The 144179-nt window shown below is 37.7% G+C and overlaps 1 protein-coding gene across 1 annotated transcript; it reads right to left on the bottom strand.

The window, feature by feature from the left end:
- Nucleotides 1–50641: 50641 nt before the first annotated feature.
- On the bottom strand, nt 50642–132973 carry INSC (INSC spindle orientation adaptor protein). Its single transcript, XM_056493004.1, has 12 exons — nt 132885–132973; nt 103016–103361; nt 102460–102512; nt 100761–100884; nt 98736–98849; nt 93547–93672; nt 66995–67166; nt 64627–64805; nt 54481–54547; nt 52775–52930; nt 52084–52160; nt 50642–50771 (listed from the first exon to the last, which is right to left on the bottom strand). Exons 1-12 carry the CDS (start codon nt 132935–132937, stop codon nt 50643–50645), a joined length of 1596 nt encoding a protein of 531 aa, XP_056348979.1. The 5' UTR covers nt 132938–132973; the 3' UTR covers nt 50642.
- Between the last annotated feature and the right edge of the window lie 11206 nt (nt 132974–144179).

The following is a 144179-nucleotide window of genomic DNA, read 5'->3' as shown; positions in this document are numbered from 1 at the left end:
GGCTAAGAAAGTTGTGTGTGTGTGTATCTTGGACCATTCTACTCCCAATAAAGGAATGTAATTACCCGTAGTCTTAATTGCACAGTCTAATACTAAAAAGGCTTAATAAGAGTGCTTTTGTATTTACAAAACTGCACAGCTTGTGAAAGAACCCTCAAAACATTTGGCAGGAATCCCAGCCGAGGTATGACTGACTGGAACCTCTAATGACTACAACATGTAAACAAGTGTTTTGTTTCGACTGATAATCATTAACTTCCAGTGTCAGACTTATCCCACAAGGTTTTGTTCACTCCTTCACCAGGCTGCTTTACAAAGGCATCTGGTGCTAAGGGAAAGGGCGAGGGGGGGAGGCGGAAAGTGCAGAGTGCTATACAGTGTTGTCACTCTTAAACTAAAGTGGCAGTAGGCAAATGAAAGGGTCATGAGGTAAATGCTTCTAACAAGGAGCAAGCTGCTGTGATAATTCCCACCATTCTTTGATGGTCCCTCTTACTGTGTGACTTAGTGGCATAACGTGCTAGACCTCCTGGTTGCTTTATTTTATTTTTTAATGAAGAAAGGTAATTTGAAACGGAGCCCCTCTGAATTATTGTTTCGTGCCACAGTAGCTTTCAAAATTAAACACATGCAAAAAGAGGAAAAAAAGAAAATGGAAATTTGGTTGCCCTTATTACTGTAGCACTGGAACAATCTGCCTCTAAGTGCTGCATTAAAATAAAAGAGGAGCTGTTGAATACAAGTCCTGTAAGGACAAATCTGGTTGCATATATAACAGAAGGGAAGCGTATCAGAAATGGCACAAACTGCCCTGGCTAGCTGAGTAGCAGTCAGTTTAAACATGAAATTCAGATGTCCAGATCGTCAAATGCAGACACCATGGAGAAACCTACCTAGATTTCTCATCACACATATTTCCTTTATTATTAAAGTACTTTCCATCTGAATAATTTTACGTAGAAACAGTGAAGAAGTTGTAAAACATTATGTCCATAATGTACAGCGTTTAGTAAAACTTTGCAGTCGATAAACAAAACACTGAATGGGCATATATACATTTTTACGTATTTACATTCTAAACTCTTTCTTAGCCTGAGAAGTGCAGCTAATTTGGTAATTTTTAACCACAGGGCTGTAGACAGCCCGTGGTCTCCAGAACAGCAGGAGTAGCTGGCAGGCTGCAGATCCAACACTTGCGCGGCTACCTGCGAGCGAAAGGTCGTCGGTAACAGGCGTTTAACTCTGCACACCGCCGAGACTCCTTTCAAAGGTTCACACTCATTTCATGCCCTGCTAGGATGCTGCCTGTGAAAGGAGCATTTCCTGCTCAGCTCCAGCAGAGCCCGGCGGAGCAGGCTGCTCGCAGCTCCCACCGCCGCACGGAGGAATTTATGCGCGCAACTCTCCGGCGGCTCTGATGTAGAACCCCGCTGCACCAGGTAGGAGCTGTGGAGCTGCCCAGCTAAATTTGCTTAAGGAACACTTGGCAAAGCAAGTTTGCAATTGTTTGATTTTCATTACAGCTGCTGCCTCACGAGATAATGAGCCCTCATAAGAGTGTTTTATGTAAAAGCACATTATGCCTTTACCCAGCGCGCACAAATGGCCAGTGATTATTAACAGTGTTAAAATGTCAGTAGAACCAAGCCAGCAGAAAGGCATAGATTTAGATGCCATAAAAGCTGCAAGTGACTGTTACATTGTTTTAAGGAAGCATCTTAAAAGGGCTCTTGCAAACAGAGAAAAAGAAATATTTGTTAGGCAGAATAGAAATTTATGATGAGATGCCAATCAAATTTGACTTCGCTGCAAGCATTAGGCACAAGAAGCAGCTAAGCTCATCACTGCTGTCACTAGTACTTTCACTTTTAGGAGTAGAGACAAAACGGTCCATAAATAATTTTTGATTTTACCTTTGGCTTGAATTTTTTCATCCCTTGCCGTTCCAGGATTTCAGTGTTTTGGAATGCTTTAAGAAAACAGTCTCAAAGTAAAACTTCAGAAAGTTCAAATCTGCACATTTGCCACCAATTTACAGACAGGGAAAAAAAAAAAAAAAAAAAAAAAAAAAATAGTCCAACATTTAAATGAAAGTCTAGTAAAGAGTAGAAGGTCTAGACAGGATAATCACTATCTAAATTATTACAAATATTTTAGAGGCTTTTAGCCTCAAAATGTCACTCACAGCATCATCTCAGATACAAGTGGGTCTTATTCCCATTCACTGAGGGGAAAATTAGTGTGGTAAAAAGTCAGATTCACAAAGGATTCATGTTTGGCTGCTGTTGATTATTTACATCAATTCTCCAAAGTTATTCACAAGAATTTGAAATAATTCAACTCAGCAGTCACTGTTTAGGTTAGTTAAATTTTTAAATTAGAAAGAAAGAAAGAAAGAAGAATTGTGGGGTGGGCTTTTGGGGGTATTTTTTTATTTGCTTTGGGTTTGAAGTTGTGGAGGGGGGGAGGTGTTTGCTTATTTGTTTGTGTTTTTTAAGTTACCACTACCTGTCAAATAATACTGCATCATCTAGGATTTGTCAGAAGAATTACTGTGTTTGTCTCCATGTAACGCCAAAACTCTACAAATGCATGCAAGTTAAATAATTTTTAATTTTAGCTTGTTCAGTTGCCAGGCCACATGCTGCATTTCATTTCATACATTAACAAAAGGTGTTCAAGAGCAAATGAGTTGTGAATGTCAATGTTTTCCCCACTAAAGATATGCTTCTATAAATATAAACCTTCAACCTCTTTATTAAATGTGAACAAAAACAGAAATGTGAAATCAAGCATTTTAGACTTGATCTATGCAATCTATTGCCAATAATGTTCTTTTTTTCATTTCCAACTATTATTGTTTTATCTTACACAGACAGTAGCCTTTTCAAATGCAATATTCAATAAATATTTGTACATCCCTCTCACTAACCACAGGCCTAATTTCTTCTCCTCAGTTATTATAAACCAAATACTTTAGAAACTGATTTAGATAGCTCAAAGAATAAATTGGTACGTCTGTATAATTAATATAATATAGATTTTGGAACCAGATAGGAGATATTTCAAACATGACTCTAAAATATTAATATTTCACTGCTTTCATTGGGCACTCAATTGTGAGTTGAGGCAATAAATTAGTCTTCCTTAAGCATGCATTAGATAGATATTGTTTCTTTAAAGTTGGAAATCTATCACTTGTCTCCAGTCAGCTTTAACACTTAGCAGGTCTGTAATAAATACACACACAGAGGCAACAAAAGCCTGAAGATTAGCAGGGATGCTAACAGGGTTGTTAATTAAGCCACATTAGTACAATGTGATCAAAAACAAGGCATCAGTATCCTTAGGGCAAAAACACATTTCAGGTCAAACTTTGCACACATGCATGAATATATACATGTATGCATATATATATATATATTTATATATATTTATATATATACACACACATATATATTTGTATATACACACACAAACAGGCACACATAAAGAAGTAGATACCAGACAGACCCTTCCTTTATGCTAAGGATAAAAAAAAAAAAAAAATTGCATCAAAGTAACTATTTGCACTGGCTGCTTCGTTTATTTGCACTGTGAATTATTTGAGATCAGATTTTAAAGCTCATTTGGTTTCTGATCTGTTCAAAGCCCAAACCATTGTCTCACACTGTATATGCTGATGGCCTGGCACCACCCTATGGCAGCCACCAGAAATGCAGATGGAAGTTCTTCCAGATGCAGGGACAGGAAATTAGCAACATCTAAACATATTAGAGAAAAGAAGCAGTGAGTGTTTTGTCAAAAAAGAAATCATCAGGCATTTATTCAAAACTAACTAGCTTCTCTTAAACTTGTTTTAAAGTGGTTCAACCAGTGTGATTCTTGCAAAGTTTAGTGCTGCCTAAAATCCATAGCAAAGCAAATTTGTTAGTGAATGCTGTTATTTGTTTGGGTTTTTTTAAATACCATTAAATAATCACAGTTCTTGTGATACCAAAGCTCATAACCAGATGGGAATTATTGTCAGGCTTTCTGTGACAGGAAGGCTGACCTACAGTGTGTAATTACAAAGTAAAGGGTAAAAGTTAATCAATTCTAGCAACTAGGGAAAGAGAAATAGGAGGCTACAAAGCAGACAAGGAAAAAGAAAGTCTTTAGTGATTTCTTAGCCACAGCAAATGTATTCAATCCTTACTTGGTCCATGATATCTATTATAGATAATTAAGAATATAACAACAAAGTGACAAATTCCCTCCCCCTGCAAAAAGCCCTTTACTCCCACTCCTCAATCAAATGTGAGAGGGTAAACAATTCCCATGGCTCCTCCATTCCCCAGACAGGATAACAAACATTACTGCAGTATCAGCACAGCTGGCCATTCCCAGAGAAGAGGCAGAGTCACAGCTTCATCCCCAGACATCTTACTCAGTCACAGCCTTTGTGCAGCTCCAAATTCGATTTCCAGCACACAGAATTACAACAAAAATGGAAAGGCAATATAAGAAGCACAAAAATCCCTTGAAACAACTCAGGTTCTTTTTCTCAGGGAAGGTTCTTCTAAAAACTTATTTGGTATTGCAAGTTTAAGCTGTCTTATGCTCTGGTGCATAGTTTGCTCTTCATTGCCTTCATTATGAAGGTTGAGCTTTGTCACATGTGAAAATAATTTCCTGCTGTTCCCAGAAAATTATAAAAGAGAGCAAAGAGCATTTAAACTTATACTCTTTTTTTTTTTTTTTTTTTTTTTTTTTTTTTTTTTTGTTTAAACATACACATAGAAAACTTGAAAAGGATGAATTGGTGAGGCATCTTCTTTAATTGACAGATTGCTTTACTATAGGCTTTGCATGAAACTGACTGTAACAGGCATCTCTAAATTTAAGACCTCCTGGATTTCACAAGCACAGAGCACCTGCAGAATTCCACAGAAACTAGCAGTGCTTTCACAGGAGGAATTAAGTCTCAAATGCCATCATAGACTAAAAATGCTGTGGCAGCTTTATCCAATTTCAGATAAACTGGATTTTTCAAATGTAAAATGAACAGAATAACATGTAAAGTTTACTTGCTCCTGTGTTTAGAGAGATTTTTCTGGACATTTGAGTGCTAGAAAAGGAAATATTTACACAATATATTTTTTCTGTGGTTCAACACTGACAATTAAACTATAGATTCTTGACCACAACTCCTCATAAGGAGAGTGCTTTGCAACAGAATTCAGAAAACCACAAAACACCTGTGCTCATGAGAGAAGCATTTGTATTTCTAGAAAAGCTTTCTTAGGAGGGAATCAGTTTTCTCCAACAAATTAAGACACAAACAATGCTCCAGAATGAGCCCTTTACAGATAGAATGAAGGTGCACAGGGATTTAATACTTCCTCTGGATGAAATGGCAGGTCTAAACTATCTTGTGTCTTACTCACAGAAATATCCATTCTCTCTTTTCTTTATTCTCTAGGCAATAACCACCCTAATGACAGCGGGTCATAGAATTCACTGAGAAAAATGGAAAATACACAGAACGTGTTTCTCCTATGGAGAAACTCAGAAGACATTATTTGTCAGAAATTCCACAGCTTCAAAAGGAAAAGAAAACTAAACAGCAACAGCAAAGCTTGCAGCACTAAATATAATAGTACAATTTATATGTTATTTTCACAGGGATAAGCTGTTTTCTAAGGACAAGACAAAATAATCAACTCTATAGAAGCAGCTTGAGTAGTCTAAATATGTCCCAGTTAAAATTTTTAATGAAGCTGCAGAGTGAATGCAAATCTACAAGTTCCAGAGCTGGTGTAGCACCACATAATTTGTAAGTAACAGTGCCTGAGCAGTCCCTGAGCAGCACACACAGCTCCTGCCCAGGAACCAAGAACCCTTGTAACACATTAGTGCTCTGCACAGCAGCATTCAGCCAGTGCCTTTAATCCAAGAAGTGCCTTTTTACTTTGGAAGGAATCTAATCTGCTATGGAGGGTTGAACTGGAGGCCTCAGGGTCCAAAAACAGCAACATTACCAACACTGCTAGCAGAGGCAAACCTCCAGTACCTTTTAGCAGGAGTCTTGAGAGGGCTGTAAAAACAGTGAGAGCCTCTCCTGTGCAGGGATACCAGCTATAAAGGATAAACCCCTCAGCCAGGTTCAGCAGTAACAAACAGGGGAAGGGGGGAGAAAAACCCACAGAGGAAAAAGGGATGCTAGATTATAGAGGAACAGTAGCACATATGTTGTGCTCATTCCAGGTCAGAGTTCACAAGGAATTAAATCCTGGCAGAGCCCGAGCGCTCTCAGCTACCACCGGGCCAAACCCTCCCATCTTTCATGTTTCCTTAAAAAACAGCAGAACTGCCAGGGACTCCCAAATTATTTTCCCCCACTTAGAAGAATAGCTGGAGTGCTAAAATGAGAGGAAGATATGACAGAACTATTCTGGCTTCCTGACAGAAGCAGGAAAGTCAGACGCATAATAGAACAAGCCAACAGGAGAACAAACATTTCTCATAAAAACTCAAGGCAAAAGATGACTTGTTTCCCTGGCTGCTGGAGGACCAGCACACTCCTGGAAAGGGCTGTCCCTTCCCCCAGCTTCCTTGCTGTCCTGCTCCAGGTGAGATCAGCAGCTCTGAACTCCAGCACACTGGGCTGACGGGAAAGCTGAAAGGCTTTCCTGGGGTTTTTGGCTCACGACCTCTAACTTTTTGGGATGGTGCCAAAGTACAGCTCTTTCTGTGCTTGTTGGCTCAGCAGCCCTAACAGGGTGAACTAAAGCCCAGGCCTCTAAAGGACAATTACTCATTTATGCACATTGAACCTACAACCTTATAACAACCAGGACAAATACGGCACTGCAGGGTCAGGCTCTGCTTTTGGGTAAACACGAGGCAAGTAACAGAGTGTGTGTCATTTGGATGGTTTTGAGCAAGCCCACAAAAAAAGCACGTGCTGGCACAGAAAAGGGAGCCTTACCCCCACTTGACTCCACACAGCAATCATGGCTCTGTCCTGCTCTGTTTCCATGTGGAATTTGCTGCACCAAAAAAAAAAAAAAAGGAATTTTCACTGCTGGCCAGAGCTCTCCAAGAGACACCCAGGTTCAGAGAACAGAGCCCATGCACTGACAGCCAGCCCTATGGCTCCCCAAAACCCCTCTGAAAAAGCTGCACAATAAATAGGGAGCACTTGGACCCAGCATTTATGTAGTAATATAAAATATTAACTCCAGCCAGGGTGTGCAGACTTTGCCAAAGCTTGATTGGCTTTAGGTGATTTTGGCACTGCAAAGATTTCAGTGGAAACCTGGGCAACTGAAAATTAACTGTAAAAAAATTATATAGACTAGAATCTGCCTTCAAGCCCTTGTGCAGCAGAAGAGGTCAACCAGGTAGCTGCTATTCCAAAGGCAAGGAGGCAAATTTAAAAGCAGCTTGAAAGCTTTGAATAAAGAAAATAGTGGTGCAGAAGATACCATGAAACCTCACCTGGCTAACAGTTTATTCTGAAAAGCAAAACCAAAGAAGGGAAAAAAATATCAGAAGACCTGGGAAACCAAGCAAAAACATATGTAGCTGTCATTTCAGTTAATTTCTGTGTTCGTTCTTCATTAAGTCTTTTGTCTACATCTACTGATAAAAGGCTTTAATCTCTACACTTCAATTCCAAATCTCTGTGAATGACAATTTAAGGCATTTTATTTACCCCAGATTTTTAAAGATGTGGTAATTAAAATAATCTGTTTTACACTTATTAAAAATAAATTATTGCATATTTTAATGTTTTTCCTCCCTGCAACTTTTTCTTAATTAGTTATTTAAACTGCGTTGAAAATCCCAAGCCAATACATTTCAATATTCATTTTTCTATTTTAATTTTTCAAACAAGAAGAAAAGTTTCCCTCTTTAAGCTAAAAATTCAATTTAAAAAGCAGATTAAATACTCATTGGTGTTATTTTACATCGTTCACAGAGAGCTTTTTTTTTCTTCAATATTTATTAATGACGACATTCTTGCATGTACACATTATCTTACATCTATTAGCAGCTTTTATCTGGAAGGAACTTGGAGAGCTCTAACAAACAGGCACTTTTGTAACTACAATGAGGGACTCATTCACTATTCTAACCCAAACCTCCCTGGAACAGAAATCCTTCAACTGTTTAAAAGTCCTCAGCAATGCTGTGAAAAGCAGCAAAGAGCACCTTAGTGAACATGAAAGAATTTAGTGCAGCACAGATCCATTCCCTCCTGCTCCCATTGAACCTTACCATAAAGCTCATAATGGGAATAAATCAGCTATTGAGGCTGATTGGCAGTGTTATTAGTTCTACTGAACATCAGATCCCTAAATAAAGGATTATTAAACTGAATATTCCCAAATCAGAAATGGCTGCACATACTTAACACAATTTAGTAGCACATACCTTCAACCCTGTTGCTGTTTTACTCTCTGAAGAGCACTGGACTGCTTCAGTATTAGCAAATAATAACCAAAGCTACAACCAAAATCTGGCTGCTACATCAGCCAAGATCCACAGCAGATGTCAGCATGTTCTAGGTGTATGCCATGGCCACACAGCAATGCTGGAGAGGAGGCTCACAAGGATACACAAATAAATGTAGGTGGTTTAAATTTAATTGTAATTACAGACTTTGTGAAAACAAAGCTTCAGGGGAAGACAGAGGCTTAATTTCAGCTCAGTTGGAACTGAAGCAATCATCACACAGTGGGGAATGGTACAAAGAATGAGCTCAGTAAGCTTATGCAGAAAATGACTGAGTTTAAAGGGTCCCTCTACATCTAGAAAAGAAAATAATTTTGATCTTTGACTCTGTTTTTCCACCATGACATAGCATAAACTAACCTCTTCCAAAGTGAGACACACTCTGTACTGTGTTTGGTTGGGATAAATTAATTTTCTCACATCTATAGGCACAAATGTTGAATATGGCATGTATTTCCTAAAAATACATGTTTTCCATAATATCAGGTTTTCTAACTAATGTGATATTAGAACAGCCAGTGTGACATTTTGGTCCCACAATATTGGTGGTGGCTGAAATACTTCTAGTTTGGCCAGCCTGTTTCTAGTTTTTCAGAGAGATACCCAGAGAAATTTGGGGAAGGGGGAGAAGGTAGGTGGAGTTGGTTTCAGAGTGGTTTGATGCTGTTGTTTGGTTTTGGATTTTATTTGGGTTTTTTGTCCCTTCACTTATTCCACTATTATTCCTTGTGCAGACTGATGTTTTATCCATGTAGGAAATACAGAGGTGAAGTATGAAAGCATTCCCTTGGCACAGGGTGTTCCCCAACTGCAGCATCATTTTTACTGCCTGCACTGTCTAATGCTTCCCTAATAAATAGTGTCCTGCTCTTTGATGTAATCATTGTGGGCAATGTACACAGCTCTCTCTTCAGCTGGCTTAATCTCTTCAGGGTTTGACTGGTGCAGTATCTTTCCATGCTGAGCCCAGTCTAATTCAGGGCAAGATGACACAGTTAAAGATGAAACTTTTACACAATTGCTGTGAAGAACATTCCAGATATGTATATAAAAATTCAAACTTTTTATGTTCCAACTTCTCTTTCCCAGTATTCATAGAATTGTTTAGGTTGGAAAAGACCTTTAAGATTATTGAGTCCAACTCTGAATACAGCACTGCCAAGGCCACCACTAAACCAAGTCTCCAGGCTGCCTCTTGCCACATCTGCAATACTTTTAAATACCTTGAGAGGTGGTGATCAGTGTCAGAAAGAAGCAGCAGTTTTATCAAGTTCACTTTAGAAAGGAGAAGCAGAGAGAATCCAGTACTTGCACACACATGTATCTATAGCAAAGTAAACTCCACATCAATCTGACACTCAACAGCTCAGCAACAGGAAAATTGGAGCTACACAGCCATGAATTCCTTGTTGGGAGTGAAGAGATTTCTAGTCTAACTTCCCAGAAATTACTGCTACCACCTCCCATATCCTGATTAAGTCATCACAGCAATCCTCTGCTCATGCTCTGAGCACACAGAATAAATATCTTTCCTGGTTGGGCTGAGGGTTAAAGAGCAAGGCAAAAGAGCCCTGGTTTTGTCTAACTTGGGATGAATTATTCCATATAATTTTCCAGAAGTATACATTGCACTAAACTGGAACAAAAGAGGACATAAGAGATTTATAAATTTATTACGCTGCCCTGTTAGTGATGTCTTCTCTGTCACCAGCCTTGTTTCCTCTCAAAAAAGCATCAGATTCATTTTCATTCCTGGGGGCTTTCTTTCTCTGTAGTTCAAAGTGTGATGGCCAAGCCACAGAGAAATGACAGAGCACATTATATCCACAAAAAATAATCTTAAAGCCCAACAGCAGGCCCAAACTAATGATTATTTTACTTTACATGTTCAACATGTTATTCCTGCTTTTGACTCTAAATTAACCCCCAATAATTTTGCAAATTTCTATCTCAAATGTAAGACTTGAAGAGAATGGTAGCTAAAAACCTGGGTTAGAACTGGACCAAAAGTTTCAGTCTAATGCTGAAGATGTGGGTTTTAAGGTTTTGATATCTGCACTGTGACCAACTGTCCACTCCAGTAATTTTGTAAATTTACAGCTTTGAATGAGAGTAGAGATCTGCAGATTCCATTGCCAGATTAAAGCCAAATACACCAACTGTCATGATAATGTCTTTATTCACAGAAAGGGGAGCATTTGTGCACACAGATATTCTGTGCCCTGCATGCAAACTCTCTTTCTATAGGAATTATATTGCTGCAAAGCAGAGCTAGGAAAGCTCTACACTAAGGCTACATCCCTGTGGAAATACTGCATGAAAAGGCTTTTTATTTTCAAAGATAAATTAATTTTTTTTTTGTATAATTGAGTCACACTTTTCATGTAGCACTCAGCCTAAGGATGTCTGCAGGAGAAAGGAACAATATCTTACTAAATCCCTTTTAGGATCATTAAATTTAGATCACAAAACTCTCTCAGGCAAGCAATTGCAAACATGTCACAGAAACAAAAGGAACAACAACAAAAAATGACAAGCTTCTCTTACATTATTTTCCTTCTTTACAATGATGTTTAAGGTAGCAAAGTGTTAATGAATTCAGTACAATGTATCATGCATTGTGTTAGAACTTTTATATTGTTGAAAAATTGTCATATTTGGCTAGGCAGCTGCAGGGAGAAAAAAAGCTCTGACAATATCTAATTGAGTCTATTTTTACTGTCTTTCAGATAACATTGTTAGAATTATGTACTGTACATATTTCTTATTTTTAGTTTCATGCTCCCTCCCCCCCTCTTCACAGCCCTTCTCTGCAACAGTGTTTTATTACTGCTGATATAAATCCAGGTCATTTTCACAAAAGAGCAGTGAGTCCTATTCTGTAATATTGAAATGGGGCTACAAACTGTTATGTAAATCACTATTAATAACAGAGTATTCAGGACATGTGCCTCTCAAGAGCTGGTTCTTCTTCAGAATGCTCAATGGGACACACAGGCTTCGAGCTCCATCTCCTACTTTATCTTGTGCTTCCTGGGAATGTCTGAGCTGAGCACCTCACACCTCACTCCTTTCTGTAAAATGGGAAGGGCAGAACACTCCTTTGGTTTTTCCTGCCTTTGGAAGCAAAGAGTGCCTAAATGCAAAGCCTGCCTCTTCAGTGGATGGATCGTGTCAAGTGCCACTGCTCCAACTCACACAAAGTTTCTGCTATTGCCATGGGATGCTTCCAGCACAACTTTTTATCCCTCATCCTTACCCAACCAGCCTATTCACCTGGGATTCTTCATGAGTTTCCCAAGCCCCCACAGCCTTGTAGGAAAATCAGGTAGGTAGGTCAGTCACACAGACAGAACAATTTGCTTCAAGGATAGAGAAACCATGTCTGGAATGTTGCAGGACACTAAGCAGGGACTGTCAGAAAGTCTTTCCAAGAGGAATCAAATGGTCTGGGACAGCACCACTGCTGATGAAGTCCAGGAGCAGAAGGTTACTCCTCTGCACAGCCAGCCAAGAGGACTGGAAGTTCTTATCTGAAATGGAGATACCAATTCCCATTGTTGTTTAAATATTATTTTATACCCAGGGGTTCAAGAACAGACTTCTGGGGACAAAACTGGTTTTGAATATTTCAACCAGTTGTGATCCAAGAGAGCATTTTGCTATGTGTACACTAGGGACATTATCAATAACTGGGCTTCAGAGGAAAACATTTTACTGAGAGGAAAAAGAATTATTGCAACAACAAGGTACAGGAGAAGAAAGTAAGTAAATGGGACTTTCAAAATGGGAAAGAAAACCACATCACCAAAAAAAAACAAAAAAAAAACCAAAAACCAAAAACCACCAAAAAATACTTCTCAGCTTCATTGGTTAGCTCCCATTAGCACCACCAAGATCTTCTCCCAAAAAGTAGAGAATGATATCTCTGCTTGAAATCTGAATGACATACATTCATGGGAGTAAAATGAAACACTGAGCAAAAAGTCAAAATTCCAGAAACTGAAACTAGTACATTTAGTAGAAAAACTGAACTTTTCCTTTCTTTTACATTTTCCTCCCAACAATAGAAACATTGAGTTTAGGATGAAAAGCAAGATACCATTTTGCAGAAGACTGACAAAGTAAAATATAAATTCTCTATACCTTTCTCTTGGCCCTTACCCTCCAATTCTGTCTCTATAAAAACATATTTTATGATTTTTCTTCATGACACCTCAGATTCTCATGATGGGAACCTAATACTGGGACATTATTCTGAGTGATTTAAGCTTGTGAAGCTTTTAGGTGTCTATGGGGACATTGATTATTAGAGAAACAGGAGTGAAAAAAAGGAATGAAAAGAGAACTTGGAAAGCATGGCATTCTCAGGGAAGAATAGCTGGGATCTAATGAGGAGCTGTACCTAATAGCCAGGACAGAATTAGCCATTCAGGGTGACTTAGAATAATTCCTAGAGCAGGTTTAACAGCAGAAGTGCTCCAAACCTATATAAAGTGCAGGTACAGATAAAGTAACAAATGCATGAGTTAGTAGGACCTGCTCCTCTGTTAGAGATGCCCAGAGGCTACCGTCAGACATCCAGGATATGAAAATGGATACACCATATAATCAAGACCATAATGCCCACAGCATTCACTTCCATTTAGCCTGCAGGCTTCTGAAAGTACAGGGAAAATCTGGTTGATTCTGGGAACTGGCATTATGTATGTATTGCCAAAGAGAGCAGAATTCTCTAATATGATAACACCACTTTTCATTTTTCATGAGTTTCCTGATTTGTAGCACATAGCATACTGGTTTGAACAGATGGATTTAGGAATCAATTTGCTTGTGAGCAAACTTGTCCATTATTTAAAAAACAAAAATCAGTATAATATTCATGTGTGGATCTACACAAAGACTGAAAATGGAATGTCACCAACTTTGCAGGCTGAACTATAACAACCTTAATAAAGATTCTGCCCATGTACCCCTGTCAGTTCCCACCAGAGGGGAGGACTGGGTCTCACATGAAAACTTCCTAAAAAAACCTAATTAAATCTGCTTCACTACTACCACTTACTGTCTAGAGTTACTATGTGGCTGCATATAAAATAGCAACTGCTAATGACAAAAACCCAGAAATACTTAGTAAAGGAAGTTTCCACTTTCTGAATGCAAGATGAGCTGTAGCCTCATAATGATTGCTATGACATTTATTAATCATATATTTTTGGAAATAAATTGCTATTTTGAGGGGCTTTTTTGTGCAATATTCAGTCTAACCCTTGCCTGTTTACCATTCATACTTTGCAGTTTAACATGGAGAAATAAGTATAATATGGTAATTTTCTGTCCAGCTCCAAGGCAGACACAGGATAACCACATGCACAAACCTCCTGCAGAAACACAGAATATGAGAGTGCAGCCTGGACTATCAGCTCCTGGCCCCACTTCACAAAAAGTCTTCCAGAAGGGGTTAAATCTCTATTTTGGTCCCTAGGGCTTGTGGCAGGCAGTTCTGACCTCCCACTGCTCTGATAATTAGTTTAGTCCCAGATTTTCAACCTAAATGTACTCATGGCCAACTCATCCCATTTGTTCAGTGTTCTTGAAGCTTCACTTCCTCTATCCAGTCTGCTTCCTCTGCTGTTCAATTTTTCTCCCTCTCTCTTTTCTTTCCTTCCCGTTTCCCTGCTGTCCTTGAGAGTTTCTTGGGTAAATTACTGTTTGCAAGGACCTACTTGACAATAAATTATTCATTTCCATTTTGCACAATTATGCAAGTAATTTATTTAAGGATCCTGTTGAATGTGTGTACATATAACACACACAATTGTTACCAGTTACTGAATTATCAAACAGCTCAACAATACACAAGCCAAAACAGAGACTTTATTTTTGTGTCAGTAAGAACACTTACACTTACTAAGGAGAGAAACTTTTTTTTGGGTCTTAGTTCTGTTTATGGCAAAGTCTGTTTTCAGTGTGGTTTCCTGCCACAGTGGAATCACAGAAATAAAGACTCTTCTCTGAATTATCTCTGCTTCTGGCAATTGTCAAAGAAAACACACTGAAATAACACACCATTCATTTGCCCCAGCAAGCAGCTCTTACTGCAGTTGCAGTCCTGGGCCAATTCTCAGATTTGTGAATAAGTTCCTGACTTAAGTGGCAGTCCCACACTATTCTTCATTTTGAGAACTACCTTTAATAAAATTAGCAGAGACCGGCTGGACATTGTTCTCTCAATTCTGAAAAGTCATTACAAGGAAATAAGAACAGCCATAAAGTGGCAAAGGTTCAAAGAAGCATCTATACCAGGATGTAACCATATCTCCATTGTGCTCCCTGCTTGCAACCCAGGAAACTCACTGGTAGGACATGAAAGATGTACTAGAAAGCAAACTCAACTTTAAAACATCAGAAGCAAAGTTGAACTTCATTAGCCAATGCACAAGCCATCTTGAAAACATGGGAAAATTAAGCCTTGTGCATGGTTTGAGGCTTTATGAAATTTACACCCTTAATATTTAAAATTATGCAATTGCTTCAAGGCCTCCCTCTATCTCTTTAGGAAAGTCTAAAACAAAACTTTCATTAAAGGAGACTGCAAGCTTGCCTCTGGAGCCAAATAATTTCTTCATATCCCATTTAAGAAAGCTCTTATTTTGCAGGTCAGCTCTGCTTACCACATATGCACATTTTGTAAGGGATGTAACTCATGCCAGCTAGACTAGCAGATGATATGCAATAGAATAAAGATATTATCCTGGCAATTTGAGAGAAAATAGTTAATCTGGCAGCTCCATCTGATTAGAAAAATGTATGTTTTACATTTTGAGAGTTCATTTCTCCCATTACAGTTGCTTGCCTTTTTTTTGTTCTTTCTTCTGTTCACCTTCCTCTCTTCCCATGCAATATTCTCCTCCCGACTCTGTATTGTCCCCCTTCCTCCTTGTCTCACTGGAGACACTCATTTTCCTGCACTTCTCCCTCTTTAAAATGATTCTCACCCAAGTGAGTCCTCCTTCCAGGAGCATCTCATTCCCACCATGTAGGGAGAGGCTTGCAGCCTGATAATCACCTTTCATCCCACACAGAGCACAAAGAACCCCTCTGAACTTCACTCTGACCTTCTCCACACCAGGTCTCTGGATTTCCCCATGCATTGTGAAGGTGTCAGCAAGGCTGATCCTTCCCTGCCAGGATGGAGAGCAGGTATGCCACTGCTGCTTTGATCCACCACAGATTCCCCAGACTTGGAGCCAGAAATACACTCCAGTTGTGTTCTTCCACCAGAGGTCTTACAGCCCTCATAGGGGGTTCCCAAATCACCCTGCTCAGAAGGAGTTTGGGAGGGTATTTATTAAAACTAGGAATTTTTCCATGGAGGACAGCCCAAGAAAGAGATGGAAAAACCAACACCTTTCCATCATACCCCAAATTCTGCTCCACTGAAGTGAGAGTAGACTACAACCTCAGGGTATCTTGTTTGATGCCCCAGAGTTCATTGCCCAAATGCAGACTACAGCTGTTTTACCATCCTCTCTCCTCACCAGGAGAAGCTGTGTGTGCTGGAGCTCACACAGAATAAAACCCATCTCCTGCATCCAGATGGGGTGGCTTTTGTCCCTGTGTGCTGCTCAAAAACCAAGCAAAGAATCTGCCCCATTTATTGATTTCCAGAACCCTACAGCTTTTGAAATAATGCCTTTCAAGCCAGAAGGGTTGGAAGCCACTGGCAACAAAGAAAACGTTTTTGAAAGCATCCATTCCTTCAGCAACTGGGAATCGATCTGCAGAGTGTGTTCCACTTGTGCTGGCTTCCCACAGCCATTAGAGCAAGAAAGCTCTTTTTGCACTCATGCCCTGCCAAAGGCTGTGGGCTCCTGGAATGTGCACACCTTAGCTCATGGGGCAACCTGGCAGAGCTGGTGCCATTGCACAGAGAGGAGAAACCCACCCTGGTTAAAGGGGAAAAAGATCCAGATGATCTTGTGTTAGGGAATTTCTGTGAATCAGGACTGTACTCTCTCAGGTAAGAGCAAAACACAGATCAATCTTAATATTTCCTTACATCACCTGTTGGTTTATACCTGATAATTCAAAGAAAGAAAAATACAGCATGGAAACATATATCTCCCCCAAGGGCAGCTCAAATTGCCCTGTCATGTCTACAGACATGCAATGAACCACAGAAAAGAAGTTACTGCAGAAAATAAGTTCTTTATCTCAAGGATCTCCTGCAAACTTCACATTTTCTGCATAATCTGAAAAGACTGGCCAAAATGCTGTTTATTTATCTCCTGACACAGAGGCTGCTTCAATGGACCTTCCAGAAGCAGAAGAAAAAGCCAAGCAAGCTTTCCCTGGTCACAGAGCAGACAATTTCTTTGCTTCTGGAATGCAAAACCCCAAATTTCCTTGACATATCTCCTGCACATTGAGACAGAACAGTACAGGAAGGAATAGCTGCTTGACCTCCCTCTCTACTGACAATAAGCACAACAAACATATGGCATGTATCTCTGTGGTGAGAAGAGCAGACAAATTCTTAATTTATTTAATGTTATCAGAGGCTAGAAGCATTCTGTGCCTTAAAGGTCCCCTAAAAACTCAGGCTTATGTTAAGAGATTATTTTATCACCATGGAAAGAAATGCATACAGAGATCTCTTGAGCTGAGACTTAGGAAAGTTTTCAGGTTACAACCATCTTCAGGAAATTAGAATCAAAAGGAGCTCCAGAGAGCAGCAGCTCAGAATCCATTTCACTATTTGAATACTTTTAGAGAAAAAAAAAAAAAAAAAAAGTGCAGATTTTAATTGTTTAAAAAATAGATGTCTCTCTAACTAGTATTCCTGCCAAGACAGGAATATTTGACAGCACTCTCTCATCTCTGCTCTGCAGTCTTTACACCACACCCATATCATTTGTGACACCTATCTATCTATTCTGCTGTATAATTTGTCATACAGTCAAGTCAAGTCTCTTGCAGTGTTTCTGAATATGCTGAATAGATTTTTGGCATCCCATTCCCAATATTACGTGGTATTTTTCTTTAAGTTTGTTCCCTCTGTTGGCCTAAGAATCTTTAATATGACAAACAAATAACAAAAATTTCAAAGGGGTGAATTTCTACTTTTGCATCTACTCACAAAGCTTCCTATTTTTTACAGAAAAAAAAAAGTCATAATTGAAATTCCACAGAACAACCACAGTTGCTAACAACTGTGATGGAATTTCAGAATATATGCTGTTTCTCAGGCCTAGTCTTTGTTATCAGCTCCAGGAAAACAAACCAGAAACCAGTTAAATAAACCTGAGTTTATGCTTTCTTCCTGACAAGTTGTGACTGTGCAGAAAGATCTTTTTAATGCTTTGGTGCTACCACCATAATTAAACATCACAGATGTTCACTCAGATCTACAGCAACACAAGTGCAATTTTCACCATATCGAAAATACAATATTGGACTTCCTACTCATCTTCTGTGTGACCACATGATGAAAAAGAAGAGAGAGAAAAGAAAAAAAAATAAAAAAAGAAAAATTTTTAAAAAACCCTGTTGTGGGATCTGTCTCCTTGGGAAAAGGCTGGAATTTCAAGTCTTGGCACTATTTATGCATGCTGTGATTTCTTATGCACAGTCTCTATAGCATGAAAAAGCCTACATCAAATATGACCATCTTCTGAAGATTCTGTGTGGGTTTCAAAAAATCACTTTGCACATTCCAGTGCTAGTAGGTACCCACACTGAGTTATGAATAACTCCCAACATGTCTCAAAGCCAGCAAGCCTCTGGCACTTCTTCAGGATATTCCTGGCAAGAGAGAGTTTTCCTACAATATTAGACCCAGGTAACATTTTGGAAAAGGATATTCTACCTACTGAGCAATCTTTTTTTATTTTTGTTTCTTATGAAGGGGTCACCCAAAGCACTCTGCTTTGTATATAGAGTTATGCAAATAGATTTTTAATCCTGGTTTCCCCAGAAAACAAGGCTGATGCAATCCCATTTGTTTATCTGTTTTTCACCAAAGCTTCCCACATCAGCACATTTGCAAGTAGAACTAGTATCAAAGACATGTTGAGTGAAAACAGGCTGTCAATAGAAGGAAAAGTTCCAGGCTGGGCTTGTGCACTTACTTGTCCCTAGAAAAGTTTACACTCTGGAGACCAAAATAATTTTCTCCTGTCAAAAAAAAAAAAAAAAAAAAAAAAAAAAAAAAGGATGATAACCCTAGGGTAAAAACAGAAGAACCTTCCAAATAATGGGGAAATGTCAGATTTCACTATCAAGCATTATATGCAGTTCCCCTGCAAACCAGTCCACAACTGTTGTTGTACTCCTGAAATTATTTGCTTTTAGCTTTCATGCTGTTCTTTATATCAGCACAGCTCAGCAACATTAGAGCTCACAAACAGCCTGTTTTGGTGTACTTGTGCATGTCTGTGCACTTTAAAAGGTACCTCTTTTTTATTTTTTTCCTATTTCGAAAGAATTTGCACCAGATTACACCAAGGAGCAATCTGTGCATCAACACCATTTATTCCACAGGCCTCTAGGAGACAGCCCATATCTTCTAGCTTTTTTATGCACACCCATTTGCTGAATATTTATTTTTAGAAAACATATTTCAGTGACACTACAAGTGGACAATGCCCTCAGGATGGTATTTTTGGGGAGTCCTGTGCAGGGCCACAAGTTGGGCTCAAACTCCTGATGGGTCCCCTCCAGCTCAGCATATTCTGTGATTCTCTGACCCTTCTCCTTTCTCAGTCAGCATGGTAAAATCAGTGTCACTTAACTTACAAAAGCAAGGCCCAGCACCAGTTTCTTGCAGCATGGAGGAGAAATGGTCTAGAGCTTTAATTCACTCTTAAATCTAGCTTAGAGCTCTGAAAATACATCTATATTTGCACTGTGTTCTCGTTTTGCAGATAAGTGGTAAAAACTCAGTTTTCTTCATGCTTTCAGCTGATGGTAGGCAGATTTTACATGGTTTTCTTCATCTGATTCTTACTTTAAATATATATATATATATATATCTCCAGGAATGAATGAGAGCATTAGCCTCCACACATTCTGTACTTTATGCTATTTACTACTGGATAGCCCTGGAATATTTGCAGCTGGCTGTACTGTGTTTTGTACAATGTAGCTCTTTATCACGTTTTTTATCAAAGAGCTGTGGTGTAGCACAGAATGAGGCAGTGCTGCATTGAAGCTGCAATGTGGTTTAGGTTACTAGATTGCATTTTTGATGATTTGGTATTAAAGTGCTCAACACACGCACAAAAAAAAAAATAAATAAAAAAATCAACATTTAAGAGATGCAAGTAAGAAAAGCTCTAAAGAGAGATTGAATAAACTATAGCATTATGGAGATTTTGCCTTCTTTCCATATTAAAACAAGTAGCTTTGAATCAATACAAGTGAATCTCCCTGTTATTTTCTTTCTGAGGCAAATCTTACACAAAACTTTTGCCAGCAGAAAGTCAGGGGTGTGAGGACATGGGATTTGCAACCAGCACAGCTGTGCTGGCAAAAGGCCCTAACATAGATGTGGTTTTACTGGCAAAGTTGAACTTTTGCCAGCATAGCTGATTTCTCTGTTGGGAGTTAGTTTTGCCAGTACAGCTGTGTCCAGACTCAGGGTCCTGGTGTTGGGCACTCACAGAGCTGCCAGTCTGGGCTCACTCTCATTCACCCAGAGCTCTGCTTTGTCAACACCTTGGGCTGACACTGCAGCCATGGCTGACAAGGAAACAACCAACAAAAGAGTTACCTGCCTCCTCCAGGGTCATGGAGCTCACTCCTCTCTCTTCTCCTTTCTTTCTTCTCCTGACTCCTTGCTGCAGGGTCACACAGAACACTAATTTGGAAGTCCTGTTGCCTCCTCCCTCCCATCCCTTAACTCTGCACTCTGTGTTTCTGAGCTCAGTGCTGATTTCAGCTGGGACAATAATTGCTATCAGCTGCAGCTCCATCACCTAGCCATGGTCCTTGCACAGCTGCCTGTCTCTCATCCTAAAGGACTTCTGCAGCATGGCATTTCTGGTGTGCTGCTGAAAGTGCTGATCTGCTACCACCTACACTCCCTTATTCAGCATTTCTGTCTTTCTCAAGCATTATTGCTTCCAGCTTGTAGCCCTCTTTCAAAGTGGGATCTCTCCTTTTCCTGTGGGAAACAATTTTGGCTCCTGCATCAGATATCAGGCAGGACTGCCCTCCCTGCACATTTAATTCAGTATTCTGCTCTAGTCAGAATGCAAATTTGTAGTTGGATAATACAGAATATAATTTCCCCTGTTCCTCTTCATTACTAAAAATCTGAAGTTGCTGCACATCAGTGTCTGCAGAACAATATTTTAATTTTTCAATAACACTTCTTAACCTTCAGTCCAAAAACCCACCATGGTACTATTCCTGCTGGTAAGGGAGAAAGACCAGTTGTAAAGTAAGGGATTATTTTATGCCAAAATAAGTGGGAATATTCTGCTTTCTACCACTAACTACTAAGTGAAAATGAGAAGTTCTCTCAAAGAGATTTCAGCATCTCAAGCACTTGGCAGCAGGAAAACAATGACACTGTTAAAGTATTGAATGTTTTTCATTGAAATATTCCTTTTAATGCTTCTATATTTAAACAATCACAAAATACACCACCTTTTAAAAGAACTGTTGTGTTCTTTCTTGTGACTTAAACTGGCCTGTCTAAATCTGTCATTTAACTTGAACTTTTGATAATCAGAGCAGTGTGAAATTGTAATTTCTAGCATCCTGTGAGGACACCTGCTTTAGGGTTTAATACACATACACATAGGGAGCAGTAAATCCTAGCAGGCACTTGGTTCTGTGTCAGCCACCATTGAGAGAGGCATGGTCAGCATCTACAAAGACCCCCACAACTCCTGGGATGTTCACTGGAACAGCTGCAGGGTGTGAGCAAACACCCTTCCATGCCTCCAGCACCTCCCTGCACAGGTAACACTCATTTTGAAGACTGTCTTTTTGATAAAATTGACTTTCCTCAGTCATTACCCAGTGGCATAATTTGGGGTTATGGATTCTACCTTGAAGATCGGGTGCCTACAAAATGTTTTCTGCAATGGAACTTTGTATGTCCAACTCTTTAGTGGATATTTCCAGTGATTATATTGTTTGATTTTTGCTTTTTACAGTATTCATATATTACATCTGCCTCTTTCAAATTGCTGACAAATAATATTGACCTTAGCTCTGCCTTTCTGCAGCATTTTTCAGAGAAGCCCCACAGTTATTTATTATACAAACAACAGCAGTAAACAAGCACAATAAACAAGCCTGTGCTGTTTCCAATTATTTGCTATTTAGTATTGGCATTGAAAAAATTTTATTCATTTTGGAAGCTAATAACATACCAATAGGTAGTTAGTTATCAATGAGGCTTATAGCACTTTTAGATATTACAGCAAGCACATTAGGCTACCACTCTGCACAGGTAAATTTGACCTTTAAAATAAAAATCTATTTTCTTCTCCTTTTTTTTTTTTTTTTTTTTTTTTTTTTGAGTGCATGCAAAGTGGAGTTAGAACAAAGCCAGTTCCCCTATTTGTTTATTTTCGATTCTTTTTTTTTTTTTTTTTTTTTTTTTTTAAGGGAAGTTTTCATTTCTATTCAGTGCAAAGAAATTAAGGCACTGATTCATCAATTCTTAGATATTTATTTCTAATTTAAAGAAAAGAAACTGCACGTCTAGAGAGGATATTCTGCCTTTTTGGAGGGTAAAAGGAAAAGTCAAATTCCAGCCTGAAGTTCACCAGTGGAAGGCAACAGGCACATTTTATGGGTTTTGGCCATGTGAAAATGCACACTTGATTACATGTAGCTTATCACATGAAACAGGTGAGGACACACCTGTAGTTCAGACCAACAAACACCAACAGGTTTTTGGATAAATCTAGAACTTTTTACAGGCATTTCTGAGAGATTCTCACATGAGACACCCACAGCAGCAACAGGATATTCCCCAAGCACCTTAAAAGTACAGGCTGCAGATTCAATTTCTCCTGAGCTTTGCACTTCTCAGCTATTGTCAATTTGCATCACAAGCATAAAGTTATTTAATATACAAAAGCTTTAATGCTCTTTCCACATCATATAACAACACATGTTTTATCTGAGTGCTAAATAAAAGCTTTCAGAACTTTAAAGTGACTTTATGAATTGTATGTACTATAAAATAAACATTAGAGTATAATAATATTCTGTAATTTGGAAAACAGCAACAGAAACCAGTAGAAGACAAAAGAACAAATGCTTGAATAATCTGCTGCATGTCAGAAACATTAAATTAATTTATGCAATAATGTAAGCACAGTGATGTTAAGGTAATATGGAGGACATAAATTATACATTATTATTGTCAGTTCTAGCACTTATCTTTGTGGTATGTCAAAATAAATCCTGATGTGTTAATATTTATAGAAATGAACAAGTGTTAGAGCTCAGGGATTCATCTGTGATATTTTTATATATAATTTGCATTCGCACATATGGGTGTCATTGTCTTTTCTGTAATTTGAGAGGTAAGCATCATGCAATTCATTTCTAATGCATTTTGCATTACCATGAAAGCACATTATGCTTCCTGCACTAACACTTTTCAAATAGATGGCCTGCAATGATTTAGAGACTCAGCAAATGGGGGACGACCCACCTGCAAAATCTGCAGGAACAATGGGTGAGCAAAGTGCACAATTTGCTAACTGCTGATGGTCCCTGTGGAATAAATACCTCCCAAAGTTTTGCAGTGGCACGTTTGTTGGGGATTAATATCTCCAAAGGATACATCTTTTTCCTTTCTTTATATTTTCACACAAAGTGGGGGAATAATTCACCCTCCTCCCTGTAAAATATGAGATCTGTATTCACCCCCTTTCATCACACCCATTTTCAGCCAACAGATCAGTTTCTGGATGAAGGTGGCTGGACCCCACTTGACTTGGCATTTGAAGCTGACAGGAGAAGTTTCCAGGAAAAAAAAAAAAATTATTTATATATATATATATAAGGAAGATTTCCTCCCCTGGATTAAGTACAGTCACATTTGTTGCTACCTCAGAAGCAGGAGACACACATTCTTCACTCAGCAAGAGACCAAAATTCCTCCCTTGGGTAAGGGTGGGTTAGGGGTTTTGGCCCTGGGCCATGAGTTCTGGGTTCTTGGGACAAAAAGGTGGCTGTAGAGTTCATACACTGCTGAGTCCACAAGTAAGGCTACTGTTTCTAATTACCCGAGATGGTTTTGGTGTTTTCCAGAAAAGAAGTGTGAAAATAGTTATACTCCCTGATTCAGCAGTATAAAACTTATTCTGAGCCTTAGGTCTGTGTTCTGCTTATGCAAGGACTGCCATGTCAAAATGATTTGGCTGAATCTGATGATCTTGTCTCTTCCCAATTGTCTCACACACAGCTGAGGTTTGTTGCTCCAAAGTTCATCTGTCAAGATTTTCAGTATGGAAGGGTTTAAATTCAGATTTTTGTATTTTTATAATGGAGATGATTATCTTTTAAGAAACTCAACAACTATTCCCCATCCTAACCTTTATGCTTCATCTTATCTTCTGAGAGAGCTTATCTGGAAAAATAGCTTTTCTTTTATCTGGAAAATGTCTTTTTTCCCCTCCCAAGGTATTTCTAGGGTCTATTAACAAACCCAGAGTAATTTTGATGCCAACATAGGCACAAAATCCAGAGAAATAGTAGAGAAACTTAAAGAATAAGCCATAAAAAACATGTAGGCTGTGGCCTTACACAAAACTACACAAAGCTCCACTGGTCTCTACATGAGCATACAAGAAGTTAAAAGAGAAAATTTGGGGAAGTGTCAGAGTGCAGTTTCAGATCAACACACTCTAAAATCAGCCCAACACTTGAATCAAGAGAAAAGGCTAAATAGCCATAAATTGGGAATATAAATTGTCCCTGTAAGCATGACAACATGGAGAAAAAGTCCTGCTTGATTTCATCTTTCAACAAGGAAACTTCAATGGCCACATTTTCACAGAACCCATGTACAATTCAGGAGAGTGAAAAATGACACAAGTGCAATCTTTTCACATCTGAATAACATAGCTGAAAAAATGCCATACCAGTACAGGCAGCACGCTGCAGACACAGAAAATATGTAAGTAAAGCTTAGTGTGTGGGTCTGAGCTATCACTTGCCTTTTGTTTATAACATTTTATGCTCCACAGAAGTACAGGATTCTCTTCCATCACTGAAATGGAGCTCGTGTCAGCTCTGCAGTGAAATGAAATGCTATAAAAGGCTGCTGGAAGGCTCTGGGAACAGAGAGGAAATAATCTTGGGGTAAATGAGGAAAAAGCTTGTAAGCATGCAACTTTACAATAGCACTCAGTCTCTGTGGGATATGTCTTCAGCTACAATAAATGTTATCACTTCATTGAAATCAGTGGAAGAGTAGCAGATGAGGATTTGTCCCACTGACTTCAAAGGACACACTCACAGTGCACACATTTAAAGGAAATGTACAAACCTTCCCAGCACTGGGGGCATCAATGTAAGCACACCAAACCCTGAAATCCTTACTTAATATTTTAAACTACTTCTATTCAGAAAACTCTCATTGGAATCAATCAGGATAAGTAGCAAACAGAGCATCAAAAGTTTTTTTTCAGACCAAGATACTACATATGAGATTTTACATGTCAAAGCTGCTTAGCAGAATAAGGGGTAATTCTCATGTAAATTTGTACTCTGGAGCAAAATATTCTTTATTTCTTGGGCTTACAAAATAAGGGGATTTTTTTATTATTATTTATTATAACTTTCCAAATGTAGCTGAAGCAGAGAAGAGAGACTGAAAGCAGGAGGAAAGTTGGAAGAAAGCATGTATAGACAGTATGGATTTTAACAGACTCAGTACCAAAAGGGAAAAATATGAGCAACAGGGAAAAAAATAGATTTGTGAAACAGTAACTGTGTTTTGAAAATGCATTTTTCAACCTTAAAAAGCAGAAATTATGTCAAATATTTTATAGTATTCCATAAACTGTTCCTCTACTTTCCAACCAGCTCTTATACATATAACCTGATAGATTTTATCTTTACTTTTAGCAGAACTTTAGGAAAACATAAGATAATGTTCAAGGTGTTCAGAGTGGGCCTATCCTTCTTGAATACTCATAAATCCTGATAAGGGGAATGGGAATTCTGAGTATAAGAGCATATTGTATATTCCCTCTACTTTCTTCCTGCCTTGGCTTCATCCAGAGTTCTGATTTATATATTTATAAGAATTGTGCAAAGTTACTGGAAAATTCCAATAATGGGCATACAGAAAAACAGAAAACTGGCACTTGCCAGATGGAGGGGAGGGAGGAAAAGGTGCAATTTACAGTGTGCTGCTAGTGCTAGAACTGCCTCTCTTTCCTGAGTGTAAAGGACCCTTTACAAAAGGGTCACTACAGCATATTTCATCTTGCTGCCTAGTGGGGTTTAAGTGGCAGCCTGATGCTTGCTGCTTGTTTCTTTGGTTTCTTTTCAGCTTGCTATCACTGCACTGAAATGTATTTTTTGACTCATTTCTTCTCCCCTCTGCAATGTCTCTAGTTCTGTTTGGTTTTTACTTCTGCTTAATATGGCTCTGTCCATCACATTGCTTTTCTATTTTGTCTTCCTTATCATCCTAAACTCCTTTTTTGTTCCTTTCTAGTGTATGACCTTTCTTCTTGTTTCTCAAACTTAGTGAGCATCCTACAGTATCCCACAGTGTCCAACAGCACTCTTACTCAAAATCTAACAGGACACACCCTCAGCATTGAGGAAACCAGCAATGCTCCTGCCTGGAGAAAATCCTGAGCTGGCATTAAGCTACTAAATCAATGCATAAGCATGGGCCTTTCTTGGCCATGGGATATGGGATATGTTTAGTGCAAATGGACAATCCTGGCTCTGCATCACTCCTGGAAGGATCTGCAGGCAGCCAGCCAGCCATGAGTTAGCACAGTCTGATGTTTGCCCAAATCATACTGGCCACCAGGAGAGGGCTGTGTGATTTGGGAGGGGCAAACATGCAAAAACCTGCTCCACTGCCAGTTTGTAAGAGCATTTATTTCTGCCTCCCTGCATGCAGCCATCACAAATGTTCTTTAGTCTGACACAGTGCTCTATCCCCAGAAGAATTCTCCACAAAACAGACTGCCATGGCTTTCTCTTCTCAAGCACAATTTTCACTAAATCTTAGATCTCTTCAGGGTCTCCTGACTGTTCTAGCTTGTCTGGACAAAACCAGAGGAGCACATGTGTGGCTAGAGATGAGGATAAGTCAGAAAAAAACAGAAAAGGTCTCAGCTACAAAACAGTCTCTCCTACAGACATCACCTACTGCAATACAAAATCTCTATTTAGTGAGTTCTAAAGTGACACATCCCTTTGTGAAGGAGAGCAACAACGTTTCTCAATTCCACATCTATTTATACTTTTCTACAATGCCCTTCACTCTAACCTGTGACTATGTTGAGACAAATCAGTTTGCTATATTGCTTCAGTCTCACACTTACTTTTTTAATTTTTTTTTAATCTCTCATAAATGTGGCATAAATATGGAGCAGTCCTAATACCACTGGTAAAAAAAATAAAAAAATAAAAAAATAAAAAATTAAAACAGAAATACCAATTCACACTGAGATTATTTTATTCCAGCTAGAGAACCAGCATGCTCAGTCACGTCATGTGCACCTGTAGCTCTCCCCTTCCCTGACTTTCACAGGTATCAGGCTCTGGTAGACTTTCCCAGGGTGGTAAGGGATGGGAAGGGGGTGGTGGCACAGCCTGTGGGTGCTGAGAGCAGCCAGGCAGGGCTGTGTGTGTCAGCACCAGCTGCTCTCTGCAAAGAATGCGTGTTATCATGCTAAACAGGATGCATCTTTTCTGCATCAGGCTGGTAAAGATTTGCAACTTTGTCAACCTTTTTAGCATTCAACAAATTCTTTTAAACATATGACTTTTAGTAAGTTAATCCATTCATTGTCTGGAACTGTGCAAAGTGACATAAAAGCACAATGAAGCCTAATTAAACTTGTTCTGTGAAAGCTAATTTGTCAAACCCAGAAGCATAGTTCATAGATAAATGCTAATATTTGAAAGTCAAATTAAAGTTGAAAAGGTTTGTAATAACAGTTAATTAACTCTTGTTTTGTTTTCCTCTCACAAACTTGAACCAGCTGAAATATTGCTCAGTTCATCTTTAACATTTTGGACCACAAAGATAAAATTCAAAGCTTTGAGATAAGCCTTTGATGTTGGTATTCTCTACAGATTATATATTATTTTAAGATCTCTTTGTTTAAAAATTCATTTTTATTATCCCTGCATGAAATGCATGGCAATTCCCCAAATAACTAACCATCAGGGCAATTAACATCTTCGATCGACACCATATTCCTGATAATTAATACAGACTTTGTACCTCCCCTGTGATAGCTGCAAGGGTTTGATTTTTCAGAGCAACTGTTCATTTACAGAATCAGTTTCATCCTAATGAAAATGGATTGTGAAACTTTAATGAACAAGACTTTGCTGTCATAATAATAAAGACTTTGAAACAACACCAAGACCTACATAACAAGCATCTCTCCACACTTGTGTTGCTGCTCTGTATCAAACCAATTAAGCCATACAATGAATACTAACACCAGTGTTTGTCTAAAGTATGTGACATCAGATAAACTCACAAAAATGTGCATTATTTTGGCCTGACAACTTCTGGCATTATGGCTTAATAAGCTTGCATCTGTAGAGCAGGATGCTTTGGTCTGCCATCCTCCCTTTGGTTTAACACAGGTCAGCCAAAGTCTGGAAAATCAATTTACACGTGATGCCATTGTGTGTTTGCTGTGACAGGAAAAGGATTGCCTCTCCTGCTCGCTGCCAGCACCTCAGGAAGTGCACACAAAAGCAAAAATGCTGTCTCTGGCATGCATCTCAGCACCTGGACCAGCACCTTGCAGGATAAAAACCCACCTATGGACAGGTAGGCTCTCCTGAGGAAGGGGTTTGCTGTTCCAACACTGATCTTGGATAGCCCTGCCAAGGACTCCCTGCTGGCAAAGGCTGAAGGGTTTTCAGCTAGCCAGTGACCCCTCTGGAATGAGCCCATCAGGCTGTGGTTCATCTTGAAAACCAACCAACCCAGCAACAACCTGCTGAAAAAATAAAACAACTGGGGAGCAGACAGGATAAATATTTTCATCTGCTAAACCAAGATGTCAGGGTTCCTCTGCAGCTCACCTCACCCCTGTGCAGAGCTCCCTGGAAAGCTCAGAAAGGAGTTTTATTCAGCCTCTAATATCTTGGCAAAAGGTCTTTCAAAGTTGTGATCTGAGCTATAATGTGCCCATAGTTTTCCATTGGCTAAATCCCCTCAAACATGGAAATGGCTGATAGTTCCCACTTTAAAAAAAAAATGGTGTATGGGAGAGAAGGGATAGAGTCATTAGTAAATAAATGAATGGGATGATTTTAAAAAAGAATAATTTGCTCAATCAAGAATAATTTGAGCAGCATCTAAGTAGTCATGGAAAATCATAAACTATTACCCTATATAGTGCTCTGTTGACTATTAAATGCCTCCTTTTTCACACCACTGGCCTGAATGAATAACTTGGCAGCACAAAATTAGCCAGGTGGCAAAATGTGCTTGTGTCAGCTATTGGCCAAACAAAACAGCAAACAGCAAAGCTCGTTTTGCAATGTCACATTAACTCCTTCAACACTGGGGGCACATATTTTATATCTGCTGTTTGGAAGTACCTGGGAGCAGGCCAGGAGAGAGCTGCTCACTCCCTGCAGCACAGGTGGCCCTGCTCTTGCTGCACTCCCTGCTGCTGCTGCAGGTTGAGCTGATGTTTGTGGCTGTTTCCAGATGTGGCATCTGAGATTGTGTGGGAAGGGCTCCTCTGTAACATCTGTGTCAGCTTAACATCCCAGTTTAGAAAAACTGAACTCTCAGATGCTTTCTGCTGGAGGGGATTTCATGCACAGCTTCCTTTACCTTTATTAGAGCTATCTCTTGACATTACCATAACACTCACCCATTTTTCTGTTTTCATATTGCCATTATCTCACGTTTGTCTTCAGTTTCCAAGTGACCTTCAAGAAACTGATGTAAACAGAATACAGCCAAGTGTTAAATGACCAAACTTAACTGGATTGAGTTCCTAGTAGCTTCATTGGAATCACCTCAGGGATTAATCTGGAGTTTTACTTACACAGCATTGCTAAAATATTATATATAACAAAAGAACATTTATCTCATTGATGTCAGCAGGATCCTTTTGAGAGATTTCACAGAATTTATCAAGAGCAACCAATGACCTTTTTCATGCTAGAGGTTAATATAGGGGAACAAAACATGTCCTTTTACAATTAGCAGTCTTTCCCTGTTACAGAAACTCACCTTCCCATTGCACAGCTAAAGTTAAGACTGGGCCTGGTTTTTGTTAGCAGAGAATTTACTTAACCCTAGTATGTAATATTTCCCCGAAGTACCGTGGAATCCATTAAGAAAATAAAGGCAGTATTTCATAATTAAGTTGCTGGTTTAATATTTTTTTTTACATGAGACATGCTTTATTGATAAAACTGACCGTGTCATTCACTGTGAACTCAAAGCAGAAAAGGGTGGGATATTGGCAGCTGTATTTTTTACAAAGGATATTTATAGATTTTTTTTGGTCCACAGCACACATATCTCGTATTTCAGATTCACTTTATTTCCAGAAATTATAAACACATTGTACCTAGCCAAGGATGATGTCCTGTTCTTATCCAGGCAGTCTCTTTTCCACAGGGGTGTTTCACATGCCCTAGGAGAAGGACGTGTGAATATTTTCCATTAAAAACAGCAGTGGTGGGAGGAGGGAATCACCAGTACTGGAAGTTAATGAGATGGGGGGCTTTAAATACACTTAATAAACAGTCACTTAGGCTGAGCATAATAAGTCATGGAAATTTATAAACTATTACCCACTATAGTACTTCATTGACTATTAAACATCTATTTTTCACACCACAAGCCTGAGTGAATAGCTTGGCAGGAAAAAAAATTGTCCAGGTGGCAAAACGTGCTCAGTACAACCATGTCAGATATTGGCCAAACAAAATAGTCCAATAGAAGCTGATTTTCAAATGCTTTTTAACCCTTGATAGCCTACAATAAAAGTTTTCTAGTGGCAAGCAGACTTATTTTCCTGGAAAGATTAACCTGTATAAGAGCTACACACTTTTTTTTTTTTTTTCCTACCCTGGGCACATGTTCCTAGGGCTGCCTTTCTGTGATCTCCAGTCCTGCTGATGGTCACAGCCTGGGGACAGACACTCTGTGTCACCCAAGGTGTGAGGGTGCACCCAACATAAAGTTTTCATGGCTGGCCTTTAACTCTGGACTGTGCTCCAATTTGGGTTCTCTCCTGTTTAATAACAAACTCCAAGGAGGACTGGGGGAATTTCCAGGCTAGCTAAACACATGGCAATCCTTAATCACTCTCCCCTGAGCAAATGGACTCTTTCTGGGGTAGGAGCAAGGGTTCACCTGTGGATTTAAGTCTGTGGTGTGCCTGGAGTCACACGAGACAAGGAATGTCTGAGCTTGGTTACATTTCTGTATATTAGCTCTGCTGATCTCTGTGGAGAGACCAAAACCCCACATTTTTAGAAATTCATCAAACCTCAGCCACTCCCAGGCTGTTCTTTAAGCATTCTGGGGTATGGCTGAAGAGCCCCTCTATAAAGCAGGGTAGAAGGGCTAAAGTTGGTGGCATAGAGCACATTGGAAACTACTCAGCTAGATGAAAAATGAGAGGTTTGCACTGTGTCTGACCTTTCATCATCCTTTGTGACTTCAATTAGGCACAGCAGCAGAAAGGCAGCAACCTTGTTTTCCATTATGCCCTCATATCTGTCAGAGCAGAAGATATAATATTTTGGTTCAGCTTCTAATGCATTTCACGTGCCTCGTGTTTCTTCCTTTCTTTCTCCCATCTAACACTGTACTTCTGCCTTCAGTTTGCTCATCTCTTCTCTGTAGAATTTTGGAAGTGTTTTACTTGATTACATAGAGAGACAGAGTTATCTTTTCTTGCTGATACCACCCATCATGCAAACCCAACCATGCAGCACATGGTGGGTTACACCTCCTGCCACATCCTGAGAGTCCAGTGTGACACTGCTGGGTGCCACTGCAGGGCTGAAATTCAGTGTGTCAGAAGAATGGCTCAGCCACCAGTGCTCAGCCTCTAATAGATAATCCCTTCACCTCTTGAGTTCTTACTGAATATTGCCTTCTAGAAATGTCCCCCTGTCGAATATTGCTGGAGAGGTGGTGGGGACACACCACTGAAAGCACATCTGAAGGAAATGTGTTAAACAGTAATTATATTCTTGGGATAAGGGGCTGTATGGGAGGGAAAAGAGAGCTTACAGTTGTCTTAGTGTCTGTTTGCATCAGTCTAGCTAAAAAAAAAGTGGGGGCCAATGTGGCAACACTAAACTGAGCCCAGCACACAGAACTAAATGAAACTGCTGAAGGAATGTGTGTAGGTTAAAAAAAAAAAAAAAATCCAATTACTGGCACTGGAATTAGGCCAGAACACCTTCACTAACACCTCTATTCATGAAAAAGGAAAAAAAAAAAGTTATCCTTAATGACCACAAATGATCACAGACTCTGTTTTACATCTCTTACAAAAGCCAGCATATTCAGCAGCATTACATTCCCCAGAGCTAGATGGATAAAGGGGGAAATATGTCACTGATTTTTTTCCTCTCCAAGAAACCCATGACACTATTTGCACTAATTTGAACAGTACAGAGATTTTCAGAAAGGGAATCAGTCTTGTTTAACCTGGAAGCTAACAGTACTGAAAACCTATGTTGTCTCACTGCTTTCGTTTGCAGAGGCAATCAGGATCTGCTTCTTCTCAAGCTGTATTCATGAAAAGCCTCTTAGCTCCTAGGCTGTAACACTATTACCTGCAGCAGAAGGGAAACAGCCTCTCTGAAGGCTCCTTGTAAGCTCATTCCATCAGGGCACTGCCTGCACTGCCCCAAAGCCCACTGAAGTAGATGGATGGAGTTCTGTGAGTCCCAGTGTTTTTACATCCAGGCCTAGATACACGTAGAAAAAAACTTCATGTTTTTCATTTCTACTAATGAAGAACTGTCAGTTTTTATCTACATCCTTCCTTTCTCCATATGTCTATTATTCAGTTCCTTGCTGCCTGAATTTTGGGTACACAGAAACAAGGACTGAATTCCTTTACTTACCCATCCTCTGTTCCACTGGAAAAGAGGAATGAAGAGTTATGAGATCACCTTTTCCCCTCACTCATTTCCAGTCTCACTGGGATCCAATGTCTTGCAGGACAATTCTTGGCACAGTGTAATCTTTTTCCCAATAATTTGCTCTTTCTATTGCCTACTAAAACCTCACCTTCACTTTACATGAAAGTTACTGAATCGAAACTAAGAGAACAGCTCACATGGTTCTACATAAATTCCTTGGATTACTTGTTCAAAGAGACTGATATAGTTCTGCTGTCAAACTTACAATTGGCTTAACCCAGCTTGGAGCCTGTGTTGTTGTTCCAACATGTGCTACTGGGAAAGTTTTCTCTTTCTGAAATTTTATTTTCCACTGCCAAAGCACGCAATGATCCAGTGCTCAGCTACATAAACTTAATGAATGAAAGGAGAACACTCCTGAAATCTGAAAAATTTATTTTATTTCATATTCCTTTTCAAATTGGCTACTACTCTGAAACACTTCTGCCACTTTAATGGGCAATAAAAAATAGCCAAAATCCTGCTGTCCTTAGAGCCTGTGCTGGTTAAATAAAGCAAAGCAGTACTCCAGCCTATATGCTGAAAGGACACACAAGCCTTACTTCTAAAGCAGATAAATAATTTTCTTATGTGTTTGCAAGGGAAGAGTGTTATGGTACCATCATCATAAGGTTTGGTATTAGGGCTGTTCAGCCTGTTCTCATTTCTAGGCTCACCATTCTTGGGGACAAATCCTATATTTGACACCCTAGACTGGCAGGAGAAGTAAGCCTGAGGCTTCTTGCTTAATTGCTGAGAGGTTCATCTTACTGCTGCTCTACCAGGGCTCCTGTGATGGACCTGAGCAAAGCTCTGGTGGATTTTTGGTGTGAAGCCCCACTGAACCCCTTCTAGGAAATGGTGCTCTAAAATGAAGGGTTTGCTTTGTATTTAGCTTTTTTATTAGCTTTTTTATTTCATCTTTTGTCTAAGGAAACACTTATTAGTGCTGATCAGATATTATCAAATGGAATGATTACTAACTCTAACCAGATATTTCTGGTTGTGCCAACATGATCTCTTCCTTACCCTTTACTTACTGTCATCTTGGAACCCACTGCATTCTAGATTTCATTTAACCAAAATTCAGAAGATTTATGCTCACCTGTTTTGCTTGTGGTGTTCTTTTTTTTTTTTTTTTTTTTTTCCTTATTATATGCCAGTCATGATATCTACACAAACTTGCTGTTTCAGCTATGGAAGAAATCCATAAGACACCACTGTAGATGCAAACCATGCACCCAAATGAGTTGACTTTGGCACCCAGCTTGCTGATGAAATTTATGCTTCATTAACAGATGCCTAATGTATATAATGCACATATTTAAGAATTGACCTCAACCTGGCCAGGGAGGCTGGCTGACCCCATGAAAATACAATTACCTAATGAGAGATTAGAATTTTGCTCATTGTATTTACTATTTATAGGAAATTACTTTGTGTCTCTGTAGCTGCATCAGCCTTCTTGCTTAAAGTTTGTTTTAATGTTATTAGAGCTTGCAAGCTAAACTAGTGGAAAGACAGGGAAAGGCAGCACAATTTCCTTTCAGATCAGAGCCAATGTTTCTCCAAAACCTTAGCAGGCTGGGTTTGCCACAAGATCAATGCAGCTGAACACTCCACCTGCAGAATGAGCTCACTGTCTGTGCATTACACCAGCCCTCTGCCAGTCCAAGTACTGAGACTCCTGGGGTTGGTCCTGAACCTGCTGCTCCCCACACTGCAGTGCTAAGCTCTGCTGCCAAGACACCAGGCCAGGCATTAAATGCATTCTTGTTCCTATTACTTTCCAGCACTCCAGAGGACCACGTTAGAAACACCAGAAAACTTAATTGGAAAGCAAGGAGAATGCAGAATGCTTCAAGACATTTTACAGACTGAAGTATGTTCTTAAAAAAAAAAAAATAAAGCAACAACACCAAAACAAGAACTCACCTAGTGATTTATTTAAGTATTCAGCTCACCTTTTCTTTACAGGGGCATCAAAATGATATATCCTGTTTGAAGTAAACAAAAAATAAAAGTATCAGAAGTAAGTTCATCTTCATCACTGCATTAAATTTTATGTGGGCTGCTCATTTCAACATTATAAAGCCTCCATCTTTTGGAGAAGGGGACTTTATGGACACTGTAGCTCAAATCCCCAGGTGCAGGAGTCCTGGGCTATGAACCCACCAAGCACCTCCAATTCAGTCTCACTCAGGACTTTGGATGGAGCATGTGCACCTTGTGAATTCCTTGGAAACCACAGTGAAGGGCAGGAGTGCTGCATTTAATTATTTGGAGTAAAACTAGTGAACAGGAAAGTGAGGTCCCTATAAAAGTGATTTGGCAGGATGGTTTACCTTGGTTTTTATAGCTCTTGCAAGGGAGAAATGAAAAGCCTATTTGTGGTTTTCTAGTTGTGATTATTGGAGGTAAAAACTCAAGCACCTCAGGTTTATCATTGTATAGATTGCAGGTATGGGAAATAATGCACAGTAGAGTTTGACCACTATGCTAAGTAAAACTTCTTACAGGTTTTCCTGAGATCAAGCTACCAACAAGAAGCAATTCAAAGATTGTGAGATGCCATGACGAACTCAGAGGAACACAGGCATGAGGATACATTTTTTTCAATATAACAGATTGTTAAAAAACCATCAGTAATTTAGTCTTTCAGAATCAGAGCTAAATTTCAGTCTTCCATTTTTTACAGGAGAGTTGAAAGTAGCAGTTTGTTTGTTCCACTACAAGGGGTTTCCCTGCTATCCATGCTTCTCCCTCTGTACATTTCTCTATCCAAAAGAGACAAAGAAGTAAAAAAATACAAAGAAAAAAAAAATCAAAGAAGACAAAGAAGAAAATCCTTATATTTGTAGTAATAAGTCTTAAGAGAAATATTTCCATTCTACTTTAAGCTCTCCTATACATGACAGTCCCTACAAATGAGCCATATAAGTCAGGGAGAATAAAGAGGAAGCAGTTATATAAATTTTATATAGCTCCCCTCTTAATAAGGGAACTGCATTGGTATATCTCTGCCTAAAGCTTTAACTGTGTTGTTGGGTATGGCAGGGAGATACTACAATAAAAAAACATTTAGCATGTAAGTAACAAACATTTGTGAAATCTGTAAACCTTCTCTAAAACACGTCTACTGCTCAAAACAGCAATTTCAAGTTCTCTGTGCCTTGATTTGGAAGGGTTTTCCATCTTGAACAAGAAATGATTAATGAACAGTAATTAATCTGATGGCTTTGACAGCTGCTACTTATGCTGAAGTTTGATATACAACCCACCCTCTTACTGGTGGCCTCACAATAAGGTAATTGATCTGGATCCAGACTGAAAGGCAGCAGCTCTGCCATGTCAGTCCTCAATGCAGAGGGCAGCAGTGGCTTAGAGAGCCTGTCAATATTTTTGAATAACTTACTTGAAATGTAAGCTGATAAGTTTTGCCTGCTGATAAAGGTTTGCTATTAACCCTAATATATCAATCAATTCTCATCTGTAGGAGAATAATGACTCTGCTTTCTCTCTGAGTCAGCAAGGAACAATGCCAAAGCTTGGGATGCTTTCACATTAGTGCCAGGAGAAGGGAGAGCATTGCAGTGCAGCTGCTACACACACTTGGAGGAACACCTCTCAACAGGATTGATGCTCCTGTCTCTGTGGTAAGTAAGAAAATATTCAAGCAAGAACACCACAGGCACTTTGTTCTCAGACCTGACATCAGTGAAGCTTCTAGATTTAAAAAAAAAAAAAAAAAAAAAAAAAAAACAACAACAACTCACCAAGACAATCCCCAAAAAATGCAGAGTGAAAATATTCAAATGGTTAGAAATTTATAAAAACGTGAAATCAAAAGCAACAGACACACAATGAGGAAGATCAGAAGCTTTATCTGTGTCATTCAAAGATTTTGATTACATCCCACTCACATTTAGGGAAAGTTCTCCACTAACACAAGGTTCTCTGTGTAGCATGACAAGATCTCAAAGATGATTAACTCCAGATTTTAGCTGAAAAAAACTCACATTAGAAATACATGGGGTTTCCTTTTTTTTTTTTTTTTTTTTTGAGCATGGATCACCATCAATCACTGATGCAATTTAAGAAAGCCATCAATTTACTGTTAACCCTACAGTAGTTCAGACAATCTAGGAGGATCCCTCTCTGGGAAAAAAAAAAATATTAAAAAAAATAAATAAAAAAATCAGCAACTCAGGACATGTAGAATAAATGCAACTTATTGTCTTCAAGTGGCAAGGCAGACTAAAACATCCTAAAATATCCCTCCAGAATCCATTAAACCAAGCAAAACAAAATCATTTTAAATCAGTGGAGCTATGTACATGATGCCCCTTGAAACATGAGAATCTTAAAAAAAAATAAAGAAAGAAAAGGACACCAAAACCCATATAGTCACTGTTTTTGTGTGCTTGTGAAAAGAGACACTGAAAAATATTCATAGGGTTATGTGCTAGGCAAGGGACCTCCCATCCTATTCTGAGTATTATAGTGTTTGGATGTTGACAAATAAATTACATTAATTGCATTCATTCTAGCAACCACTTAAACACCATTAGGGCTTATGCATACAATAACTGTGCCATTAGTCAAATCTGGATACCTCACTGCTGGTAATCAACATTCTGTCTTCTTCTAGTGTAACTATCTTAATTTCTTTTTGCAACCCTCCTTCAGAACCATTCAGCTTTTGAACATGAAATTAAGGACATTATCATTTTGCCTAATAACATTACATGGTGTTCTCTCAGAGTTACAGTCAACTGAGCTACTTGTAATTACTTGGAGTGAAAAACTGAGGTTTGCTGACTCTTCTATTTTTTTTTTTTTTTTTGCCATGTTGCAAACACCTGCTGCAATACCATCCTGGTATTACTGCTATAATTGTTTCTTTGCTTCTTTCTTAATCCAGGGGGAAGTAACAATCCTTCTTTTCCTATTCCTCTCCCAGAGGACTGACAGCCTAGGCTGGGAGGAACATGAGATACAAAGGACCAAATATGGGAAAAATTGTCCATCCCTTGTATCCACTTTGAAATAAAGCAAAGTGGGATTCTTGAAATCTGCTTTCCTTCCTTGCCCTTCAGCTGGCTGTAGGAGCTGCCACCACAGTCCTGGGATTGGGAAGCTGATTCCTTGCCAAAGCTGCTTGTGCATCCTCTCCCAGAGGCTGATCCAGGGGCATGTGGTCTCAGCAGTGCCATATCCCATCTCTAGGAGATCCCAGCTTTGTCATCAGGGTAGCTGCTTCTCACACAAGGACCAGGGGACTATGAACCTTTTTTAAAGTACAGTCTGAAACCACTCAGAAATTCACCAGTCCTGTATCAGCCCATAATCACAAGAGTAAGCTGATTTATTTCTCATATTGACACCAAAAACTCATCTATGCACCAGGGAGGAATTCCTTGATTACTTGAGTTAGAGAACTGCTTTGTATAAGTGTGGGAAAAAATTAACAGGCAGGGTAGGAAGCTATAAAACTGATTATTCAGGTCACAGAGATCTCTATTTTTATCATTTCATTAGCATTTGTTTGTGTTTGATCAAGGCAATAAAGAAAGGAATGAGCACACTCAGCATGGCAAGGAACACTTGGAAGTGTGGTTTGCCCACAGCTTTAAGAGAAGCTCAGCAAAAAATCAGCAGACCTGAAAGATGAATCTTAGGGAAAACATCTCACCATTAGTTCAAACTCTTCATTCCACAGCCAACACCTGGCCAAGATTCCTAAATTCAGCATTGATACAGCATTGTTCTAACTGTAACAGTTGTTCATTAAAATCATGTTCTTTCATTTATGTTCATTCTCCCCCCTCTTGTGGTTCATTATAAAATCACAATTGTTGCTTTCAGAAATGTTCCATAGTTGGGCTTTTGTGCAGAAAGGACAGAAAAGGATCCACAAAATCTAACCAGGCAGTAAAATTAATAAATTCAACAAAATGCAAATATAGTAAATAACGATCTTATAATTCAGAGTAATATAATTCTCACCACTAATGTAAAGGTTTCTGTAATCTCCTATTGGAAGCAACTCTTGCCACAAGTGATATTAAATACATTTCAGGCAGATTTACCACAACTATTAATTGGAAATTATGTGTTATTGTCTAGGGAAGATTTTATTACTTGCACCCTTAATCACTTATTGTCTTTCTAGCTTAACATAGGAGCATTTTTACTTTAATTTCTTCAGCAGATCTTCAGCTTGTATAAGTGAATAGAGTGCTAAAATACTCTGAACTTGTGCCAGAAGTTCTACCAGCATCCTTGTGCAGGCAGCTTCTGGCATTTCTAACATACAGGTGTGCTCCCCCAGCAATGACCTGATCCACTAAAGTGTAATTATAAAAAGTATTAATTGAAAATACACAAGAACTTTGCCCACAGATCCTGGATATTGGAAGGCCTGCAATGGGAGTAGGTTTAAGCCTCAAAATTGTTAGGAATGGATGTGGGTATGCATACAGACTCAGGGAATCTCTTTTCAATTCAAAATGTGTTATTTGGGATAAATTTAGAAAAACTTGGGAGCAGCAGGCCAAGTAAATGAAATTAGAAATGTGTCAGTTTAGTAAATCAGAGACACAGTGCAGGAAAGTCAACATTTACTAACAAAACTGGAGGATTAAAACTTATTACTAAAGTCAGAAAACAGTCATGTCAGCATTTCTCACCATAGTGCTGACAGCAAAACTGTTCATAATGAGCAGCAGGTGAGATTGTCACATGTGATCTCTTTAACCAGACAGTCTCATAACCAGAGCACACTGCAAACACTGTGCAAAACAAATCCCATAGCTGAAAAAGCTGTGACCACTGGGATGTCCTTTGATTCCCAGGACCCAACTGAAGGCTGCAAAAATAGAATATTATAATAGTTTGTATGCTCACAGGTGGAAAAATCCACATAAAATCTCCACACATCCGAAACTTTCAGAATTGAGGGTGAGACTGGAGGTAAATGTGGGTTTTGATGAGCAGCAAATGGCTCCCTGTTGTCATTCCAGCAGAAAATCCTTAAGGACAGCTTGGTGGAAATCTTTACAGACAGTTTCTCACAGATCTGACCATTTTTAACAAGAGAGATATAATGAGTAAAAAACCCAGCACAACAATGTGAATAGGTACATGTAACATATGAAGCAGTTCTTAGAATAAAAAATTGTGATGGGACTTACAGGAACATTTTCCATTTTGCCCATGGCATTTCTTGTGCCTGGTACTCTAAATACTGCTGAGCAATCATTTAACACTACCCACCAGAAATCACACAATTTATTTAGTTAATTGTAGGCAAAGTTTGAAAATGCAAAGAGCCCAGTAAAATAGAGAGTTTCTGAAACTCTGTGGACCAGTCTATGAAGTACCAATGTACTTCAAACATTGGTAATTTGGCTTTTAGTTTAAGGTGAGTGGGAAAACTCCTGCTTCTCATTTTCAACAACATTTAATTGCATTACACAATCAGGTCATAAACTTTGTAAAGTCATAAGGTCTTTGAACTTTAAGGATTAAAATAAGGCACATGAAGGGTATGGGACAGGCAAATTGCAGTGGCACAAGATAACACTGGAAAAAAGCCCTTCAGGCCAATTTGCCAACATCTTCCTTGTCCCAGCAGGAATTATTTATTCACTGGTTCACAGCAGCAAAATTCTGGGAAACCCTCATCCAAACCCAGGAAGCCAGGATTTCTGTATCAAGAGGGATAGCTTTGCCTTCTGCAATCTTATTCCCCTTCCCCTCCCCTCCACAGGCTTTCTCTGAGGAAACAAAGGGAGCACATCCATAACCCTGCTGCTCCTGCAGGCACAGTCCCAAGGTCCAAGTAACCTACCTCAGGATGCAGGAAGAGCCTTCACACTCTTATTGGGCATGCAGGACACATCACAATCTAGCCCCAAGAAATTAGGAGATTAAAGTTAGAATATGCTTTACATGGATCTGAGTGAAAAATTTTTAATGAATGCATTTAATGATGGATGAGTTTCCTTCCTTCTTACCATGAAATGTGGGGAGTGGGTTGCAATTTCCTCCACATATTCCTTTCTCATTGAATTCTTTTTTAATTTCTTTTGAAGTAAGGGGTTGCTACTCCAAGCACAAACTCACTGTTCAATTGCTGTTCATCCCATAAATCACCTAATATTGTTTCCATCTTCCAGTCTAATGAACATAACTCATGGAATCAGCTTTGTGGTACACAGGCTGACAGAAAGCACATTAGAAATTCACTTTTCATACTATTCCTGTGTGAGCTGAACATTTATTTTCTGCCAACAGTTATGCGATTAAAGTTTAATATCTCTGTGAGTGTGCGCAGGAAATGACACCAAAAGCAACCCCAAGATGGCTGAAGATTTGCTTCCAAGTTTGCACAAATATAAGAAGAAATTGTTTCTGCATTATTCATCCAACTTTAGACCTAAACCAAATACATCTCACTAGCAGCCTTGGAAACATATGATGAAGTGTTTTAAAATTCCAGTAGATGTCCCCACTTCTCCCCCAGCAAGTCCTTAAGTACATCTAAAAGAAGCTTTTGAAAACTCAGTTTGCACTTCATCATGAGCTGCGAAAGCACAGAGACTCCTTTTGCTTTGGGTTACATTGTGTTTTGACAGGAAAAGAATATATCCATTTTTCTAATCTGTGCCAACGAATTAATGAGCTTCTAGAGTTCGTGCCACTATTGCAAACCAAGGCACATGCAGATCAGCTGCCAGTTGAGATGTTGTTGCTAATACAAAACAGTACCTAGTTTTGTAATAATTCTTTCTCTTTTCACTTGATACTTCATAAATATCCAAGTTTTAAATGATATTTTGATTGTAACTATATCCTTGATTGTGACTACAGTTAGTTTTCCAGTGTTCATTCCCTGCAACATTTCTATGCTATTGTTTCCCAAGTTTCAACAAGCCTCAGTAGTGTCTCCTTCCTAAACATTTGGGTTCAATCCTTTTCAGCTTTTGCTTGCTGTTATCCTCTCCTCCCATGAAAAATGAGAGTTCTCATGCTGCAGTTCACCTGATTTTCATGGCTACATTTTTCTCCACTCCCACTGGGAGCAAGACACCCATGAGTCCTGGAGTTCTGACAGCATGGAAGGTTCATATTCCTGGTCAGTTACATCCAGACAGACATTCCCAGTACTTTCCCTTCTTCTTTGCACACTAAGGCTCTATGGAAGAAAATATTTTTAAATCAATATCAGATGAAACTCAATTCCAGCTAAAATCTGCTAATAAATAATTGTTATTTTAAATATAATAAATTAATAAATCCCTTTCTATTTCTCTGCATCACGAAATAAAACAAAAAAATATTTACTCTGCTCTTTAAAAACAACTCAGATCCACAGGACATTCTAATGTGAAAAACCAAATTACGAAAACCTTATTCTGCTACAGAAAAAAATTCTTTAGCCTAAACTTCATTTTCTGAAGCGATTTTAATTTTTTTTTTTCTTTAGAGACAAATTTTACAATTTTTTAAAAAATATCAGAGGGCAAAATTAATTCTTAGCAGTTCCCAGGGCAAGAAAATGTTTTGTGTGACTTTTTTGGTCACTTTACCAGCTCCTAAGGGAAGCTGATTTTCTGGCTATGGTCACCCCTTAAGACTTGGAAGAGAGTTTGGATGCATAACAGTGTATAATGATCATCTATTTCTGATGAGTTCAGCAGTGCCTTAAAGACCTCAGAAAAGTTCATTTGCAGGTCTCTAGGTTACTTGCTCTCATTCAGATTTCACCCAGATGAAAACAGCCAAACTGACTGAAGACATTACAGATGTAAGGAAAATTGCTTCTTAAGTGTTTTAGGAAGTCAGATAAGATTCAAATGCATCCCTTAAACTCTTTAAAATGTCTTTATTTATGGGATCAGGTCAAAAAACTATCAAGCTTTTTAAGAATACTTTTTAAGAATAACTTTTTAAGAATATTTAAAACATTATTGTTGCAATTCCTTTCCCAACCAGCTGCAAAGAGGCCTCTAAATTACTCTATTGTTCATGGGATTTGTAGAATAGCAGCCAGAACTAACATGAAACTGAACAATAGCAACACTGTACTCCTTCTCAAGAAAAAGGAAAAATGCAGTCTCTGACAAAACCTTGGGCAGCTACATGACAATTGACTGCTTTTAGAAGATTTTCTAATTGCTTTCTATTTTTTAAAGAAACAAACTTTCATGTTAAACATTTGAAACTCTTTCCTTGTTTGAAAATAAGTTAATTTGAAGAGAGATTTTTTGTTTGAACTGTTAAAAGTTTATTGACAAAAGTATGTAAATGGAGGAGAATAATATGAGCAACTGTGCAAGACAAAATAGGTTAAGTTTTCCAGAAAATGCTTTTTAGTATTACAAAAATAATGCCATCTTTACACAGAAGAAACATATTAATTATGTGATGAGTTTGACTGAAGTATTTTCAGATTTCAGAAAAGCCTGTCATGAGTAAACAATAATAAGGAAGATGATTCTTCAGCAGGCAAGTGTTACAAATAGAGCAGAAAAAAAGAGGTATGCAGACAAAATCAGAATTATCCACAGGGTTGTAGCTCTCAGCTGTCCTGATGGGAACAGAGAGATGTTACCACTCAAGGTTTTTTGAAAAAGTAAATAAGCCCTCAAGGTACTGAGTGAAGGCAATGGACACCTGAACTCTACAGGGGCCAGGGAGCAGTCTCCAAATGACAAGGACTTTGCTGATTCTTCAACAGGAGGAAGAACTTTCAGCAAGATCTCTGCTACATTTCTAATTAAAATTAAGAAAAAAAATCTAAGAATATATCCATACTTCTTTAGTGAAAGACACTCTACCCTCAAAAGTACCTGAGAACTACTTCAAAATACTTAAAGTCTGAGATCCTGGTGTCAATAACACCTCTCTGCCAAAAACATATTTTAAGGATTTAATTTTCAGCATTCATTTTGATTATTGCTCACACCAACCTATAGGATTTAAATCTGAATTAAAACAGCTAGAATATTTTATTAATAATGAGAAAAGTGAACAAATTAAAAAGGTGATCAAAGGATAAATGAAGAAGGCAATTGAGTATGAGAAGCAGGAAATGTATTGCCACATGAATGGGGTTCTCAGATGAGCTTGCAAACAATAGAAGTATAAATCATTAAAAAAATATTTGAAATCAGCTGTTTTTAGTGAATGAAAGCTGCAGTCAAACAGGTGTTGGACACAAAAGCCATGTCAGATTATTAACTGCAAAAAAGCTCCAAAGGCATTAGCACACAAGGCATATTTAAGGGTCACAAACCAAAATATCATATTGGTACTGCCTAAGGAATTGGTCTTTTTAAAATATTTTTCAAAATAGATTCTCTTTAAGTGACCTCAAATGAAAGGAACAATCTTAGAGACCTCAGTATCATGTGAAAGGATGGAAAGGAACACTTCACTCCTGTAATTTTTAGCCTACATAGGCAAGAGAAACAAAAAATGGCAAGAGGAACAATTCATCAACATTCATCTGGTGTTTGAGGCAGAATCCAGAAATTTCATCTGAGTGCACTGCCCAGCATGCTGGTAACTACAAGTATGATGCTTTCAAAAAAGAAAAATAGGTAATATTTGAGGAGAAATGGTTATGAGATGGTGATAACAGTGCAAGTGAGGAAACAGACAAAATTTTAGCCAGGATGTCAGAGCACCTGCCAGTACCTTGTAAAAAATGTCACTGTCCAGTTTCACAGATGCTGGGTTTGAACTCTCAGTGGCTTTTCCTTTTATTGAGCTATGCAAGTCCTTCAGCTGTCATTCACTCTAAAGGGGAGCATTCATCAGTGGACATCAAGGAGAAAGGCCTAGAGAAAACTAGAAAGGAACACAGTTGTGAACTGCAACACATCCATCATCTGCAACACTGACCAAAAGCATATTCTTGACTCAATAAAGGGGTCACAATGTTTGCTAGCTCAAAGATAAAGCCACAGTAAGCACAGCAACAGAGACTTGTATGCAAGGGTTTAACAATGGTCTTGATAATAAGCAACTTCCAAGCCAGTATGGGTTCCTATAGGATAGCCTGAAGCACCTGGAAATAGTTCTCCTTTATCTGTCTTACCTGTGATATTGTTTTGTTCCAGGCTCTGCCTTGTAATGAAGTGTCCTTTCTTCTTCTTTCAGCTCATCTGGCTGCTTTTGGGAAAGAAGATGTACTGGGTTGGAGGAGATTTGTGTTTATTTTCTTGTTTTCTGGTGAGCAGTAGCTGTCCTGGCATGTGCAATACTATTGAGTAGCTCAGTGGTATTTCATATATTGTCCAGGAGAGCTCACTTTGGAGTTCTTACTTAGTGGCCTGTGACCTGTTTTTCTTCTCTCTTTTTTTCAAATGAAAGATATCTTCCTGTAATAAGAAACCTACAATATGATATATCATCATGAGATCAATGTGTTGGTCCAGCTACTCCTTGTTTTAAAACATTGGCAAACAGAATTCAACAGTTAGCACATACCAAACAAGTAAATGACATCTGAGTCATTTCAAAAGAAGAGTCTGATCTTGCAAAATTTTCTGATTTGAGGGAAATTGTGCTTGGTAGGCAAAAAGCATGTAAAACCCCACCTGAGCAAGTGCCTCCTATTTGTCTCCAGACAGGAATTCATCTCCCCTGATCTGAACTGAGAGTCAGATGTCAGAGTGTTTAGACAGCTGTCTCAAAAAAATCATCAGCACTATTTTTCCACAGCCACTAGATTAAAAAAAAGGCAGTCCACAATATTATTTATACTCTCTGTCTTGGGCAGCCATCCTCAAAGAGAAAGCACTGCCCCCTTCTCTGTGTGGTCTACAGAAACTACCTAAATTGCAGGTCTGGACTACATTTGCAGAACTGAACTTCAACCAGTTCGTAATTTCCCCCTAGACAAAGAACATGATTTATTCTTAGTTTTGTATTGTAAGATTTTATTTATATTTATTTTATGTGTTAGAGCTCTACACATCTAACTCTAGCAAGATCCTGGAAACCATGGGTTATCTCTGGCTCTTTACTAAAGTACAAGCAAAGTGATTTATAAAAGTCAGAAGTGGCATCAATTTATACTTCCCTAATCATTTGGGCCCATAACTATTCTTTTGTTTCTGGATCCTTTTAGACATACATTCTTGATTGATCATAATCTTTGTCTCACCTGATGAGCATACATAACACATATATTGTTAGGTTCATCCTTTCAGAGCTACTCAAAAAAGAAGATTTCTACAATATGATGTATTAAAAAAAAAATCAGACTAAGTAGATCACTTAGAAGACATACACATTATTAGGTCACATTCTAAATGTTGTGAGGAACATGGACAAAAGCTGGTTAAAACTCAGCAGTAATCCAGAAAGCATAAAGAGGGGATGAGCAGTGATTTGTAACACAGGTGACCACAACAGTGATAGGTGAGGCACTGCATTACACACACCTCCTTCTTCACAGCCTTTTGATCCTTTTTAATTTCTTTCCAAAGCAAATTAGCAGCCTAGCAGCCTTACCTTCTACTTTTTTTTTTTTTTTTTTTTTTTGCCCCACTGGTATCCCATAGGTTTATTTGGGTTCTAGGTACACTTCAATTATTAAAAGAAAAAGTCAGCAATTGGCTGTTGAACATGAAAGAGAAAAATCTTTGATTTTCCAGCATTTGGTCTGTAGATCTAGTGGGTTTCTTTGATTTCTCTTATTCAATGGTTATTTGGCTGACAACTGATCAATTCATAAACTCTTAGTCAGCAGATCTGCTTGTAAAAGTACCAAAATATGAAAGCTGATATACCAATGCTTTCTCTGAGGTTTTTTGGAGGATATGTTGGTCCTTCCCCTTATTGTAAGAATGATAAACATTTCTTTCTGTTCTAGGTGATCCTTATTACATCTATTTAACAAGGTATTTTTGTTACTAAGTTTCTCAGCAAAAACTTTTTCAATGTAATAATTAGCAGGACCAGACATTGGAATGCAAATCTCTCCTGTTACATAACTAGTAATTATACAAATAGACTCCCAATAGGAAGAAAGTTGTCACAGCTGGAAAAAGAGAAACTCAGATCCAAGAGTAAGCTAGAAAATGGAGATAAGGGTCTCCACAAAGCATAAAAGCATCTAGAATAGATGACCCTGTGTTTTTCTTTAGCTTTTCAAGGGTTGAAATTATTCACCCACCTTCCCACCAGTTCTGCACTTCCAACTCCAATTAAAGAATTCACTCTGGACCTGTCTTTCAATGCTTAATGCCATCTTCCCTCCACCTCCCCTTAAAAATGAGAACACTCTTGAATAATTTACAGTGTCTAGAGTGCTTCTTTAAATACTTTAAATTTAAAACAATAAATTTAAACTGAAGATCAAATCAGATTCCTGAAAATACAGAAGCCAAGGTTTTTTGACAATTCATTGCTGTTATTTAAAAGGAAATGGTCAACACAAAAATTTGGAACAAGCCAAATGTGAGACCAGAATCATTCATGAGCAAAGGCAAAATACTACAAATTAAGTAATCTTTTGGATGCTAACAAGCAACCCCAAAAAATAGTGAAGAAAGGCAATTTACAAAGACATTATTTTATTCGTTGTAGATACAAATACTATTTAAAACTGAAAAGGTCAGACAAGTAACATTCCACGTAAGTGTTTCATGTACCAAGTTCACAATAAACTGAGAATAACCAAACTTTATTCTATGAATGAAACATCTGGGCCCTGAATATCTGTAAACAGTTTGAAACTAAAGCTGAAATTTGAAGACATTGTCCAAAGTTGCTGGAGTGTAAATCAAAATTACAAAGAATCCTGCAGCTCACTGCATGCTTGTTAAGCATTTCTAATCTCATACAAAACTGAAAATGTTCAGAAGAATTTAAGTGAAATGACAACATTTTTAACAAGCTTGACATTCATTTTCCAGGAAGATTAAACCAATACCTGAACATTCAGTCTCTACAGGTCAATAAGTCCACATAAATGAGCTGATTTGTGAATGTGTTACACATACTCTCCACTCTCTCTCCTACCTGTATATGTATATACACAGGGTGTCCAAGGATTAAGCCATTACAATACATATTTTAGTGAAAATGTCTTGATATGATATGTTTTACTTCATACTACATTTGCAAGCAAAAATGTTTATTCTGGCTTCAACTGTCCTTTTTTGTTTGTTTATGTTCAAAAGCTGAAGAGTCACTTTTGAAGCAAACATTTAGAATCAAGAATTCATTCAGAATCCAGAATTCTCATCCAGAAAATAATGGAAAAAATAAATCAATCATTTTAATTTTTAATTATTTCCAAGTGAATCAAGAGGTAAAGTTAGAGGTATGTTTATTTTCTCATAAACTTTAGCATACACCAAATTACAGTGAACAGCTTTAAGTGAAAAAATCAGACCTAGCTAAAATGGTTTTGAGGACACTTAGGTGACACAAGAGGTCTGCTGAAATGGCTCTTTCAAGGTATCTTTTCTGCTGCAAATATGAGTTTCACCTAAATGTACTTTTCTTTTGTAATATCAACAGCCACATCTGTAATATGAACATATTTAAATGGAAAATTTGGGCCTAGAATTTTGGACCCATATTTGCTCATTGAGAGTATCTGTAGTAAATTAAATTAATGTGGGTTCACACTGCTGTATTTGAGAGCAAATTAGTTGTTACCAACCTGCTCACTGAATATTTGATTGATCTGTCAGAAATTAAACATCATGAATCATGATGGCATTTTCACTGTGCATGTGTGGAAAATTTCTTTAAATGAGATTTTAAATTTACCTACTATGGGATAAACCCTACTCCATCTAGAAACTCATCTCTCTGGTGTTAGCTGAAGGTGACAGAATGAAGTTCTATATAGAGATTCACTACAGAATTTCATGTGTTTTATCAGAGATTGCCATGCTACAGGATTTATTTGGAATCAGGTTTTTTATTAAATTCATTAATTTGTCATTTAGATCAATACATCCAAGGCTTTCACATGTATTTCTGCTCAGTGTGGAATGTGTTAAAGTCCATCACTAATACAATGTTTTTAAAGCTTTGCAGTACCATACATTTTAACAATAAGAAGCTGTCTCAAAGTAAGCAAAAAAAGCAGAATTTATCTCTGTGCTTACTAGAACATCTGATTCAACACTTTTCTTTGAATAGCTGCTCATGACAGAGGTTATTGTATGCTTTGTAAGGTTTTAAAATCCAGTCAAGATAGAGCTTATTAAATGAAAAGCTCACAAGAAAGACATTAAGGCAGAGATTTCTTAACCCATACAATCAAGGGAGAAAAATGTAGCCACCACTGTCTCACTGCTTGAAGCAGGAGAGATTTCTCATATACAGAAAATGTGGAAGGCAATCACAGCTTCAAATTTCCTGGTGCCTTTCATCTAAACACCACATAACACTAAAGAAACATTAATGAATTAAGCTGTTTAATATATCTACAAAGTATAGTAAGGAAGGAATGTGGGGGGTTTTGGCAGATATCCTAGTACCCTGAAGTTACTGATCATAAAATGATCCAAAGCAATGTTTGGGAGCCATGAGGAAAAAATTACATCTTTTTTCATAATCTACTGAGTGCTTTGTGAAAAGCTAAGGAAAGAAACACTACCAAGATATTGCTGGTTGAGTAATTTTCAATATATGTGGTTTGTCAATGAAAAGTAAAAGCAAGAATTAAGAAGAACATTCATGAAAAAAATAAAAGCCAATTTCAAAATCACATCTGTTATTAAGTTATCCATTTCTCAACTTCCAGAGCTCCTAAGAGTCCAATTTAAGTTTTAAAAATTCAGGATTTGTTAGCAACCCAGAAAAACTAAAATTCAAGTTACAATTAATTAAACTCTTCAGATTATTTAGCATAGGTGTGAATAACTTTTCACAAAAACAGTAGCTTGAATGTTAAAACCATCTCTGGACATTAGCACTTCCAGTTCTTGTAAGGCTTGGAAAGGAGAGAAAGTTATCACTGTGTAATTATTTTAAATCATAGGTGGAAAATCTCACATTATGAGATAAAACACACACCATCAAAGATTTTTCTAGAATTCTATGAATTTCTTTAGGAAATTTCAGTCAATGTAAATAAAGAAGTTTCTGGTAGTGAGTATCCTCTGATGGAAATAAACTTGAAACAGCCTAAGAATGTACTCTAGCATCATTTGAAGCCAGTATCTGAACACTTTTTTGGAAATTTTTCTTCAGTTACATAATTGTATTAAAAAATAACAACAGTTAAGAACTGAACTGAGACTGTAACATCCCTTTCAGCTCAAAATATATACTTGCAGCTTTTAGGATTATTTTTCTCCTAATACAGATGAGTCTAAAACATTTATTAAAAGACCTACAAAATGTTCTAGCTATAGAAAAATATCCTAGCTATAGAAAAATATCAGTCATAAAACATCATTAGAAGCATTTAACATGAGAGAAACAAATTCTTGGCTTCATTACCTTAATTCAACTATATTAAACAAAGCATTTGTTAGATGGCAATGATAAGGTCTTGTGTGTCTTGGCAGGAAAATAAAGTAAAAAATTACCTTGCAAACCACAGTAAAAAGTTTTCTCATTCTGTTCCTTTGCTCTGACAAACCACACGTTCATGGGTTTAGAATAAATAAGTCATAAATAACAATAGGACTAAACCAAAATAAAATTGTACATGTGTTATCTTACTGTATACCTAACATCATTATTGTTCAAAGGTTTTTGGCTCCCATTTATACAAAGCTCTCTTCCATATTTGTGCATAGCAGAAAAGAATCCACCAGTCTGGGCTTTACCAGCTGCTGAAAATCTGAATCTTCCAGTCCATCAGGACTCATTACTGCTAGTCTCCTCAAGGCTGCCTAGAAAAACACAAACAGCATCATTGCAATGCAGATAGGTTTAGCAAAGTCTTCATTGCAGGAATCCATTATAACCACATCCAAATAACAGCCAGAACTCAAAACTGAACTGTGCAGGTCTAGGAATTCTGCTACCTGGGTAATCTCTCTTTACTGTCTTTATCTGTCAGGTGAATTTCCCTCACACAAAGTTATTAAATGACAAATATTTTGGGGCATGTTACTTTTAGACCTGAGCAGCAGGTCTAAGTACAGTACAAGCCCTCAGTAACAATACCTATCAGAGCTTGAAGCAGCTTATGTCTCAAGGACAATATTTTTGCAACATTTTTCTCAGAAAACATCTTCAGGAGAAGCAGAACTTCTGAGACAGGGTGGTAGGTAACGTCTCAAGCAATAGGCATGGATTCAAGGAATGTGCAGCAACAACTTCAAGGAGACAGAAAAATCATATTCTGGTTTGCTGCCATTGCACTGTGGTCTCTGCTCTAACCACACAAGATTAACAAGTCTTCTTGGCATGTAGGAAGAATAATCACAGCATTTTCTACGCTCACATTTATACTTTCCTCATCCTGAATAAGACCTGCTTACATGAACAAGCAGCTTTGCTTTTACATTTAACATAGCATTCATATCATAAAGCACTATCAAACAATATTCTTCAGTTTCCATTCACCAGAGCTTGTGCTACACCCCTAGATCACCCCTGTCCTCAGAGCCCTCGCACAGAATGCTCAGTGAAATCATTCAGCTCTGGCTGAATTTGGCTCACAGACCATGCAGAGCAAGGCCAGCAGATGGGACCTTTTTCCTGAGCAGAGAAAGTGTTAAGATTCTGTTGCCCACTCCTTGCTGGGCACTATGTTGTCTTGGTAAGAGAAATAGAAGAAAAAACTGGAGTGGAAGCAAGAAATATCTTTTCCCCTTTTTGGATGCTTTACATAAATATTTTCATATGTATGTGTAAGTGCAGATAAAAGGATGTTACAACCATGACTCAAGGCTTATTTCAACAAAGACAGAACTTCACTGAATGGAATTTAGGAATTAATGAATCCCTAAATTCCAAGGTGTTCCAAGGAAATTTTTTTGGAATGTGAAGATGAAGCCATTTTTCCTTATGTGCTTAAATCTTCAATCTGAGGATGAATAATTGACAGCATACAGAATTATGCTTAAGGGGGAAAGCAGGAGACCCTGACAGGAATTTAAAACATTATTGCAATACTTATGCATTTTAAAATCTAAAAGGATGCTTTTTCCTTAATTTTCCAGTATAAGCATGAAAGGAAAATAAAAATGTACATACCAGACATGCCACTAAAACAGAATCACTGTTATTTCTTTCTGTTGGTGATCTGCAAAGTTTAATCAGGCGAGGAATACCTGAGTGCACAAAAGAGTATCAGGAGAAATAATTTAGAAAAACAACTTCTTATTTTGTGAAATTTTTTAGATGCATCGTTTATCTTTTTTTTAGTAGTTATGATCTTTAATGCAAAGATGATATGCGAACACTTAAGGGACTTTCCATGGAGCTATGCAGTTCAGAGCACTCATAATTAATAGTTGTAAAGCATAAACAAATAAATTGGGTTTACTTGCTGCTGCAGTTTCAGAGTGGAAATTGTGACCTCCATTTCTTCTCCTCCAATCCTCCCACACACCCTTAAAAAACTCCTACTCAAAGAACACGTTCCCTCCCATTGGATCCATCACATCTGAACCCACAGGGGTCCCAGTTCTCTGTGCCCTGGCAGATCCTGCAGGAGGGTTTCCATCAAGGGATGGAGGAGGCAGCAGTGTCAGCTGGCACAGTAAGGCACAGCTACGTGTTGAGTGGATGCTGCACCTCAGGTTCCTCTGGGAAACCAGCCAGAGGTTCATTTAGCTCCATCTCCTCAGTCATCCTCTGGACAGACTCTATAGGGACTATCTTTCAGAAAGTTTACCAAGCCTGGCAGTTCCTCCCCCTTATTAAGCAGGAGCCACATCCTTACAGCTGAGCTTTACAGCAGCATCTGCCACCTCGGGGTCTCGGCTGAGCCGCGCCAGGGTAACCGCAGATTTCTGCTGCACCCGCTCACAAGCTGCAACTTCTGCTGCATTCCCTGAGGAGGATTTTTCAGACAGCATCTCCATTAAAAGTTCAACCCCTAAAAGAATGCAAAAGCTGTTGTTATCCACTCTCCAACAAAATAAAAAAAACTCAGTGCAAAAATGCAAAGGGAAAAGGAAAGCTGTGTTAATACAGACCAGCCACTGCCCAAAAAGGGCATGGAGAATACATCAATGCAAGCTGCAATTTTGACATCCCAGGCATATCTAATCTATGCATAACTTTGTCTTCACCAGGAAGCTACAGAACTTCTGGAACTAGGAAATACACTAACTCTTTCCTCCTCTAAAAGTTGGTATTTTAAATTTCACTAATTTATTTCAAGTGTAATTCCTTATTTGCTTCTAAATTAACCTGAAGGCAATCACTACCTGAAAAGCCTGTAGTTTCAAGTCCCTAAATGAAGTTTCACTCTCAATTAAAGTAATGGTTTTTTCTTTGTTTACGTATTTTTAAGCACCCTTTAAAAATTTCCTTCTTAAACTGTTTAAGGGTATTTTAGATTGAGGAATCCTTTAATGAAGGAAATTATTAAATCCTGTTTCTTAAAGTTTACTTCATGACTAACTCTTCACTCCAGAAGAGACAATGTCATCCATGTTGAAGTGGCTTCATTAATTTATTGTTGCCTATAGTAGTTCATATTCTTCTTGTAGCAACACAAAAAAAGATGATTTCTCTTTTCTAGATTATTTTAAGTGTAAAGACAATTATGTGCTATTAGACTCCATATGCTATTAGGAATTCAGATTACATTAGGTAGCATCAGAGGATTTTAACTGTTAGTATATTTGCATAAATAATTCAGAGAATTATCATCAGAACCATGCAGCTAGATAATAATCAATCAACATACAAAAAAGTCAGAGTTGAGAAGAAAGCGCCTAAATTCTCCAGCATTCAAAGACCATTCTCAGAATGTGGCACTTGCTTATTATAACATTAGGTAGACACAAAAAAAGATTTTACACACAGGAGGAGTGCTAACCCCTCTCTAAAGCCAGGGGGAAAATTCTTCTTGTGAAATTCCAGGATGGAGTGTGTACACAAATTTTACTTGGTGTCATTGTCCCTGACCAATCCACTGCAGTGCCTAGCATGAGTTAGGATTCCTTGGCCTAGCAAAGCAATGTATGTGAATTTTCACTGTAATTAAATATTTAAAAATTAAAAATAAAAAATAAAAAAGGCACCCATCTTACTATATTGCTTGGCCTTGAATTTATTGGTAGATGTATTAATAAGGCTGTTACATCTCACCACAATATTTCCTATATTGCCACAACAGAGGTTGCTGAAACACTCTTTACTGCTTTGCTTTGCATAGTAAGTCACATACACAGAACACCAGCAACATGGTCACAAATGCAAAGTTTCTTAAAACAGTGGCATTTTATTTCAGTTATGTAGAACCATCCCCAGGATTTATTTTGCACCCTGCAGCCATGCACAATATCCTGCAGAGATAGGATGCAAAATGAATCTTTATTAGTGAAGTCGTTCTCCTTTACCTTGTAAGTACTACATTCCCTTCTACTCAGACCCTCCAGAAATAAATAAAATACATAATTCAGCTAAAATACATACCATTTCCTTGAATGATTTCTGAAGCACACTGGTCCAACACAGACATGTTTGCCAATATTGTTACCACCTGTTGTCAAATAGAGAAGGAAATATGGAGTCTAGTCCTACAGTTCATAAAATAAATATGGCAGAAATATGCACTGAATTGGTTCAGGTGAAATGCTAAGAAATCCTTACAAGAGATTTGGAGTTTTGAGCTTTGATTCAAAGGAATATTAAAGGAATATTTTTCAGTTTTGTTGAAATCAAAAATTGTGTAAATGTCAAGGCACTGTCTCAAAAGCAACTGGACTTAAAATTCCATTTATACCTTTCCAGAGAAAAAGACCATGTTTAGGTTTTGTATCGATGCATTCTGTGTTGATATCTGCACAAACACATTCTGAGATCTTGACTGACAGAATTTCTTACCCCAAATAGCTTTAACTGTTTTTGAGATTAGGTGTAATTTAACTTGCTTAAAGTGATGCAGCAAGCCACTGACAGAGACTGAACATTGTGGAGCTGCTGGCTTTCAATCAGCCATTCCCATCATTGATATCTTTCTCACACATCCTGTAAGACATTCTTCTCAATCCTTCAAATAGTTGGCTTTTTGCATGCAGGCACATCCCAATATTAACAGCATATGTGAGAGACCAAATAATAAATGCTAGAAATCATAAGAATTCAAAACAGAAATAATATTTTTTTCTTAAAGAGGTTTTAAATTTAATCTAATTCAGGAAAACTGACCAGCCCCAAAAATAATGGACAGTTTTGGGACTGGTTATGAGCTTTTTAACAGTACAGTGTCAGTTCAGAAATCAGCAAACTTCTTAGATGTAAGGAGACATGAGATCAAATCACCATTCTGATCTCACTTTGCCATTTTAAAAACAAGGATGACTCATTTCCAACGCTGTGACATAAAGGTCTTCCACTTTTGAAGGTAGTGTTACAGTGTCATCTCTCTGAATAAATATACTTACTTAGCATGCAAATGAGCTGCTGAAACTCTACAGAGTGACAGGTAGAAATATGGTAACTCAGTGTATGTCTATGTATTTATTCCATATTAATTATTAACTGTGTTGCAGGCAGAGTGTATATGTTTTCTCATTCTAAATTATATCCCGTTAATGAAAATTGCTTCCTCTGTGCAGAATCTGTACCCCATGTGGCTCTCTAAGCCACAGATGAAGAATTCAATTAACCACAATTTGAATACATGCCAATTATTCCACTGCTTCAAGTTATTTTGTCTAATAAGTATTTTCATACATAAAAATAGTTTGTGTGCATCTTTTGACACCAAAAAATTATTTGAGGTTATAGTTATACTTCCTTTGTGTTGATTATGTGGGCCTTGTATTTTGCAATATTTGTGGACTACTCTGAAGGGTTTGTATGTAACCTTATCCAGAGGGGTAAAAAAAAGACCCTTATGATCAATGACCATCAGGTTCTAGCTATATCAACTTTTACAACCTTAGAAGACTCGAATGGTAGTTAAACCACAGATTAGCTCACTACACATGGATAGAGTTTTTTTCTTTCCCCTAGAAAATTCATTTCCTGTGATGCAAACAATGAAACAAATAGTATAATGTAAAAAATTATAATAGGCAAGCAGAATAAAGAGTTGACTTTAAATGCTCTATTTTCCCTACATTTTCCTATTTTAAATTTCATGCAATTTACATGAAAATTTCCTCTGTAATACAAACCAGAGTTCAAGAAAGTTTCCTATTAAGGATGAACCCTCTAGAGGAAAACACAAACAAATGTAGACTCAATTTGCTTCAGAAAGTAACAATTCTTTGAGTGCTGGTATTAAAGTCTCATCTCTTTTGCATTTAGAGTTGATCAAAATACATAAATAGATGTTTTCCAGTAGGTTCTCTCCCAGCAGATATTTTTTTTCTTTTTGTCTAATGATACAGAGGCTTACACTGCTGTCTTCATCTTTGCTTCTTTTGCCATTATCTGGCTCCAAATTTCATAAAGCCTTAGGCAGTTTCAAAAATAACTACAAAGTCCTGTTGAATCAGCAAACCTGTTCAGATGTTATTGGGAGATATGGAGCACACAAACAGATACAGATAAAAATGACTGCCCTAAACCTCATTCTGTAGGTGAAAATTACTGGAAAAGAATAGATACCAAAACCTCTTTCAGAACTGAAATAGCTTTGAAATAATTTAAAGACTTGAAGATATTTAACATGGAATCTCTACTGTTCAACTGCAATCTTTAATATCAATTTCATTAATTGCTCAAGTAATTGATCCTGTAAAAGAGCACACTGATGATCACAAAGTACTGGCACCTGACACAATTTATGACTCTTGCAATTTTTTTTTTGATTCCTAAGTCATGCAATGAACTTGTGGCCAACTCAAAGTGTAAGAAAGAAGACATCCTGAAGACAGTCCTGGTCATCTGCCATTGCCTTCCTACCATGGAGAAGGAATGTGCTGAAGCCACACACCAATTCTTGACCTGTGGGATTTGTAGATGTGCTATTAAGCAAATTTTGTCAGGGAATCCAGCATAACTCCCTACTTCAGCATCTGTATATCTGCTAAAAATATCTGCTTTGGAGGTGGATCTTAACCCATGCATTTCCAATATCTGTGTTTTAGCAGTGCTCTCCAATAGACTGACACAGGCTGGTTCACATCCCTTTCTCTGCTATCCAAATCCATCCAAAATTGCAGGTTTCTCACTAGAGCAGAGCCTGATAAACCTGGTGGCTGCAGTTAGTGAACTGTAAGCCCTAAATCCACTGTACTAATGAAGACCACAGAAAAATGGATTTGCTCAACAAATAATCAGCATAGAATCATGGAACAGCTTGGGTTGTAAGGGACCTTAGAGATCATCTAATTCCAATCCCTGCCATAGGTAGAGACACTTCCTACTTGATCAGGTTGCTCAGACTCCATTCAGCCTGACATTAGACACTTCCAGGGATGGGGCATTCACAGCTTCTCTTGGCAATCTGTGCCAGTGCCCCACCTCCCTCACAACAAAGAATTTCTCCCTAATATCTAATCCAAACCTGCTCTCTTTATGTTTGAGGCTATTCCCTTAGTCCTGTCACTACATGTCCTTGTAAAAAGTCCTTCTCCACCTTCCCTGTTGGCTCCTTCAGGTCCTGGAAGGCCTGAGACGTTTATTTGGGTCAGAGGGAAGCTGGATGGATGATTGAGGTCAGTGTCACGAGTGGCACTGCTAAAAACAACCAGAGGAACAGCCCTGCAGGGTTCAACACCTGCCTGTTATGGTGTGCCCAGCTCCACACACCTAAACCATGGGGCACTGAGACACAGCAAAAGGTGAAACATCAGCAAATGAATTCTCAGACCAGCTCATGCTTTAGCACCTTCTGAAGGGGCACCAACTTAGCAAAATATCAGCATGCAGACATTTCACTGGGACTAGTAAGATTTTTCACAAGAGTAAGAGACTAAAGTAGGTAACTGTCAGAACTTTTAAAAAACACACCCAAAATCAAGAAGCTTTGAAGGTTCATCTTTAAATGTTTTTTTGGTGAACTGAGTATACAGGGATATTTGAGGGGCCCCTTAAAGCCTATGGAAAATCTCCCTATTTAATAAACAGAGTTAAAAAATAATGGTGTTATTTCATATTTTTCAATTGCCAATACAGCATCATCCTTTTAGTCTTGCAGTTGCCCTGGAAATTAATCTGAAATACAAGCACAAATCTCTATTTTTATAAGTAAAATAAGTAAACAGATATTAAACATAGATACATATCTAATGACAATATTACACATTATTATAAAATTGGCAGTGTTGTTCTCTTTTTGTTACTCTATATATATTTCATAATTTAAAATTTGTTTCTATTTCCACATGGTTTCCTTCCACTGCCTCAGACTTGCACACATATTGAATTTATGAATGGTGAGCCTTCCTTTTAAGTTCTGTAAGTGCTTTGCCCTGAACTGTAGGAATTTCAGTTAGTCAAGGGCAATTTAAATTTGAGAAACCTTGGCTGATTAAGAACTTTAATAATTTTATTCAAACAGTAGTCACCTTGGAAACTGTTTTTGCTAAAATATGTAATTACTAACACTATAATAAAACTTCTCTAAACAACTATAGTGACTAATGCTCATCAACCAGTGTATGAAGGTACTAAATCTTTGTTGCAAAAGTAAAAACTAGATACAAATGCTTTGCTATAAAATAAGACAAACTGAGAGTGTAAATCTCTAGTTATCAAAGAGACTTAAACTTAGGGAAAACTTAAGAAGCAGAAGGCTTTTCTTAGAACTTTCCCTGAGTGGGAGATTTAAGGAAGTTTTTCCCTTTACTGTGGAACAACTAAGGAAGAAAGGTGCCAAAGGATTTGGAGGATGAAAGCACACATTTTAACCTGCTAAAGGGCCAATATCTTCCACAACTGAGGATCTCTTGCCTCATTTGTGAGAGGGGGAAGTGTCTACAGAGATGGAAGGTGTGGTGCTAATATACCTTTATTCATAATAAAGGCACACTGCTCAGTAGGCTTTTATTAACAGTCCTGACATAAAAAGAAAGACACAAGCTCAAAATAAGAATTAGCAAGTAATTTAATAGAGTGGCAAAGTAGATCAATATGGAATTGCTAATTCTCTTAGTTAATTACTCCTTTAAGGCTGATTCGTCGCTAAGTAATATTAATTTTTGAACATATTATAAGGGCATTTTGTAATTCGTTCAAATAAATGACATAAGCATAAATCATAGTGGGTCTGCAAAGTTCCAGATAGCCATCTTCAGAAAGAGAGTGACACTGGGAAAACTACTCAGAAGAAAGACAGTCTTTGTTTCTGAAAGTAATTAAAATCATCAGAATGTCACAATTCAAGATCCATCCACAGGGAGACAGCAAGAGTGCATTTAGAGGCATCAAGAACAGACATTACAGCAAGCTGAGGTAGAAAAAAAACTTTCAAGATATTATCTATCAGGAGAAAAAACTTCAGTAAGAAATGTCTGGAAGTTCTCTCTGGGACATTATATTGCTTAAAAATAGAAAATAACTCCAAGTGCTTCTGGTAGCCATTTTTGTGATTGAGAATTTAGTTTTTCTTCTGGAAAACAGAAAATAAATACACCTAGATGAGCAGAAGAAGCTAAAATCCCCCAAAAATAATAACAGTGGTTGGAGACAGGATCTGCTTGCAAAGTCTAGGTTTGTTCTGAGACTGTGCCAGGGAACTGTATTTTTGGCATGCTGAGGCAGAGCAGCAGAGACTAAAGCTGTTGGAAACCTACATTTTGGAATGAAGGAAGTCTTCACTACATTTTTATTTACTTTACTTCCTATTGCTGACTAATCTAGATAAGGAATAGGCAGGATAGCCAGATTCCCACATTATTTGTTTTAAAGAAGCATGTAGGACATGTATGGGTCACATTGTGAAAACACACATCCCATAAACCATATAACTAAAGGACTGACTGAGACAGTGGGTACAGTTTTCTGTATTTCATGTTAAAACCTGGAAGGGGGAAAGAATATCCATCTCTCAGACTTCCTTCAAGGCATTGAAAACCTTCTCATGTTTTGAAATAGGCTCAACCAGCCAAAGGCACCTGAGAGATCTGATCTCCCCAGAGCAGAGCACAAATCAGCCTTTCAACACAAATTAGTTTTTTAACTAAGCTGAGACTTTATTCTTCCAACAGAACCCCTTGCCTTGCAAATGGGAGCACATTGTCTTATCCCACATAGAATCTAAAATATGAAAGGCAGAATTGTAACTAAGCAGCAATTTTGTCTCGAAATTTTAGTGGTTTAGACAGTCAGTTTGCACCCCTGAAATACAACAACCCATAACATTGGCCATATAATGCCAGTCAATACTGTTTTTTGTTTATAACATATAAATGTCAGGTCACATGTGCATGAAAAGACATAGATAAGCAGCTAAAAAGAAAAACAAAACACACCAGGAAAATTATTACAATCTTATATAGGGAAATAACTGGAATATCATTAATATAAAGGTGTGGTTAAAATTCACATAGCCAGGTGACTATGGCTTAATTTTCATTTTTGTATCTGTTACTAGCAGTCGTGTTTCTTTCTTGATTTCTTAAGCTTTTTAAAATAACTTATTTTTTAAATTTATCAGGTCTCTTTCTAGCTGTATTAGTTGAAAGCATGTTTTCCCAGCGTGATCCAGTCAATACTGGAAAGGATGCCACAGTTTTAATGTACACTGTGGTTGATATACACAGTGCACAGTCAGGCCTCTCAAAGGAAAGGGAATTCCAAGCACATATCTAGTGATCATGGTACTAATGTCAGAGCTGGATATTAACAGACTTGTCAAGAAAACAGTGCAGATACTCTTTTATGACCTTGTCCACACATAAACTCCCCTTGTTAATTAACTCCCCAGTATTCAAGAAACTCAGATGGAGAAGTAGTACTGCAAGTTTTTTCATACAGGCAGGGATTTTCAAAAGAAATCTAAAAGAATTGTTGATACTCACTAAAAGCATTACACTCAAAGTCTTTCACTGGAGGTTCAGCTATATTTAAAAATCAAACTTCTTTATATTAAAATAGCATTGGTCTCTAATCTCCTTTTGACAATACAATCTTCAATTAAGAGGGCAAAAAAGTGAGGAAGGACAGTAAAAACAAACACAAATGCCTGCTGAAAAAAAAGGTGAAGAGCAGAGTCAGGAATGTCAAACCTAGGGGAAGAATGGTATTAAGGATTTAAAATCTTAAATGAGACTGAAGATCTCAGTGTCAAAACCACCAGCATCTCCCAAACACTAAGAAAACAGGAAAGAATTAATCAAAAAGAAAAAAAAAAATAACAACCATTTCCAATTTTTCCTTCCAGCTTAAGAGCCTTTCTCCACCTTAAACTGTTCTGACACATAATTCACTGATTTTAGACCTAGGAATAGCCACTTTAAAATGGATGTCTTCACTGCACATTAATTCTTTGTCTGCCTAAATAAGAGAAGATCAGAAGGTGTTAGGCTATACCTCCACAACTTCACAGGTAAGGTGAGAATACTAGCAACACTGAAGAGACAAGTGGGAATGCAGAGAGAAAAATTTTATTATACATAAACATACTGTGCCCAAGCATACATATTTCATGTTTTTCCATGTAGGGTTTAAAATGATGGCTAAAGTCAAGAAGACCCTGAATGATAAGGGGTTCTTCTGACAGATCTTGAACTTCATTAAGACTGCATATACTACACTGTTGAATTCAGGAATGGACCTTTCTGAAAGGATATGTTGATGCTTTTTTGAAGTACAGAAAACAACTATCTGCAGAAAGAAACAAAATGTGGGACATTCATATCCATTTTGACCCAAAACTAAGAACTCAGAATCTAGAAATTATTGCTTTATGACTGTTCTTATAAAATATTTTGTTACAAAACTAAGGAATCTCAGTATCATGTTGCTGGCTATAGAAGCAGTCATATGCTTCTATAAAATGAGAAACAATAGTCCTGTTTATCAGTAAATCCAGACCTCAGTTCTAGATTTCCTTCCTGACCTAATCTAACACTGCCTGGAAAATGAAAGAAGAAAGAGGTTAGTTTTTGGATAGCAAAGACAGGAAAGGTTTTATATCATTTGGACAAAAAAAACCTTACAGAAGTCAAAAGGAAGAACAATTTTAAAGGTGTTTGAGCAGTAAAATATTTGTTGCAGCCAGGAAACAATCTATCCAATATCCAACTCCTGGGCAGAATGTTATTTATTTGTACCATCCCAGAGGATGATAACTAATAATAATTCCATGTCCTGTACAAAAGAACAAATAATAATTCAGTGTCCTGTATAAAAGTGTGAATTTAAGATGAGATAAAATGGCACAAAGGAAAACAATGTTCACTGTTCCTTCCCTGCATTTCAGCTGTCTTCCTCCCAGTTTTGGCTTACAGTAAAGCACACTTCAGGCTACCAAAATAGAATTTTCTGAAATCAGCATTAATGCTAAAGTGATTTTTCTAATATATTTAGAAATATTAAGTAGTTTTCTGTAACTACTTAATAACTACCATTGTGTTACTTAAAGTTTTGTATGAAAAACAGAGCATTTGAGGGGCTCTTTTATACAATTTATAATATTCAGACCATATTTTGTATCAGTTATGAATCTTATTTTGTTTCATTGTTTCAACCTTTATTATAACTCAATTCTAAATCACATTTTTCATTGGCCAAGATGACTTGGTCATTCAGAATGGACATCAGTCCATGAAAATACATTTCACATTTGTTGCATAATCCAAAAAAAATCTCAAATAAAAAAATTTTCAAACCTACTCACCTTTAATGTACCTCTCCCTAGGCAAATTTCTACTGCCTGGGACATAATATTTTATATACTGGGAAAATATATTGACTACATTACTTACCTAAAATTATTTCCTGTCAAAAGCCAAAATGGTAATTTATGATACCATTATAAAATACAGTATTTTTGTGCTGTTTTTCTTTTCAGCTGAGTGTATTTTCCTCATTGCAACTTGGCACAGAGCAAATTAAAAGGCAAAATACTCCATGAGACTGCTATAATTGGCAGACACCATCTCCACCCCCAAATTCAAGACTGAAACAAGGGGAGCAATTTAGTCAAACACACACTTGTTCAGGAATTTGAAGGAAGACTTCTCCCAAGGCTTTCACATTACCAAAACTGCTTGACTGGCAGTTCTTAAAGACAAGATGAGCAGCACTCAGATTCCACCTGGACATTGAGTGCTCAGTAAAAGACCCCAATGTAGGATTTGACAGTTCCCATTGCTGCAGGACCAAGGAGTCAGATCAGAAGCTGACTGCAGCCCATCACAGAGAACATCACCCTTTCTGCTCCCATTTCTCATTCTGGGAAGGAAGGTAAGGGGTTATGGGGGATGAAATCTCCTCAGTTCTTGGAAGGAAGCCATTCAGTTTGCTGTTCATCTAGCTAGTGAGATGAATCTGCAAGCAGCAAAAGTCCTGGAACTAGCCTGCCACCTAAAAAAGTCATATGCACTTTCAATATCTACCTTCCTCAAAAGAAGAAGGGGCTTGCTGTGCTACCCACAGAGCAAACTGCAAACTCACAGCTGACAGCAGAATTCAGAGGAGGGCATAAAGAAATAAGGAAATCAAAACTATGAGAGCATATAGAAGGAATGAAAAAAAAAGAATGTGAAGGATTGTACATATGAAAATAGAATACAGCCATGTCAACACCACAGCTGATATCTCTGAGTTTGCCCAAAGAGCACTACAGTAATTACGGCTTAATTTTTTTTTATACACAGTCCTGACCTGAAAAACTAGTGAGTTCTATTAATATAATATAAAATAGTACTAGTCACCCATCTAGAACACCAATAATCAGTTTCTAGGGTCCACAGGGCCTTAATCTCCAAGGCATGGCTCCTGATTAAGGGTGAAAAAAGCCTTCTGTGGTAGTGAGGATCCCAAGTCTACTATAATTCATCTGTGCATTAGAATAGGCCTTTAGTATTCTGTGTCCCTGTACTAAAATAAAATAAATAAAAAATAAATAAAAAATGGTGAGAAGGAAAGGCAAAAGAACATTGGCAGTACTTGCCAATAAAAATTTGCACACTATCCACCAGGCAGACAGGACTTGGTCCAAAGCCCACCGACGTCAATGGGCTGGGGATCAGATCCTTATTCAGCTTTTGGAGCTAATTCATCTTTGAACTGACAACTGTATATTTGGGCTCCATACATATCTTTGCCTCAAAGCTCTGTGCGGTTGAGTTTTGAATCCCTCCAAAGACAGAGATTCCACTACAATAAATTCTACTTCCTTAAATAGTAGAATTACATAGGAACTGGTAGGAACTGCATAGGAACTGCAACTTCTTTTTTTTGAAAATCAAAATTAAAACTGTCATATTTTATGATGCTCATTAAACACACACACACAAAAAAAAAAAAAAAAAAAAAAAAAAAAAAAAAAAAAAAAAAAAGGAACTGAAGCAGATAAAGAAAGAGGCATATAATGAAAAGAACCAAGAAAGGAATACATGAAAGAAACTTAGGTTTGGCTATGTCAAAATGGACCCAGTGCTGAAATCATCTGGCTTTTACACAAATGTGACAATGGCTTGCACAGAAATTCCTCACCTGATCCCGGGAATATGGAGTATCCACTATGTGTCTGTCTGAGCATGCTGCTAGGAGAATCTTCATTGCATTTAACTGGAGCAATATTTCACAAGCCATGGTATCAAAGAAAGTAATATTGGCAAGAGCTGCTGAAGCCAGCAAGAAAACTTCACCTGATGAGGCTTCTTGGCACAGTTCTAGGAATGCAGAAAATAAGCTGAATAAAAGTCATTCCTTCATTGCAGCATTTAAAGGAATATTTAAATTTAAAGAATATGCAACTTGGAACAGTGATCTTATTAGCCAATATCAAGTTCATTAACATGGAGACAAAAAAAGGAAACAAAAAATATAAACTTAATTTTGTCAATTATGTAATATCATAGAGTGGTTTAGGGTGCAAAAGACTTTTAAGATCACCAGCTCCAACCAAACCCATCACTGCCAAGTCCACCACCAAACCACGTGCCCCAGTGCCACATCAACACAGCTTTTAAATACCTCCAGGGATGGCAACTCAACCACTTCCCTGGGCAGAGCTTTCCAGCACTTAACAACCCTTTCCATTAAGTAATTTTTCCTAATATCCAATCTAAAACTCCCCTGGCCCTGGCACAACCTGAGGCCATTTACTCCTGTTCTATCACCTATTACTTGGAAGAGACCAACACCCACCTCACTACAACCTCTGATGAACGATATGCTCTACCTAGTATACAATTCCACTGGGAATATTTCACTGCATGTTGTTCAAAATAAAGCTTGATATAACTAAATTAAATTAAATACAGGAGGCAGAAAGCTAACAGTAAATGACCCATATGAGAATAATTTCATCCTCTTCTTTAGAACAAGGTACATATATATGCTGCTTATCTCTAAATCTAATTCTCTGTCATCAGAAATCCTCCTGCATATTTTTCAACTTCAATAAGAAGTGCTGAAGAGACAGCTACCTTTTAATCCCTTGTACATATGTACTTTAACTAAGATGTGAATCACCTGGTAATGGGATTTCTGCATGGTTTAAAAATTAAACATATTACAGTAATTCAATTACTGTGTTATAAATATTACAAGGAAAGTGGTGTGTGATTACTGAAACAGCTCTAGCAAAGTTATGCACATTCTATTTTTAACATGTACATTTCTTGGGCAGAATATATACCACTAAAATTCCTGTGGAACTTAAACAGCAACAACTGAGGAAATGATCCACCAGCTGCTAATGCCTTCTGGATAGGCTGCTCAGATTGGCCCTTGACTGCAGTACACTAAAATATCCCAGAAAATCATCTGAAACAAATCAGGTCAGATGCTGCTAGCTACAACAGAACCAAGCTCAGCACAGGTTAATTCCACCTGCTGGATTCAGGGTAGTGTCAGGGCACAAGCTTCTCCATTTGATGCTGGACATCAGGAATAAATTGTTCCCTTGATTTCTGCATCACTATTTCTGTTTGGGCCTATTGAAGTATGCCTAAATACATCTCAGATAATACCCAGCCACCTCAATCCTCAAGCACTTGTACTACTCTTTTTTCTTCTTTAAATAAATAAAAATAAAAATTAAAAACACATATACACAAAAGCATGCATTCAAATTGAAGTGCTGCAGTTTAACTGTAACCACTTGGTTCACTAGAAAAAATTCCAAATGTACTAATCTATTATACATGAGAAATCAAACTAGAAAACCCAAACAGCACATTCTGATGTGGAGCTCTGGGAAACTGAATTTCTAGACTAGAGAGAAAAGAATGCTTGAATGAAAGCCTCTGGTATTTGAAGGGAAGGAAATAAGCAAGAAATAAGATATTCCTCTCTTTAGAAAGCAATGAGAAATGTCATACTGTTTTTCTAAAGTATCCTCACTGACCCAGGTTAAGGAAAGCCTTGCTGTTACCTTTGTCTCATTTTACCATGGATCAGGGGCCTAGACAAAAAAGACCTTTTATTTTCTTGTAACAATGCCCATAGATTATATGACACTACTTTTCCTCTGAATTATCATACAAATGCAGATGTAGTGGTGAGCTTGAGTTCTAGAAAGTTTGGAAAATACAAAAGGCATTAAGGTTTGTAGCTCTCAATATTCCTTTTTTTACAGACAAAACTCAGACAAGATGCTTTGCTGAGTTTTTCCTGTGGCTCTTAAGGTAATTTTCACACAGATATTATTTTTACAAATATGCATAAATTCTATTCACATGTGGCCTGGAGTAAAAAATATTATGTAACTGCAGAATTCTCTGGTTCGGAATTTTAAATTGTTTTTTATCTGTTAAGGGAAGTATGGCAAACATTATATAAGGAATTTTTATAATGAAAGAAATAATTTAACCTGCTATTTTAACTGGACTCAGGAGTCCTGTAGAAAACTTACTGACAAGTGCTGTCACAATTTCTTCCATATTTTCCAGAAAGCTGCTGAGATGCTGAGTGAAGGTGAGATGTGGAGATGTGATCTGGGCAATTACTGCTGCTGCTTCTGCGTGAGTAGCCTCAGAATGGCTGGTATCAGTGAGGATGTCAGCCAGGCACAGTATCCCATCAACCTACAGAGGAATAATAGGTAGGAGTTAGAAATACTGTAGGAAGCACTTTTGCAACCAAAGACAGCTTTCCATTTGTCTTTTCTTGGCGGTGACTAAACTACTCAATTTATTTTCAAAAATAACTTAAACTCGGTGGCCTTTGTGTCACAGGAAGTTTCAGTTCAGCAAATATAAGAGTTTGTTGTCCTGCCAAAAGTCTTGCAATTCCTTCTCCCTTAATGTTTCTGTAAAATCAGTTTTGGTCCAAGGAAGTATTTTCTGACAGACATCTAAAGTTAAACATGAATTCAAAAATAAGCTCTGATAAACAAATGTTAATGGCTACTATGCCTCATTTGAGTTCTACTACAAGACTCAAACCTGAGTGTACACTAAGGTCTAAATAGATTGGGGGTCTTTTTGCCACTTTTCCCTGAAATTGTGACAAAGTCAACACAGGATCTAAAAGAATACTGTTAAGATGACCCTGACCAAGCTGTTCCTGAGGAGTTTGCACAGCACTTATACTAAAGCCAGGTTCTTACATCCCTTGCTCACTTCAAAGGGAAACAGAAAAATGAGAAACTACTTTATGTGAACACTTGAAGTGTTCTTACACAGTTCAGACAGATAGATCATATACACACATATTGGTTTAAGTTATAGGAGACCCACTGGCACAGAGAAAGCAACAGGGCACATCCACTGGGATCACTGTTAGCAACAAAACACAGCAAGGGGGTGTTCTCTGTGCACAGGGGCATAATCTGTGAACTTTCAAATTAACAGCCATGTGTTTCTCCCCATCTGACATAGCCCTGAACAATTTATCACATTGGCAAGCAAGTAGTTAGAATAGAGGATCATGGAGGATGCAAAAGCCCTCCAAGATCACTGAGTCCAGCCTATGACTGAACACCAGTGCTGTGCCCATCAGGGTGGGGGTACCACCTCTCTTGGGCAGTACATTCTATAGCTTGACAATCCTTTTCATGAAGAAATTTTCCTGATGTCCAGCCTGACCCTTCCCTGGGGCAGCTTGAGGCCATTTCCTCTCGTCCTGTCGCTTGCTGCCTGGGAGAAGTGACCAACTCCCACCTTGCTCCACCCTCTTTTCACTGAATTACAGAGAGTGATAAGGTCCCCCCTGAGCCTCCTTTTCTCCAGGGTAAACACCCCCAGCTCTGGACACTTAAGAGCTACAAAGAGGAATTAAGAGGGCTTAGTACTGAAATAAACTTCAGCACTAAAACAAGTTTACATTTGCTTTGTACACCTGCTCTTAGCTCTGCTGCTCAGACTGTGTTCTCTGTTAACTCAAAGCCTCCTCACAACATCCATGTTAAGCCCTATCCATTATCTTCAAAAAGGATATTTAGCAAATCTCTTACTCTCATTTTTGTTATTTATTAACACAGAATGTTGAATTATCTTAATTACTGATCCTGCAATGGACATGAATTAAATTATTTGATAAGCACTGACAGTTACTGTATTTTATGTGAAAAGCTCTTTGAGATAGGAATAAAAATTACCCTCTGTAAGATTATTCACTGGGATGCAGTTTTTAATAGGGAATAGACTATATCATTGAAACTCTAATAACACAGATAAATATAAAAGAAATTATATCTCTATTTTTCCTCAGATCACAAATGGTATTTATTGTAGAAGCTCTAGTACTGGCAAGAAGAGAAAGAATAAATTTTCAATGTTAAACTTTTTCTTGACAAGCTTTCAACATTAATCTACCTACAGCAAAATATTTCCTCCTAGTTATGGCAGAATTCTACAGCCTGAAACAGCAGATTCACATAATTCACTGGGCTTCAAGGTATATTAATAGATCTCAGTGTCAAGAATTAATCTATGTCCTCACAAGATGATTTAGTGCCCAAAGTGTGCTAGACAATATCATATGCAAAACCCCACAATTTTGTCACCTTGAAATCTTCCCAGATCACACCTTGTCTGGGGTCCAAAGGATATTAATAACAACAGGCAATGTAAAAAGTTAAACATATTCCAAGACACTCAAAAAAATACTTCATAAGAGACTTCTAAGATCTGCTTCAGTCTTCAGCTCTAAATTTACTGGTTAAAATTCACTTGGCCAACTGATATTCGATGACCTTGACAAATGAGCTAAGAGTACTTTTATGCCATTTGAGAACAGGTAATGGCTTATGAAAGACAGGTACAAGCACATGGTTAGATATTTCTATCACCAGTAATTGTGTAAATCTACATTATTAATAGAAGCTGCTAACAATACAGGGCTGTACTCAAATTTTAAATCACATATTTCATTTCATTATTTGCTAAGTAATAGTTTTTGGAAATTGGGAGTTGCTGAACTGTGAATAAAAAAAGCAGATACAATTTTATTCAACACAAAGATAAATTATATATTTTGGGTCTATGAAAGCCAGCACTAGTTATTCTCCTTCCTTTTCAGAAACATGTAAAATACTAACAAATTCAGCCTAAAATTTGCTCCATACACTTTTTCCTCCCATCTTAAATATAGAAAATAAAATAATTCTACTTCAGCAGGCAACCCCATTTATAAGTGTCTAGCAATAAATTTTAAAATGACAGGGGAACAATCTAATAAAAGCACTTTAACATCCAAAAAGAAATTGCTGCTCAAAGCATTTTTATAATTAGGTTTCACACTGAAAGGAACTTTGGATGGCTGCCCTGTTTTCTGTTTAATTTTGGTGAAGTAATCAGCTAAATGTCAAATCTGTTCATCACCTTGGCAATACAAAAGAACCAGTTAGCCAGATAATGCAAACAAATGAATTCCATGAATGCAACAAGATGCTGTGGAGCCCCTGCATTTGAGGAATGGCGTTCAGTAAACGCTTGATCACTAATATTTCAGTATTGATAACTGGAAAAATGCCAGGAACTTACATCCTTATGAGCATAGGCCTGTTGTAGAAACTTAATCCAAGTGACAAAATAAATGTGTGACCATGTTACTGCATAGATCAAGTCTTCTGAAAGGAAATTATTTCTTTTTTCTACAACAGAAATGAATGAGTTCTGGGGCAACAGTCTTCTTTCTTCAGTATACCTGTCCTTCCTCTTAAAAATATTAAATAAAACCAAGCATCTGTTAAAGATACCAAACCAGAGCTTGGGATGAATTGCATTAATGATTTCATGATTTGAATTGCAACACAAGAGCAATCTTAACTCTGTTTTCCACAAGGGGGTTTAAGGCAGTTTTTCAATGTCACTCTGGGAGCCAAGCCCCATTGTCTTCCTTTTAGTAATGTCTATGTTCATTTGTATAAAATGCTGCTGAAGGCCTTTTCTCATAGCATGACTTTCCCCAGCATTCCTGTTTGCTCACTTAATGCTCAGATGATACCTACATGTTGGTAAAACTTTAGTCAAAACATTTTTTGCCTTCTCTAAATTGATCTCCAGAGTCATTTAGTGAAAGTGGAAAGTCTTATAGCTTCTGTCAGCTGATTTCCCACTGTCAAATTCATGGATAACACTATCAACCTAAATCTGGGTGCTTCTGGTAAGAACCAGAAGATTTCAAAGCAGTTTTACAGAAAAATAAAATGTAAATGTTGAGATCCAGAAGTAGGACAACAAATGTGGAAACAATATCACAAAGAGGATCACCCCTTAAACAATCTAAGCTTTCCTAGAGAAGGATTTCAAAAGCAGAGGCTGCACCCAACAGTCAATAACTGATAGATCAGAGCTGTGAATCTTCTATCCTTTCACCCATGCTGTGTAATAGCACCTCCTACCTGAAGCTAGGACAGGTTAACTATGTAGGTGAAGACATGAACATTAGCAGGGCAAACCAAATATGTAAAGGTGAATAAAAACCCAAACACATCAAAATTTATAGGATGAGGAAGAGAGCAACTGAGAAAGAAGGCAGGCAGGGGGGATTATCATATTCATCCAGCAAAACCCATATACTGTAATTTTGATGACTTGTTACTGAGTAATGAAATTGAATGAGATGGTATAGCAACAAAGTGACACAATTAAAACACCCCCAAATATAATCCCAAGTAATCCAAACTACTGCAAAAATTCCATGGCAGCAGCAATGACCAGTGAACAAAACTGCAATGATTTTTATGATTAATGCTGTACAACAGTGGCCATGGCACCTAACTTATAAGCTCTGTTGTGCATACCACAGAGTAGTGTGGGGCTGAATAGAGGTTGGACAGCTCACAACTCAGTACTTTTGAAACTTCTGTCAATAACTTCAGCTTTGTATCTAAACTGGCAGTGAGCTGTGCTTCAGTTTGCAGCAACTTTGACTACAGCTTCCCTTTAAAACTTCCTTCCTTCAGATGTAGTCAAGCTGATGAAGAGGTATTTTTCTTTCTGACATTTACCCATCTAGGAATATTGTTATTAGAGAAAAGAATTCAGCTGTATCCGTTTGAAGGATACATTAAATGTTTCAGTGCCTCTGTAGCAGCCTTACATCAATGTTGCAGGGAGACAAAAAGTGGAGAGCAAGATAAAATAAGTTCCTTACTCTCGACTGTCTAGGAGTCGAAAGATTCCTATTCAAACCTATTCTCCCTGAGAAACCAAGAGGAAGCAGCCCTGCACCTCAGAATTCATGTTCCTTGGCACTCAGAGATGCTCTAAGCTTGTTGCAGATAAAAAGTACAAGTGATTGTCAAAGAGATAATGGAGAATAAGTCATTTTACAGAAAGCTTGGACAATATATCCAGACTTCTCTCTTGTCTTTGCTTCAAGGATAAGAGAATAGCTGGTTTTGAACTCCCCCAGAATTGAGGACTGATATGAAGGGTAAGACAGTCTTTTAAAGTATTTTTGTGATTGATAAAAGAAACCAGGCACTGCACTGCTATTAGCCTAGCAATATTCACATATTCTCACTCCCATAAATCACAGCTTACATTGCTTCAAATTACTCTCCACAAACATAAGTGAAACATTCAAGGATAAACTCAGCTTTCCTGATCTACTCCTCCAATGTGAATATCCCTCCATTTCCACAGGATAAACACTGAGTGGCTACAAAGGGCAGGAGAAGAGACTGCAAAGGACTACACTAGAAGTCGTGTAGAAGTCATCTGTGGTGCAGGTAGGTGTTCACAGAATTGAGATGCATTGATAAAACAGAGGGAAAACAACAGGTCACAAATGAATACAGTAGTTTGTGAGAAAAAAAAATAATTTGCAATAACCCTTGTACTCGACATTTGTTATATTTTCTTTCTCCTAGTCTGTCAAACAATCTCAGTAATGACTATGTTACCTGTAGGGTCAGAACCCTGTAAGAATAAAGAAGAACTATTTATGCTCACATATGATAAAGATTAAATTCTTGAAGTTATGTGGCACATGACACCAAATGTTTCTCAAGTTCTTGTGCCCTAGATTTTTGGGGGCTGGATACACCAGCTTGTTTTTAAGCTGCAAGAATCTATTCCTATTTGTAGGGTTTTCTTGGTATCTGCATCTGCATTACAAATTCGAGAAAGTACATGCTTGTTTCTTTTAAATAATGGATAAGGCTTTATACATTATATTTTGGGGTCTGAAATCCATTAAAATGAAGGCACACAGGCCCAAAAAATGACTTGTCAAAAAGATGAGAGGAACTGTCAAGTGGTGTACAAGAATGCTGAACAAGATACTGAGACCTGAAGTCTGAATTAAGGAAAGACCATACATTAGTCATTTTCACATAGCCCTCATTTTTATTTACCCTGGGGGATCATAGTCTGAGAAAAGGAAAAACACCCTCCTCAACTACTCCAATAAACAAACAGGGGCTCCAGGTTATGTGTAACAGGGCACTCCAGAAAATGAGATGTTCTCCCTGAAAAAAACCATGCTCCAGTCATCTACTTTTAAATAAATAATGTCACAGACACTTCATGGTGTGAGGGTATATTCTCCAACACCTGGTGCCTGGTATTTAAAAAACAAGGACACTCTTTCAACATATTTGATTACTTTGTATTGTTTAGGTTTAGGTGTGACACCGTGGTTTCTATTTTCAAGTGTCTCATAGTGTAGCTCTTCATGAGAATAAAAAAAAAAAAAAAATCTCATGCACACCACATTTTTAGAGGACCCTTTTATTCTATTAGGATAATGAGAAAGGGTCTCTATCCAAAAAGAGCAGCATGGAGGTCACAGCCTCTCATTATCACCTAATCTAACTCTTCATAGTATCTTTCCTCTCTCAGGAAAAGTATCTGATAACCTTCCTGCTAGAATTATGGATCTTTTTCAAGTCAAAAATTTGAAACCTTAATTGTGTTGCAGATTTAATTAATAAGTTTAATAATCCTTGTTGTTATTATTGCTATAATGTCAAATACAACTTCTCTCATTGAATTAAAATTCTTGACCAGGTGTATATCATTATACCATGACTTGCACACAAATACAATCCCACTCTATTCTCAAATTATGACAATGGAAGAAATCAGAGTTACATTACAGAGGTAGAGAAAGTGAGCAATGGACATGCATAGGATGTTGTTCTTTATTTATCTCTTATTTTAAATATGAGATTTTTACAAACATATTTAAGAAAAAGATCCATATGCAAAAAAATTTCCTGCAAACATTTCTCATTTCAATTGTGTCAGTCAGTTTAGCCTAAAAAACATCCACTCACTAAAATACAAGGCTTCTGGAATATTTGAATCATATGTACACTAATCAAATGCACTATAATAGTAGAATATTTCTATAATATAATGTATTAAAGATACACAGGAACTTGGTCCAAAAAAAAAAAAAAACAGGTTTTTATGTCTAAATTCACATTGTTGCCAAAACTGACTTGGTGCTTTACTCATATTTCTCTTCCCAAAATTTTTGTTTCTTTTAAGAGCAGCACTATGAGGCACCAGGCGTTAATAGAATTGTTTGCTACATTCATTACTTCACAATGGCTGTTCAATTATTTTAATAAATTATTTTAAATAAATTAGCTCCAGAACCAAACTTGGATGTGCCAGATTTTTATTGGCAGAGAATTTTTACAAGCAAGTTATAGAGTTTTATGATACCCATTTATAATGAAAACACTCACAGTACTTTAGCTATAAAACTTTTAGTGAGCAACTCAATAAGAGTCTATTCATGTTGTAATAACAACAGAGGAAATTGCTACCCTTATTTAAACAAAAAATTTTTAAGAAAGTGAAAAAGGGGCCGTTTTCATCTGGTGAAAATTGATAGAACTTTATTGGCTACAGCAGGCCCAAGTTATTTGATCGTAAGATTCCTCTCCTGACAGTTGGGTAAATCTCCTTGGGTCTCCTACAAACACTGATTTATGTCTATGACTGCAGTGGCAATAAAATAATTTCAGAATTGCTTTAAGCCTGAGAAGTTCAAGTTTAAGATCAGCTGTTCACATACAATCTTTATGAGCAGTCAGAGGTCTACTAGGAGTCATCAGGTAAAGTGATCTCAGATGTTTTTCTCTCCATTAGCACCTTCCAGTGCTGCTCCATGGTCAAATACAGTTGCTACATTGATTCTCTATCAGAAGGAATAAGGACAATCCTACAGACAGAGAAAATTGAATATTTTTACAAGCTGAATTTTGATTTTTCTTCTACTCAATATTCTTTGCTGCCTTAACAGGTCTCAACATAAAGAACCACTCTTATGAAGGATAATAAATATATATATTTAAAGTTAAGCTAGCATTTCAACTAGGAGGAACAAAACCACAAATCTTTTTACACTTTCAATAGATTGTTCTTCCAACATATAAAAATCCAAGGATAAGTACTATACAGCACTTTGATAGAGGGGAACTTACAATTTGAAAGTTGCATTTGGAATCATATTTTCAAGTCTGCTTATTTTCATAAGTTGATCTCACATCAGAAAAACAGGTCAGAACTGACTGAAATTGAATTTGCCTAGAGAGCAGATTCCTGCTTCAATAGCCCAGGATCATCTCCAGGTACTTTGGTAGATCGATGTGGGAGTGTTATGCTATGGCAAAGATAAAACCACAATTTGCATTATTTTAGCTGCACAGATCTGGGGAAACAATTATGTTGTTTAGGAAAATCCCTGATACTGTTATCCAGTCACTGCCTGTTTTTCTAATATTGTCAATAATCCATACACCAGTTTTCTCATTCTTAGAAAAACGCAAGGGTTTATGACAGAAAGAATGTAACAACTACAAAGTACTAAATATTAGTGTTCCCCAATAACAATCAAGGCTCACTTCTCATAAGTAGTAAAAACTCTCATTCCATGCTCCAAACCAACTGAATGCAAAAGCAAAGCCCAAGTCTGGAGTAGAAATTTCACATGACCAAGCTGCATTCTGTCATCAGCCAGTCCATAAAGAACAGAGGAAGAGCCACTGCAGGTCTCCACAGAATGGTATCTCCTGGATCCAGGAGAGCTCCCAGGATTAGGATCTGTTCTGTTTCAGAAGGAATCAAAGACAACATAATTGGACATCTAGAAGTGATACTAGAAAAGTGTGACAGCTAGGATTCTGAGGTATATACACACCACTCTGAAACCAGAGCTACTGAATCCTTGAGGCCAAAGAATGTAACTTAAAATCAAAATGTACCAGACTTTTATAGACAACTCAAATTCAAGGCATCCAGAAGAAATAAAATGCTGTTTTGAAGGACAATGCCTAGAATGAAACTATGGTTTACTAGATTTTCTCCTGACCTTGCCTTCTGTGCACTCACCATTCCCAAAAGCAGTAACAAAAAAAATCAATGTCATTTGCTAGGCAATCTAATCTAGAATAAGCTGAAAAAAGGAACAAAAGGAAGAAATAACAGTGGACATTCTATTTATATTAGCATCCCATCTCAGAGTACAAATATGTCCAGCTTCACTGGGCAGCAGACAGAGTCCTGGTCATATCCTTCTAACCCTGGGCAAAGTGTAACAAGCCTGAAGTGCCACTGAAAGCAATGACAACAACTGCTGGGGAAAAGACACTGCCAAGTCTGTGCTATGTCTCTCCCACTATTTTTACCAAAGATGAATTTAGCATATTTTCTGAAATTTACTTCGACTGATGTCTGATGAGGAAAGTAAACTATATAAAACAAGATTCAACATCAACAAATTAGACCAAATTCAAAGCCAACAAGGATCATTGAGGAGAAAACAGAATGATCAGTGCAAATGACTTTTTAAATATCCTCCATGTTGCTTATAATTAGATTAGTAGCCTCCAAACAAAAAATTCAGGCCAATCTCTCTTACATGTTTTCTTTCCCTCTCTACATAAGAGGAGGAGAGTCTCTAGTAAAGATCATTCAAAACTGTCTTGAAGTGAGTCTCTTGAGTGCTAAGAACTGCTGGCTCTCTCCCATTCCATAAATCAAGAGCATGTCTCAGGCTTGGTTTCACCCAAAATGTGTGAAAAGTGCTTTGCAATTGAGGCATTAATGATATGACAAACAGAAGGTTTAGCATTCTTCAGTGAAATTAGGGGCCATCAATATGACTCCTTGCACCTAGACCTAGTTAAGCTAAGAACTGTTCCACATCCCATGCCCCAAAAGTCACTATAGGTCTTTACAGGTGTGAATACTCTCAGACTGCCTAGGCATTTACGTGTTCTGTTCACAACATCTGCTCTAAAGTTCTGCATCAAAACCTAATCAGCAGCTGTTTCACTGAACACGTGGGCTTTTGCTTTCAAAGTATTTATAGAATTGCCAGTTTTTGAAGCAATAACAATGGCATTTATTTCCATATTGCTTCCCATCAAAATAACTTCCATATTGCCAACAGCATAGATTCACCATGAACTCTGGAGATCCATTAGTCCCATCACTGAGCAAAGATCTTTCTAAAGCCAAGTAGATCCAAACCACCTTCTAGATGGTCCTTGCCATGGCAGAAAGCTGATGCTTCCCACTCCTAATGCACAAAACCTGCAGGACAGATCTGTCATCTCCATTGCCAACCACCATGAACAAGTTGCCCAGCAGCAACAGAGATGTTGGCTGGCCTTTCATTGACACTTATAGCTTAGATCCTTAGATGTTTTAGGGAAGAGCAACTTTAACCAGAAGTAAAATACAGGAGCCACTACAAAGATGAATGGCCAAAGTAAATGCAAGTACCTATTCCAAAGGTAATATTTAAGGAAATATTTTTGTTCAGCATAGCTGGCCACAAACCATTCTTAAAGGAAAAAAACAACTCCAACATTCTAACCAGTCAGCTTCTAATGAGTTTTAGCTGATCTCTTAATTCAGTTATAAATCTCAATCCATGTTACTAAAAAGATCTTTAATTGTTATATCCTTTCCTATCTCTCTGTTATTTTCCCATAACTTGAACTATAAAATACTACTTATTGCTATAAGCTTACTCTTCTTATAAGGTCTAAAAGGATCAGAAGTCAGCACTCATAGCTTCTTTAAAAACCAAGAGAGAAAAAGAAGGAAAAGAACACCAGTGTCATCTTGACTTAAAATCACTTCCTTTGCTGTTACCACTTTCAGCAATTGTCATTCTTTGTCTTTTGGGTTTGTTTTTTTTTTTTTCCTGTAAGAAAAATCAATTGTAATTACATGAGTATGTCTCAATTACCTGTCCTTTTTTTGGGCTGGAAGTCATGATCTGATTAATTGGACTTCTCTGTCCTAATGTCTTCTTCAATGCCCCAGGTCCCAAGTGCCTTACCTTCTTCATACATTTTGTGGCAAGTGCTTCATTTTTACTGGTTAATACAAGACAAATTCTTTCAGCAGAGAAATGTGCCAGAAATTAGATGCAAGTAAAGGAGCTTGAAGGGAAGATGAAGCAAAGAAGAGCAGCAAACACAGAATTTTTATTCAGAGTAACATCAATATCGTTAATACACTGGCAAAGCTGGTAAAATAAAGGTGCAGGATATATCAGCCTCATCTGATAGAGCCACACAGAAATCCATGGGCTGGAAAATACAAACACCGACAGTTCCCTGGGGCATAAATGATCAAAAATCCTTTTCTGAGTGAGGAGAAAAGCAATTTGTCACAGCCTTTAAATGCATAAATAAATTTAGCTAAAAGGAGCAGGAAGTCAGTCATGTGTCTTCATCCATGAATATTTCCTAGGTGAGATCCTGTGACTTGTAACCCAGTTCTTCTTCCAGGATACAGTATGAGACAGGAGCAATCTTTAGTCACTAAAAAGTGCTTTATGCCTTCTAATTACTTTTCTCAGAACAAATCAAGTATCTTGCTCAAAATTAAATTGCAAACCTATTCTAACAACTCTTTTGCTTTCTCTTTGGTTATAATTGCTTCCTCAGTCTAGACAGTAGCAAAATATCATGTTTGGATCAGCCGTGAGGTTCACATTACACATCTGGGGGAGATTCCTACTCCTGAGTGACTTCATTTCCCTCTCATACCCTGTGCTATGATAAGAAACAAAGATAAAAACTTAATTACCAACGGTCAAATAGGATGTGGATATAAGCCTTTACAATAATACTGCTTGTTATCCTTCAAATGGACTTTCATTTCTCCAGAAATTGAGTGTTTCTCAGACTGAATAATAACCAGATCAACAGAAAGTCCTGGGAGGTGTTTTCCTGCATCCAGCCACTCTTTGCAGACCTAGAATGATTCCATCATGGACAAAATGCCAAAGTATCTGGTACTTATAATGAAATGCTAAAATAAATGCAGAGGGCAGAGAGTGCTAAAGTAGTTAAGGATGGGCATTTTCTCGGAACTCAGATCATCATTCTCATTCATCACATTTTTGTGGTCTTATGAGTAGACCTACATATAACAGGAACAGAAATCTCAGCTCAAATCTGCAGCACCTTGTGTGCAGGAACATTATTCTAATTCACTCCATTCTCTTTAGCACTACATGTCAGTTATTCCCAAATCCCAGTTCATCACAACCCTTTGCAATACATGATGCCTGAGAAAGCAATAACCAGAAGATGACAAGTGCAGGTAGCCTCATTCCCCATGGAGCAGCATGTTGACCACCCTGTAGTAAATAATACATTTTTACAGAAATCTGACAGTCCATTGATTTTGTAACATACTGGGGACTCCACACTGAGGGGAGTTCTGCTTACAGGTTAGTATCAGTGTCCATTTACTTTTAGTGGTGATGCTGTTAGCATTACCTCAATTTAAAACTTGAAGACATTTTCCCTTGATAATTCCTTTCCTACCTGACACTCCTGGCATTCGTCCTGTTCTCAGCTTCTCTCTCATGCACCTTACAGGCTTTTCAGACTGAAACTGAAAAAGGAACCATGCTTTCCTTCTGATCCCCCTGTCCCCTATGCACACATCCTGGTCCTAACATTCTCTCTGAGCTTTTCAGGCTGACACTGTCACTATCCAGGCAGTACTCTCAGGGCAGCAGGAACAGAAGACATTTTTCCCCACTCTCCCAAGGATGCTCTAGCATTAAATGTTGCTTAAGGATCTTTTTTTAAATTGATATAGTTAAGGCAGAGAGTCTATCCTGTAGGATATACCATCTCATACCATCCAGGTTGTTGTGAACAGATAAGAGAACCTAAACTTTTCAGATTAAAAGCCTGTTTGACAGGGCTTGCCTTGGTTTAGGAGGATGCTTTTGGTCCTCATAAACCCGTCTTCCTGAATCCTCTACTGCCTTCCTAAACACAGGATATATTTGGGCAGACCATACCCAGGAGCAGCATAAACCTTGCTGTAATTCCAGCCTCCACTGGGTGCCACTATTGCATAGCATAATGTGCATTTACTGAGGGAGCAAACAGCCTTCCAAAACTGATTTTTAATCTGTGCTTCCCTCTCGTGAAGTTTTCAGACCATACATAAAGAATTATCACTTGGACCCTGAAACACCATGTGATAATCATTTTAGCACAGAAATAAGAGGATGATTTAATTCTTCCTAGATCTCTACAGCTGAAAAGTTCTAATGCAAAGGTACTCAGATTCTTTCCTGATTTTGTGCTTGAATGAGCCTTTTTGCCCCATGTGTGGATCTCTTCCTCTATGCTGACTGATAATCAGTTTAGCCCTCTATTTTGCCCTATCTTTTTTAATCTCATTGAAGAGAGCCTGGATTAGATGACCTTTAAAAGTGTCTTCCAGCCCAAATTATTCTATTGCTCTGTCTCCATCTAAAATACTTTGATGACAGCTTAACTAGCACAAGGGTAAAATTTTACCACAGACCCACAGATACCTTAAAACCTCAGTGCTCTTAAACTGTGTGCACATCCCAAGGATGGCAATAACACTGAAAATACATTATCAGCCAGTTTTTAAATTAATAGCAATTAAGTACTTGTTTTATGAAGTAGAATTAATTGACATTTGATGGTGCCTGGATATCCATACAACTTGATGGACACCATTTTGGTGATTCAAGCTATAATCTAAAAAGACTGAAATTTAATGTTATGAATCACTTTTTAAAATCCTGGGCAGACAATTAAATCACCTTTGGTCCTTTTCACATTATCCCTGCTCTTGTATTTTACTTTATTTCCTTTTCCCAGGCCCCAAATACATAACTAACTTAATAACTAAGTAATAGCAACTGAAATTATATTCATTAATAAAAATACTTAAATGTATACATTATTTTAATAAAGTCAATAATCTCTACAATTAAATAAAAAATATTACCTAATGGAGTACTTTGAGAGCTTACAGAAAACATGCAAAATCCATCCAGGCAAAATACTGCTAGAAGGAGATTTTTCATGCCAGCCTTCCATCCTGGAATGATTTGTTATCCTGCTCATTTGGCAGAGCTGATATAACCACAACTGTTTCAAGTTGCTGAAGATGGGGGAAGCAGTGGCTCAGTGTTGATGAAGTCTACTTTTGTAACTTGGTCTTTCACTCCTTCCAACATTCATAGACACTGACACTGATAAGTACAGAAATGTCTAGAGTCAGTGGCCTTTGAAAGGATCTCAGCCTTTTCTAGCAGAGAACCAAAATACTTCCTTGAAAATCTGCTACATTCTGACACAGGCTTTATTGCAAGCAGAAGCTTGAGAGACTCTGCCCAGTATTGGTTACATTATCCTCACAGAGATGGGCAATAAAAGAACATGCAAGCATGAATCTGGCAGTCTAGACCTTTCTAAGGCCTGAAGACAGAGCAGCAAGAGAGAACAAGACTACACAAAAAAGAAGGGAAATCAACAAAAGCAAACAGCAAGTGAACTGAATCTTAATCTTACCCACAGTTTTTCAAAGCCAGCTAAATCTCTGGCACCAGTAGCTAAATAGGTCTGTGGTGCAGGTCTGGAGGCAACAGGTAAGACCTGTGCCCTGGAGCCTGGACATTCCTGCATTGCTGGAGGCGCAGAAGGAGCACCTTTAGCTAGTGTATTGACCTCTCTGTTGTAACTAAGAGCAGCAGTGCAGGGATAAGTAAAACTAATAAGACAGTTTCTACTTTACTGTCAGATACCACTCTAGTAATGATATCACAGAACTTCATGGCACATTGAATAGAAAAAGTCAACTTCATCAGTGACAGATGTTATAGATCCCCTGTTGAGTGTCAACAAGTCTTCATGGGATGTATGCAAGAGAACACTTTGGCCTCTCTTCCAAATCCAATTTTCTGAAGTGTTTGTGCCAGAAAAGCCCATTTTTTGCAATCCAGCTAAACCCATTTTTAAACAAAGACAGACAAGAAGATATTTGGACTCTGGCAGAAACACACAAATGTGTCATTATGGAGACACAACAGAAGCTAGAAAGAAACAACTAGCTGGCTTGGGATTAGACATGGACTGTTTGTTGGATGATGCACTGGCTGGATTGCCACAACCAGAAAGTAGTAGTTGACTCCTCAGTGTCCAGATGGAGAGCAGTGATGAGTAGGAACCCTCAGGAGTCCATATTTGGACCAGTACTCTTTGATATCTTCCTTCAATATTATTTTCTTGAGCTTGAAACTAACAGTTAGTTTCAAATAAAAAGGGGTGACAGCAAAATAAGGTTAACTGTCAGTTATATATGAAGTATAAAGGAAATACACACATGTCCAGTGTGACAGGATTCTCAGTATGAGGACATCATGTCAAAAGCCTTACAGAAGTCCAGGTAAATTATGTCAGTGGATGTTCCCTTGTCCACTAGTGTAGTCACTCCATCACAGAAGCCTTTAGATTAGTCAGGCAGAACTGGTCCTTGGCTAATTTAAGTTACTGTGAAAACTTTTCCACACCTTCTTTGTGACAACAAAGTGGCAAAGATGAGTTCCTACAAAAACTGGAAAGGCTTCTGTCATCTTAATTCAACCTGTTGGTCCCATAAGGATTCCTTCTTCATCCCAGCTGAAGATCCTTGTCAGACAAGCGTATGAGTATGCCCTGATCCATACAAGACTTGCTGATCCATTCCCAGGGACTGCAAAGGAACAAAGCCCTCAAAAAGAAAAAGGTCGAGACAGTACTGGCAAGGGGAGGAACAGCCAGTGAAAGAGCTACTGTCTGGGAACTTAATGATAGGCAAGAGAAGAAAGGTACAGGTCAGGTAAATATACAAGCAATGCTGTTAGATGTTTATCTAACAGGATTATTATCTTTACCAGAAGAGGTTGTTTTTCCAGCAGCTCTTTAAGTGTTCTCAGAGATGCTTTATGAAACATGAAAGTTTTAGTGTAAATCAGGCAGTGTGCCAGACCTAAGTGGTTTCCTGCAAACAAGCCTAAGCAGAAAAAATCCCCTTACAGTGACACACAAACACATCTCTACATCATCTGACATTTATTATTGTTTAACCTTCCTTTATTTGAAGAAATACATGGAGACTCCTACATATCATGGGTGAGCTTCAGTTAAGCCACCTAGTAGCTCTGAGCTTATTACAAACCTGAAATAAGAAAAATCTCACACAATTAACTTCCTTTTGGTTTGTTAGGAGCACATACAATACACTTCACCTGAGTAGTGCCCGCCCTGACTTCAATACACATCACAAGGAAAAGATACCAGGTTTCATCTAATTACTCAGCTGGATTACATGGGGTTTGATTTCCTCTGTTTCTTTTTTACAACTCTGGGAAAACAGTCAGCTCCACTAAGGGCTAGTTTTTGGCCCATGTAGAGAGTCAGAATATTACCACCAGGAAAGCTCTGAGTGAGTTTTTTCTCTCTATAATGATGTTTGAGGGGTAAAGTTAAACTGATAAGCACTCCATTTAAACCAAGCAAACCCACTGAATGTTTAGTAGGAGCCAGGGCTAGAAGTGGCCCAAGCTGATATTGTAAAAGTTTCCTGAATGTATTATTTTCCCAGTTTTCTAAAGAGTTTTCTGACTTTCTTGCAGTGATAGGCACTAGAGACATGGAAGGAGAAAAGAGGGTTTGACCAAATATTTTGACTGTAATTTTGGCAAATGTTCTGTGAAACCAAACAAAAACCACAAGCAACTGTATAAAATTAAAATTTGCAAAATACAAACATATGGATTTCCCTCTCGATAACAATATCCATACCTTTTGTGTTTTGGGATCCCTTCTTGGACCTGATTTGCAAAGGTTCCTTAGTATGTGCAGCTAGAAAAGATTCCCAGCCTATAGCTCGACTGAATTGTGTCACAGCAGGACTCTTGGAGCTTCTCTGCTTAAGTATGAACTCTGGGAAGTGCTGTGATGCAAGGGCTGGTTAGCACCACGTTGAGCTGGAGGAAGTGTAGTAGCACTCATGGGAGCACAAGAATGGCAAAAGTGGTTTTGGAGAAGAGCCAAGTTGTAAGCTGTACATAAGCTGAGGTTTATGTGTTTTGCTAGTTTGAGCTACTACCAAAAAGCAGGCACAAGGAAGTGGTCAAGATGAGAAGCTGATTCAGAATATGGATGTTCTTGTGATGAAGACCAGTATTCGGTGGTGCTCTTACATCCTGTTATCCCAATAAGAGACCAATATCTATTTCCAGATCAAGTAAGCCAGTCACTTTGTCTAGCAGGATCCATCATGTTACCCTCAAATGTGACTGAGATTAGCTCATTTATGAACATACAGAGCTATATGCTTCCAACTGGAATCAGGAGAAATAATTCTCTGTTTTTGAGAGTTTTGGTCTTTCAGTACTTCTGTAAGTATAGTTTGATATTAGTAAGAAATCCCATAGCTGCAGTTAGATGTACAAAGAAAGGATTTTGTTAATACTTTTGGTAATGTACATCTGAGAATTCAGTCCTTTAAAATTGAATGTGTATTAACATTTTTGAAAATCGATATTATGCAAGCAGGAACAGATACATAAGAAACCATATAGAGCACTAGAAAACGCTAAGAGTGATAGTTAATTAAGGTGGAAAAATAAATATGAAAGAAGGATTAGAAGGGAAAATAATGTTCAAGTGAATCCTCAGGCACCAGAGGCATTTAAATCCTTGATGTGTTACCAGATTTTTGCAGGAAGGTACCTGCAGAGGTTTCAGAAACCAGTGAGGTTTTAGGTAAGCTCAAGGATCAGCCAAAGAAGAAAAGGAAGCTCTGAGCAGTAAACTCTTTGGACTTTCCTTTGAACCAGAAAATTAATCCTCAATACTGAGTCATAAAATCTGCAGCAGCAGACCAGCACAACTTACTATTATTAGCAGAGGTTTTATAGTGGGGAACTATCTACTTGTATTTGTCTCCTTTTACAAGCAGTTTCACTCCTATCTTTCCTTTATCATGGCTGCAGCTAAGCTATTTAGAAAGTCTTACCTAAATACATTCAGTACATGTGTTTACACCTGGTTACAAATGCAGATATGAGAGGCAGCAGTTTCCTGCTGAGTGAGGAGAAAAGGATTATCAAAGTTACCCATCTTTTAGGTCTTTCTGTAAGGACATGTCTTTCCAGTTTTCTGCCTCTGTCAGGGACAAGGGGAATATCTGAGGTCCAAAACAGCTCTCTGCTCTCTTTTTAAATGTTTCAATTGATTCTCATTAATCTCTGTCTTCAGTTTAGGAGCTGAGTAAGCTGTTTCTTTCATCTTAAAATTAATTTTTCTTGATAGATTATTATTATTATTATTATTATTATTATTATTATTATTATTATTATTATTATTATTATTATTATTACTACTACTAGGTAGGGAAAACCCACCTGTTATTTGTGCTGGCTCCTGTTCCTTTGGACGTCACTCGTGGATCATTCACTGCCCTGATCACTGTCATCACTTTAGGTAATATTTTAAATTGTTACAGAAAAATCATCATCTGGTGATTTCCAAGTTATTTTTCATTTATAAAATTCTCTTAACATCCTGACTTTTGAAATATAAATCTAGAGCTACTTGGAGTGCCTGAAATAAAATACTTAGCGAAATATAAAATCAATAGATAGCATAAAATACTAACAGAACTGACTGCAAAAACCATGTGTAAATTATATGGGAGCCAAACAAGTGCAGAGCAGTAACCTGGCACCAATCCAAATTTTCAAAATGAAGTTGGAGGGAATGGCAATCCACAGGCACTGCTCCAAGTTGATCTTGCTGTTTGAAGTGTACACCTCAGTAACCTGGCATAGCCTGGGGACTTTCCTTTTCAGCTTTTAAAATCTATTTCAATGAAATTTATCTTTTTAAAACAAGAAGAAACAAAAGATCTGTAGTCTCCCCTATATCTCAATTAATAAAATTGAGGTGTATAAAAAGACAGAGCTGAAGGATATATCAGAAGTGTAGTTGCTCCTCCTTCAGTAACTACATCCTGTATGAAAACCAAATGTCAAAGGACACCTCATTCTTTCAGCTCTCACTTGCTGAGCCTGCTCTGGAGCCATGAAAAAAGGATAACAGTGGCAAGATTTACTGCCAGCCCATCAGTGATAATACCTGAATACCACTGCAATGCCTTCTTCTGACCAGGTCTGGCTGAAACATTCAAAAAAAAAAAAAAAATTTTTGCACGTAGACACATCGTTGCAGATTCCTGCTTTTGCAATATACAACTTTAAGTACAGGACAAACCTCATAAAGCCTAAAACTATGGGTGATGTGGAAGGAAACACACTACAGGATAAGGACTTTAAGCATTCATTGTTGGGTTAGAAGACTGCTCACTTTGAATTGACATACAAATCTATCCATAAATTGGTAACAGAAGTTAACAATTTACAGATAGAATTTTATGTCAACTCATAGATTGCCTGTTGCACTCCGTTGGAAAGGCAGACAAAGTTTATTAAAAAAGATCTTTCAACTATTTGATTTAACTCTAAAAGTTTTCCTTTGTGCCATAGCACTGTGTTCAGTAGTCAACAAATTGATATTTACTTAAGAAAATTTATTGCCATCGGAAATCTGTTGGTCATGAATAGAACAAAAGATGTACATTTGCTGACATTTTCAGCAGGTAGTGGTTCTCTTGTTTTAGTCCTTAAATTACTCAGATGTTTAAGGCTGAGTGCACATTTATATGTTTACAGAATCTGGGCAAGGCCAGATATCTAAATGAGGATCTGCTGATAAACAATAGAATCTGTGTCCTCCAAAGGCCAAGGCAGGTATTCACCCACTCCTTAGCCAAGTCTCACCTTGTCCTCCTTCACCAGTATTATCAAAGTGTTTATCTTTAGTGCTGCACTTGCTGGCTCCTTTGTCCCTTTTTTAAAACCTATAAAATGATTTAAGTGTAGCAAAGTTTTTAAGGAGGGGTAATGTATTTTATCAGAGCAACAGATACATATCTTTTTAGAGCATCAGGACTACAACAACACAACCACTATTATTTCATTAGTCATTTTAACAGAATTGAAATAATGGCCATGACCTTAGTCAAAGCAGTTTATCTGTACTTTTTTCCTATGGAGATCTGGCAATGTACCATAATCCTGCACCAACTTGTCTGTCTTTATTCAAGTCTAGGTCTCTTGAATGAGGCATAAAAAAAACTTCCTTGCTTATCTTTTTGCATGGTGAAATGGGTACTATCATAAAGTGAGCACATTTTAATCTGCTGTGTAACTGGCAGAAGGTTTTCAATAAATCAAATGCTGCTTCAGAGACTGGACCCCAGTTGATTTTGGGGTTTTTCTTTTGTTGTTGTTGCAAGGTTTTGGAGGGGAGGGATGGGGTTTTTTAAACCTCTTTTCACACTGCTTTTCAGTATTCACAAATATCACTTCCATGACTTCCTTATTTCACCTTAGAACTGCAGCCTGTTGCATTTAAGATGGTCAGATTCTGCAGTGACCTAAGAAGTATTGCTGCTCCTGCCTGGAAAAGTGCCGAAAGAAACTACATTTTCTAATTTTGTGTACATAGCTGTGTAGTCCGAGGTAAAACTTGAACCACCTAATACACACGAAGGCAGCACTTGAGGAAGGGCAGCTCCTGCACTCTCAGATATGATTCAATGAATCTTGCAGGGGCTTTGACAGAAATGTAATTTGCCAAACACAGCACATTTTTCACTGCCAATTAATTAAACAGCCTTACTCAGAAGAAGTGTCCAGTAAATTAAAGAGCTGCAAGCGTAGAACTTTACATTATCTAATTGTACCACAAAATCAGCTACTGAAACAGATATGCCTGGTTATCCAAAAGGCTATGTGAAAAGCAGCTTGAATATGTTGCCCGTCCTGCTAGTCCTTAAGTTTGACTTATATTTTTTTCTCACTGCTCTTCATTCTCATGTGTCTTCCACAGTTACCCACTGACAGCAGTGAGACACAGTTCCCAGCACCAGCTATCAATGCCACCAACTTTCAGTGCACTGTGCTGTGTCTCAAAAGTTGCCAGAATAAGTCTTTACAAGGTTATCCCTCTCTCTCAAAATTCAGAAACCTCTTTGTCCATCCCTGCTTACTGTTTGTAACTTCACAAGTATTATTTCAAAGCCTGACAACATACAGCCATGAAAGATGAGCCAAGAGAGTGTTCCAGGATGAAAAGAAGTGAATTATGCAGACCAGAAGAGTAGATTCTCCAGCCAAAGGGCTGTAAAAGCAATGCATCACTTGAACCCTATCCACCTAAATCTTTTCACATGTTTTCAGCACACAAACCAGTGCTCTGTGGTTTTCAGCATGCAAAAAGTAAGTTTCTGGGCTCTTCCCAGCCATGAAGCTTCACAAGTTTCTCCTGTAAACAAGAACTGCTTTAGGGGACCTAAAAGAATGGTGTTTCTCTTTATAAAATAGCATAAAGAATATTTGCCAACATGACCCATGAAAAATTCAGAGAGGGCTGTAACACTGCATGTTACCTGTTTTTGTGGGAAAGAGACAAGAGAAGAGCTCCTTGATAACTTGACACCTAATGGCTTCTAAGGATCCTGCATTTTGTTGTTATTATCCAGCTTTATCCTGTCTAAGTTGGGAAACAGAATAATGTGATATTTGACTCTTCATGCATTTAGACTGAAATTTGAAAACTATGGCCATTATGAATTTTTAAGTAGTTTGAGTTCTTAAACTCAACTCATTTTAGAATAAAATAACTATGCAATTTTTATCATCTTTGAGACCATTTAATCCTTGTTCTGAAACTATTTAAATAGGCCATGAGAACTCTTCATCTAAGAAAAACTAATACAAGGCTCTTCTCTGAAAGAGTAATAAGGGCTAACAGGCTGAGGCAGAGATATGCACTTTCTGAAATTTTCTCATTGTTGGAAGTCCTGTAAATAAGCCACCATTTGCCATAATGAAAATCAATATTTCCCTGTTTCTCAGAAAACTTGCAATTCTTAAAAGAAGCAAACAACCTGCAGTCATGCTTTTAAATTTAGTAACCTAAGAGTTTCTTCTACCTAAACTGGCAATCTCACATACCTTTTCTAGAAGAGTATCATTAATAATATCCCTTGATATTTTGCATTTGGAATAATGAAACATGAGGGCAGACTGGGAAAATTTTCCATCTCTTGCATTGTACAAAGTTACTGTATACCAGGTACTATGAAAACTAAAACATTCACAACTGGAGCATTCCCATGATGTGACAATGAAATCCATGGCTCACCAGCTAACTTTTACATTCAGCCTTCAAATCAGTGACTTTACCTTCATACCATCCAAGCTCTCATAATCAAAGCCCTCTGCATAATTCAGAGAATAGTTTACTTCCAACCCTGCTGCCATAGGCAGGAGCATCTTCTATTAGACCAGGCTGCTCAAAGCCTCATCCAGTCTGGCCTTGAACAATTCCAGGGATGTGACATCCACAGCTTCTCTGGGAAACCTGTTCTGGTGCTCTACCACTCCCACAGTGAGGGATTTCTTCCTAATACAGAATTCTTATTTGTCTCACCCCGCAGCCACATGAACTTCAGTTGTTTTAGTAGCTGAGACTTCACCTGAGTTACTCCATAATTTTAACTGAGGCTAATGTTTGAAACCGAAAGTTCAAAGTGGTTAAAGCTGAATAAAGAAATCAAAACACATTCAACCAAAAACTATGAATAAATTGTAGTAGGAGGTTCTGTAATATTTTCATCTGTATGATGGACAGACTGCATTATTATCAGGCAGAAATTATTACTGTGTATAAGAATATGGATATTCTAAGACTCAAACTAGATTCACAGTGAGTAATAGAATTTTAGAAGTCTTTGTAAAACTCATATAGTTTCCCAGCCACAAATAATGTACACTTCATACTTTCTTTACCCTTCTTCTTCTGGAGGTAATTTGATTTAGTGTGCTTTAAAGGAAGGATTCAAAGTAATTTGTAATCTATTCCTGGGCAATTTTGCTTAAAGCACAGTGATAAAAGCTGTGTCATTTGTTAAAAAGGTTTTAATAATGAAAGTAACAGCTGTTGTCACCAGTGTCTCTGGATTATCTCCTCTTAATGAGCTGATTCCAGGTGTCTTGCTTTCTGGAGTAGTTTAAATAATGTAAGTAACCATACTCGGCACACTGTTAAAATTTAGGCAGCTGGCTGTTTGTATGATCATCCTGTTTTTGTGGCAGTTGACCCTTGATCTAGGTCCCACCTCAGCTGCATTTTTTTAATGTGAAAAAATTTCACATGCACAGTAAAAAAAATGCAGTGCATTGCACTGTTTGCTATTTATTTCTGAACCAGCTCTGCAGTTCTTTTATTGCAGCAGGAAGTTTATTGCCACAGAAGGCTCAGAGAAAAACCACACAACTGAGCTTCAGTGGGGCAAAAATTGGAAAGCCATGCCTTCTAGTACCACCACCACCAACTTTTGTACAGACAGCCCTGAAGCAGAGAAATTGCCTAGTTTTTACACTTTAATGGTGCTGAATGTTACCAAAAATATGGGAGAGACTTTGTTTAGACAGCTCTGCAAAGCAAGCATCTAATGTATGCTAGGAGGGGTAAGGCCTAAAGAATTGCTTTAGAAAAGAAAAATATCTATTCAAACAGAAACCCCATTTCCAGGCAAGATTGCTCCATGTTGAAGACCTTATCTCTTAGGCTTTCTGTGTCTTCATAACCAAAGCATTACTTGAAGTACAGTTATTCCCAATGCAATTTGCAGGATATACATCAAGATCACAATTTTTACCTTTTCTGAACCTTAAGTGTCACTAAATGCACACAATAATCTATCCCAAATCTGTGCCTCCAGCTCTCTTTTCTACATTGAGGTGAATTGAGTTTGCAAAACACATTCATGAAGGTTCAGATATTCTTCTCTCCAGAATCCTCAACAAATCTCAAGAACCAATCTCCTACTACATCACTCTATTTCTGTCACAAACATCAGAGCAGGACACACCACCAGGTCTGTCTGCATGTGCAGCAGTTTTAACGTTGTTCTTCAGCTTCAGTCATACTCAGCTCTCACAAACTCCTTTCAGTTGGGGGTTTAGGGATTTTATCTATTTTCTCTATTCCAAATTACCTGTATTACTTATTGTATCTGCATAAACTCTGGAATTCCCAAATCAATAATAAGCAACTTTTCTGGTGCAGTGAGCTTTCCCCTAAAAATGTTTGAGTGTCACAAGACACAGATGACAAAGTTCTCTTGGGTACAGGGACAAACAGCTATAGGAATAATATGTTCTGGTTGCTTTTTCATGGTCTCTCCACTCCACTCTGAAGTAGGACTGGTCAGGAAGTTCAGACCAAATAATGATCTCAAACCTGCTGATGTCACAGTGGATTACAAAATTAAAGTGTATCACACAGCCAGACACACACAAGCAGCTTGAAGCACCAAAATTACCACTTGTTGAGCACAGCTTACAGAGAACATTTATTTATGCAGTCCTCAGGCACACAATGAGACTATTTCCTCACTATTTTTTTACTTTAATTGCCTAATTTGTCACTCTTGAGTTCCTGGAGCTCTGTACTTCAGCGTACAGCAAAGTAAGAGTACCAGTATATTATCAAAATTCAGTAAAGTACTTGCAAGTGAAATAATTGTTTCAAACTCACATTTTAACCAAATGATTTTGCATCATTGTACACAAACCCAACTAAATCCACATAAAAGAGGAAAAGCTAAACATTGCAATAGCTACCTTATCACTGCAATTATAGCAAGGGTCAGCTTGTTTATCAAGCTGATGAAAAAGGTGATTATAGCTTTTTTCAGTGTGATATATTTATAGATGTGACTGGGAAGAGCAAGAATTGGGTTTTTTTAAATTTGAAAATGTTTTTTATTAAAATAGGCAATTTTCTACATTGTTAGAAATGAGCACTGAATTGGCAAGATTAAAGAGCACTGGATAAATAAACAATATTCCTGATGTCTGTTGTAATTAAGCACTAAAATTACTGCAGAAAGGGTACCATCCCCATTTAGTTCATCTCCCAGATAAGTGTTTCATAAGAAATTATAGCTCTTGCTGCTTTCTTTTAAGTAGTCTTTTAAGCACTGCAATGGCTGTGCAATCTAATTGGAAAATATAGGGGAAGGGCTTGTATAGGTTTTTTTGTTTTGTTTTCAAAATCTCGAATTGCTTGGTAGCCAAGTTTGCAGCTTTTAAATGATGTTACTGTCATTAAAAACCCAGTTCAAATTGCACTGATATTTTAATGCACTAGGGGGCATAATGATATTCATATTAGAGAAATTAAATTACTTACCAGCACTCAAATACTTCTTTGGCTAAAAGAAGCCACCCTTTCTGCCAGATAAGAAGTCCCACGATAACTTTTGTAATTATAGGATTGCTAATACTTTTAATTCTCTTTTGTGTTCTTTGGAAGAGTACTTCAAATTTTGAAAGAAAAAAACTGTTCATATTTAAAGATGATGACTTAAGAATTGAAAGCCTTGAAGGTAGGGATTTCAGTTTAAAATCCTTTAAACCCTGCTCCAATATTGATTGTGATCAAGTTTACCCTGAACACTTTTACTTGTGGCCAACATTAAAGCAGATCAAAGAAATGTGAGCTTGGGAGTGCTCCCTTTTTCTGGGACTCCTGTTCCATCAGCTTTGATATGGGCCACGTTAAACACATGTTGATGCTGCCAGGAATTGGACAGGGTGACTTGAATCAATCTTTTTCATTTCTAACTCTATTAACTCCACCATTATAGTGGACATAATGAAAAATCCTTTTAGACTGATTCTGGTGTCAGTCTGAACCAGCATTATGTCAAAAAAAAATTTAAGTCATCTTCATTTACTGTAAACTCAGAGACTTGTATTTTGCTGCAGGTGTTCTGTCACAGTTTGCTTGAATTCGGGGAAGTAAATTACAAGACATGTCAATGTAAAGAGGCAGTGAAATCATTTATCATTAACTTGAAGAGGCCATTATTCAGCTGAGGAAGATGACTGTTTTATGAAATACAAAGGATGAGATCATGATTTAGTGACCAGAAGTGTTCATTTTCCAAAACATAGCAGTAGTTAATGTGAGAAAGGAAAGGAGCTAAAAAGTTGATATAATTTTATCTGGATAATGTTTTGATGTTGGCCATCACAGTTAAAAGTGGCTTTTATGAAAGCTGATGATGATGATTAACAGGCACATTTTTTGACTGACTAATGACTGTATCTGTCCCACTTCTTTCTGTGCAACTACAGCTCTCAAAAACTGCAGCACTGCCACAAGCAGAAGCCCTATCAGACCACCAGGAAAGGATTTAAAGAGGTTTAAGGGCAATTTGTCTTTTAAGGGCAATTTGAAACAGCACAGATTCTAAACACTTCAGAGAGTCCAGAAAATATAATTTCTCTTATTTGTTCTCCTTTTTTGATGTAGTCACTAACATGTTGACTTGTTTTACAAAATTATCCCCACTTACAAAGCTTATTTGTGCAAGAATAATAGGATAATGCTATTGCTGGGACTAATTTTTTTGAAGAATCAAGATGGGTTCAGCACAGAAAAGGTGAGCATAGGATGGAACACGGTATCAAACACTACCAAATTATCAGTTTCTGGAAGAGATTAAAGACAAGGCTTCTCCATTTTATGACACAGTCAGTAAGGAATCCTGAAGTGCCTACCTTTTCCAGCTGGTGCATCCCTTCCTCTACACAGCAAATTGATGCCAGCGTTCTCAGGGTCTGGGGATAAATGCACCTGAAACAATCCTGGCGACAGATCTTGAAGAGAGCAACCACACCTCCTTCCTGTAGGGCAAAAACAGCAATCAGGAAAGTAGTACCAGCAGTTTCCCCAGTACTTAATCAAGTATGGGATGGGGAGCAGATGCCTTTAGTATTTTATTCAAAATAGCTATCATAACAACACCAACAGAGAAGATGTTAAACTCACACAGAGAGCTCAAGTGGATTAATGCTTGTACACTAAGTGATGAAAAAGTAATACAACCTCAGTAGGAGGTGTATTAAGTGATTGACTTCTACCAGTTACAAGCTTCATTTAAATTAAGCCTGACATTCCTGCAAAAATTACAAGGAACCATCAATAGGTGGCAATTAGAGTGACATTTAACTGATCCTGCAGCCATATTATTAGTATAAAAGAGATTTTTGTTACCATATATTTCCCATTCCTCTACATTTCTGAGCTCCACACAAAATTTACTTAATGCTAAAATTATGATCAGGAAGGTCATATGTTTGAAGAGGTATTGAAAATAAGGTGGAAATAGGTGTCAAATTTTAAACAGTTACAATCTAAGTCCCCATCCTCTAATAAATAAAATTTGCAGTACAAAAAGTTTTTCTTTAAATACTATAGTGGCACAGACTTGAGTACATATTAGAATAGCTATCCTTAATTTCCAACACAGCTTGTAAACATATGTTTTAGTAAATTTCATGTAACAAATGTAAATATATAAATAAATACCAACAATATTGCATTTTGAGTGGTGGAGTTTTTTAAATTATTTTTCATTTCAAAATGTTGTGCTATCAGGTAGACTACATATGTCTTTTATGATGTAGAATCAGACATATGATGAAGACAAAAGCATTTAAATTATTGATGACAGATGGAAGATCTCAGACTAAAATGTTCCCATTACAGCAGTAAATTAAAAACAGTTGGAATCATGGACCAAGTGAAAAGTACACTCTTTTCCAAAGCCTGTTTCAGTAGACTGTTTAAAAATATTTTTAGATTCACAGAAATAATCTATTTTTTCCTCAACCATTATTTGAAAGCTCAACAGGTTATACTGATTTAAAACCTCTGGGCTACAATTCAGACTTTACTCATTTTCAGAATTCTATATTTTTGCACTAGTTCTGCTTGAATAGAGTAGAGGATAATAGAGGAAGCAAAACCCTCTTTCAGTCTAACAAAAAAATTATAACAAGTCATATAGAACTAGACAAAATTAACCCTTCAACATATTTTCCAGACAGAAGAAGTTTTATATCATGTCTTTGCACAAATATATGGAATTTCTGTGACATCAGTGAAAACAATAGGCCCACTGGAGATTGTTAGGAGTAAAATTTATTTCTGGAATTGTAAGACGTGTTCATGTGTCTGTTATTTTATATCTAGTACTGCTATATGTAGCCTAATGCAGCCTAATATTCCTGAGCCTTTAAATTTAAAAAGAGACAGTACACTAACAAAAAAGTTTCAGTCATATTTTTCCCTCCACAAAAAGATACTGATATTTCACCCGAGCATTAAGTAAATTATCTGTCAAAAACCAGGGAAAAAGCTGTTGCACTGTCATTCCCAAGGCAAAGGTAACAGTTTTGTTGGGCTTTTTTGCTTACATTTCATTATCAATTTGAATTTTCCTGCAGTTCAATTGAATCAGGCATGATCTGATCCTCTGCTTTAGCCGTAATAAGCAGAAGTTTGTGGACAAATCTAGTAATGCTCAAGTGATGTTGGCACATTTACTTTAAGCCTCTTCTATGCCAAATGGGTGCCTGATCTTGGCTTTGATGGACAGGAAATGATTTATCACTGCATTTGTCAAGAGGAGATCTGTACTCTTTATTTTGTGCCCCTTGTGCCATTACTAAGCTGTAAAATATTGACCATGAGTAATGAAGTGAGAGATCTGTAAGTGAAATATTGGACAGGTGGGAAATACTGAGCCTGATTCCATGGCTTGTCAAAAGCAATCCCCTCACTGGGATTGGAGAACTTCTCAGAATTTATTCACCTTTTTCAAGATCCCTGTATCTTTTGCAATGATGCCAAACCCTTCCATCTGACAGGGACATACATAAATTGGTTGAGTGAGTAAACATTCAGAGAGAGAGGGACACTTGCTTACTACTTGATGATCTGCTTCTCTCCTATATTGGATTAACAGAAATTCAATTTTGTGCGATGCTCTTTACAAGGGTTAGGTTTAGGTAACAAAATCACCTGAAATACAATCACCAAAACTATGTGGATTGAGTGAATAAAGAAGGGAAGCAAAATGACATCTAATTCTAAGGTGGGATAGTTTTTCAACCTGAAATGACCTGAACTGCAGTAAATTCTCATCAAGGCTTTGACAACATTTATAATTATCTTGACAGATGATCTCCAAAGAGAGCTTCATCATAAATACTTGCTAGGAAAGGAAGAAGAAGAAAAGATAAGATGCATTAGAAGCTTCTCAGAGCAAGTGATCTGCTCTACAGCCATAAGGAATTTCAATAGTCAGGTATTCTCCAAAGGGGTGTTATGCAGGTGTAAATATCTTCACTTTTGTTTCTTTCTCTTTTACAAGACTATTATCACAGCACTCTGTTCGATCCAGTTGGTATTAAACGCTATCATCAGTAAAATGGATTTTTAAAAAAAATATTATTTTCTTTATCACTCTATGACCTATTTATTTTAACTCATAAACAGATTTTTACCAATTCTTCTGGTTGTTACACATCCAAATCTGTTTATAGCCCTTCTGCTCTAAGTAATGCTAATTTTCTTATCTTGTCAGTACTACTATTCATTTTTGTTAGGGACCTTAGGTTTTATGTCTGACAGCTAGTGAGAACTACTACTGGCTGCCAGGGTGAGTCAGCAACATGATTTTTTCACAGCCCATTACAAAGTTACATGCTAAAAAGGAAAGTGTCAAAGAATGCCTGTAGGTGGTATAAAATTATATGTGATGCTTCAGCATAGAGGGGAGCATTTGATTTTGTAAATTTTTGTAAAATATTAGCAGGGGGTGGGGGAGAAGGAGAGAGAAGACTGAAATCCTTACCAAAATGTAAAATGAGAGACCAGCTCCTGTAATATTGTAGCTTTACAGGACTATCTTCTTTTTGTTTTGGTTTTTTTTTTTTGCACATCCAAGATTGGTGTGCTTTAGAGTTGCAACTTACAGCTTGGGACAGGAAAGAACCCAACAGCAGTGTTCCACAAGATCACACTTTGTCATAGAGAGTGAGACTTCGATGTTACATGGACAAATTTGTTGAATTTCTCTATCCCAGCAAACAAATAATCTCTCTGGCTAGTTTTTATTGAGGATATTATGACAGCTATTGAGGGAACTATGGATTCTATAAAAGATTTTGAAATCTTTGCATGACTTAAATCCTTTTTCACCCTCATAATGACTGAGAACAATTTCAGGTTATTTTGCTGTTGTTTATTTTCGGTTTTGAAGTCACCCTGAATATTTACTGTCATAGTTAAATAAAGCCAATGCCCATCTCTTCCTTTCTGCTTCAGAGATTGTGAAACCTGTCACAAATGAAACTTTAATTACAGCACGAGCAGCATTTCTTGTGTTACCTGGTCAAAAATGGAAATGTCACAAAGTCTGCAAACAGGAAATATAAACATACTTTGTTCATATTAGGAGCTTTTGGAAAGGTGAAAGCTAATTAACCTCCAAAGCAAAGCTTAGTGCTACTAAGTTTCTTTGTCTGAACACCACTCTTTACCCATTTGAAATTCTGGTCTGTTGCAGTTCCTCTACCCCCTTGGTCACTGATGCAGGTAACTGAGAGTGAAGGATAATGGTCAGCCTGGACAAATGCATTTCTCAGTGCACAAGGCAGACAGAGGTACAGGACAGGTGGTGCAATCACTGCTGTAATTTGGCAGCCAAGCACCACTTAGGGTTCTTTGCATAAGGGGATGCATTTCCTCAATTGTAAACCTGTGACACACCCAGGTTTTAGCAATATATTAGCTTAGTGATTTATGAAAGGTCAGACTTCACTTCTGCTAAATTAAACACTTATGGAAGTCATAAAATTATAAAAAGCTGAATACCAATTTTCTTTAATTTGTTAATTCTGCACTTCCTCAATACTCAACTTTTTAACATTGTTTTTGGGTACCACTGAGTGGAGCTCAAATACCAATTTAGAAAAAACCAAACCTCTCAGGCTGTTGACAGAATCCACTACAGGTTTCTGAGTCTGGCTCATTCTCAGCCTTCAGAACTGAGGAGTACTTTTTATGGTGTAAATATCCATCTAAAGGCACATCAGAAGTAATTAAATGCTGCTGTCTAACCTTGCCTCTAAGTAGGACAAGGAACTGGCACAGCACTCCACAGACAGTAGCTGGGGGAGGGAGGTTTTCCTCTTTCTACATGTGGTTGTGATTATCCTATCCTCAACAAGTCACCATGTCCCACCTTTTTCACCTTTTCAAGATCCAAGTGTCCTCCAAGGTGCAAACTCTGCAGGGATTTCCAGTATCACGGATCTTGACAGAGTGACTCATTTATACCAAAAGTCAGCACCAACTACTCAGTAAATGGGGACACACACTGACAGAAGTAACTGCAGTGATGGGTCTTTTGTAAAAGGATAATAATGAATGCAAAGTATTTTTAAATTTGCCTCTTTAATAATATCTCCAACCTCCCCTGTACACACAGCTGAAGAGATCTTGCTGTTTCTCTGCCACAGCCATGGCCTATTGTAAAGTTTCTCTCCATTTACATTGCTGGTGTTTAAAAAGTCCTAATAGGAGAGACACTAAAAAAGTTCCCAAAAAAACTCAGATGGCACAAAGACAACTGCAACTGAAGCAATGCTGAGAAGCCTGTTGGAGCAGACCATCCTACTGAAGCTGCTTGTACGGTATTGGGCTTTATCAAATCAAAGATTGTGTGGGATGAGAAAAAGACCCTCCAATGCGATAGTTGTGGTGGGAAACTCTGTAGAGTAAGACTTGCAAAAGCAGCACAAGAGGAAAAAGTTTCTCTGAGTAAATTTTGTTGCTCTTCATTGAAATGAGTTTCTTGCTCTGTAGCTGGCTGTGGGTTCCTCCATGCATCCCTTACCTTGGCTATGATGCGGCAGAGGTGAGCGCCTTCCTGGGCAAGGCTGAACAAACCGCTGACGGCCGACTCGGTGACGTACAGACTGCCCGAGAGCTCGATCTGCCTCAGCAGGTTCTGGGGATACAGGACACAAAACCTGGAGCCAGACTGACAACACTCAATTGTCTCTGCATTTGAGTGGATGTAACCAAGGATAGTGATATTTGGAAATAAATATTTATAGGGTAAGACAATGAGTATATGTGTGAGAATGTTCGGTATGGAACTCTCCAGCTATTTAGTAAATTGTTTTTGTGTTTGGTCTGGGATTGAACCAGAATTTTCAGAAGGCAACCAATTTCAGTTAGTGTAGAAGCTGAATCACATGGTGATACAAGATTTCCACCTTTTTTATGAGAAATATTGCTACACCTTTTCTTACACCACCTTCTAAGGCTCTGGGCTCATCACTACTCTCAGTCAAAATGTCGCTGACAAATAGACATTCTTATAAAGAAATATAGTTTATTTCTCCAACGAATGAAATAGATTAAATATTTCTTCATCTTTGTAAATATTTATCTTGCTTTTGCATTTAGAGAAGCACAGCTATGAAAAGAACATGAAGTCTATTTCATTTTATTTTTCTGAACAAAAGACATAGAACCAATAGGACAATTAATTCCTAGGAAGGGGAAGGTAAGCATTTTTGTATTTAATCCAACTATGAAAGAAATGCAAGGAAGTATCCCAAGTTTATTTATACAAAATTCAATTACCTTGCCTTTAAGAGGCTCTGTTCTTCCATCTTTAGCATTAGAAAAAATGTTCCATAATAATGCATTAGAAAAATGCTTCCTTAAATGGTATAGCTTAAGAGTTCAAAATTTGATATGAGCCTATCCTGAATTAAATCTTGATACTCTGATTAGAAAACAAAGCTCTTTACACAATTTAAGCTGTCTCATACAGACACTTGAATCTGCTTCAGAGCAGCAAACTACCCCCAGACAATGTGTTTTCATGTCAGAAGTGGGCACTAGCCTGACTGAATGGCTCAGAAAACTATTCATAAAACTGCTTTTATTAACGAGTTCTAATCCAAGTCCTTCAGCCACACAAATGCACACAAGATGATGTGGATTCAATAATTCCACTCCCTTAAAAGAAAAATGGAGTAGGATTTCAGGTGTCATCTGTAGCCAGTCAGTGCCAAGATGCCCAAAAGCAGGAATATCAGCAGTGAAGAACTGCTCTTCAGACTGAAAAAAATACTTATCTTAACAATGCTGAATTGTTTCACTGAATCTGAAATATGCTAAGTTATTTACACACTTCAATTCACACATTTCATGGAGTTCTCATAAATCCCAACCTAAGAGCATTTGGAAGTAGCTTGTTTGAGTGTAATTCTGCAAATATATTTGGGATATTCTCACCTCCTAGCAATAACCCTTCAAAACTAGAAGGGATGTTTCTGAAACTACCACAGCTTTTTTATTTTTGCTATCTTAACACATCAGGGTATGCTAGAATTTAACCAAAAGCATACTTTTTTTTTTTTTGGCACTGTAATAAATACTTTTTAATTATTTTTGTTCACTAAGCCTATCCCTTCCTCTTTTTCTGCTGTGATAACAGAAAATTTCAGCACAACGTCACCTCTAAAACATGGACAAATCATCTGAGCAGAATTACATTTGAGATTGTTTGGGATTTGAGGTTTTTGAAGAATTGGAGAATATGAACACCTAAACCTCATTGCAACACATTTGAGTTACTGGTCATAAGTTTGTTGAAAATTGAGAGCTGTAATTCTAATCCTTCTCTTAATCACAGAATTATAGAATGGCTTGGGTTGGAAGTGGCCTCAAAAATCATCTAGTTGCCATCTCCCTGCCATGAGCAGGGACACCTTCCACTAGATCAGGTTTCTCATAAGCCCCATCCAACCCAGCCTTGGGTCATTAATGGACAGCTGCCCTCAAGATTTTACAATTTTTGAAAACCATTTTGGTTTGGGTCTTCTTTTTACTATAAACTAACCTGTGCCTCTTGTGTTAAAACCAGCTCTATCAACTGGCCAAAATATTGGGCAATGGTGGTGAGTGTTTCATTAACACAAGATTTCATGGACCTCAGCATCTCTTCATCTTCAGTCTGTAAGCACCTGAAAAGAAAGATAGGAAAAGGATGAAAGAAAAAAAGATGCAAGAGACCTGATTGTCAGTGGTGAGGCCCATGTTAATCACAGGATCTAACTGGAATTCAGCTGTTCACATGAACTTAGTGTCATTAGCACCATTCCAGACTTTAATCAAAGCTTTGTCTACACAGAGTAAATACATCATGAAAGGATAGCAGTGGACACTACTGAATAATTTTGGGATCACAATTTACTTCACAGACTGCAGGCCAAATTTTGCTGTAGATGCTGTGTGTTTATACAGTGCAACATTGCTCTTTTCCTCTTATGCTGATAGCTTCACTCTTGGACTGTGCATATCCACCCATCTTTCATGATCAATGAAAGGCTTTCAGTAATTTTCATTTCATTACCTTCTTTGTCATAGTTTAATGACAGCAGGATAAGGATGAAGAAAGAAATGTGTGTCCAGATGAGTTAAACAGCATAATCAAAAATAAAATTTGGCCTTCTAAACAGAAAGATGCATAAAGCATCTTTCTCTTTACAGAGTTAGTGCAGTTATCCTGTAGCAAGTGATGTTTGGCTGTAATTGAAGAAATGAGATAAAGGTGGAAAACTTTATACAATTCAAATAAAATAATGAATACTTTCTCACAGAAATTCATTCATTTATATTTGCTAAATATCTTCTACCCAGGCAGGCCACTATAATGGAAGATATAGTTTGGGTGATCAGTCTCTCTACCTGCACACAGGTCAGCTTTTCAGCTTTACCTGCCTGTCAGCCACCTATATCAATTTTTGGTCAAAAAAGACAAGGAGGGAGAGGGCTGATTTGGGGCAGACACTTTGAGATGAGAGCTCATTATTCAATCAGTGTGTCTCATAGTAGAATATAAAACACAAATGTGAGCTGTGTGGGTTTGGCACAAAGCAATAGTGCTCCAAAAAAATGGTATTTCCTGATGATTAGATGGTGTTTTTTCCCTGATTATATCCCTGAAACAGAATGACTTGCACAATGTTTAAAGTAAACCAAAAAAGGGTAATTGAACTGTGCTGAAGGAAACAGGCAACTTATATTAGAAAGTGGAAATAGCATAAGAAGAATTATAGAGATTTTTATTTTCCAGTCTCAGCATTCCAGAGTGCAGGGAGATGAGTAAACCTATAACTACAATTTATTTGCTTTAGTTTGATTTACAATGCATGGATATGTTCATACAGGAGCAAAGTAAGAGTCTCAAAGCCCAAGTTTGCACACCAGCTGAAATCCTGGCTGCACAGAACTAGAAGGGAACCTTGTCACAGCCAGACTTTCCCCCTTGATGTCTGAAAGTCCTGAAAAATCCACTTGCATGCAGCTTTGCACCTATGTCAGACTCATAGTGCAACAGATCCCATCTTTCATTAGGATGCAGTTTAGGTAAAAGCAACTCACTTCATCCACTAGAGATTAACATTTAGAAAGACTTGTAGAGTTAAGTGGCCTAGTTCAAACACTTGAGGGTGCCTATGGATTTGTGCTTCTCATTAGAAGTTCTACAACATAATAAAACAGCAAAATTAATATTTCAGCTACAAAATTTAAGTTACCTTTCAGTGAATGCTGTAAATTCTGAACACTTGTCTATTAAAAGTTTTTCAAGCTGCAGAGAGAGCAAGAGAAAGTAGTTTTAAAGTTATATCCATACACACAATTGCTTTACCAAAATAAATAATCCTTGATTGTTAATCAAAATTCCTCTCAAAACATAGTATTTCATACAAGCACCCTTCATCTGCTTTTCTGAATAAAACAGGTAGAGAGAAAACTGAGGTTAACCAAAAAGTAGCATTTTCTACATTTTAAATGCAAAGGAACTCATAGATGGGATGTCAAAATGTTGTAGTCTCAAAAGCAAAACATTTTTCCCATGCAGTTTGTCAACATTATTAACATTCAGGATAGCCTATGATAAAATAGGACCCAAAGTAAGTCAAGATTTCCATTGCTGAAAAGGGATTGGAAAGTCTTAAGGGACCAGTATCAGTATGTCAGAATTTCTTACAGACTGTTTAATGCAAGTTTTGATTGCAATAGAAAAAAATACAGTAAAATAAACATTCAAAAAGTGAGAGAAACATGATATCAGCTAAGGCATCTTCTCACCTGGTGCATTTCTTGTGAAGAGCTCCTGGTGAAGGTGTTGTACTCATTTATCATGGAATGCACGTGGCAGTTGACTCTCACTGTCATGCTGTGCACCCTCTGCCATCTGTTCTTCTCCAGCTTCTGAGCAATCCTGGTCAGCTCTGTGCTTATGATCCAAGCTCTCTTTAGCAGAAGCTGCAAGTTATCACAAGTGCTGTACTGTGAGGAGAGGATGAGTTCATTTTGTTCATCTTTCTCAATGCTGATGGGCTTGGACTGGAGAATGCACATGCATTCACAGTCTGTCATCAGCTTCAGGTCTTCCATCCATCTCTGAACAGAGTCCACCTGGATTAGGTGCATGCTGGAAGGCACAGAAGGAGAGGGAAGAGTGAGGTAAAGCAAAACAACCTCAGAATAACCACCAGCAACACCATGCAGCTGCACCCACTGCTAGGTTGTAATTGATTGACAAAAGGCAGATAACTGAGCTAACAATTTGCTTGCACTAATACCGTAACACACTTAGTTCTTTATTCCAAAAGCAAGTTCTGGATTTCTAAACACTTTTGCACCACATACCCTGCTATAAATTTATATCTGAAAAATCAGAGGATATTAGAGATAAGCAAAAGTTTTGATTATGTTTCTTGGGGAAAAATGTTTCATGCACATTCAGAATTTAATATGGGAGAAGGAGCAAAGTTATGGGTGTTTTTCGTTTATGGGACTGTCAGGTTTTTCTAGATACTCGGCCTATCAAGTGCTTAAAATAAAATATTACCTTGCAGCATCTCTCCAAAGCCCTTCCAAACTTATGCAGCCAAACCAAGACAGTGAGCAATAAATATCTAATTGTTCCATAATTCCTAAAACTAGAGCTGGGTTCTACTTCCTGACCAGACCTTTACCTCCCCCCTTATTTCCTTATTGTTCTCTGTACAATTTGCACACTGACTTCCAAAGCCCATTTTTTTACACTGCCACAAATATGATGTGAACCAGCAAGGCTGAAAAGCTCCTTGACAAGTGTACCCTGACACAAGGGCAGTGATCCTGTATTTTGTGCCCTCACACCCTCCAGCCAATAAAATGTGGTGCCTGAGGCAGAAGTTTCACTGATTCTGAGCTCATTTTTGAGGGATCAGAAATTTCATAGAGGCTTGAGATGAAGATGCCTAAATCTTTTTCTTATAAGGCACCCAAATCCTAATAAAAATACCTTAATCCTCACCCCAGCCATACTAAAATTTTCCAAATAATTGAAAATCAAAGGTGAAGAAGAGATTAGATTGAGTGAAAGCCAGAGAAAATGGATTTAACTATTTTTTCAAACTTCAATTAATATCCTATAGTTAATATGCCAGTATAGTAGATTATTGTCTACCTTATGGATACACATGCAAATTTCATGATATTATACCAGAAAGGGCAAAAATAAAGTTTGTATTATAGTCCCTATTCTTTTAATTCAGATACTGATTTATTGCAACTCAGTAATGCTCTGTGCTGTTATATAAAGCCTTACTGCTAGAACAAAATCTGCAATTACATTAGTTAAGCTAAGGAGGATCAGGGGGAAGCCTTTTTCAATTCTTGTGCTTCCATTTGTACAGGGAGCACCAGAGATCTCCTGCCAGATCACTCCAGTAATATTCCATAAATAAACAAAATGTATTTACATACACAGAAAAAGGAGGCTCACCTCAAGTATCATTTCATGAAAATTGACAGCAAACAAGATACAAGAGATGGGTTTCATTGATCTAATCTCCCTTTTCACAATATATGATGAAACTACTTTTAATTTTGGACTTTACAGGCTACTGCTATTTAAAGTCTTTATTTCACTCAGCTCTGAATATTGTGTAATTGCATCTCATGATCGATTGAGGCCCACTTTCTTCTTGCTATGTGTAGTCTCCTTATTGCCTTTTTGGATCTGAAGCAAGGTTTCCTAATAAACAAAAACAACAACTTTAGAAGTTTGAGATCTTGATTTATAGATGTGAATAGTTTGCATGCAGAACAGGATAAACTTATTTGACATAGAGTAATGCATCTTTCATTTCCAAAGTGCATTGTGATAATTAATTAAATCTCTTTTTAGTAAGTAGAAATAAATTTCGACTTTATAAATTCACATGGACAAAAAACTAGAATAACAAGTTAGTGGACAAAAAAGTAACAACAAAAAAAACCCAATAACAAAAAAATAATTTGTATTTCCTTCAGTCCCAAAAGATATTCTTCACTCTAAGAGGGGAAAAAGGTAATAAGAATTTTACAAGAAAAAAAATAGATGCTAAAGAAGCTCTTGTTTGCTTCTGTCCCTACTAATTGCCAGAAGTACAACTGAAGAATGTAGGATATTCTTTCACTGAAACTTAATATTCCTTAAGTGACAACAAGAGCAAAAATAATACCATTCATCTCTTTCTAGAGGACCACAGAAAACTCCCCCTGCTTACAGTCAGCTTTTCTGACACATTGTCCTTTAAATTAGACACATCATTATCACTCAAATGAAATACATAAATGATTCACCTTCATCCAAATCTCACTGTGTTTAGAGAAAATCTTTCAAGTATTCCACAGATGAATTTGTAGACTCATTTTTTACATATTAAAATGAGGAAAGCAAAAAAGTGTGATCATCCCTAATTAGCTATCAAGAATCATATTCCAGATGGCACTTACTGAACTCAAAAAACAAGTTGGAAATTTCCATTTTGTCTCCCCATTACTGAAAAAAAATCTACGCCTACAAAATAAAAACAACCATAATGGTTCAGACAAAAAAAAAAACAAACAAACTCTGTTTAGCCCATTATCCTGGTCCCAACATGCCCATTAGGAGATACATAAGGAAAGATGATAAGAAGTGTGGCAAGAGCTGAGCAACCCCTCCTTCCCATCTTCTGGCAATTAGTGGTTTAGGAACTTCCTCAGCCAGAAGTTGTGTCTGAGTAGGATGTTTTTACAATTCATGAAAAAAAGTAGCCATTAATCCCTTTTTGAACTCAGTTAAACTTTTGGCCTTTGCAACATCTAGTGGCAATATCTCACATTGTTTATTTTTTTTTTTGTATGAAAATGTTTCTTATTGTTTATTTTAAACTTGCTGCCTGGAAAGACAAACACTTCAGTTGCTATATTCTAAGAGATACTGTAAATGAAATTATGGTCCTGTATTCACCCTCTTCATGCAATTTATTATTTTGTTTGCTCTACCCCATCTTCTCTAGGTTATTTTATTTCCATTGTATAGAAACTCAGCCTATCTAGTCTGTCCCCTTATAGACTGTATTCCAGCCCTCTGATCATTCACTTACTCTTCCCACTTTCTCAAAAAACTTTTCCCAGTTTCCCTATGTCCCAAGAGGTGCTGGGGGAAACAGGACACAATACAAAAAAATTCAGGTAAATTTATACATTTTAAACACTTTTTCTGCACAGTACCTATTTTCCAAAACATTCTTACATTTATTTTTCTTTTACTAAAGTATTTTCCAGAGAGTTGTTTCATTTTTTACTTTTCTGAAAATACACTTATTTTGATTTCAGAATCTTTTTCATGAGTGATAATAGAGTTCATTATACATGTGAAGAAAGAAATTGTGCTTCACTTCCCTTTACCTCCTCAGATGTACTACTTTGTATTCATTAACACATAATTTCTTCTAGCATTTTGCTGTCTCATATCGTCTTGCTTCTATAACTATTTTTCAGGTCATTAAATACATTAAGCAAGGTTTGCTCAAGCATAAGAGACCTTACTTGTGTGATTTACCACATTCTCTCTAATTCAGCAAAAGTATCTGGTTAACTGGCTCAGCCCCTGATGTTTATAGAATCATAGAATGATTTAGGTTGGAAAAGACTTCTGTCATCTGTTCCAACCCTTAACCCAGCAGTGCCAGGTCCATCACTTAACCCTGTCCTTAAGTGCCACTTCTACACAGCTTTTAAATACCTGCAGAGATGGTGACTCCAGCACTTCCATTCCAGTGCTTGTCAACACTTCCAGTGAAAAAATTTTCCCTAATTTTCAATCTAAACCTCTCCTGGGTTTCTTTGGGGCCATTTCTTCTTGTCCTATCACTGGTTACTTGGGAGATCAGACCCTACCTGGCTCCATCCTTCTTTCAGGCAGTAATAAAAGGAGATATGCTCCTCCTCAGCCTCCTTTTCTCCAGGCTAAACACTCCCAGCTCCTTCAGCTGCTTCTCACAGGACTTGCACTCCAGACCCTTCCCCAGCTCCTTGCCCATCTCTGGACTCACTGCAGCCCCTCAATATCTTCCTTACAGTGACAGGCCCAGAACTGGGTACAGCACTCAAGGTGTGGCCTCACCACTGCCCAGCACAAGGGGACAATCCCTGCCCTGGTCCTGCAAAACACAATATTGATCAAAGCCATGAGCATCCTTGGGCAACAGTTTCAAGGTCTTTCCTGCAGTCCAGATAGACAGACAACAGCTACAGCCTTTCCCTCATCCACTGAGTGGGTCACCTTGTCAGAGGAGGTCAGACTGGTCCAGCAGGACCTGCCTTTCCTGAACTCCTGACTGATCCCCTGGTTGTCCAGGATGTGCTCCATGCTGGCACCCAGGATATCCTGCTCCATGACCTTCCCTGGCTCTGAGGCTGTAGCTCCCTAGAAGCACCTTCAGGCTCTTCTGGAAGACAGGTGCCCCATTGGATAGAAAGCAGAGAGGTGTGCTGGTAAATGATGGAGAGCAGCCCAGTGATCCCTTCTACCAGGACCCTTGATATCCTTCAGTAGATCCCATCCATCCCATTGACTTTTGTGATCATTTTCACTTGGAATATGGGGGCTTCATTCTGTTTCCTGCCCCTGTCTAACATCTCAAGGGGTTGAGAAGCTGTAGAACATCTGGTCTTACTATTAAAGACTAAGGCAAGAAGGTGTTGGAGACCCTGAACCTTTTCTCATCCTCTGCCACCATGTTTTCCCCCCATCTGATAAAAGGAGAGATCTTGCTTAGCCTCCCTTTTGCTGCCAGTGTATTTATAGAAACTTTTTTGGTTTTTACTGCAGTAGCCAGATTAATTCTGGTTGAGCTTTAGCCATTCTAATTTTCTCCCTGCATAACCCCATGGCATCCTTGTAGCTCTCACAAGTGGCTTTCCCTTTCTTCCAAAGGTGATAAATTTGCCTTTTTTTTTTTCTGAATTCCAGCCAAGGCTCTCTGTTCAGCCAGGCCAGTTTTCTTCCCTGCAGGCTCATCTTTTGGCACATGGGCACAGCCTGCTCCTGTGCCTTTAGGATTTCCTTCTTGAAAGGAAGATGTATAGATACACAGATGAATAGCAGTTAACTACTAGTTAAAATTACTAAATTTAGTAGACCATGGCATATTGACAAAAATTAATTTATCTAGACATTATAAAAGCAGCATTTAATATAAAAACAGTTGTAAAAATAATTCAGTGCAAAAAGAAAATTCAAGAGAAAGTCTCCAACATTTCTTAAAAGTCATCTATTTTAATTGAGGTTGTAAAGTATTTGACACAGTTTTCAAGAGCACTCAGCAGAACTTGAGTAACAAGCAATTTGAATACTCTGAATTCTAGTGCACTTGCCAAAAAACATAGGCTTTCTAAAATGGTGTAATTTTGAAAAAATCCTCCGGTGTCACTGGCAGAGGCTAGCTTAGAGCAACAGCCTGTTAGAAGTGTGTTACTTCAAAAGATGTTTGGACCTTGTTTAATATACATGTTTCTGCACTACATAACACATTGCAGGTAAATTTCATCCTGAGTAAAAACATTAAAAAGATACTCCTATATTAAAGATCTATAAAAGAGACACATGATATTCAAAGTTCTCTTACCAGTATTTCTCTTCTCCTCCTCCCTTTTTTTTTTTTTTTTTTTTTTTTTTTGCTATTTTCTATCATCTCTTGAGCAGTTTGTTACCTAATGGATCAAGATTTTTTAGGATAGACTGGGTGGATTGATATCAAAATGATTGATATCCCTCATGTTGATGTGATATGAATACATAAGTCAGGAGTTAATGACTAGATCATTTGTTTGAAACCTCTAGCTTGAAGCTCTTTACCACCATTTTACTGGCAGCACACACACTTCTGTTTTAAATTGCAAATGTTATCATGAAAAAGAGTTATACCCCCAATTTAGCACTGAGTTTCACTAAGTGCAAAAGTTTCATGTTTTATAACATTGTGTCGAAGTCGGAGCTGATCAATTCATGTGAATAATTCCAGTGGTTATATTTATAAAGTGTAAAGATTTCTGCTCAGTCAAATTATGTTTTCAAGGCTTCTTAGCCTTTTTATTCATTTTCACCTAATATGACAGATTTATTACCAATCCTAATGATAGCATTTAGTACTGCTTCCAGATAAGCCTATGGTGAAAGTCAATGCCAAATCTTACAACTGTGTGCAAATTTATTATTCTAATTAGTGGTAGGTAATTAATTGGCAACAAACAATGTATTGAATGAATTTCACCTGCTCTTTGAACATAAATAATCTCTAATTTTTTTCTAATTCATCTTTTCAGCATTATTCATGGTATGCAATATAGCCAGGACCAATTTCCACATCAATACCACAGCCAGCAGGACTCAACTCTCAGTGAAATGAGAGTGAAGAGCCATAGACAGTGCTCATTTATCTTCAATTGCTTTGCATGATAGTAATCACATAAAAGAGCCCTGCAGATACATGATATTGTATTTACACTGGTTCTGGCAAAATTTTGTAGAGCTAGATGGAGAGATAGCTTAAAACACACAAGAGTATCATTAAGGTAGATAAGAATCAGATTCCTGTTTTTTAAGTGAGTGCACTTACTGTGTAGATCATTCCTAAGGTAATAGAATCCCACAAATATTTAGGTTTTGTACTTGACACAGCAAGATAAAAGTACAGCCAGGTGGTTTGTAGCATATTCTCTTTTTTTCCTCTTAATTTTACCTACTCCTTTTCCAGTGGAACACTAACAATCCAACTTCACTGTGACAAAAGGTGACTATAGCATAAATTATTAAAACCTTTAGAACACATGGATAAAAGCTAGTTTCTAGGTAAAAAATTTAACAGGCTATACTGAAATGGTTATTTTCATTTGCCTCAATGATTACTCAATTGTTACAGTTACCAAAGTCTAACAACTTCTCCAAATTAAGTCAGTAATGGAAAATGCAGAATTAGTCAAAGATCACTATTGTAGAAAACTATAAGGAAAGTAAAAACACAGTAATCATGTGTAATAAAAAAGATATAATGTGTGAACTTACAGTTGTTTCATCAGGCCCCTTTAAAAGGCCATATAAATAATTTACTGTTAAATGCTGCAGCAGGGTTCTCCTCAGATCTTTACATTTCTCTGAGAAATCTTCACTGTAAGTTGTCCCTCTAAAAATGTCTGGAAATATTATACCAGCCTGGAATTGCTGGTACACTGCAGAACTTAATGAAGTCACTCTGTAAAATCACAGACTAACTGAGCTTGCTGATTAGTTTATATAAAATCTAGGATAAACTTAAGACATAATAATTTTCTGTACACGGGAATAGTTTAAGTAGGTCCACCCCTATCCAACCTCCATCAGCTGAAGGCATACTGAGACATTGTTCAAGCTGCCTTTGAGGAGCTCTACTTCCTGCCTAGCATGTTAAATTGCTTAAAAAGTAGTTATCTTGACAAACACACAAGCCACTGAGTTCACAGAAGTTAAAGACCACAGTAAAAGAATATAATTTCCTGAGAGAAAGGAGGAAAATGCAAAAAAGCCCCACTGTCAGGAAGTTAATGACATTATAAGGCTGTTAATTGAGCTCTTTTCAGGCAAAGCTGAACAAAGAGCATGCTAATATTGTCACAATGATTACCAACCAAAATATGTCTCTTGAATTTATATTTGTCTCGTTAATTCATGCTAACAGTGAACAACATTGCATTTGCAGTGTTGTTATGAGATAATAAACCAAGGAAAGTCTTCAAAACCACAAAGTGTGTGGAACCCTGTATATTGGTATATTCAGACTTAACAAACTGTTATGGACTCAAATCAAGAATTACTGAGCTTAGATCCAAATTAAGGAATCCACCAGACTTAGAAACAGGCAATTTTAGCCACTCTAAAATTTGGACATGAGGGATGTGGCAAAAGTAATCTGCTGACTCAGCTTTTTGAAGGATATTTGTTCTTTTTGTACAACATATTACCTGATGGTTTGCAACAAGCAGTTCTCCAGTGCACAGACAAAAGCAGTGCTGAAAATGAAAGATGCCATGACTCAATTTCTTTGCAAATGACAGTCTTGCAAAAACAGGCAATAATTATAGTTTTCATGAAAGATGAGATAGCAGAGCTGGGGGATCTTAGCTTTGTGCACAATGGCAGAATCCATGACTTTTGACTTCATTTAGCCCAAAGTAAGAGGAATGTGCCTCATGGAACACTGCATGACAAATCTAGTCAGAACTTCCTTACAGACTCTTCCAGGAGTTTAAAATCTGACATGGTGACTGAAGCATGTCAATAAATTTAAAAGGATGTTGCCATCATCACACATTTAAATTGCAGATTCCTGAGTACACACACAGTACTTACTCCCATGAACAACAGGGTGGGGTTCCTGCAGTGTGAAGAAGAGTGAACAAAGCCAGCAACGGGAGAGAATGTTCCTGGTTTACTGCTTCCCAATGCTCAGGCTACACTTGTAATTGAAGAGGACAATATTCCTCATGGCCTTATAAGAAAAATATGCTGCAAGAGACAGACACCTGGCAGGAAGGCAGAACTCAAAATGAAAGTGAAAAGGAGAAAAACAACCCTGGACATAATTTGGGGCCACAGGCAGTGAAAGTGCTCAGACACAATCACAAGCAATGACTAATTTGGAAACTAACATAAGAGTTCATGAAAATTTCCCTAGCACCTCGCTGAACATTGTTTTTTTCTTCCTCCAAATCTGCCTTAATTTGTAGTTTAATAACAAACACTACAGCTCTCTGTGCCTTATTCAAAGGAGTTATGACATGCATTATGAGCAGCAGCATTAGCCTTTCACCCTCTACTATTTACTCATTTAAGGTCCTAACCCTACTGATTAAGCAAAGCCTGGATTACTTAATGAAGGGAGCAACAAGCATTTTACAGGGAGCTGTGAGATCAGTATCACTCAGGAGACTAGAGAAATTTGGAGACCCTTGTTCACATCTATTACACAGTAGCTCCAGCTAAAACTTTCAAAAAAAAAAAAGGTGAGAAAAGGACAGCCTGAAATTGGCTTTTCTAAGATTCCCATCCAAATATTAACCCTTCAACAGACAAACTTAAAAGACTAGAAGTAGCAACACAGTGTCACAAATACTTGAATGAGATGGCAAAAAATACTTTAGGTGGTCTTATTCAAATAAGAAAGCAGTTTCCAATCAAATAAATTCATTAGTTATGCACAGGTCTATATATTTCTGTAGAAGTCAGCAGATGAAAAATGAAATCTTACACCTTCAAACCTACATTTCTGATACTAGAAGCAAACAGATCAGAAAATTTCCTCATGAATGGCTTAAAAATCACTCTAAAACTATTTTAGAGGGTTCAAATATGTTCTATTAAATGGCTATTTAAGAATCACAGTGGAAATTTGGTTGGAAGTTTCTTATTTTTAATCTGAATTTCTTAAAGGCCAGATCATTCCCATTTGGTTTCATCTTTCCTTTCAAATAAGATTTTATCTTTGAAAGCGTTTCTGGAAAGCAAACACATGTTCCCAGCTTCTAATTTGCAAGACTTTACAAGCAAAATTCTTCAGATTCCTTTTCTGTAACTATGTCCTTTCCAGACCCCTGCTTTGAATAGATTTGTAGATCATGTGAAATTAATTTTTTACTGAAAGTCTTGATATCATGCTTGATAGGATACAAAGCCTAACTGTATTTTTGAGTCATATTACTACAACTTTATCTCCACCAGAAATCTTATTCATACAGCCTAGGACTGAGCCTCCTGCTTTCATCACCACATCTTACTGGCAAAAGCAGTCACAGTTATCTCAATCAACCAGCATACATAGGTCCTCCTCCTACTTTTTTTTTCCCATAGAATAAACTACAGGTTGTTGCAGATTTTCTAGTTCCCAAGCCCCAAATGCATAACATCAAAATTTCAATTACTCCCCCCTTTTCTTCAGTACCTAAAGTCCATTTCTAATTCTCTACATTCAGAAGTACCCTTTGTCATTACCCCTTAGTCTAATAACTAATTTTATGTATTTAATAGTAAATACCATGTATATAATCACTGAACTTCCTTTGTTCAGAAGGAAAATGATAAAGTCATTTTGTCTGCCCCAGATTATTCATTCAGTATGTATCTTTGGCAGGTTCTTATATTGTCATCTCATGTCCTGCTTTATTCCAAACCTTTAACTGCTCCTTACTAGAAGACCTTCCTCTTCTTTTCCAGTTAAATGTTATTCCACCCTTTCTCACTTCTTAGATACAAGCATTTTATTTTGCTATTTTGCACTTGGATTAACTGCAAAATTTTTTTAGTAAGTTTAGCAGCTTAAATAGAGTAATTTTCCTGCCTTTTATATATTGTGTTTTGCATCTATCTCAGACACATCCTTTTCTTTCCATTCACTTCACAGAGTCACAGCTAGGTGATTAGTATTCCTGGCTGCATTTCATTTTCCTTTCTGCAGGTGTTTAACGTAAGAAAGCCAAACTAACTAAAGGTTTAAATGCAAACAAAGCAGGTTCAGTAATTACAACCAATATGAAAAGCAAAACTCACACTCTATCTGGCATTTCAAGCCACCTCTAAAAACAAAGACTCAGGCTATACTGTCAGTTTTTCCATCATGCTTTTCTCATGATGGCATTGTGCTTTATCATCAATTATCTCAGGTTTTCATAGAAGAGTCCAGTGTTTTTCAACTGAAAATGGGAATTCTGAGCCACCTTGCTATGAAGCATATTTCTGTGGAACTGCTGAAATTAAATAGGGCATTGGCTTCTGGGTGATAATCATGGATACCTGAGGATTGTAACATAAGCAGTAAATGTAAACCACCAGCTCAAAACTGGATGAAGAAATGTAGTTCCAACACTCCTTAAAACTGAGATTAAATTCCTCCTCTGGCTTCAGTGGACTTTGGATGAGGCTTGGGTATGTGGCTCTCATGATTCTTTTGAAGATGCTCATAGTAAATTCTCCAAGGGAAAGAATCAAGGGTCAAGAATTTTAAGAACAGCATAATCCCACTTTGGAATTGAGAAGAGACGAGCAGTTGACTGAAAATAAAACTAATGGAGAATATTCTCAGGAAACAGATGGCTTAGCATCATCTCAAAGTGAATAAAAAAAAAAAAAAAAAAAAAATTTGTGGTTTCCTAGAACTCCAGGATTCAGTAATTCTGGGACACCAGGATTCCATGACCCTGGAACCCAGCCTCTCCAGGAGTGTCTCCAAGACAACAAGAGGAGGTTGGTGTCAGAGAGGAGCAGAAACACTGCTCAGAGGCACTGCTGGTAAGTGACCTTCAGCCAAGGCCCCTCCAACACCGCCAGGCCTTCAGCAGCAGAGGGGGAGCCTGACACAGTGACAAACTCCCTGAGATTTAAAACTCACATGAACGAGTGGTGGTGTGTGCATTCCATAGAAGCAGTTCCCCCTCAGCACTTCATGGTTCTTTAGCTCCCAGCAGAGCATCCTGCTGCACCCAGCCCGCCCTGAGGCCTGGCAGAGCAGCTGGGGAGCGTCTCCATCATGGGCCTGAACCAGCTTGTTGGGGCCCTCCTATCCTCCTCCTGCTTGGGGGACTTGATTTCCTCTTTCATCTAAAACTCTGCACTTCTCTCTCCTCAAATATGACCAATTCTGTTTTACCTCCATGTGTCACACCTTCCCCCTCATCCCGCCCAAGGCCTGGCAGAGCAGCTGGTGCATGTCTCCATCATGGGCCTGAACCAGCTTGGGCCTGTCCTCTCTTCCTCCTGCTTTGTTTCTTCTCTCATCTAAAACTCTGCTCTTCTCTCTCCTCAAATATGACCATTTCTGTTTTACCCTGTGTGTGTCACACCTTCCTCACCTTTCCCCTCATCCCGCCCAAGGCCTGGCAGAGCAGCTGGGGAACGTCTCCCTCATGGGCCTGAACCAGCTTGTTGGGGCCCTCCCTCTCCTCCTCCTGCTTGGGGGACTTGGTTTCTTCTCTCACCTAAAGCTCTGCAATTCTCTCTCCTCAAATATGACTATTTCTGTTTTAGCCCCTGTGTGTGTCACACTTTCCTCACCTTTCCCCTCATCCCGCCCAAGGCCTGGCAGAGCAGCTGGTGCATGTCTCCCTCATGGGCCTGAACCAGCTTGGGCCTGTCCTCTCTTCCTCCTGCTTTGTTTCTTCTCTCATCTAAAACTCTGCACTTCTCTCTCCTCAAATATGACTATTTCTGTTTTAGCCCCTGTGTGTGTCACACCTTCCTCACCTTTCCCCTCATCCCGCCCAAGGCCTGGCAGAGCAGCTGGTGCATGTCTCCCTCATGGGCCTGAACCAGCTTGGGCCTGTCCTCTCTTCCTCCTGCTTTGTTTCTTCTCTCATCTAAAACTCTGCACTTCTCTTACCTCAAATATGACCATTTCTGTTTTACTCACACCTTCCCCCTCACTATGTGCTGATGGAGCCTCTTTGGGCAGCTGCCTTTGGAACTTGCAGCAACAGGCACGAACTGAGGAGCGCCTCTGACCTCCAGCTTTTTGTTCAGGGCTAGAAAGGGTGTGAAATCTTTTATTTCAGTGAGAAGCTTCTCTTTCTTCTTGAGAATCTGAGTCCTGGGTGATTCCACCTTTCTTTGTCTTTCAAGGAAGGATCTGCCATGGCTATGGGAATCTTCTGGGCGCTCCTTTTGCTGATAGCAGCTGTTGATGTCAAACAGCTGCTCCTCTCCTCTGGAGAGAAGGGAATTGTTGGTGAGAAGGAAAGGATGGAGGAAATCCTTCAGAGGTTGAAGGAGAAGGAGGAGAGAATTCAGCTGCTACACCTGCGCTTGAAGAAGGCAATTGTAGACCTGGAAGCCAAGCAGAAGGCTCTGACCAAACCTGCACTGGCACTGCAGAGAAAGGTCCTACAGTGCATATGCAAAGTCCTTTGCTTGGTTGCCATCACTCTGTTCAGGCTCTGGGAATAGCATCTGACACAGTATTTGTGGGGAAAGCACTGAAAGGAGTGACCTTCCCTGACACCACTCTCTGTGCTGGGGAATTCACATCCAGGTGGACAGAACTGTAGCAAATCTTTGTTTACTTACAAGTTAGTTACACTACCTTTGAAATTACTTCAGTCCACTAAAAAAAACCACTTTGTACTTGAATGTATTAAGAATTTCCTCTTTTTTGTATCGGTTGCTACAAATCCTAGAGTTCCATTAATGAAATAAAATAGATTAAAGCAAAGGAATAAACTTTTCAGAATTATTTGCTTGCAACCAAACAACTTCATTTCACCTTTTGACTCTGGCATTTTCCTTGCATTGTCCATTACTGTTACAGGCCAAACTAGAAATACCATAGAAATTAGAGACCATGTTTGCAAACAATGCTATGGATGTGTAGCACAACTTTACTGTGCTAAATGCATGGGAACTTCAAAGATGGATCAGAAAGAGGTTATAGATATTTTGACTGGAAAGCAGGGAAAAAGCAGTTTAGCACTGTTTCATCCAGTAATAATGGAGACAGAATTGTTTGTTTAGAATGAAATCTTATACTAGCATCCAATGCCAGAAGAAATATAAGAATAAATAATAAAAAAGCTTACATGTTTACAGCTAATGACTTAATGATGACAAACCATTCCTAAACTGAACATTAAATCTCAAAACCATACCATTTTAGGAAGGAATTGTAGGAAATACTTTTTTCACTGGTATAAATAGATTTTCCTACCCTTTGCAGTTAAGAAAGGATTTCACTCCTTGAATGTATTAATGGACATTTTAATGCATACTGAATGCTGTGAACTTATGGGGTTTAGAGAACCACCACCCAACAGACTAGGGCAGCACCCAGGCAAATCCTTTTTTCCCATGGGTCTGGACTGACCATGCAGGTTGAGTACCATAATATGCCCTGCCCACGATTTTTTCTGAGTAACTCTTGTTTAAGGCTGTAAGCTTTGTGCTTTATTTCATATCAGAAAGAGAAATACATTTTTCTCTTTTTGCCCTACTTATCTATACAGATATTATAGAAAGCTGTACACAGCCAGGCTTTAATTTGTTTCTTAAAAGTTCTGTGGCTTTTCCATTATTGGCCACAATAATGTTATTCAGAACAGAAGACCAATCTAGTGGATATATTCAAGCAGAAATTTCAAAAGCTGAGCTCCACTCCTTGCTTTCCTACTAATATGAGTTTTATTACTTCCTGCCATCCTTCTCTCCTGCTAAATTCTCTTCTCTGCTTAGCCTAAGTGACACTTCCTTGGGTTTGCACTGAGCATTGCACACAGTGTTCTCATCTTGACTGGAGTTTCCAGATGCTACTGTAATACAATAGTGGAGAAAGGCAAAAAACTGAAGTTTTTCCAAGCAATCCTGAGGAGAGTTTTGAGGGTCAAATAGAAAAGGCAAAAAGGAAATGAACGGCCACTTTTACTACCATGGAGTTGATTTTGAATGGCAGACAACAGCTGAAGTGTGAAGAATGCCTGAACTAGAGCACTCTCATTAAAATATAAAATCCAAAGCAATTGGATTCTAAGACCTGAAATAGACAAGAGTTCAGGAGGGTCCTTCACAAGATTGAATGAGGTGAAGAAACAAATACAGCCCGGTTTCCTGGCAAAAGTAAAGATGAGTGGGTTAGGAAATGCACAGGTTGTTCATTCCTGGGAAATAATTCATTAGTGAGGACTTTTCACCTCACTGCTTCTCACAGCAACTCATAATATCAGGTGTAAAAGAGGAGCAAGGGAGGGAGCAAATCTGGCTGACAAGAGCCCCATTGCACAGGTGCCAATCTCCACCTTCACAAGGGAGTGAGTGAAAAGAATTACAAACCCCTGAGGATAGAACAGAGTGGCTTTTACACAGACTGAGAATATTACAAATGATGACAAAAAGAAAAGACAGAATAAAGTTTCCTTCCTTTTCCTCCTTCTTAGGGAGTAGAATGAAACAGAATATCTATTTATTCCTCTTTATTTAGCAAGAGCAGAGTTTGGATCACTGTCAGTGAATCTCTGGCCCAAATGAGCTATCCATGATTCCTAAGGACATGCAGGCTCCACATTCTGCAGTGCATTAAAAACAGAACAATGATGTTTTCACAAAAAAAAAAAAAAAAAAAAAAAAAGGCATCATTCTGGTGCCATTGCACAAAAATAAGCCAATTATCCCTCCTTAATTATTTAGCAATAAGAAATGCTTAGTGGCCATCAAAGAACCTGGAAAACAGCTAACAGAGTATAAAAGTGTAGTGAACACCATTGTTTTGCAATAATACATTCCAGATTCAATGAATTTGCCTGTGGCACCAGATAGGAATAAATGGATGTTTTATGGGAGTACAGTATTTTGCATTAAAAAAAACAATTAAAGGATGAGTGGAACTAGGATTTTGCCTCTTATAATCCCTTATGGTACCTCACAGCACATCAAGTAAATCGGATTTGAAAATATATCAGAAATGGAAGCAAGGAAATATTGCATCATATTAAGTCTGTTATTGTCATCAGCTTTAGCTAAAGAAATTTATTTCATACGAATTACTGTGAGATAACAGAATTTCCTCACAAATGGAAAATACATGTGTGAAATACACAAAAAATAAAGTTCCTTTTTCACTGAATATTCTTTTAGTTTCTCTCTTGCAGCCTGTGTTATGAAAGTAAGGACTTCATAGTAAAGAAAAAAGCTTTGTATTTTCTGATTAAAAATCCTCTACTGCTGCTATCATGTAAACAGAAAATAACTGACTTCACTGTGTAGAGAAGCAAATAAAGTAGATCCAGTTTTCTATTTGATTTCTATGTTCTACTGTTATCCAGAGTGCAAGGATAAATCAATTTAGCTTTATTAAAGGCTTTTCACCTCTTCATTAAATTGTCAAAGCACCTGCTCAACAGCTTTTCAAGCTTCCATTCTCAAGCAAGATATACTTTTCTGTAGCTGCCACTAATACAAAAATTCAGGCAGCAATCTCAGCACTAACTTGGTACATTGATTGCAAGCAAAAAGCTGGGTAATTTAGATTCTGCTTCTCACCTGACACCCGTTCCTGGAAGGACTCAAACAATGTCCTGAAACACAAATACTAAATTTAAAACATCTTACAGAGTTAATAATGTGTATTTTGGGCCACCTTTAACTTGGAGGGAAATATAGCTTCTCTCTCTAGTATCTCTCTCCTCCAAAAATCTTTATTTTGCTAAATTCTTAGACTGGATATTATCCAACTACAAGAAAAACAGCTGAAGCTTCATTCTGAATTCAGAAGACAGGATTGAATTATGTAATTCCTACCTGGGGAAAGATTCATCATTCCTCTTCAATATACCACAGAAATTAATAATTTGAATATAACACTCTTCAAAAGGCACTGATAGGTAACTGTGTTTCTCAAACTGAACAAGATAATGTCTCTGATTTCCTGCCTCTCACTACTGCTGTGTACTGAAGGCAAAGACCACACATTTCCAATGGAGAGCAGAAAAGAAATACCAATGAACTTATTTAAGGCTGATCAAAAAGCATACATTGAAAGCCATAAAGAAAGCATGAGCAAAACAAGAGCAGCTCACCACAATTTCACACTTTAAAGTTACATTCAATTCTCTGTGTAGGACACAGGGATGGGGGGAATCAATGCTACATGCTGCAAACTTACTCCAACTGGATCAGCAATAACATCATTAAATATCTTCTGTCTGTATTTTCTCAAATGTGCACTGAAAGCCAAAGTTGTGTGATGTTTTATCCCTTCCCACCTTTTTTTACACCACTGCAACCACACAGATTTCTGAACTTGGAAGTTTTGAGGGCTTGAGATATTCCAGGCTGCTCTATTCAGGTCAAAGTCTCATAGTGAGGTTTTGAAGAGCAATATTGATGAAAGTGTCATTAGTTCCATGAGACAGGAAAGGGATGAGACTATCCTCTATTCATGAAATACCACCTTTGTATCACATCACCCTCGATCTATTAAATGTATGGTTGGATTTTGCACCAAGCATAACCTTATTGGAACTAGATTTTCCTGTACTTCACAGCTGTCTGGAATGATAGCTGGTGATAGCAGAAGTGAAACCATGACAGGGCACACACAGATGAAGCCATTAAGTTATTTGTGTCCATACACCCACAGTTGAAATCAAATGTTATGGTACTTCACAGGAAAGAAACTAGCAGATGCAAGAAACTACAAATCACATTTCACAATCCAATTTATTACATCATCTATAAGTGGCTGGCTACTTTCTAAGCAATTTTGTTTCTCTCTTTCTCTATCCCATTCTCCTTTTTTTTTTTTTTTTCTTTTTTTTTTAAATCAGGTCATTTTTTTTTATCAGACTTAATTTGCAGCCCAATTAAGGGCACACATGTATGCATATGTGGCTACCTGTGGGTTAATACCTGGCCATGTATCTCCTCATTCAGATCATTAAGTTGTATTTTTAACATACTTTAACCTCATATTTCATTTGCTAGATATTTGCTGTTCACACATTTGTCTCAATAAATTCTGTTAGAACTATTTGCCTATCAATACATATATACATATTTATCCAGAAAAATAGGGCACTGATAATGAACTTAGGCTCAAGTCCCCAGTTTGAGGGATGTTTCTACAGGTAGAAGCTCTCAGTGCAAGATCTTCCTCTGCTGGTTTCAAATTATTAAGTGGAGCAAGTAAGAAACATCTTTATGCAGAGGTAAAAAAAAATACATTTACAATCACTACTATTCAAACAGAAGAACCACTTTTCAGCCAACTGTACTCAGAACTCCAGACAATTTGGGCTGCACCTTCAGCTTTGGAAAAACAAATGCAATACACCTTGATAAGCAATACTAGAGATTTTATTTCCTGTTTATTTAATTTGCAGACCCTAAGCTGTTGAGAAACAATACAAAATTCATTCAACTTTCTAACTTCACATTTCCTGAAAACTGAAGAGTTTCCCAAAGGAATGCTCTAGGTCATGCTGAATAATCTGTGTCACTCTACAATTGGTTAGGATATCCTTTAATAAGTTTTTTACATGTGGGTCCATGAACCACTTGGCTACCCCTTGCACAGGTGTCTAACAGTGACAGCATTCTGAGCTTTCAGTTTCCAAACAGCCAGAGAAAAAAGCTTGGAGAATAACCTTAAGGCAAATATCAACACCATTTTGCTGTCTATTAGCAAAAAGTTTTGCTATTTCTGACATAAAAGAATGCCTGAAATCCTAACATATCTTCTCTTATACAACTGTAGTAAATAAGTTCATCTGTATCACATTTATCTGACTGAAGTAGAAACCTCTGTCCTAATGAGCTGCAGGGATGTACACAGAGCTGTTAATGGGCTGTTTTCACCACTGATGCTCTTTGAGATATAAAACTAAACTCACTTCTAGTTATAGATTACTTAAGGACTTAAATTGAAAAGTAGCACTGTTTTACACAAAGAACAAGAGTGATTGGAGGCTCTTTATTGGTTCAAATAAAACTAAGGTTAATATACCTGCAGGAAGCAGGTGCAGCTCCTGTATCACATTTATGAAATATTATGTGTGTTCCAGCATATCCATTTCCTCTTTCCTGATTCATTTAATGCTGAGGTGATCATATTTGCCAAAGCATTTCTTCAGAGTATGAAACAGGTAGAGGCATATGAAAAGTGCAAAAGGTGACTTTGCCTGGCTTTCATACAGGACCTCCATGTAAGCATCATTTTACAACAGGAGAACAGGCCCAAGTGGAAGCACACTGAGAGGGATCCAAATAAAATGCTGAAGAGGGAGGGAAAAAGTGGTACAAGGCTCAAAACTGTGTGACCTAATTGAGGACTTCCAATGCCTAAAGAGAACTCAGAAAGATAGAGATTTACAAGAGCATGACAAGATAATGGGCTTCAAATTGAAATAGAGTTTTAGGAGAAAAATTCTTTACAGTGAGAGTGGTGAGGCACTGACACAGGTTGCCCAGAGAAGCTGTGGATGCCCTGACCCTGGCAGTGTTCAAAGCCAACCTGTCCTAGTGGAAAATGTTCAGGGAGTTGAACAAGATCATCTTCCAGGTCCCTTCCAACTCAAGACATTCTATGATTCCAACAGGAGCACAGTCTCCCCCAAATAGCTTTGGTTTTCTTTGCAACCTGTCTTTGTAAGCAATTCTAAGAAAATCTCAGCTCAAGTGTCCTTGTCAAAAGCATCGTGTACACAAAGTGGAAAGAGCAATAAAGCTAAAAGTTTCCATGAGACACACTGGGGAGAGAGAGAAATAAAGTCATGTGTAAAAAAATAAGTTCTACTCCACAAAGAGGATGGATCACTGGAAAAATGCCTACAAAAGACAGAAGCAAACAGAACACAAAGGCCATTTCTGAAATTTATGGAGCCCCATTTCACTCCTTCCAAATGTTGTTCTTTCTGGAAACACAAAACCATGCATAGGTTTGCTAGAAGAGTAAGCTGAAATCACATTTTCTGTGCTTTTGCACTATAACCAGTATATTAAATGTATGTCACATACATATTTTGTGTCAAATTTAAAAGGATAGACAAATGCTGACTTAAATTTTAATTGAAAGAATATCAGAACTGTCCAAAAAACCTTCCCTGTTTCTTCCACAAACACATACATGCACTGAGATTTACTGGTGAGCAAAGAGCAGTATCACTTTTTAGACACTAGAAAATTCAACAAGATTGTTGTGGAATCTGTTGAGGTATTTAAATTGATATCAAGCTGTTAAGTAGTAAAAAATCTGCAATTTAAGTACTTACTGAGCACTTTGCATTTGCAGCAACCTGAACTGCAGTAGAACCAGCCTAGGACCAATGTGCACTTTAAAATACCTTCTCTTGGACAGCAGGGCAGCTGTGCAGAAGTTCAGTCAGTTGGACTGTTTGTACATTTTACCAATTTAAAAAAAAAATACATTTTCAAAGTTGCTGAGATCAACCTCTCATCCAGCAGTTAAACAGAGAACATTCAGTACAATTCCAGCCCTTTGGAGCAGGACAAAATATCTTATTTTCTCCTGGCAGTAGCAGCTGATTGCTTTCCAGGTTGCTCCTGACACTTGAGCCAAGAGCAATAGGGGGTTAGACTAAGCCAGGAGTGTTCCCATCTAGAGCTTCCTGATTCACTCTCATGACACAAACAAAGCCCTTACACCTCCACACCGGGACTGTGCCACAGGCTTGAGGAAAGATTCTAAACGAGATGGAAAAAATTAGCTTTCTCCCTGAACCACTGCTGAGAGAGAGCAGTTTCTGTCAAAACAGCACAAAAATAAAATTATGAAGATACACGGCTCTTCCATAATTCTCCCTCCTGACTTCCTGCTGGTGCATTGAACTATAAGAAAGTGTTAAACAATAGTAGCTGTTAAGGATTGTTACTTGAAATCTGGAAGCCTGAGGACTTCAGTGATATTCTCAAAACTGAGAAACCAACTCAAACAACTGTGAATAAAGGACTCTTCACCACTGCAGACTGGACACTTGACATATTCAACAAGGTCACTTCCTTTAAGCCTTGAAGATGGTTCAGCATGGCAGATTTTATTCTTGAAATAGTAACTTTAGTATTTATGTGAATTCATTTTGAAACTTGGAATTTGAACTTTAAAAGTTTCAAAAATAAAGTAAAAAGTGTCATTTTGCATCAATGGCACAAAGCATAGAAATGTCTGGCCCAGAATTCAAGTTAGCCTGCAGACAAATTAAGACTCCCTTATTCTGGGATCCTGGCAAACAAGGTTAACAATCTGAATACACATCATTAGCTGATTTCACTGCTTTCCAATTAGACTATTGGCCTGCCCTTTGCTTTCATCCCTTCCCACCACCACAGATACCCCAGAGTTAAGTTGTGTCACACATAATGCATCAAAATCAAAATACTGATTCGTGCACAGCTGATACTGAACAAGATATTTTTTGCTCTATAGCACTTCCCAAAACTTTGCTTTCACTTGTTGTGTCATCACAGCCTCATCTACTTGGATACCACTGACAAGTTCTTCCTTTTTTCCTTCAATAATTTTCTCAGGTTTTCCCTGGTTTGCTTTTGTTTAATCTTTATCCTGACATCCATGCTCCTGACATTTAAGATATTGAAAAAATATTTCCATAGCTTTAGTTGAATATTATATTCTCGATGTAGAGGTTTTCTGTACTTCCATGATAGCTCTGGACCAAATTCAACAATAAAGTATCAATAATTATCAGAATGCAAAATTCAAATACTTGAAGCACAGTTTACATATGCAGGATAATTAAAATCTGGTTCTTTAGAAACAAGTAAAATATTACATATAGTTCTTTATGCATATTGCTCTAAATAAAACAATATCTACATTTATATGTGTATATATATTTTCACTTTACTATATTCTCTGAAATACTGTGAGAAGCAAAACAAAACAACTGGAATTGTTATCAGCCACACTTCAGCTTAATACTAAACTCCTGTTTGCACTCCAAATCCCTCAGGGTTAATATGAGCACATAAACCCAACCACTAACAGACATGAGCCAATTTAATGAGACCAGAAATGGGGTCACACCAACCAGCACATTTTTTTAAGATCATTATATTATTTGTCAAAAAGGGAAAATAACAAAGAAAAATATTTACAAAGTTGAAGCGTTGTCCTTATAGCTTTCTTAAATTTGCTCATTACAGACTACTGAACAACTGATTACAAGATCCTCCCAACCATCCCCAGGCAACAGTGAACCAGATTAAGAGAGGCCAGGCAATTAAATAAGGAACAAATTCCCAGGAAACGTGAACTGAAGAGAAAAATACTGTATTTAACACAGTATGATACTCATATTTGTCCTAAACTGCTGAAAAGACAAGTCATAGTAAGACCATTAAAATATCTTTAATGAAGGAATTATTTTTTTTTTTTTAATTAATTGTGGGAAAACACCTCAGAAATACCAAGGTACAGGTACCTTCTTCAGTCTTTGTTATGGCCATGATTGTGAAGAGAGTTTATTGAACTCACTACTTTGAAAATGATGATAAAATCTAACACATGTAAGAACAAGCAGGGTTTTGTGAACAGAAACACATTCCCTGCATTTAGTGGAAGCAGCTGTTAGGTAATATTCAGCATTTCCCACCTGCCAAAGCTCAGGAGGATGCTGCACCCACAGCAGCACAGCAAGGCACACAAGCCCATAACATAGTGCTGAATAAGAACTGTTTAATAAAAATATATGGAGATAGGCTAGTAAGGACTTCCTTTGTTTCCCCAGCTGAGGTGGAACACAAAGACAAGGGAAAGTAAAGAGGTTTGCCTGAGGCAAGAAGATTAATCAGCATGACACCCAGGAGAGAATCAGGAGGAATGCTATCTAGTGCTAAATCAAAGCTTCAACAAACCATACTGCCCTTTTGAAGAGAGACAACACCATCTTTTCTCACAATAAGTCAATAACTAATTCAGTGAACTTGATTCCTTAAGCTGTAGAATCCCTTCATTATTCTGACCATTGTTTTCAAGTTTCAGGAAGAGTTGTATCTCTATTAAGGAGGACAATGTGGTTCTTTTCCCTCTCTTAGCACAGTAAAGGGGAAGGTCCCTGGAATGCTTCAAAGCAGCTTGAATTTTGTACAGGAATAATATATTAGATATACTAAGCAAACAACAGGATTTCATCCTCAATTTCCTTCCAGGGCTAACTAGAATAATTCTAGTTACATTACCAATGTGATAATAACAGTAGTATGGCCTAACCGCTAAAAGGAGGGAAAATTTTGAAACTTTGGTTTCCATAGCATGCCATTTGATTTCAGCATAGTCTACCTATTATGGTAATAATTTAGACTTTTTAACTCCCTTAGCATTGACAGTTTTCTCTTTTAATTCACTGGTGGTGTCCCATGTGGTTCTCTGCCAAAAAAACCCAAATCATACCACTGTTTCCAATATTATGCCAGCAAGAATACTAAATTCAGACTACCTGACATATATTTGTAGTTGCATAGAAGATCAGTGTCTCAGTAAAACAAGTCAATAATTACTCCATATTGTAAAAGGAAAAGCAAAGACTGTCTTCACTATAATTTGCAAATTTCAGAAAGAGTTGGAAAGTAAAGAAGTCAAAGATTAGACACTGCAGGCTCTCTGTTTTTCTTGTAAAATCCAGTTTACAATAAGACTAAACCTTGCCATCCTGCAGACTGTAACTTCCAAGTTCTCCCCTGCATGACCAAATTATCAGAGCAGGACATGACCAGACCACCATGGTAACTTGATATGTCTATATAAACCATTATCACAATAGAAAATGGCAAAATAAAATTCTGAGTAAAAGTACTATGACGACAGTACAAATAAAATTATAATTTTAAAAATCCCATGAGCTTCTCATAGTAGATTTAAAATATCTTAAACCTCTAAGAATCCCTCTTGTTAGAAGGCTTCATAAAGCAGAAAAAGTATCAAATTAAAAAAAAATATAAGGTAGACTAAAGGAAATCAGAGCATTTGTGTCACTGCATCAGGCACATTGTTAGATGAACAAACAGGAAAGAAGGCTCCTATGTTCAAGGCAAAACTATTAAATTAACACAGAAATAACCAGCAAGTCTGTCTTCTGAAAACAGAGCACTCCAACAGAAACGGTGGCAGATGTTTAACCTGCTCAGCATCTGTTCCAAAACGTGCTACAGAAAAAACAAGTCTGATGAAGATGGGAATACAAGTAAACAAAGACCACAAACAACATCTGAGTTGTTTGAAAATTGTTAGTTTCCCTAGCATCAGTGAAAGCAGAGATCACAAACCATGGAGTCAAAGCCATAAACCAATGGCTAGAAGGGCAAGACACAGGGTGTAAAGTTGACAGGATTACTAACTTGATGCCACAACAGAAACTTCATGCAACACTTGAGAAGCTGCAATCAGAATCTGTCATCCATGCCTGGCAGATAAGGTAACCCAACATTCAGATAAGGTAACCTAACATTCAGGCACAGTCCTGTCACTGTGATTTCAAAGACATTAATTTGAGGGTTCACTAAAATTAATTTCTGAAAATGACACCAAAGCCTGAACACAAGATATTCACTGTGCAGACAGCAACTGCTTTTTCTCCAAGACACAAAAAGAGAAGAGCCTCCTCTGTAAAATCCCACATTTCAAAAATACACATTCTCAGAATAATAGGCAAAGTTTCTTCCATAATAAAGGCTCCACCAGCACTCCCTTGAGCTCTTTACAGTGCTTGTGTGCCACATGCTATGAAACACTACTGACCCTTACAAGGGATTCAGAATAAACTCTTAATTGTCTTTAAGGATGAAAGATGGCCCTTGATCTTTTAAAAGTATTTTCCAAGTAACAGCAAGCCACAAATATGAAATATCAAGTTTAATGAAGGAAAGGTCTAGTGAGGCCAGTCAGACAGATTGTTTAAATTCATCAATTTGTTCACATTTTAAAGTCACATAACTTCACAACTATTATAGTTGTCAAACTCAAATCTCCTCCAGGTTAAAAGCCAAAATTCTCTTGTGACTTCTACAGTTCAACATACAATATTTTACAACATAGCTCTGGGAAGTAGTATAACATATTTCTACAGCACATTATACACTAAATATAAAGATATAATGATAAAACTATCGGAAGGAAAAGGTTAGGAAATATCTTGCATTCTGGCAGACTTACAGACCCCAAAAATGCCCAAAGTACAAGTGAAATGCAATTATTTTTGCTGCTTTCTAGCTAAACTGCTGACCTACATTTTAACATCCTGAATAGAGGAACAGAGATATTTTACCCATGGATTCAAAGGGAAAAAAAAATCTGTAGAGTTCATATTCCTCATGAATGCCTCCAAATGATGGCAAATCAATAGTTGCTGCTTTACTAACATCACCCTTTGGTCTTAGTCAGCTAGCATGTCTGAAAATTCTTCCCAGAAGAACCATACAGATTCACAAATCTGTTTTACAGCCATCATCAAAACTCCATACAAACAACTCAGCTTTCAGTTTGGTTACAGGTACAATATAAACCTCTAAAGTCAAAAATACTTCATATTAAGGTGAGCTCCATTTCTGAAGCTTTTAAATTATTTGCTGAATTGTTGTAGGGTAAACTGAGTGAAAGGAAAATAATGCAAGGTCATTAAATGAGGCATCATTAGTGCCTTGAGCTATGCAATAACTGATTTTATTTCTTGTCACTAGAAGGTAATTTTATTGCATTATTGGCAAAGCACCCTCCTCTCTTCTGTCATAATCTATTCCTACAGCCTGTTGCAAAAGGAAGTTTTTCAAAGCACATTTTCAATTCCCCAGCAAGCATTCAATTCTCAAATGATTTTTAAAAACTCAAAGCAACAATTCACAGAGCCAAGTAAGAGCACTGAACTTGGAACTCTAGAAATTTTCTGCTCTAGCTCTTATATTACAAATAATTTGGTTTTTTTGTTGTTTTTTTTTTTTTTTTTTTTTTTTTTTTTTCCCTGGAGTTTCTTACAGTCTTCATCTGACAGCTTTGCAGGAGCCACAACGACAAAGTTCCTGACATAATCCAAATGAAACTGATCATAGGGAATGTAGGATTCTAATTAACAGGGCAAGATCTACGCACAGCAAGTAGTTTGTAAAATACAAAAACCAGAAATACAAACGTTGTTTTCTGCTTTTCACGGAGTTCTTGTTAGACAGGAAGTTCAGTTTGTAGACACAGGTGGGAAAAACCAGAAATACAAAGCAAATGCTTAGTTATCAGAAGCAAACACTGGAGGAAAGTGAAATAGAAAGAATTCAGCACTTACAGAAGATATCCCTGATCAGAAAAAGCATTTAAAGCACTCAAACATAATTTCATGATCAAGTATAACTGGAGCACAGTCTTAAAACTGAAGACTAAAAAGTGCTATTAAAAAAAAAAAAAAAAAAAAAAAAAAAAACCACAAGAAAAATCTTGTGAGAACAAGCACTAAGTGACAACAAACTGCAGTCACCACACAGATTGGAAATAGAAAAGTAAGAAGAACTGAGGTGGTTTAAAAAAATAACAGACCAGAATGAGAAAAAAGAGAACTTTTGTGTTTGTTCACATCCCTGGAAATCCTTCACTTGGGGATTCATATCTAAGAAAATAGGTAAAGAATAAGTAGATAATAATAATATCAAGGAACTGCCATGCAACCAAACAACTCACTGCCCAAAATTCAGGGCCAGAAAAACAGTGGCATCAAAACCTACAATCATCTACAGTATACAATGGGCAAGACATAATTGGATAGCTTAAGGAAAAAAAAAAAAATGTCTTTTTAGTCAGAATTCACTTTCTATGACAGGATAACAAAATCTCACTGCCTTTGATTCGGAGCACTGAATTGTATATTGATATTTTAGACACTCTATAGAGACCAATGGATGGATCCATTCTTGTCCTGACAGCCCCATATGAACACAATATTAAACACATTGAAAGGTTCTGCACATGTCTTACCCCTCGAAATACCTCTTTTTTTCAGCTGTATAGAGGCCATGTGAAGCACTAAAAGTAGAAGCAAAATGTAATGTGAATGGTCCATGAAATAACTCAGTTCCTGATCAAGTAGAAATCCTCTTACTGTATAAAGGTTGGGGGGTTTTTCCCCCTTTTGCTTTCCATTTTTTTCCCCCTTTTAAACAATATTCACTTCTGGGACTATAGACTTATCTGTTTTTCATCTCATATGTCCATATGTTCCATAAAGTTCTACAAATTTGTCATCTTGATTAGGCAGAGAAACAAGCAGAATCAATGCAGTTCTTGCAGTATAAAGTCCTGAAATTCTTTTGCTTCTTTTTCAAGTCATAGCTTTCAACAAACATTATCCAAATGCCAATTAATAGGAAATATAAGCAATTATTTCTTCCTTCTATTTCCTTGAAGGTTTCTGCATCCTTTCAGATAGCACTTCTATCCCCACCAGGCAAGCAGCAATGTACTCAACACAGCTGTGAAAAAACCTGTGGTGCCCAGCCCTTCATGGATGCTCCTGGAGTTCTGGAGTTTGCTATCTGAAAACCAGCATGCTATTTTAATCAATTCATGGAATGGTTTGGGTTGGAAGGGTCTTAAAAGATGATCTGGTTCCATCCCACCTGCCATGGGCAGGGACATCTTCCACTAGACCAGGTTGCTCCAAGCCCCATCACACTTCTTTTGATGCAGCTCAGGATACAACTGGTTTTATAAGCTGCTAGTGCATGTTTCTGACTCATATTCAGGATTAGGTTTTTCTTCAGTTTGTTTTGTTAATTTTATTTTGGTTTGACTTGGTTGCTGTTTTGGGGTTGAAAGGTTTTTATGGGGAAGAGGGGAAGTTGGTGGTGACAATTGTTTAAACTAATTTTGATAAAATATGATCATTTATTTAAAAAAAATAAATTGTAGTTATACTTTATTTCTCCAATTGCAGCCCTGAACACATAATCTAAGAAGCCAAAACAGCATCCTATTTCATTTTTGGTGATGAGTACTCTCTCTTTAGTTGAATGACTTCAGATTCAGCACTGTCTTAAGTTTATTCTTTCAATTTTGGATGGTAAACTAAAAAACCCTATGTCTACAATGACAAAAAGCTTGTGAAAACTACAGTTTTAACTCATAGAAAACCAGAAGGAAAATGAACTTTCATTACACAGGACAAAGGGCAGGGGCATAAGTGAAAGGTAGGTTTTATTCTAGATGTAAAAGACAATGTAAATGCTCATTATCTCTTATAAAGATAAGGAATATCTTATAAAGATAAGGAAAGGGTACTAACATTTTCCCAAAGTTACACTAAAAATAGCTATTTCAGAATGGGGTTATGTGCATCTGTAAGGAATACACACACACTTCACATGCTATAGTGAACTGGCCCTCACTGATGAAAACAGATAATTTTTATGGTCCTGTAAGCTGCTGTACATGGGAATACAGCTTTTGGAGAGTAAGCAAATTAGTCCTTTATAAAAGTGACCTATTTCCAATTGTTTTCTCTCCTAAGAGACAAAATCATCACATAAGTTCCTAACCCACTGAAATAGAAAATAAAATTTCTGAAGCAATAATTTGTTTTTCCTCAGGATACTGCATAGCTTTAAATACTGTATCATATCAGTCTAGATATCAGAGACAGCAGCTCTGACAGTGTGTTAGAAAACCATTAACACAGTGACTCAGTACTCTAGAGACTCCAACACAAGTTGTGATTTCCCATAAAATCTAAGGAAAGAGTGTAAACAACAATTCATGAAGCACAGAGACTTGGTTTAAGGCCCAGTTTTAAATTCCTTATACAGCCAAAATAACTTTACTCCAATGACCACTGCAGAAACACCTGGAATCTATTTTCACACTTATGATACACTTTTCCTATGGAGACAGATATTCTTGCTTAGGGACCTGCCTGTTTTTACTTCTGAAAGACTATAGTGTGACAATAGGTACAATAAAGAAATAATATTTGAATTTTGTTATTTTGAAAATGACATTTGGAACACCACAAATGGCCTTTTTCCACTGGATTTCAGAGGAAGACTACTTCATCATCACTACACCTTCAGAGGAAAACTGCACTCTTCCTCAGGATCACTGCTTCAATAAAACCACATCTGCCACTGCAGGAGGATGCAGCCACCATTTAATGGGACTGCTGCCAACACCCTGACTGACAGGGTGTCAGCTTGTATTCTGACTCTGTCAGTGGTTTTGTATACTGAATTTTATTTTAATTTTTCTATTAAATTGTAGTTCTGACTTGAGATCTCCCACTGGTTTGCTTTCAAACCAGCACATGGCAATATCAAAGTATCTGCTGGAAGACTGAGGTAAGGAAAGGCAGAGAAATATCAAACTACTGATGAAGAAAAGCATTGTATTTTGAGAGTGTATGTCAATTACAACTATAAGTTAATTACAATGAAGAATTGCAGTATGACCTGAAGAAAGAAGACTAGAGAAAAGACAGAAATTTAAATTTATTATTCTATTCCTGTGTTCAGCAGACTTCACCCTTCTTCCCCCCCTAAACAAAAACCAAAAAAACCCAGCTGTGACACATAATGACTGCAGGTTATTGTATTTTTTTTTTTTTTTCTTTTCATGGAACCTCTATTAGTCTAGAAGCAAAACTACACTACACAGAGACAGCTACTAGATGGCAACCAAAAGATAGATTTTTTTAAAAAATTTGTTGGTTAGGAGAGTCAACTCCCAACAGGGTACAGCAGACTGGAGAGATTATACCATAACCTTCACAATGCTACCATACCTACACCAGAACAAAGTCAAACATGCTAAACAAATTCATATGTAGAGCTTTCAGCAGTCTTCATAGAGTTCTAGTTATTTCCATCATGACTAAGAAGCATCCCAGTAAGTACAGTCACATTGCTACTGCAAACCTGGCCATCCAATTAAAGTGGGATGAACACTGCCATGATTTACCACACTCCAGGCACAGAAACTTCCAAATGCCTCAAGAAATATCTCAAATTTCCACATTCATTCTACAGATTTCATAGGAATAGTGCCTGAGTTCAAAAATGAGCTTTTAAGAATCCTCAGAGCCTCAAAGGAAAGTGCAGCTGCTGCCTCAGGATCACTGAGACACTCAGATCTGGATGATAGAGTGCACCACTTACCGCTGGACGGGTAAGGAAAGGGAATCTAAGTGGTCCTCGCCCTTAAAAGCCATATTTATCCTGTTCTTATCTGCACTTCTCCATAGGCTGGAATCTAGAAAGAAAACAGTCATTTAGTAAACCTAGGAAAACTCAGGCACCTTCAGCTCAGGCTGGCATGGTGCTTTCCTGCTCTTCTGTGGAGAGAGCTCATCAAAACCAATAAAAAAATCTCCTTTTCCACAGGTACCCCACAAATCCAGCAGATAACCAAGGCCATTAAATGAATTTCACAGCATAAACAATGTAGGGTTACATATTCTTGAAGATCCTGAGCTACTGCACAGGTCAGAGCCACCTGGGTTGTACATTTCTGAGTTAGCATTGAGGTGTTATTTAGCCTCATTTATTTTATATTAACTTGAATGCTAGAGGAAATCTATTGAGTGTTATAGTAATTCTTCATGTTATTGTGAGAAAGATTGCAAGTGAGGTCCCTTCCAACCCTAATTATTCTGCAATATTATTTCAGGGTTGTTAAAAGTACTACATTTACAGAAAGATCTTTGATTTTTAAGTTACTGAAGCATTTGACCCTTCCATGTTAGACAACTGCATTTTTTATACACTTTAAATGCTTCACACATCTTTCTCCTCCATGATTTTCCTTTATACCTAGCGACCAAGAGATGGATCCAAGCTTTATTGCACTAGGAAAAAAAACCAAGAAAGGAAAAGAAAGACTCTTCATTTTCACAAAAGGAAGATTTTTACCTCTTTCCCTCTTCTCTTAATTAGCCTCACCTTACATTAGAGCACTACCTACCATAGGTCAAAGCATATTCACAGCAAAAATCATAGAGGATTTATTCTACAAAAAAGGTAAAGTAATTTACACTCACACATATGGCTAGAAGAAAATTTGAGGCAAAATATTTGAAGGAAAAGATTAATCCATTACTCAGGAAGGAGGAGGAAATGGATTCATTTGGACAAGGAGGCAGGAACAGTGGGAAAATTATGCTTTCTTATATGTGAAGAAAAAACTGGGATCAATGGATCTCACCCCTAGAGAAAACACTTTACACAGGAAATTACTGTTGTTTGTGTCACCAGCTGAGGCAGAGGGTTTTTGATGTAGCTGCTTGTGAAATTCTGCTATTTGGTTATTGGCAAGCTGAGTCAGCCAGCATTCAAGATATTTGCCACCCCAAATTGCTCTTAATTGACACAGAGTGGTCCTCACTCCCTTTCCTAGCAAGCTGATCTCATTATTAATGCATGTCCTTGTTTTTTCCCCCAAGATCCCTCAAACACATCCCAAGCACATAGAAATAATACAACCAATAATGAGTTCACATGCTCTGTCCACTGTTAGCACCAGATTGCTCTGGTGATGGTGCCATGCTGTGTTTCTCCCTTGGTTTTCCTGGGAATAACTAATTTACCATAATCCTTCTTTAGATATATAAACTAAGAAGATTGAAATATAGGAGAAGAGTCTATTGAAAAAGCCAAAACCAACACCAAAAAAAAACACATTAAAAAAAGTTTAATTGTTACTGAAGTCTCTGGTTTAAAAAGACTGCAGATATTTCACAGGTTTTGACTGAAGGTTCAAGTATGTATGCCCAAGTATGAAAATATTAGTATGTATTCTTCTGCTCCTGTGACACACTAAGAATTGAAAAACAAGCTTATTTGGGGGAGTAGGATTTAAAGCATTTAGTGTATGATATATAGATTTCACTAATAAATGGAATAAATTAGCTATCTTCATTTCAACTAGTAGAATAATTTCTCTTTTTTTAAGGACATTTAAGATTACCAGATACAAACAATTGTATAATCACATTTACTAGAAGCAGCCAAATATCACAATAATCACTGTCTTCATTTTGGAGGAGATACCCTAAAAGCTGAACACATCCACATAAAACCCTCATCTCCAAAATTAACTTCCCCTCCTATATAAAAAAAAAAACAATATTTTAGTCTACAGAACTACAGATTTCATGGACACTAAGTATCTCTTTCTCCTCAGCATTAGACCTGGATTTACTTTCTTATGCTACCAGCACTAAATCAAATCTAAAGCTTTAGCTTTCTCTGGCAAGCTAAGTCTACTTCACCATTAGCTCAGCCTACTACCAATTTCTAGACATACAAATCAAAGCACCTGCTTGTACTCCATTACTTGTGATCAGTGACATAATGTACACAGACATAAATTAGATTATTGCATGTCCTTGTTCCCCATAAATTAGAAACCTGACAAAAATGCAAGTTTTTATATGCTGCCTTCCCACAAAACATACTTTTGTATTATGTCTGAGAGCCTTTAAAAACATTATCAACTCCTACTTAGAGGTTACTTATGCTCCAGGAACAATAACAAAATGCCATAACAATATCTTAGCCAAACTGTCTGGCTAGAGACTATGACTAGATAACAGCTCAAATATGTAATCTCAAATTAATTTTGGCAACATTAGGAAATTCTCTGCCCTGGCACTTTTCCAGGAGATCCACTGTACCCCCAGGATCACAAGAGATGCTGGAACAGCAGTGATTTGTGCTAAACTCTTCTGGTGCTGCTTGGAATGCCTCCTCCACCTGCTGGGCAATTACAGAGATATTGTTCTTTTTCCAGTGCTCTCATTCCTCTTTCCAGGTAAGACCAAGACAACTGTACTTCCTAGTAAAGACTAGGAGAGAGATTCTGAGTCCTTCTATTCAGTTGATTCTGCTTTTATTGAAGTCCACAACACAGTGATGAGCTCTATCCAGCACTCCTAAAAGCAGAGTCCTCTACTCCAGCTGACTGTGGAGATGTTACATATGCACTCACTTTTATTATGTGTATATTTAATAATAGATAACATCAGTAGACTTCTGATATTTTCCCACTAAAAGTATTTTTCTCCATGACAATGATTAGGCCCAGCTCATCAGAGATGCTGTCCAGGTAATTTTGTACAAAAAAAAAAAAAACCCAAATCAAAACAAACCAAATATAGTTTGCAATATTGGTAACTTAGGTAGAAGCCTGGGTGACATACTGAAAAAATAAAATTGTATTCTTGGACTATTTTTTTATAGGGCTTTCCATCTGCACACAGCCTTGTATCACAATGTAAATGCTGATTTAAAATTTGTTTGACTCCTCTGGCAGGTAGCAGCACATGCATCTGAAATTACATGTATTCAAGGCAGCAGGCTCTGTGTCCTGCATTTTTCTCTTTGTGATTTTAACACTGATTTAGGTTTTGGGATGTTATTTTCTCAAGGAATAGATGTAGATAAGCAGAGCACAAACCACACTTCACTCCCATCCGACACAGTCAGCCAAAAGCTTTTTTCAGAGATCAGGAGTCCAGAAGAGAATAAAATATCACACCTGAAAGGGCATGAAAGCAGTGCTCTCAAATCAACAAAGTGTCAGTAAAGGCCATAATCTTCATGGCAAAAAATCCCCAAAACCACATAAGCAGGAAGAGGGATCTTGCTCACAGACAGGCACCAGACCTTGCCAGGAACTTACAGAGAACTAAAAACATCTTTTAAAACTGTCAAAGAGCCCAGCTGTAAATTAAAGGAGGAGAAGCCTCATCCCAAATCACACCAGGCTTGGCAGCACAGGGGAAACCTGTGCAGCACCTCATCAGCTGTTATCCCACTGCTCCACCACAAACCCCTCCTGCCTTACAAGAACTTGTAAAATCCCCCAGTTTAAATTTCTTTTCCACCATTTAACCTGTCAGCTTATATTTAACAAACTAGAAATTAGGAGGGTTTTAGCATAAGGATTCTTTTAGGAACAACATCCATGCCCAAAAGCATCATGGCAACAGCATGTTTTCCAGGTGTGAAAAACCTTCACTCCATGGGATTCATTTGCTACTACTGATGGCCCTAAAGTTCTCTATCACAAAATGATGTCTTTAATAATTAAGCCCTGAAAATTCAGACAATTAAACTCACATTTTTGAGCTCATTCTTGTCACCCTTGCAAAGGCTCGAATCAAAAGGCAAATCTGTGAACTTTCACCAGTAACTTTCTAACCCCTAACATCATATTTCAGCTCTAACAATATGTCAAAATAAGGTCAATCAAGAGCATAATTTCTCTTTCAGAAAGAGCCAGAAATCCACACATCTAGCCTCTGATTATTAATAATCATCTGAATTAGAAGAGCATGTTACCTATAAGCAATATGGTTAACCTGAGAATAAGAAGTTATTAGCTAAAAGTCGTTTTAGACCAGATATCCCTTGATTAATATGAACAGTTCCTGTCTGTACTAAAGTACAATCCTTTTTCTGCCAAACAGTGCTTGCCCTTATTTTACAATTCTGGGAGTCTGGGAATCATTAGTTATTATTCTCCTATGCACAGAATAACTGTTAATGGAATGCCACAAATCAAATTAAGAGCAAAATTCTGACAGCATTTATGTGAGAGGTCAGAAAGAAAATACATGCATTCTGTCCTTCAGCAACACATCCAGCCCATCAGAAGGTTTTCCACACTAACCATTTAAGGACTCAAGATCCTGTGTCATTCTGCATTATCAGAGGCTTACATGGACATGAATTAATTACCACAGTAAGAGCCAACTCAAAATTAAGCTGGGTGTCACAAATCTAAGAAACCATAAAACCAGGAGCAAAAATAATGAAGAGCCTTTCAAATGGGGCATTTAAATGGGTTGTATGAGCATGGGATCATATGCACAGATCTATGGACCACACTCCTAGAATGCAAAATTAAACCCAGGAGGGAGAGGTGGGAAAAGGCACTACCTATGGCATTCATTCATGGCTGCAGCTCTGGCACAACCAATAATCAGAGGGGAAGCACTGCTGAGTAATTTATGCCTCACACATCAAGTACAATCTGAAACATAAATCAATTTTCAGTCACAGAGGGGTTTTATTTTTATGGCATTTTTCTTCTCATCTTTTCTCTCTGCTTTCTGCAGAGAGAGGATCTCATTTTAAATAAGTCTCTGTATTTGAAAATATTCCTTTTAATAAATCATAGAACAGTTTGTTTTGGAAAGGACTTTAAAGATCATCTAATTCCAAACCCCCAGGTTTTAGTAGCTTTACCTTCCACTGAATCAGGTTTCCCACAACCTCATTCAACCTGACTATATAGACATATGAAAAAGTATATATCTATTTATTGTCATCTGTTTATTTCAATATTTTCTTAATATTTCACTTATATTTTCATAATTTTCAAAAATATTATATATTCATTATATATTTCTTTTAGATTACATATTTTTAAAGTATCTATTATAATATATGTGGAAGTTTGGGGTGTGTGCATATATGCATTTATATACACACCAACATACATTTGATGTAATTATTCATGTCAAATTTTTCCTATTTCTTTTTTTCTTCTGGAAGTTTTTCATTTTAGCCTTGTTTTACACATCTGTACCTTGGAAATATACCAGAAGATAGAGAGGGAGAAAAAAAAATAAGGATCTACCTCAGTCAAATAGGCCATACTGAAAACTACAGACAAGGAATATTATTGTGTACATCCTTGAAGCTGGAAGAAAAAATCTGAAGCCAGCACCATTTCTCTGCATGCAGAGTAATTCCTTAATGACTTCCTGGTTTTAAAAACCTCCTTGAATATTAAAAAAAAAAAAAATTAATATTAAAAAAAGGCAAAATCCTGCTTGAAAGTAAGATATATTGGACATCTCCTTCTATATTTTTATTTTTGATAGTGGATCATATGAAACATACTAAGTAGAATATATGTAGAACATATTTATCCAGCTAATTCAGGTTTCTCCAAGATTAGGAATGGAGGAGATCAGTCATCACATGAACTACAGTAAGTCCTTTTGCTAAGGCAAGGGTTTTCTTACAATGCATCTTTAACAATTTTTCCCATTCAAAACCAAAAGATTTAGAAAAAAGGAGTTTCTGTCATCATTGATTGCATTATGAAAATATTTAAAATAAGGAGATAATGAAGGGCATAACAGATTTCATGATTTCTTTACACCCATCCCCCCTCAAAATTATTTTAGGCAACAGGCCACTGGAGCAGTCACTTGGCATCTTTTGGGTTATTTTTAATCTTATCAAAGTCTTTAAAAAAAAAAAGTCTTCTGAAAGGGGCACAACAATTTCTTTAGCTGGCAGTAGAAGAAACTGATTAGTGGTAACATTTCTAGCAATTAGCATTTCAGAGGCAGTTTCCTTGAAGAAAATTTACTTTTGAGGTTCAGGAACCGAATAATAAGTGTCAGGCTGGTGCACTCCAGAGCAATATTTTACCTTTTATGCAGTGCAGAATAATCACCATGTAAAAACCTTTATTGGTTTATCTCAGAGCAGCAGTAAAGCTGCTACCAGGTGGTTCTGGGGGGTCCAATGGACCAGGCTGCTCAGAGCCCCATCCAGCCTGGCCCTGAACACTGCCAGGGATGAGCCATCCACAGCTCTGGGCAGCATCTCCCAGTGCCTCACCACTCTCACAGTAAAGAATTTTATCTCAATGTTTAACCTAACTTTTTCTCAGTTTAAAGCCATCATCCCTTCAGCCTATCCTGGCAGAAGAGGTGTTCCATCCCAGTCTTTGTGGTCCTCCTCTGGATTCACTCCAGCAGGTCTGTATCCTTCCAGTGCTGGGGACCCCAGTGTGGTATTAGAGGTCAGAGGTTTGTGCTGACAATAAATTACCTCAAGTGAAATTGCCCTGCTTTGGTCTCATTTATCCTGACACCATAGCCAAAATTTCATCTTGTCTCCATGCAGTGAGATCAGAAATAAAAAGGCTGTTCTTTCAACCAGCCACTGTGTAGGGCACAAGGGAAAATAGGAGATTTTTGCACCTTAAAGTGTACAAACATAGAAGTGTAGACTGTGCAGCTCAGAATATCAGAGTTTTCTCTTATTAGATAATGTGGCTCTTCCAAATGTAATGAAATTGGAGCTAAGATTCATTATTCCCCCTACAAACATGCAAAAATTCAAAAAGGATCTTAACATGAAAAGAAATAAAAGAAAATCCTTTCCCTACTGAGGCATAAAATAAAGAAAAATAATTGACTAGCCCAAAGTCAAACATAATGCAAGTAAAAATTAAAATATTCCAGAGTTTAATACTATAAACAAGTACATAGAGAAGATAACACTGTATTTAACCACTTCAAAGGGAAAGGAATAGAGACCTACACAAAAAGGAAACATGACAATATTTGCACATATCTGTGTACAAACCATTACCTGTAATGAAAGGATTTTATCTTAATAGCCATTCCTGTTAGTCAGAGAGGAAATCTAAAAGACATCTTTATTTACATTGATATTCCTCAAAAAGAAAAACAAATCTGACATTTTAACAGAGAGGAGCAAAAAAAAATCTTAATTCAGGTCATAGCCCACACTAGCAAGGCTGTATTGGACTGGCATCACAAGGCATTGCATGGTAAACAGTGGTTGTATTTGTATTTTCACAATATTTGCCAGTGGTGATTAAGTTTTTCATTTTACTGAGTTAATATCAAATTGATCTTTTTTGGTCATAACTCTGAAAACCTTAAGACCAGCTTTAGACCAGTCCTGATAAGACAATCACAAAAGGCCAAGAATAGCTAACTTCCAGATAAATGTGTGTTATTTCTAGTCCTTAAGTCACTTCTCCATTTGAATTACTAATAAACTTCCTACTTCTTTCAATCAACTTCAGCATAGTTTTTTCACCCTTCTACAACATATTGGGGAAAAAAGAAAAACAAGGACATCAGAGAACTAGAGAAAAGTTAAAAAGGAAGAAAGTAGCTGAGATAGATCAAAGTTATTGCCTGGTAATAAAACAATTCAACAGAATGAAAGAGCAGGAGATTCAGTTGGGCAACAAGCACATGAGATGAACCAACACACCAAAGAAAATGTTAAACCTGTGGTTGAGCTACATATTTTCAAGGATCCCAGCTCTCCTCATGCTCATTGCAAGTTCTACTTTCAAACCTGCCTTTTCTAGACAGACACAGCAAACCCATAAGACAAACTTGCTGAAAGCTGAAAAAAAGTTAATATTGCAAAATTACCTGTACACTAAAAACCAAGAACATGGAGCCTGCAGCAATATTTGAGCATAGTTTCTATTTCTTGCTTTTTTCCTTTAATTACCTTCAATTAGCACTTCCAGACAGCCTGTCAGCACACTATGCTACCTAGTCATTATAATTCTATACAAAGAATAAGTCATAAAGCAGCAGCAAGCTTTTTTCTGTTTGTAAGGAGAAAATACTTCATTTATAATTTTGAACCACTGCCAAAGAGTATCCAATCACCAGACTTTTTTCTTCCTCTGTCCTTAGCACAAAAAAAAAAAAAATGTAGAGGAGCCAAAAAGCTGTAACAATATCACAGAGAGGGAATCCTCAGCAGGGCTAGAGGCAAAACTGCTCTGCAGGATGATTCCCATATCCAGTGTCTCAAAGGTGGGTGTAATGTGGGAAGAGCACATTCAGAAACTCCAAACCCAAAGGCTCAGGGGGATGTTCCAGCCTGTTCATACCATTTTTGCACCAGAGATCAAGCTGGGAGTGGGAGCAGAAAGTGCAAATCCTACTTCAAGGCAATGAGCTGCACTCAGTCTGAGTGCCCCAAGAACTCCTGAGCCTCTGCAAGGCCAAGCAAAAAAACTTCAGGTGGTATTACCTGATGGAATAGCAGTTTTTGTCAGGAGCACAGGATATCCTGGATTGAAACCCTCTGGGTGAAAAACCCTTTCCTGATATCCAACCCAAACCTCCCCTGACACATCTGCAGGTTCTGACAGGTCACCAGCAAGATCAGTGCCAGCCCCTCTTCCCTCCATGAGAAATCTGTAGACTATGATGAGGTTCACAGAACCACAGAATAGGATAAGTTGGAAGGGACCACAAGGATCACCAAGCCCAACATTTGGCCCTGCACAGGACAGCTTTATCTGGAGCTTTTTGATCCTGGGTTGTTTTTTTTTGGTTGACATTGTTGCTGGTTATATTTTTCTAATCATTCCTCCCTTTCCAATACACAGGCTAAAGTTTTAAGTATGGAAGAGCCAGGGAGGAGACCACAGGCAAAATAATAATAAAAAATAAAAGGAGTACTGTTTATTAGGATGTAAAGCTTGGATGTTGATGACTGTGAGTAACCATGCCTGAAAGTACTGCAGCTCAGTGGGGACCTTTGCAGTTTCAATTAAAAAGTGACTATGTGTCACAGTACTTTTAGTTACCAAACCCACAAATTCAGCAGGTTCACAAGTCACAGCCTGTATTTTCTTCTGCACTGGTAACTCCCAGATATGCAGCAAATTACAGAAGTCCAACAAGTTCACATCTATCAGCTGATGTTCAGTAACCCATTATGCAAGGAACTGGCACACAAGATCTGAGGACACAATGAATTGCTACACAGTCTGTTCCAGGATGGCTGCATTGTTTGTTCTCATGATTTTCTAAAAATTGATATTGAAAGAAAAGAAAAATTATCTTTTAAACTGTACAAGTCTCCTTGCAGAACAGGACTAGTGTTTTGATAAATATTTCCCATTATTATCATGAGGTTGTAACTGTGTGATGGCACAAGTAGAGACACATACCAGAATTAGATAGAAGGAAAAGTGTCAGAGCCAATTTTCCTATTAGCAGCCAAATTCAGTGAATTTGTAGTCATTAGGTTTAGGAGTGCTCAGATTCCAGACTTTATTTTTCTTCCCCACAGAAAAATATAACAGTGACTATAGGGGGTCTTATCCATAATATTAGCTTGAGTTTTCCAGTTATTTGTGATTATGCCACAGAACTTTGTCTCCCTGCAAGACAAACAGAGACACATTAGACTCACATTTGGAAAGCAATCTGTTCGTTCATTTCCAAAGTCAGTCTCTGCACTATTAACCCTCCAGACACATGAGACTGGTAAGAACAAAGAAGTGTAAAAGTTCTCCATGAACTTCCATTTCCAGAAATTTGGCATTGATTGTTTCTGTTGCAAATGCATCAAAACTTAGAAGTCACGTTGCTGATCCACTGCCCTGAAAATTTCAGTTTTCTGACCTGTTCCTGTTGTTACCTGGGACATGTGGGCAGTGGATCAGCCATCTCCCATTTGCAAGAGTAGCTAAGAAAACTGAAAATCCCTCCAGACAGCTCATTTCACTATTAAAATACCAGCCCTTTTCCATCTATCACCTCTAGAGATAGTTCCATGATCAAGAGCTGCCTTCATCTCCATTTTCCATTACCAGCCTCAGAAAACTGCCAACCTTGACACACCCATCACCTCCAACATTTCCAGTGCAACCTAAGGCAGTAATTGGCCTCGGCAAGCAAACAGCCATGTTCTTAAGCCCTTGGGGTGACAGGGTGTACATTCCACCTGCAGCTGTGGCTTTCATTATTTTCAGCATGCCCAAGTTTAGGGATGCTATCAACAGTGCAGGGTTTACATCAGCTGGCTCTGAGGAACTGCCTGTGCCAATTACAGTTCCACTATAGCAGTAAATATCTGAGGGTCAGGCATGTCAAATGTCTTGCTAGATGTTGCCAGTGCTCACCCACTGATGTGGGACCAGAGCAGCCAGGCACAGTCTGCCCCAATAGCAGGAGAGAAGGCACATACAAGTTTTTCCTTTAGTTTCACATTATCTGGACAAGACACAGAGCAGAAGTTTCAGGGAAATAGCCTGTGACCTCTCTCAGTCAGTGCCCAGGTGAAAGAACACAATCCTGAAGCCACATATCATTTGTACTCATTACCATGACTTCCATGTCACACAGGTAATTTAAGGCTCATGTGCATGGCCCAGCTTTCCTAGCCACTGTCAGTACAGATTTCAGTGAGAAAAACATCCCCAAAAGCACAATCAACATTTGTACAGCAGCCCCAAAACCTCAAATATCTTTATTTATTTAGAGTGCTGTGACCAGCAACATGCACATGCAAGGAAAAAAGTGACATCCTTAAATTGAAGGAAAAAAATTCAAAACCACTGCAGTGGTAAATGTAAATCAGTTCTGAGACCCAGCCACCTAATTGTCCATTAAGATATCAAAAAACAGATTCTTCTTTTAATTTAATAGTCTTCTAAAAGAGAACCCAAGAAAATGTTAGGCATTACTCATGGTAGAACTACAGGACAGTGCTTTCTACTCATGACTCATCCAATAAAAGGGAAGGCAGTTCATAAGCAAATTCTGAAAAGTTTCAAAAGCACAAGATGAATTTACCTTTAAAAAAAAAAGCATTTCAGTAAGATGGGTGGAAAGAGAAATCAGTTAC

Source organism: Oenanthe melanoleuca, chromosome 5 (genome assembly GCF_029582105.1).
Source record: "Oenanthe melanoleuca isolate GR-GAL-2019-014 chromosome 5, OMel1.0, whole genome shotgun sequence".
NCBI lineage: Eukaryota > Metazoa > Chordata > Aves > Passeriformes > Muscicapidae > Oenanthe > Oenanthe melanoleuca.
Note: the sequence above shows the minus strand (reverse complement) of the source record. Positions and strands in the feature narration are given on the sequence as shown.

Bases quoted from the DNA above. Each gene is read 5' to 3' on its own strand.
- INSC (XM_056493004.1), bottom strand. From the start codon at position 132,937: ATGGCTTTTAAGGGCGAGGACCACTTAGATTCCCTTTCCTTACCCGTC. The intron at 98,850-100,760 runs GTTAGTTTATAG...CTGTATCCCCAG, and splicing joins TTTTAACACAAGAGGCACAG to AACCTGCTGAGGCAGATCGA. The intron at 64,806-66,994 runs GTAAGTTTTCTA...CTGCATTCCTAG, and splicing joins AATTGTGACAGCACTTGTCA to AACTGTGCCAAGAAGCCTCA.